The 144,179-nt window shown below is 42.5% G+C and overlaps 2 long non-coding RNA genes across 3 annotated transcripts; one reads left to right on the top strand and one right to left on the bottom strand.

Moving 5' to 3' along the window:
* Positions 1 to 37,464: 37,464 nt before the first annotated feature.
* Positions 37,465 to 108,569, top strand: LOC110357038 (uncharacterized). 2 transcript variants are annotated; one of them, XR_010471625.1, is made up of 5 exons: positions 37,465 to 38,112; positions 99,731 to 99,846; positions 100,752 to 100,845; positions 106,439 to 106,493; positions 106,608 to 108,569. It is a non-coding gene; the product is annotated as an uncharacterized LOC110357038 (long non-coding RNA). The 2 variants fall into 2 exon arrangements; XR_010471626.1 differs by lacking the exons at positions 106,439 to 106,493; positions 106,608 to 108,569 and adding an exon at positions 102,200 to 103,760.
* Positions 76,449 to 79,004, bottom strand: LOC110357059 (uncharacterized). The gene is made up of 3 exons (XR_002410487.2): positions 78,549 to 79,004; positions 78,038 to 78,218; positions 76,449 to 76,812 (listed from the first exon to the last, which is right to left on the bottom strand). It is a non-coding gene; the product is annotated as an uncharacterized LOC110357059 (long non-coding RNA).
* Positions 108,570 to 144,179: the final 35,610 nt, after the last annotated feature.

Raw genomic sequence — 144,179 nt, 5'->3', positions numbered from 1 at the left:
CGCTGCTGTGGCTCCCACCCCTGCCCAGCTCTGTGTCTTTCTGGTGCCTTGCAGGGATCTGCTAACAGCAATGAGAAAGTTCCTGGTCCAGCCCTGAGCGCTCATTCCCAGGTGATTATTTAGCACCATATCAGCACCTCACAGCCCTGATTTTCCTGACTGAGAGACAACTAATTAAAGGAACAGGCACAGCATAGATTTATTGCCAAATGGGTAAAACTTAATAAAGAGCAGTGACATATTAGCTCATCAGTATCTTCCTCTGTTATATTTCTCTTTTCTGCCCTGAAACAAGAAGGCATGGGTGAGAAAGCCTGAAAGCACCTGAAGAGGAGAGCATTATTGCTGGAGACAAGGAAACAATTCAAAATAAGTGGGATGCTCACCCTGCAGAGGTAGCTATGTTGAACCAAGGAGATGCAGTAGCATCCTGCTGATGTTGCTCTTCAAGATGCTCAGCCCTGGCCCAGTGGAAGTAGTAACAGGCAGATGCCATTATCACCTTCCCCAGTTCTTTCTGTCTCCTTTGCCCACCCCTCCCAGGAGAGAGCTGCTTTTTATCCCTATAACCAGCACAGAAAATAGGTAGATGGAAATTGCTGAGGGACATAGGCACATGGGATGTGAGCCCTTGCCATGCTGTGGGCTGGCCGCAGCCCATGACCTGTTTGGCTGGCTCTGAGTACAAGCTGGCTGGGGCAGGCAGGCAAGAGATCTTTTCCCACACAGGGTGCTGCCCTGAATTTTTTTCCCCTTCCCTCGTCCCAGCTGTCATCACCTTCCTGTGCAAAAGACGAACATCTTGTAAGCAGGATTTTGCCCCCTCCCCCACTAGCAGGCAGGATTGCTGGGTCTTTTCCAAAAGCTCCTGTGCCACATCTGCTCCCTTGGAGGTTATTCATCCTTGGGTTGGAGTCCCTCTCCTGCCAGATGACCTATGGAAAGCTTTGATTCCTGATCTCTTTATGAGGCTGGGATTCCTTTCTGAAGGGTGTGTTTGTGAAGCCCAGAGTTGTCCCTGTCCACTGAAACCCATCTGTCTGAATCAGGGTTCCTGTGGGAGCACGCAAACTGTTGAGATCTTCAAAACCAGATCAGGAGTGTCTAGCTAAGTCAGAAAGCACCATGAGCTCACATACTCATTTGAAAGGCAAATTTTCAGTGTGAGAGGGATCTCAGTTCATCTTTCCTTACAGCTGATGTTAGAACAGGAATGCCAGTGTCCAAGCAGGCAGCCATCTCAGACACCTTCGACCAACCTTCACCGCAAGTGGTCTATTCCAGGGCTTCCCTAGCCCCACATGTCATGGGTACATGGTTATGATTGCCATGTCCTTCTGAACTGATAGATATTCAAGTAATTTGTTCAAGGTAGAGCTGCTCCTATGGGAGAAAACTGTTTCAAAGAGTTTCCTTGTCTCTGGTCTTGATGCCTTCCTTTTCAGGTGGAATACCTCTTTCAGACTTTGTTATCCATCCCATCATGAGGAAAGTGACTTTGAGGGAGGAAAAAGAGTCCTGGTGCTGTGGAGGAGAAAAGGCTGCAAATGCTTAATGAAGGCAGGTCATCCCTTCAGCTGCACAGCAGGTTCCTCCTGCAGGTGTGTTTGCAAGGACAAGCAGTTCATGTGCAGAGGTGATACAGAGAGAGAGAGAAAGCACCCAATGCCTTTCACACAAGTCACACAGCTGAACAGTTTGATACACACAATAGTGTGGGGAACCTGTGTTTTTCTATAGAGCTTTAGTGGCAGGGGGAGCTAGAATGTCATTTTGTTCTTCAGTTGTCCAACACTTGCAATGGTACCAGAGAGACACCATGAGAGCATGCTCCTCATGGGGAGGGAGGGAGACATATACCATAGGTATAATCAGGGAAAAAGCCCAAGATAGAGATGTATAGCTGTTTGGAAATGGAAGCCAGCTAGATCTTATTATGAGTATCACAACATATGGGTAGGTGGGTCCTAAACAAAACACCTGGGAGAAGATTGATGCTTTGTGAGGACAATTAGTTGCCGCTGTTTCTGTTTTACTGCTGGAGGCTATTCAGGCTGCTCATGTTTGAAGAGCTGGTCTCTTCTGCCTTTCGTTGGAGAGGCTGCTCCTGGTTGTAAAGTTTGGAGCAGGAATCTTCTTTATTAGGTTGGGCTTTTAGTGAAGGAGACTTTGGGCCGGGGTACAATGTAATCTCTCAGATAAGGCAATCTGCTTTATTTTATGGTCTACCATTATGATATCTTCTCTTACTTCAGGCTAAAAAATTGCTAACTTGACCCCTGTGCTGAAAAGATACTGGGGAATGGGAAGGAGGAAATGGTCGCTACTACTGAACCGAGCTGTTATACAAAAATAACTGTCAGATCTATAGGGCTGCTATAGTACTCTTGTGGTCCTTTCTAGCTGGTTATCTGTAACCAGAACTCAGGTAGAATTTGAGGGAAGTGAGGAAGCTCTTTAGCTTGTGTTATGCAGGGGATCAGATTAGGTTATGACACATCATAGTAATGCTCCTCTCTGGTCTTGAAATCTGGTCTTACAGTTGTTAATCACTAGGTCTTGGTCAGAATTCAAACAGCTGTATTATTTTCAAGCCCTCTGAGAAAGAGAGCAAACAAACATAAAACTTCTGAGTAGTTGAACAAAACAGTTGAAACGACCCCTCTAATGTGAGAGTACTTGTATACTTCATTTACTGGTGTAGATGAATTATAGAAAGTCTGAAAAATCGAAATGCATACTAGCATCAGTCCTCTCTTTGAATTTTTTTTCAAGGATATCAGATTTCTAGGAGGGAGGTAGAAAACCTCCAAAGAAACTATCTGGCTGCCACTAGTGAAGTCCTTAAAAATCATTAAAATCCCTGGTTACTGCTAAGACAGGCGAAAGAGTGAAAAATTAACAGCAACACCGAGTGTTCCAAACGTGGCCAGTCTAGGCTTTCTGGAGTAATAACACTTGTCTGTTGACCTTTCTCACTGGAACATGACATGCACCTTGAGTTATTTTGTGCAAATTCTTAATGCTTTTCTGAGGAGAGAGATAGGTGACTTCCACTTCTTTAAAAATTGCAGGGAGGACTGAACCTGAACAGAAAGTGATCCTCTTCTGTGGGGGATCCTCAGCAGGTGGAGGACTTTGCACACCAGCTGAGAAGAAGCAAGCACTTGTGTTTGGGCCAGTTCTGAGCTGATTGGTATTTCAGGTGGTAGCTTGTGTCAGAGCAAAGCCTGACTGACCAGAATGATGCTGCTACTGCAGTGAGCAGTGCTATAGGGCCACATGAGCAATGTGCTTGTTAGAATTGCACTTTAGGGATCAGAAAGGCTTATTCACATAGTCCTTGCTTGCTGTGCAATACAGCAGCTCTTCAGGGAAGACGGTTTCAGTGACTGTTTTTCACCATCTCCCAAGTGCTTGAGTTCTCAGGTAATAAATAATTCGAATGAACAAGAACACAAATACCAGAAATACAAAGTCAAGTGGAGGCCAAGAAAAAGAAGCTGTGAATTTGCACCACTGTCCCTGGAAGTGGGAAACACTAGGACAGATACAAAACCATCTACAGAAATCCTAGTTTACTGCTTTTGTAGATGAATGAGAAGATGAAAATCAATTTTGCTTCAGTATGCAGTGCTTACTGCTTTGTACTCAGACAGGTTGTTCTGAAAAGAGAGCAGAAATACGACCAAATCGACACAATTCTTTCCCTATACTTTTGTTTTGTAATGTCTTTCTTTTCAACCTGTGGAACTGTTTGTTCGTGCTCAGGTGCAAATTGCTGCTGTTCCGCGACTGTTTGGCTAAATTTTTAACAAATATTACCACCTGCTGGGCATGCCGCAGCAGTGCACCTTCTGACCATTGATTCCAGCAAGTAATGAAGCTCTTCCCTGCCCAAGAGAGGCATAAGGTCTCCTGGCTTGGAATCTTTTCTGATTTTTCTACCAAAGATAGATCTGTTGGCTGGATCAGTCCAGTGAAGACTGGAGTTTTACGTCTTTGGAAGAACTTAGTACTGAGAGATCTTGGTTTGTTTTTTGGTTTGTATTTTTATGCTTAAAATCCCTGCCCATGCAGGATTTGCACTAAATATGTTTATCACTTTTTTCTCAGGACTTTTTGCAACTTAAAAATGTATGCAATATGTGGTGCCCAGGGTGTTGAGCCAACAACCTGCTTCTACAGCCTGCCTTGATCATACCCCCTGAGCAGGGAGAACTGTTGTCTTTCCCTACTGGACTTACTGGAGCTGCTTGGGAGGCAGTGGGAGGGTAAACTTCTGCCATGGGACACCTAACCAGCAATTCAGCCTGTGCCACACACATGGTCAAGCTTGGCCACTGGTCAGGACTGGTTAAAAACCATGCTCAAATTCAGTTATTTTCATTCTCCTCACTCTCCTAGGCTAGAATTGGGGGAAATATTGTACTTTTCAGGCTTCAAGACTGGGATGCAGAAATTAAATATTCCTTTACAAATTTCCCAGAGGCTTTCAGTCCTCTGTGGACATCTGGTTTCTCAGTTGCTGGTTGGTGAACAAACAGGATATTGGTTCTTGGGCTGTTGCCCCCACAAAGCAGAGCTGGTTGGCACCTGCAGCTCCACAGCCGTTATCCGTTTATAAATAATTGTTTATATTGTGGTTGACTTCCCCAGCTTCTTTGTATTGCAGCTTGCTCTGGACTGGTCTAAGGCCAAGCCAAATTGTGGTGGGAGGAAGAGCTGTCCTCCCCCTTTGATTAAAGGGAATTGCTGAATGCTCTTTTGTTTAGTAATATTCACAGTAAGAGTCTGGTGCTCGAAAGATAGACCTACAAGACCTGGCTGACCTAGACATGCTTTGCTTGGACTCTTGGGGCAAGTGGATGCCAGGACACTCTGTGATATCTATTTTGAGGGAATAACAGCAGCAGCTTACAGCCAAGAGAGGATAAGGAGGGAAAAGCAAAGCAAGAGCTTCAGGGCAATGGTCCGACAATGTGTGTGGGCTGTCTTTCTCTCTTTCATCTGATTCTTGATTTGTCAAACATCAGGCCTTTGTGCCTACTTGCAAGGAGACAGTATTTCCCAATCTAATTTTATCCTCCTGATGGGAAGAGCCCCCACAGTGTTTTGAGTTTAGGCTGACTGTTGGCAGTGATAGGAGAGGGCAGTAAGAAACTGGTCAGGGCTCCAGCAGGTCTGGCAGCCCCTCACCTCTGTGCTGCTCCAGGGACTTGGTTTCTGCCTTTCCTCAGTGCACTCTTCCTCATGCAGTGATTTTGTGTGAATGCATTGCCCGTGGTGACTGGTGTTTACCAGCAGCTATACCACAATGGTACAGACAGAAAGGATGGGATCTTCTGGATGAGCATCTGCCTTTCAAGGAACAGTGCCTCTGGCAAGAATATCAAGCCTTTTTCAGGGATATTACATTTTTGTTCTTTTTACCTTCAATAGTGGCTTTAAAGAAAAAAAAAAAAAAAAGACATAGCTAATTTTGAAAGTTGCATAGGAGGCTTGCCTGGTTTTATAAGGATACTAGCTGAAAACAAATTTTAGAAGACTTAAGAGCCTCATTTTCCACAACTGTTTGAAGTCTCTCAGAGCTACTCAAACTAATGGGCTCCTCATGTTTAGGCAACACCAGAAACAGCTCCTGGCCCAAACCAATACTTCACAGAGCAATTGAATATATTTTCTTCCTTATCCTCACTAAGATTGTCTTACTTGGCCTGAAGAGCCCAGACTAAGCAGCCAAGCTACCATGCAGGGCTCCCTCCCAGTGTGCCCACCCAGCATCAGGCTGTGTGTGTTTGGCAACCCAAATACTTATAAACCTCCTCTAGGAGTAGAAGAGGTGTGATATGCAGAAAAGGTACCAAATTTGAGGGTTGACATCTGGGAACCTTAAGGAGCTATTTTATTTATGTGGTTTGGATCTGAGCAAGTGAATTTTGACCATTTCTGTTGTACTGAGGGTACTGTTCCCTGTGAAAGAGCCAGATGGTGTGACCCATGCCTGTCCGTGCCCTGCAGTGGTCCACCACCCTTGTCTCTTCAGTCTGGAGAAATCCCTTTTGGCCTGCTGGAGCAATCCTGCTTCTGAACACTTTCCCGTCTTCCTCTGTCACCAAATTATAAGATATTTTTCCACCTCTAGAGGACACTGTGGCCTGCCATATGCCTGCTCCTCTGCAGTGCTCCAGAGGCAGCTGCCCTGTTCAGTGGCTGCCTGGCAGAGGTGGCACATGCCGCTAGCAGTCCCATCATAGCCGGGTTGGGAAGGAGCCAGGTGGTAGTCCAGGCTTGAGTGTCTCTGTCACCAGCTGCTGAGCTTTGAGGGCACTTCACCTGCTCTGTCCATCTTCCTAAAAACCCATGAGGTCCTGCTGGCTTCTGGGACTGGCCAGAACGAGGCAGGGACTCTGAAGTGCTTTGTAGGTGTGGGAGGACATTTTCTGTCTCTCAATATATATCTGTCCAGAGGTCCTCTAGATTTTGCCTTTTCAGTCTACCATAGAGATTTCCTTCCTTCTGGGTCTCTGATTTGGTCCCACTGCTATTTCCCCCATCCATAATAGCTTGCAGACAGGGAGCTGTCAGGCTGAACACAAGCATGGGGAGGTCTTCTCTTTCACAGCAGGACTGTGCTGGTTTTCTTCTGCATTCTTGTCTGTTCACAAGCCTTGCTGATGTAGACTTGTCCTTTCTTATTATTATTATTTTAAATTTTATTTTCTTTTCCTCTGTTGGCTTATTCTGGTATGTTGTATCACAATAGAGGAACTTCTTAGAAATTTGCTGAAAAGATGCTTCTTGATGTTCAAAGGTGTTACGGAGTATATGAGCAGAATGGATTTTAAAAAGTAGTGGTGGCTGCTCAGGAGGTAGTTGTTTACTTGGAAGAAGATGGTTAAGTGTGTGATCATAAAGCAGTAATGCTGCCAGGGTGCTGGGGGAGATGCAATACAGTTCCATGTTTATACCATAGGTGTCCCAGAGCCGTGTTGCTTCTTCTTGCAAGTTCCTTTCAGATTGCACATGGTGGCTTGTTTCACACCCATCAGCAGCGCCAAACTGTGATGTTCTGCGCCAGGAACATTGGGGTGCAACTAGGGAGGTCTCTGTCATGAAAATAACCACCGGCAGCAGTTTTGGATATCATGTTGTTCCCCTCTCAGCATCTGTATGAGTCATGTTAGGTGGCCAGTACTGCCAAGGCTGATGTTTTTAAGTCTTGTGATGCTCTTTGCATGTGAAGAAATATCCTGGCTTTGAGAATCCAAAGAGTGGCAAAGCTAACGGTAGAGTAAGGTTATTGCATTTTTAATTTAACCAGAAATTAGGCTGTTTTGCGGGAGGAGGATTTCTGTTCGATACTGAAGTTTGGCCATGGTTTGTACATCCATGGAGGAACAAGGGCTGAGTTTTTTCCACAAACTCTATCCTTCCCATGAAGTGCATCTTTAAGTCAAATCTGAACTATTTGGGGGTTTTTCCAAGGTTTCACAGTGAGTTCAATCACAAATCCATTGGAACCTGCCACTGAAAGCAAAACCAGGCAACAGATACCAAAGAATGAATCGTGATAGGACCCCAGGTTGCTGCTGAATTTTGGGTTCTGCATGTTGCTGGAGAAAGACTGTGGGTTGCAGAGCAGGAAAACAGATGGGGGTGGGACAGCAGGCAGGCAGGAGATTTTTTTTATTTATTTATTTTTAACGTGCAGAAAACTTTCCTCAAATTATCTAGCTTTGATTTTTCAGAGAAATTGGCTTTCTGTGCAAAGCAGCTTTTTATAATTGTCAAAGTTTGGCAAATCCTTAATTTCCAAACCTGGGCACAGGGCAACGGAGGTGAAGGCAGAAGCCGACTGTATTGCTCCTGCTTTGACACCACAGAAATCATCTGCAGAAGTCTTATGGAGCAGGAAGACATGGGTTCACTGTTCGCCATCAAATGCCAGCACTTGGATGTATTAGTGTGCTATTGCAGGTATATTTCATTCTCCAATGCTGCTCTCCTGCCCTGTGCCCGTGACCCACCTCCCCTGTGCCAGGGAGGTGAACGTGGTGCGACAACAGCAGCCTGACCTTTCCCACAAACACCTTTCTCCACAGCTCTCAGGACATCTGGTGGGCCTGGAGAGTCTTGAAACAATGTGGGTTTCCTGGTCTTCTACGTCATTTTTCCTCTTATAGGAAAATATATGCTAGAATACCTGCACTGTTTTGCAGTTGCTTTGTCCCAGTGTCAGCACGTGTGTTATGTCCGCAAGAGAGCCTGTAACGGTGGAAAGTCATGGTGAAAATGAGATGATTTAGAGGGAGACATGTAGGGACAAGCTATCTTGTTTCAAGAGCGATGCCCTGTGAGTTGGGCAGGTTTCTCTCGACACTGGGTCTCCTCAGCATTTTTAACTCTCTTCCCTCGCCCGTCTCTGCGCTTGTACCATATCCCATTCGATACTACTCATAGTCCAACCTGCTGTACACCATTGCCTCCCACCCACACCTTTTCCCCAGCTCAATAACTTCTTTGAAACTGTACCTCTGAGATGGGCAACTGTTTTGCAAATGGTACTGGCAGAGCTATTGCTTTGTTAGCCTGTGCCCATTACGGCATGCCCTGTGTCGGCCTCGCTTCATTGCCACTGGTAGTTTTTGCACTGCTGTTCACCACATTTTCTAGACTATTTTCCTTCTGTGAAGGCACACATGTTCCATAATCTAGTCACATCTTACTAGACTAAGCAAATGAAATGCTTTAAATTCCACTATAAGGCAGCTTCTACAGCTGCTGAATCACATTTGTGGGTTGTGTTTTTTTACACCCTCTCCAATTTTTCAACATCCTTTTTACAAATGTTAACCAGGACTGGAATAAATTTTTCAATATTTGGTCTTACCAAAACTGTGTACAGAGTTGAAATCATGACATGATGTTTTTAAGTTGTTTTTAAAACTCATGGTCTTTTAATTTTAATATTTAGCATTTTTTTCTTAATATGGTTCCTTCTGCCACCTGAAATATACTGACTAAATCCTCTCCCCTAAAACATTACTGTGATTTGATTAAAGCTATGAAGAATGTGTGTGAAAATGGTTCTGGTAAGTGGTTGATGGGAGCTGGGAATTACCACTGTTTACATTTCTTTAGATTTCCCTGGAAGGTTTGATGTGCACTATGGAGAACTTGATTTTCTACAGGAACCAGCTGAGTCGAGGGCCTGTGGGGAGGAGGAGGAGGGTCTGGGTGGGCTTTTAGGAGCAGCTTTCTCTAAAATTGCAAGAGGGCATGTTTTTCAATGCAGACAATTGTCCATGTGCTGGTGCTCCCTGATACGAACAGATGGAGGTTAAAACCCAACCACGCCATTTCTGTGGCTGCTGCCTTGCAAGCCATCCTCTGACTTGTATTTGATTGGCTGGGAAGAAGCAGGATTTCATGTTCACTACTACAAGCTCATTCATTCGGTAACACTATCTGTGATCCGCTTTGAAATCCCCAGAGCAACTGTTAATAGCTGGGTCCCAGGAAAAGCGATACGGTGGGACCGGCCCATGGGGAGGCCAGTTGCTTAGCATTGTGCTCCATGTTGTGAAACAGTTGGCCGAGCCATCAGACTTGCTCAGCTAAATGAATTAAGTAATCACGCAGCCCTGCAGAGAATATTAGTGAGGAATTTCCACATTGCAGCTCTTGATATTCCCGCCTCGCGGGCCTGTTACCACAAATACAAGGCTTTGGCTGAGCACGCAGTAATTTGATATTAAATGAGGTTCTTATGAAGCAGATGCAATGAAATAGGACAGAGTTTTATGTTGCATTAGTCAACTAAATGCTTTTTATTAGCATTCATTAGGATGAGGGATAACTGAGTGCACGGTATTCTTTAGCTAAAGCTTGACCCTTTGGAGGGAGGGTAATTAAGCAGCTAAGAGCTTGGGAATAGGAGCCAGGCCACACACGGCAAACACAGAAAGTTGCACTCTCCCTCTTCTGGGAACTGTGTCTGCAAAAGAGGTCGTGAGGAAACTTGGGGGATGGCCTGCTCTGCCTGGGGATGAAACTCCTTCTTGTCTCATTCTCCAGGTGCTAATTTGACAAATCACAAAGGCCTCTTGGAGGGGAAACCATTTGTGCAGGCACACGTTGCTCTGTTTTTAGGACTAAGTGTATTGGGCTGTCAGCCATGGAAATAATGCATGCTCTTTTTTTTTTATCATGGAACTTGTTTGGAAAGGCAGTATAAAAGCTCCGACTCTGAATTCTGGCCTGTTAACAAATATGCACAGATTTGTGAGGTACATGTTTGTCAAAGCTGGCTCAACCAAGGTGGCAATGACCATGTCAGTAGCTTCCCCACAGGGATGCCCCTGTTACATCACAGAAATGGAGCCAAGAACTGGTAGGAAAGCTACCCAGAAATCAGAGGTGCCTCTCTGCTAGCCCTGGCTGGTTTTGCAACAGTGAGCTGTGGACTGCGTCTGGCAGGTTGCTTTTATCCTGTTCAGGTTTTTCTGTATAAGCTTTATCTCCATTTCTCCTTAGCCTGTGTACTATGATCAATGAATTATTCTGCCTCCTCTCTGCACACTTTTATCCCTCATTATTAGGTGCCCTAGGCCCTTTACCCGTGACATGTTTTATGGATTTTTGTCAGGCTTTGTTTTTTTGTCTTGGTTTTCTATCCTCTGGCAGAGTTCAGCAAAAAGGAGAGTGATAATTTTATGAGAATTCCCAGTGCTCTGTGTGCACATGAATTTGTGGTGGATGGCTTGCACCTTGTTTGCAGCAAACCAAGAGCTCCTGCCCTCTGGCCTGGACTTTCTCTGGTCCTCTTGAATTTGGAAACATCCCCAAAGCCAAATTGTTTTGGAGGGGATAGAATTAATCCAATTCTGAGGCCTTGGCAAAGCTCCCCTCCTAAATAAATATGGTGATAAGCGACCATTGGAAGTTCTCATGAGTCCTGATGGAGATTCAGGGATGCACACTAGTGGTGACCCTCTGTCTAGACCATTTCCTAGCTCTGTGAATCCAGTCTGCAAGTGGACATCAAGGTCTTCTGTTTCTGCAAAACTGAAGTGTGGGTTCTGCCTGTGAAGTGAGACTGAAGGTTTTGAGTAGAGCAAGGGCACAAGTACAGCCCTGCACTACCAAGCTGTCAGTTCTGCCTGTGATGTTGGTCCTTGCAACAGCAACCACAATGCAGCTGTCATTTGCAGGGAAGGAGAGGTACGAGAGGAAAGAAACCATTCAGTGCGAGGTGTCATTCTGGTTGCAGTTGGAGCAGCCTATTCTTTTTCTGCAGCTATGGGAAAGGAAATGTCTTGATTTAGAGGATGGAAGAGGGCTGCACCTGCAGTGGGGATGTGATAAGAGTTGTGTGGAGTTGAAACACCCCCCTCAGAAACCTTGGATTGGCATCTAACAGTGTCCCTGGGCTGTATTTTGCACTCCTGCTGCTCATACCCCGTTGCCTGGATCCCACCAGCCTGGAGGTCGGCTTGGCTCTCCCACTGCAGCCATCGTGCTGCTTGGACCTTCAGCTGTGCGTGTAGGATTGGCTGTGTCTTTGGCATCCTATATGCAGACACAGAACTGGGCACACAGATATTCAAAGAGGGAAAAAGTTTCTTTACTGTTTTCTGTTCTGTTTCACTAATGAAAATCAAACACGGCTGTACTCACAGGGGCAGCTTGGAGAGTGCACAAAGATCTAAGGTATGTGTCAGAGGGGCAATGAACCAAGCCCAAGCACTGAAAAGTAAATCTAATTACTAAAATCGTAGGGTTTTCTAGGCTGCAAGGGTTTTCTTGGGTTGAAATATTCTTTTAATTTTGGCAGATGCAAGGAGCAGTCTAGAATTTCCTTTTTACCCCTGTTTAGCACTTGATCTTCCAGCAAGCCCCAACTTGATAAAGTCTCCTAGTATAATTGTTAGCAATTGTCTTTGCTTCATGAATTTAATACAGTACAAAGGTTTTCCTATTGGATAGTCTTGTTTGAGCTTCATTTTTTGGCTGCTTCTTGGTCACAGGTGGTCAGTTGTTTTCCTTTTGGTCAACATAACTCTCATAATCAGAGGAAGTACTTGAGGCCACTGAGCCTTCCCAAAGGGAAAGGAGCAGAAAAGTAGCAGATGAACCAGGAAGGAGAATCTTGGAAAACAAAATGGAAAATCTCTTTATCAGGCCATGAAGCTTTTCTAGGTGATGAGTGTTCCTATGATACCAGTTCATATGTGCAGTTTGTTATAGCCAATTAAAAGAGAGTTTCAATGCAACCTTCCTTTTTGGCATGCCTCTCTTTGTGAGGCTTTAGGCAGATTGCTTGATTGTATCTGCCTGTGGCCTCTGATTCTCTGTCATTCTCACGTTCACTATTTATAAAATGCCTCCATGGGCAGAGCATTTTCAAGTGTTGCCATGGCTTATGGCACGGAGCACGAATGTATTCGAAAAGCCTCCATGGGCATGGTTCTCATCACAAGCTTGTGTGACGTTTCATTTGGTCCACAGCCCCCAGACTCCCTATCACGCTTCAAAATAAATAAATAAATATTTTTTAAAAATCCCATCTTTCTTAAAATATGTCCCTGTTGGCACAAATACTTCGGAGTGAGAGGTTAAAGCTTTTTTTCCCCAGTTTTCTATGCCAATGAATAGTTGCCTTCTGAAAGTTCATGGAGAGCAAAAACCCAGAGGTCAGAAGCACATCTGAACTGAATTCAATCTTAAAGGTTGAATGGTTATCCATGGAAATAAATTTGAGGTATTTGCCCAACTCCAGGAAAAAAAAAAAAAAAGCTGCCTTAAATTCATCACTAATTTGCTTTTTAATATTTCTCTTTCTGTATATGATTTCCCTACTGCCTTTCTCCTTGGTACTACTCCTCAAAGTTTATCCCCTCCTGTGACAGTGGTGCTAAAATACTGAGGTGTCAAAACTGGACAGCCCTTGGTTTTCCACTTTCAAGTGCTCTCTGTGGGTAGTGAACACGACAGGCTACACTGTTTTGATAGCTGCTAGGTCACATTACCTGTCTATCCCCTGGCATTGTAGTAGTAACCTGGCAGGTCAGCTATTTCAATGCTATTTCCCTTCGCTACCTGGCACTAGCCATACAGCGTTTTTATATACTGAATTATTTATGGACTCATAATTATTTAGCATCGATATGTCAATGTTACAATGCCCCTGTTGGCCATAAAGGAGCAAAATCTTTCTTTAATTAAAATTACATGGTCCGTGTCAACTTTCCTTGGACCCAACCTTTTAAAACTGAGTTGAGAGTTTGAATTCCAAACCAAATACTTGTGTTTTAAGCAAAAACTAAATACAGAGCTTTCTTTCAGTGAGACTGGTCTTGGAAGCCAATAATTTTATGTGTTTTAGGGAGGTTTATGTTATACTGGGGAGTTTACAATGGACTTCATTGAACTGTAGACCACAGTGGCAGTATTTTTTTTTATATAAGCAGCTTCTAATAAGGAGGAAGCAGAGTATAATTCAGACTGTCAGTGTTCCTGTCTAAAGACAAAAGCTTAAGATGCCTCAATGATGGTTTGAAAAACTGCTGAATCTTGAGAGCAAGAGGGTAATGAAGGTAATAGACTAGTTGGTTTGTTGGGTTTTTTTTAAATAATGCACAGCTGTCCATTTTGAAAAAATATTGCATCATTTGGTATTGTAGAAATATACTGAACCACCATATAATTTAATTACACGACCACCCTGCAAGTTCCATGAGCCAAACTCAATCCTGGCACAAGCGGGTGCAAATCCCTCTGGGAATTGCACCCGCTTATGCCAAAGCTAAATTTGATCCACTGTTTTATTTCCCTTTGCCCCGAGAGCTTGAAGGTATGGAGATCCACTTCACGCTATGCTGTACTTGGAGCTATCAGCTTTTTTCCACACACAGAGCAACTCTATACTGGATGCTGAACTGACTTTCACTATAGTTTTCAGGGGAAAACCAAACAAAATGTACCTCAAATGTAGTATACAAAGGTAGTTGTTAAGTATTTAAGGTTATAATAACCAAAAGGCAGACTCCATTATTTTCTAAGTCACATCTGCCATGGAAACAACACCCAGTAGAGACAGAGGTGATCCTTTGTAGAGAGGGACCAGAACAGACCAACTGTGTATATTATACGTTTAACAAGACTGCTCACTTGATGACACGCCTGTGATATATTGCTTTCTATCTGATGCTTAGAGAAGTAGTTAAGTCTGTATTTGTTTAGGGCTTTTGCATTATCCAAGGTGTCAGGCTGCCACTCTCACTTGAAACTGGCCTTCATTTCTTGAGCAGTCTCCTTTGACAAGAAAAAAACAATAATTCTTTAAGAAACTTCCCACATGCCCCATGCATGTGCCATACAGCTCCTCCCATGATTTTTTTTTTTCTACCTTGTTATGCCTGCAGTTTGACTCAACATTTAAGGCTTCTCTTAAATCTAGAGGGCTTCTTTTCACAAGGAGAAAAAGAAATCTCAGAATTAATAAGAATAATACATTTTTGGGGAGATGAGTCTGCTGGAGAGGAGTTCTTTTACTGGCTTTCTTTTAATCTAAAAACATCTACCTGCCTAAGGTTATCTGCTTGCTGTATGCAAGTGAGTGATGTGCAGTTCCACAGAGATCACGGGTGGCATGGAGCCGTGTAGAAGGTGCAGACAAGTCGATTCAAAGTTTTCAGTCTTGCAGGACATCTTGGATTGCCTCATTGTGACCAGCCACAGTGAGACAGCATGTGCATGCCAAGTGGAAGAACATGAGTCCCTCATTTCCAGAACTCTATTGTAAACACTTGACTGAGATGGAAATCCAGCAAGATTTACATATGATGTCTTCTGAGAGCAACAGCTCGTGTCAGGAGAAGCTTTGTTCTTTCCAAACACTGAGAAACAAGAATCACTACTGAGTAGAGAGTCAATGAAAGGCAAAACCCACATCAAACAAGTATGCAAAGTTTATAATATAGGCACGTAGTCCTGACTTTCCTACAGTTACATAGCTGTGTGCACACACGCATCAGCCCTTAACTTCATTGGGAGTTGCTCAAATGTGTCTTTGGACAGGAGTTGCTCACATGTGTCTTTGGACAGATCTTGTCCCTAAACTGATTTATGTCCGAAGGAAACTTGGGCTGTGATTCAGGTTCAAATCAGGTTCAGCATGGAAAATCCTGAACTTGGAACCAGACCCTAAAGCAGCCCTTCGAAGAGGCAAACAAACAGACCAGACCAGCATTTCTCCCTAGCTGGAGCTCGTGAGCCTCATGTTTGGGTCTAGCACACCCCTTTGCCTCCCTCCTAACTGAAACACAATTATTTTTAAAAGGCTCTTTATTCCACTCAGGAGAATACAGTGCAGGCAATTGGCTAGTGATGGTGCCTTGGAGCTCAGCCACCCAGGGCAAGTGTGAAGCTGCACATGGAGGGAAAAGGAGAAAGTAGCCAGTGACAGAGAGACCCTTTCGCTGCGAGAGCCTGGGAGATTCATCCCAGAGACTCCCAGAGGTTTACATCTCCTCTACTTAAAGGGAACGATACCATGTTGTTTTTACTGAATAGGCTGATGTTGCTGTTTTATTTGGGGTTGCTTTGTTTGTTTTGCTTTGCTATTTTTAACACAAGTAGAATGTCATCATGCACTTATTTCAGTATTGCCTGTCCTGCTGACAGAGGGGAATGAACTTCTGTGATAATTGCACATGACTGGGCACAGATTAGGCTTTGGGAAAAAAAGGTCAAACAAATGTGACCTGTCCTTTTCCTGACAAAAGAGTGAAGGTGCTTAGATATAGATTTATCTCTTATCTTCCTAGAGCATGTTGTTCACTCTTGGTGAAAACTGTTAAGTAACCAAACTAAAACACAGTATACTGCTACAACTAAGAACATCCAGTTAAAATTCAGCCTACTGTAAACCATGGCCCAACTAGTTTAGGAATGGGCAGCCAAATTAATTATAAACTGTATTACAGCCAATTGCCTGTCACTGACGTGTCATATCAATCTCATAATAAGGTTCAGTGGTACCTTCACCTTTGGTTGGAGCCCACCCAGGTCCACCACAGCCTCCAAGCTGACTTCCACCCCAGGATATTGACAAGCACAGTCTCATTTCAGAAAATACATGTTCGTATTATCAAGAAAAGTCTTGCAAGACTGCCATTCAACTGTTTGTCTTTTGCTTATGGGCATTGTTTAGACTGAGAAATACTTTTGGAAACTCAACCAAAAAGATTTGCTTTCTTGCCAGATTTGGATTTCTAACCAAATGCAGATGTGTATCTCATTTGGAAGCATATCCTTCCTGTGCTTCTGAACACAGGTAGGGTCAATCTATCTAATGATTTCCAAATATTTGCACTCCTCAAAACTCACTTGTTTTTGAAAGAGAGCAACCGCCCGTAACACCTATTTGACAAAAGCACTTGAAGGATTTCCGAGGGCCGAACTGTGCTTATCCCAGCTGCCTACAAATACTCCGGAGACAACCATTGTATTCACGTTTTTTAAAAGTTTCTCAATCCATCTGTGTGAAGTATATGAGCCGCTTGACTACATATTGCTCCCAAATTTTCAATCTTCCTCTCACAGAGGAATTTTACATCAACTGGTTTGATGAGTTTCCATGTTTCTATACTCTTATTTTAGCTACAACCCGAGCACCACCTAGTACACAGGCATGCATCCTAAATAGCTAGAATTTTAAATCTTGCCACAATCTTATTCTATACTTATTCTACTCAATGTCAAGGTGTAGGTGACCATTAAACATTATTTTGAAGCAAGTTTACTTTTACTCTCTGTTCTTTCAGGATTTTTCTTATCCTCCTGCCCTGCAAATAAAGCCCAGGAGTTTAATGAGATAAAGTAAGCACCTAGGTGTATATTCTGTGCATTAGATAGTACTGTTGTCATCGATCCACTGGTTATCTACTGCTGTGTCTTCACAGGCCCTGCTCTTCTCACTTTCCTCTGCTGGGGACTAACATTGTTGGGCTTCTTGCTGTGTCCTGGCTTGGGCCAGACTTGCGGCCTTTCCATTCACCTTTTTGCAACTTCTGCTCCTGAGCAAATTACTTTCACAGTTTTACAAATGACTTCATATATCAACTCACTGTCATGAAGCAAGTGAAGATATGAGACCAGGGAGGAAGCTAAATTTAAGTTAATATGAAAACTTAAGAGATATAAGTGATTTTTTGAAAATTTGCTTGTTTCTTGCTGATTTACTGCCTGGCCTCATTATCACCATGGTATTTCCTTTTTCTGCTTCCTGTTTTGAGCCTTGCTTGTCTCATCATTTTGATTCAACAAATTTTTTGGGGAAAAGATGCTGAGTTAACACAGCAGCTTTTGGAGCATTCAGAAAAAATAATTCAGGCATCAGAATCTACCATTTGTTTTTTAGATTCAGGCCAACTGACCTGACTGCAGTATCTGTGCTTCAGTCTCTGATGAGTCAGGGGAAAGCCCAATTTCCCGCTTACTCAGGCTGCCAGCAAGGTGCTAACGAGTGCTGACTGTGCGGAACTGATTTGTGATGCTGGTATCCACCCATCAGGAATGATGACAGATCCATCAGCTTGTTTTATTTTAGCCATTAACAGGAAGAGTAGCTTCTTTAAATAGCCTTAACATAGCAAGTAAAACTGTTTCCTAAATCAAAAGCAATCGCCTAAGTGCTTCTCTATTTATACAGCTGGAATACTTTAACTTAGTATCAGTGCTGCGTAGTCATACAGATAGCAAACTTTATTTTTAATAGACATGTTAGAGGGAACGAGTTGGTAAAAATTTGCAGAAAACTCAAGCAGCTGAGTTGTATGAGATGTGCATTAACTTCATTTGGTTTAGCTGTCTTTGTCTTCAGCTGAAAAATATTTGTGTGTTGCCATGATCATGCTGATTATCCTGGGGTCTTGTCCACGGGTTGCTTTTTACTGTTGTGATAGGATCCACCTAAAATTAGAGTTCTGCTGAGGCTGATGCTGTCCAAAATTGTATGGATGTGTTATCCCTACTTTGAAGTGCTCACAGTCCAAGTACTTGACATGGAAACAAGAAGTGACCTTCTGCAGGTGATATTCAGTGGCAAGCAGGGCTGGGATGAAAGCTGTAGCCTTCTGACTCTGGTGTCCTCTCTGTTTGCATAACCAGCTCTTAAGGCAGTGTACTGACTCCATTTCTCAAGGACTGATGCAAGGAAGGGCAAGTGTTAAATAAAAACTACTCATTCCCATTTAAGAGTTGGGGGAAGAGAGGAAAAGAAACAGAGGCTTTTGCAACTGGTCAGTGGGAAGTCCTGTGCAACATGGAGAAAAGGGATCTAGAAGCTGTTTCTAGACTTTATTGCAAGACGTCCATTGACAAAATGGTCCTGCTGCAGCCTTCTGGTAGCTGCCCAGGTGTGGTGCAAAGCTGCCTTGGCCTTCTGGAGACATCAGCCCAGAAGCATGTGTGGCTGCAGGTGACAGGAGCTCCTGGTGCTGCTTTGGATCTTGAACACATAACCAGGGCAGCGCTCTGCCCATTGCACGCTGCTCAGAGGGGCTGGACCTGCAAACTGATTTGCAAAGCAGAAGAGGTTTCCAGAAGCACCAAGAGGCACTTAAGCAGTTACCTTTCAGCAACACCTTTGAAAAATCCCTCTTGACAAAGCCATAACTTCACAAAAGCACAAGGCGAGTTTCAGTTAGGAGCCTGCCCCCTCTTCAGCAGCTAAAGGCAATCCACCATTTCAGACATGATGCTGCAACCTCTCAGCTCAATGAATAACGTTTAACAGTGTGAATTTTATTATTTCGGCTTTGAAGGTCCCACAAGCCTCCAAGTTCATAGACAAAACCTCCCAAAACACCCAGTGAAAGTGCAAAACCAGAATTATCTTCGCATTCAGTGCACCCCTGAAATTTACTGGCTGTTTATATTGCTAACTGCTACTGCTGGGAGAAGTCCTATAAATATCCTTGACAATGTGTGGGTTTTAGGGAGAGAAGCATTGCGTGAATAACGATCCATTTGTAGCCTAGAGGCTATGTGAGATCTCTGCTTGCTATTTCTTACTGTGTTTATTCAGGAAAAACTACCTCCAAGAACTGGGTAAAAGAAAGCAGGGTATGTTCTTGTTAATGTTGAGATGAGGGGTGGTCAAGCTTTTTGTTATGTAGACAAGGGCTGAATGTAAATAAATCTTCCAGGCCAGCAAGCTTCAGTCCCAAACCCTGGAATATTATTTGTGGCACATGTGTGATTTTGGAGGAGTACAGGAGAGACAGACACCACTTTCTCCATATACAGTAGATCCTTCACTCCAGTTGCCCACATGCTTTCCTGAAATAGTCCCATGTGGTTTTCATTATAGTTCTTATGTGACTTCTGGTTAAAGACGAGCTTGTCAACATGACCAGGACACCTCAAACAGATCTTACTGTATTTTTTTCCAGCAAGAGAGGCAGCCAAGGGAGGAAAGATGATACAGAGGAGTATTATGTTCTTTTGAGGTTTGTTTGCTGCACTTCTGAGTAGTGAGACCACAGTAAGGAAGACAACTTTGAGTTAAAATAACACAGAGATGGAAAACTGAAGGATTCTCTACTCAACTGACCTATTTTTATTTTTTATTGAAGAAAAACACAAACAACAAAACCAAACAAACAACAAAACCGAACAATAACAACAAACAAACACACGCACACACACACACATACAAACAAACAAAGAAACAACAACAAAAAAACACCAAAAAACCCCAACCTTATTAGCAAAATTAAGTAGCCATGTGGTACAGCAAGCTTTTGTACTTCTGACATCTCAGGATCTACTGGTGTAATCTCAGTAAACACTGAAGTGGAATAACTGACCCGAATGTGCAGTCATGCAATGAGCAAGTACCTACATTGCCATGATATCACTTCTGGGTTTTAATTTAAATGCAGATGTTTCCATCTGATTCCCAGGGTTACCCTCTATTAATGAGTTATTTTTATACAGAGAATTCATTCAGAAATATTTTTTTTCAATAAAATTGCTTCCCCTAACCACAAGCATGTACTATGATCATTTACAAGAGCTAAGCCCAACACTATGTTTATCCCTGTTCTTCCACATGCCTCTGGAGACCTTCTGCCTCATTCCAGATCCTTGTTTGTTTGTGGAGATGGACTCCAGGAGTCCGACCTGCCTAGAAGACTACTGTGACTTCAGTCACAGGCCACCTTTGATTTTTTTGAGATCTAATATCACCCAGCTTTTCACCTCTTGAAAGAGGGCAAACAGAGAGAATCATTTGTTCATCAAGTCCTGCAAAGTGTTAATAGAAGTTATTGCTCAAAAGGGCAGGGGGACCTTTCATATTTCTACAGCTACTCAGTCACTTTTGACTGGCAGAGGAGGGGTATGCAAGCGGAAACAAAATGTATTTGACCATAATTAATCCTCTGGTTCCATCATAACGTACGGAGCACCTGCAAAGCCTCCTCCTAAATTCTGGTTGCGTGTTCTCTCTTTTTGTGCAGATAGCAAAGGGCTGGGCAGAGCACAGCTGGAGGTCTGCAGCAGAAACTGCCCTAATGCTGCAGGTAGTCACTAAACACCACAAAATGGACAGCTCTGGCCTCTGTATCACATGAACAAGATGGGGTTAGGGGCCCCAAAATGTAGGTTCTGCTCCTGATCTGCCATTAAATTTTGAGCAACCAGCAGGAAGCCATCACGTGCTGGCCCATCTCTGTTCAAGGCTCAGGTTGCTACTGAATTAGGAATTATTATTATAGTCCAGGCTCTGGATCTGCACAGAGCCTGGGAAGCTGGATGTTGGATGTCTTTGTATCCTAACTCCTATTTTAAGTTACTTCCTTTTTATAGCATAATTTCCAGGTGGGAGGATGTATTTCTGTATGTAGAGTCTCCTGTTTTCCTTCCTTGATAAGAGTTTTAAATAGCATGCAAGAATTGTCAGCGGGTAACTCTTTTAATTATTTAGAAATTATTTTCTGCATAACTTGGAGAACTCATGACCTTGGAGTACCCCCCAGGGTCCACAGACTGACCTGGGTGGCAACACATGGTCGCAGCCCCATGGTGGACCCCTGGTCCCCTTGGCATCGCTTTGTTCTTGTGCTGTATCCCCATGCTTTCCCAGGCTGGAGAGAGTTGCCTTCAAGGGTTCTCTCATGGGTGCAACCAAGCAAGCCGGAGCTGCACGCTTGGACCACACAACTCCCTGTGTGGGTAATGATGATCTCTGTGCCCTATCCATCATCTACAAAACATTAAAAAAGGCCCACCCCCCCAAAAAAAAAGCACTGGGAATTTACAGGAGCTGGTTTAGGGCAAAAAGAGAATCTGTATGGACTTAGCTCTCTTTTTTTCTCCTCTTTGAGAGGAAGAGCCTGCAGCGTGTTCTGTCAGCCTGGATTTTAATACGTTCAGGTCTTTACAAAGAAGCAGGAGGCTGCAATGAAAAATAGGCTAGGCTTTAATTTTGGCCTGATGCAGGCCGTATCATCTCACCTGGGCTGTTGAGAAGATGGTATGACTTGGAAATATGCCACATTTCACTGTTCCTCCCATCAGTCAATCTGGCTCTTAATCATCATCACCCTTCCTGTCCAGGAATGATTTTTATCTAATGACACTGTCAGCCAAGGCCCGTCCCCTATTCTGCCATGTCCACCTAGAGTCCTTGCAGAAACAAGTAGGCAATGTCTTTTTCTTTTTCCTCTGCTTTTACTTTTACCCAAATCTACCTTTTATTTTTCTCTTTTCATTGCAGATAGGACAAGCAGCAGTGCCATTTCAGAATGTCTTTGTTCTGCTGTAGTAATCGGGTACTTCAGACATAGGTGCCCTTTATTTATTTAGTCTCTTTTTCAATCTGTGTTCCAAACTACATTCTGATCCAATAGCTAGTTTTCATTGTTGAGGGATTTTTTTTCTTTTAGACAAGCATTTCCTTTTTCAGGTTTCAACAAAGATGACATAGATATTTCTGTGTACCTGTATGTTTTCAGCTGCGTGTGGATTACCCACTTGACTGGCTGTACTTCAACTCAAAGGTAGTTACTTTTGCAGAAACGTCATTTGTGAAGTCGGCGTGGAAAGCAGCCCTGAACTTAAAGTCTGTGCTGGGGAACAGATTCCCATGGTTGCCTTCTCTTTTTTTTTGCCAAGGACAACCATGAGATCTGTACCTGCAGTACTGCTTGACTCCCCACAGCCTCCTTTGCAGCTCCACAATGAGACTTTTGTGAGCCAAAAATGTCTGGTAAGAATAGCTGAACATTTTAATTAGCAATGTCATTTCCCCTGAGCAGTACTAAAGAGCAGGTTAAGCATGACTGGGTGCCAGAAAAGTGCTGGAGATAGTGGTGGTTCTTTGCACAGGTGGTACATCAGAGGACCACCTCTGCCAAGCAGTGTAGGTTATATATAGCTGCAGACCTACAGAGCTGCAGGTTGGCTCTTGATGTGGCACAAAAGAGCTCAAGTTGTATGTCATTTATTTGGCTTGTGGGCTTGAATAATTGTATATTGGTAGAGCAGGGAAACTGACTATATATTTTGCATTTGTTTTGAGGGTTATTTTTATATTATACACACATGAATTGTGGCGAACAGAGAGACACTGGGTGTCTTTGCATTCATTGAAGTTACTTGTCTTTCTGTGAACTTCAGGTTCATAACCTGGTACTGAAAAACTCGTGGTAAATGCTGGTGTCTGGATGTCTTTATAGCACCTTTTCTATCCTGATCTCATTCACTTTCTTAACACTTCTTTTTGCAGTAGGCCAAGAAAGTAACCATCCACCATCATCTAATGTGCTAGTCAACGGTGCAAGTTGGGATGGGGGAAGAGAAATCAGCTGCAAACCCAAGAGCCATGTGCTACAACCCTTTCATTTTGCATCTTCTGAACTGCCAGCTGACCCTACATGCATTCCCAGAAGCTCAAGTTAGTCTTCCATGTGACAATCATAATTAGCTGAAAGGATAGGGGAAAGGCCCTCATTTAAAGCCAGGATGACGTTAAGGGGAACTCTTCTCCTGGGCAGCAAGCAATAGGATGAGAGGAAATAGCCTCATGTTGTGCTAGGGGTGGTTTAGATTGGATATTAGGAAAATTTCTTCACAGAAAGGTTTGTCAGGAATTGGAACAGGCTGTCCAGAGAAATAGTTGAATCACCATCCCTAGAGGTGTTTAAAAGGTGCGAAGATGAGGTTCTTTGGGTCATGGTGTGGTAGGATGCAAACCGCCCTCTCTCCCCCTCCCTTCCTTCAATATGGAAGGAGTAGGCACATCTCCCTCTCTCTCTGCTGTTTGAGGCTAACAGCTTCTTTTGTTTGGCCCCAGAGCACCCTGGCCAGGGCCCTTAGGAGAAGGGAGTGCCGAGGCGCCAGGGAGACGCTAGGCGCCCCTGGCCGGTGTGGGGATGTTTGGAGGCTTCAGGGGCACCCACAGCCAGGGTGGGGGTGCAGAGAAGTTTCTGGAATGTCCACAGTCAGATCTGGTCAGCCTATAAAAAACAGGACTCTCGTCGAGACTCGGCCCATTGTCGCGGGTCTCTCGGAGCACGAGCAGGATGCTGCCGCCGAGAGCCCCCCCGGGATGGAGACTCCGCTTGCCTTGCCGCCACGGCTGTGAGTAAAACTTCTCCTCACAGCATTGCGAGTGTATCTACTTCCCATGCACATATGCACGTGTAGTTTCCGTGCTCAATACGAGCACGTGTATAAATTAACCCTTGCAGAATCGTGAGTGTATTTTCCGCCCGTCCTTCCACATAAGCATGTGTAATATTCCATGCACATTTGCACGCAATCCTCGCAGGATTGCGAGTGTATTATAAATTTACCCTCGCAGAATCGTGAGTGTACACTTTCCATACTCAATACGAGTACATGTGTCCCTTAAAAATAATCCCACACTGTGTTCAGGCAAGTGTGTACTCCTCCCAGACCCAGGCATGGCTCCGGCATTGTTTTTGGTGATGCTGCGTGTAGGCACTCTGTGAACCGCCTGAATTATTAGTTGCTGCCCCTTAATCATTTTCCTCAACTGATATCCAAACCTGTATTTAAGTCACTTTTGGAGTGCTAAAAGCCTGTTTATCACTTATTTAATAAAAGTTGGTTTGGACCCTGTTGTCCCTTAACTAACCTCAGGGTGCCTCCGTGACACATGGTTTAGTGGCAGTGTTAGGTTAATGATTCAACTCGATGATCTTGAGTGTCTCTTCCAACCAAAATTATCCTATGATTCTAAAAACACAGAGATATCGATCTTGGAGAGCAGATCCAAGCTCATCATCTACCCATAAGCTGGGTAGCCAGCCTCCTCCCACAGCAGACTGTAAAGAAGAGGGTGACAACAGCCTTAAGGAGCTAGTGTCCCCAACCACTGGCCACCCATGGCAAGTCAGACTTCCTTGTGAGCAAGGCCAAAAGGAAAGCTCCCACCTCTTGCTCCTGCAGGTTGTGGAGATGGGAGCAGTCAGCACCTGCTTTGCCTCTGCAGGGCTTCTCCATCCCATCAGGAATGTAATGGCCCCAGGCCACGGGGTTTTGCATAAATGGGAAAGGAGACTGTGCCCTGTGGACCACAATGGCTGTTTTGCTCAGGTGAAGGGTGCGGACAGCCCATCTTTGGGCACTGGTTGCAGGGAAGGAGCTTTGTCCCTCTGGCCAGCCTCCCCTGGTTCCACAGGGACAGGGTGCTGTGACACCCTGCCCAGAGCACTGCAAGAGCTTCAGTCAGACCTCAAGTAGTAGGATGCTTGTGGGGAGGACACAGCCACATCTCCTCTTCTCGCCATGCTGCCAGCAGCCCCAGAGCATTACTGGCTTTGATTTAATGTCAGTGAGGATGGGTCAGGTCCTGCATCACATTGTGGGTCTGTGGTACCAGTGTGAGTTGTGTCTTGTAGCAGAAACATTTTGTGTGACTTTGTTCAGACTGAAGATGGCTCTACCCTCAGGCTCTCAGTCTAAGTGCTGCACTTGCACTTGTTTCTTTCCTTTGCAGCTAAGAAAACAGCTGCAAGAATGAAATTCTACCAACCAAATTTCTGATTCCAAAATATCTTTAATCCAGGACACTACACAAAGAAAATATATTCCTATTTCAGACTGTTTCTTTTGGGAAGGGAGAGGTGAAGGGTTTCATTGCAGGCTTTTTTTAATGTAAGAGGAATTAAAATAATATTATAGAAACTTTCTATAAAGAATAGGAAAAAAGACTGAGACTGGAAAATGCCAATTGCTGAACCAAGACAGAGGATATGGGAGGAAAAATTGCAAATATAGTACTCTGACTATTTCTTTCAAGCTTGACAAATATGTATGACAAAAAATGAACACAGGAAAATATTTCAGTTGTATTAAACTAGCCATGCAAGGAAAGAAATGCAGCAGACAATTCTTATTATTTGGAATACAGAAGAAACTGCCAAAGTCAGCAAGCCAAGCAAGGTACGTAAATTCTGCAGGGAGCTGAACGTTTCATTTATAGTTGCACTAATAAGCTCTAGATAGAGTCATATTTTCTGAATGTGCATGTGCAGATCTTGTAGGTGACGTGTTTTTTCCTCCGAGCTGGGCAGCAAGTAGTTTTCCTGTCCTGCAAAATTTTGAGATTTCAAAATAAGTTTCTTTTCCACCTAGGGAAGAAAGCTGTAACTCTCCAACGTGCTTTGTCAAAAATGAGAATAAAAATTAGAGAGGGAGATGATACAGAAAAGAGAGAAAGACTCTCAGATACCATGTCTTCTCCACCCACCCTAAGGACTGCCAACAGTACAATGAGTACAGAGACCTGCCTCTTCCCTGCCTTTCTCCCACCATTCATGGGAATGCCACAAAATGCTGCTTTCATTCTTCACCACTAAGTCTCTCATTGAGATGGAGTTTAAAGGGGGACCTTCCTGTCCCTGGTTAGTGTGCAGAACCTCAGCTGTTTTTCTCACTGTTGTGTTGTCTGATTCACTGTTTCCCTCCCGGAATTAAGAAGCTTTTGCTGCCAAATTTATAGTTGACAGTGGTGTCCTTATGCAATATAGTTAAGGTTTCAATCATTTGGCTTTTTTTCTTAAACAAACAAACAAAAAAACACCACCACAACAACAAAACAAACATCTTTTAATTAATATCTGGGCCAGTCTAAGTTACTCCCTTCCCTTCCCTTCCCTTCCCTTCCCTTCCCTTCCCTTCCCTTCCCTTCCCTTCCCTTCCCTTCCCTTCCCTTCCCTTCCCTTCCCTTCCCTTCCCTTCCCTTCCCTTCCCTTCCCTTCCCTTCCCTTCCCTTCCCTTCCCTTCCCTTCCCTTCCCTTCCCCTCCCCCTCCCCCTCCCCCTCCCCCTCCCCCTCCCCCTCCCCCTCCCCCTCCCCCTCCCCCTCCCCCTCCATTCCCTTTCCTTCCCTTTTACTCCCTGTCTTAACTTACCCGTATGAAAACAGGAGACTCGAAATGTCTGGTCCACTTTGAGCAAGACTAGCTGTTCAATGGAAGGAAACATGGACAGGTCATAAATGAATTCTTGTCATGCATGTGTACTTCTACATTTCATACCTCTTCAGCCAAGCTTGCTTTTGTGCACAACAAATTAACTCTCTCCTTTCTCTTTTTCATGAGTGCTAAATCTCATTGTCTCATGGCCAAGTGCAGAAACCAATCTGACCTACGTGAAGGGCTACAGGAGCTGTCTGGCATTGCATTGGTTCTGGCAATACCATATTGTCTTCTGGTTTCTTCCAAGGCTTTTGCTATGACCTGTCATACTTGCTGCTGGGTCCTTACTTCTCGGAGCCATAGGCTTTTTTTACAGTCACAGATGTATTTTCTGTGCAGGGCATGCCATCAGCTGATAGATAATGTGTGTGCGTGCAGTCACAGACTGGTTAGCAGTGCCTCAGCAAGGAACACCTCTGTTTTGCCAGTCTCTGTATGACTTTTTGCCCCATGTATCCATGGTTGAAAGAGGCAATCCTCTGAGTAGCTTTGTAGCTTGCTTATCCCACTTTATAACCTGTTACAGGACCCTACTGCAATATTCTTCCCATATCTTCTTTCCCATTCTTTCTTCTCTGAGTACTCTCTGAAACGACTCTAATCAGAGAAGGCTGTGGAAGAAGAGAAAGAGCATCTGCCTGAGTGCAGCCCAGGTGGTGATGCTGGAGTGTGTACAAGAGTAATGAGATCGGTAGGAAACTGTTGGAATTGTCTGCCAGGATTTCAAGCATGTCTTACAAGTGCTTTCTAATGTTCAGGAGGAAGGACAGCCACAGGAGGAATAATTAGCTAGGGGGACAGGGTGTTTGAGGGCAGGCTTTGAAGGCTGGTCTTAATGGATGGTTTAAGTGGTTTTAATGGATGTTGAAGATTTGCTTCAGAGAAGGATTACAAGTGACATTAACTGAGAGTCTGGCAGTGTGTTTGGTATGGCTCATTTTTGGGGAGTTATTGAGGAGTTTTATTTAAGGAGGTAAATACAGAGAAGTGTCAAGAATGGAGACATTTGCCTTTGGCTCCTCATATAAATATTTGTGCTGAGTGGATGACCTTGCCTAGCTGCTGTGTAGTTTATGATATCCACCGCTGCAAGAGCACTGTGCTAAGCAATTTGGGCACTGGGCTCGGACTATAAATACTGTTTGCTCTGCTTTGCACTGAATTGGTAGCAAACACCAGGGAGATACCCTCAGGACAGGGGCTCTCAAACAGGATGCCAAAGCAAGCTGGGCTGTGCGAGCACATGAAACCACAGGGAGGTTTAACTGAGGATGCTTGGGCCATGTGCTGCTTGTTGCTGATGACTGTGTGTGGCTTGAGCATCGTTTTCAGGTGGTGGGGCATGTGTTGGGGCATTTCACAGCACCGTGTCTGGGTTTGCATGCTGGAGAGAGGCACGGTCAGGGAGGCAGATGTGCAGGCAAGGTGGTCTCCTCTGTACCATCTCCATTTGCCTGTGGATATTCTTATCTTCCTTGGCAGCTGGCTCACAGTGCTGGGAAATCCCATATGGTAGCACAGGCCCAAGAAGGTGACAGAGAAGTTTCTGAAGGGAGAAGGAATACTGTCTTTCGTTTAGATATTGCTGACCTTAATAATAGGTCAAACAGTTTGGAGAGGAAAATCTTAGAGGCAGCTGAGCCCCTGGAGAAGCCTTGAGAAGGTCTTTCATGTCATCTCAAGGTTGTTCATGTGGACACCAGTGACTGAGAGCTTGTTACTTCTGGTCGTTGATACCACCAGTTCAGGGCGAGTGCAGATAAAGGGGGTTAGTTTGTACCACGCTGGAGGACTATGAAATGCTACTGCAAAATGCAAGAGGGAAAAGCTACTGTGCTGGTTTGAATGAAAATTGCTTAATTTCCTTCATGCAGTTAGAAACCTTACTTTTTCATAGCTAGCATGCTCATTATTTGGACTTAGTTTGAGAACAGGCAGATAACACCCCAGCACAGAGTTAATGTTTTTAATTGCTCTGGTCTTAGAGCCAAGGACATTCTGAGTGCTCTGCCCACAGGTGTGAGGCATAGAGGAAGGGGGGCAGAGCTTGACTGACAGCCAGATTGATCGATAAGAGTATTCCATCCCATTGGCATGATGCACCATATTTAAGGAATTGGTCTCTTCCACTTTCGCTCTCTGGCTTCTCGGGCACTTTCTTTTGTACACGTTGTTTTTCTTCTCTTCGTTCTTTTTGTTGGAGCTGGGGAAGTCTTTGGTGCAGGATGTTTAGTCTGGCTTTTGCCGTTTTGCAGAGTCCTCTGGGTCTTTCTGCCTTTTTTCCTCTTTTTTTCGCTGTTGGGAACCAGGTGCTGCTTGCTGGGACTGGCTGCTCAGTTGTGGATGGAGCTTGTGAGGAATTGCCTTGAGTATCTTTTATTTCTATTTTATGTATATATTTACTAGCAGTGTATTAGTATTTTGTTATTTTATTAAACTGTGTTTATCTCAATCCAAATTTCTCCCTTCCCTTTTGATTCTCCCCCCTGTTGTGGGGGGCAGTGGGTGGGAGAGGGCGTGAGCGAGTGTCTATCATGGTTGTATTGCTAGCTCAGGATAAAACATGACAGCTACCAGGTATGGATGGTGAGCGTATTTGTAATTTTCCTCAGTAATTACCCTGTGTTGCAGGTGGAAGATAAGCCTAGGCTTGATTTGAACCATGAGGTATTTTCAGCCTGGAGAAGAGAATGCTCTGGGGAAATCTTATTGCGGCCTTTCAATACTTAAAAGGGGCCTATAAGAAAGATGGAGACAAGGGACAAGGACAAGGGTTAATGTTTTTTAAAAAAAGAGGGGAGATTCAGATTAGATATCAGGAAGGTATTTTTTACAGAGAAGGTGGTGAAACACTGGCCCAGGTTGCCCAGAGAGGTGGTAGATGCCACATCCCTGGAGACATTCTAGGCCAGACTGGACGGGGCTCGGAGGAACCTGATCTAGTTGAAGATGTCCCTGCTCATTGCAGGGCGTTGGACTAGATGAGCTTTGAAGGTCCCTTCCAACCCAAACTGTTCTATGATTCTGCAGAGACTGGGTGATTTGCGGTCGTCTCGGGCAAAGATGGCACGAGGCTGAGACCTGGGGCACTGTCAGACAGGTGTGTGTGAGCACCAGCTTTATGCCCCTATTGCAAGGAGGCTGCAGGCAAGGATGGACCACACCAATGGGGAGAACATCCTGGGGCCATCAGCCCACGATCAAACCCAAGTGGCATTGCAAGCAGCCAAGGAGCTGGGCAGGGAGGGCACAGCGTGCAGGGAGCTGCAAATGAAACAGTTTAGGCTGCCAGTGGCTGCTGCTCTTGTTTCTCGGCAGAATATCAAAGTTGAACCATAATCCTCATGTGACAAATGACTGTGAGACTCCGGCTGTCACACCACTTGTGGTGCAGATGGGGGGAATTGTTACGTAGTAAAACTTCCTTGAATTCATGTGCACTCTGTTTTTATTGACAGTATGTAATGAACAGATTTATGTTAATGTTTTCATTTTAATTAGCCTAAAAACTGTTGGTTTGGGATTTTGTTAGTTTGGAGTTTTGGTTTTGTGTGAGGTGTCTTTTTGTTTGTTTGCTTTGTTTTTCTTTCTGTAATACTCTGTTTCACATTAGTATTTCAGTAAATAAAGGGTTACTTTCAGAAACACCTGAACTTCTACAGTGAAGGGCCATAACGCAGAGGACATCCAGGCTTTTTCGGAACGGTGGCCACACGGTGGCTTACTTGGTTTTGTCAGCAGATGACTACAAAACGAGATGAGCTTTGTGCTCCAAACTACCAACCAAAAGTCAGTGTGTCCTTTTGGCAACAGATTAATTCTCTCAAAGCTGGGCTCACAGTCAACCTGAAAGCTGCTGCAAGCCTTCTTCTGTCTCCCCCAGAAAGGCTTCCCAGTAGGCTGAAGAAGACAAATAACATGAATTAACACTGTGTAGCTGCTGTATTTAAAAAGAAAAAAAGAAAAGAGATAAAAAGAAAACAACCCACCACACTACTCTTAAGGTTAGCTGGACAAGCCTGCTTACTCATCACATTTAATCCTCTCAAAAATGTGTTGGCCTTTCAAATAAATGCAGCAGCATCCAATACTCATGATGCTGCATGATCCTTCCACTGTTATTTGTATCTTCGCCTGCTCCAAGAGAGAGAGATTTAAGTCATTATTTGCATGCTGCTTTTGTTTTTGCTTTTTTTTTTCCTCCTTCTGCAGATATAACATCAGTAATTCATCGCTCAGAGGTATGAAGCTAACAAGACTAATCATCTGTCGTTCAACTTGTTTTTTCTGAAACACTTGACTAGTCTGTGCTTAATAATATCGTATGAATGAGATGATCATTTCTGACTCAGTCCATGCAGGTTTTCCGTTGTGGTGCTATAAACACAAGCAGAGCTCAGACGAGCAAATTGGCAGGAAAAAGCCAGACTGTCTGAAGGAAGCAAAATCGGGGACTATGAGCATTAAGCTTCACGAGAGTGTACCAGGCACGTGCAGTGTGATCTGTTCCAAATGCATTTTGTAACAGTTTTATTACTCATCAAAGTCAGGAGACACATGAGTGACTCCAGACAAGCTAAAACTGTCCCTCCCTTCTTTTTTCCTTTTACCTGTAAGAGAAAAGTTGTGCATTTCAATGTAATAAATCACAGTATCACAGTATGTTTGGGATTGGAAGAGACCTCAAAAGATCATCTAGTCCAATTCCCCTGCTGGAGCAGGAACGCCTAGGTGAGGTCGCACAGGAACATGTCCAGGCGGGTTTTGAATGTCTCCAGAGAAGGAGACTCCACAACCTCCCTGGGCAGCCTGTTCCAGTGCTCTGGCACGCTCACTGAGAAGAAGTTCTTTCTCAAATTTAAGTGGAACCTCTTGTGTTCCAGCTTGATCCCATTACTCCTTGTCCTATCATTGCTTGCCACCGAGAAGAGCCTGGCTCCATCCTTGTGGCACTCACCCTTTATATATTTATAAACATTAATAAGGTCACCCCTCAGTCTCCTCTTCTCCAAACTAAAGAGACCCAGCTCCCTCAGCCTTTCTTCATAAGGGAGGTGCTCCACTCCCTTAATCATCTTCGTTGCCCTACGCTGGACCCTCTCCAGCAGTTCCCTGTCCTTGAACTGAGGGGCCCAGAACTGGACACAATATTCCAGATGTGGTCTCACCAGGGCGGAGTAGAGGGGAAGGAGAACCTCTCTTGATCTACTAACCACTCCCCTTGTAATACACCCAAGGATGCCATTGGCCTTCCTGGCCACAAGGGCACAGTGCTGGCTCATGGTCATCCTGTTGTCCATCAGGACCCCCAGGTCCCTTTCCCCTACACTGCTCTCTAATATGTAATTTCCCAACCTATACTGGAACGTGGGGTTGTTCCTGCCCAGATGCAGGACTCTACGCTTGCCCTTGTTAAATTTCATTAGGTTATTCCCCGCCCAACTCTCCAGCCTGTCCAGGTCTCTGGATGGCAGCACAGCCTTCTGGCGTGTCAGCCACTCCTCCCAGCTTGGTGTCATCAGCAAACTTGCTGATATTACACTCTATTCCCTCGTCAATAAATCAAAGGTACTTCCATCAAACTTGTAAGTATTCATCCTTTTTCCATATATTTCTTTAGAAACAAAAGCACTATTTGCTAGGCAAGTGAGTAACTTGTATAAGCCTGAAAAGAGGGCACAATATTGGTTGTAGAGTGAGGGTATGTTTGCTCTTTGCCATATTTAATGCTGAACTTAGGTGTCTACATATAGCGTGCCTGCATAGGCTCTGGAAAGTGTCTTTGTGCTTTAGCTGCTTCTTTCTCTCCATCCTATGGGTACCCTAGAGTGTTACACCTAGAGGAGGAGGCATGTAGCTGGACAAGTGCAAAACAGTAGTCATAATGGACTGATGGGTATCTAGGGTACTATGTTTCTTCGCTTTCTGCCTTGTAAATGGAAAATTTTCCCTCTGCGCTTGTTTGTCTGATATAGACAAATAAGGGAGGCTTTTGCTGAGTTGGGTCATCCTTTGACAAGGTGTTTGGATTCATTCATCTTGTTTCTGTACCTGACAGTCCTGCCAGTACAGTTTACCCGAATGTCCTGTATTGCTTCAGTGGATGGTGTAGGTTTTCTGGAATATCCAAAGCTGTACAGAATGGCCAGTCCTATTCTAGAATGCCTAAAGCTGTACAGAACAGCCAGTCCCATCCCAAGCACTTGCAGAGCAGCCAAAGGGCCAGCAATTGCTTGACTTTCCTGCTCCAGTAACCTCTGTCTGTAAGGATGTAACAAAGGCCAGCTGTGGAAATTAGATTCTTTGGCAAATGGCACTATTCATCATTTTGCTTCTCAGCAAATGGTGAACTAGGTGTCTTTTTCCCCTAACATTTTCTACTGGTGCAGGCTTTGCTAGGGCATGAGAAGGTGCTCTTGGCTTTGCATCAGAAATGTGAGCAAGAAAGTTTCCCCGTGGATTTTTTTTTCTTGTGACTGAGCCTCTTAATATTTAGATGCATCACTTTTTCATTCGTCATCTGTTTTATGGCAAAGTCTGGAAATATGTTCAAGCAAACTGTAATAAGTTCTGAGAAATTATTAATTCTGGAACAAATGTGACAAATTTCATCTTGTGTTTGGCTGAACTCCACTTGAGTGACTAACTGCGCTGAGAGGAATTTCCAATTGTCCCTCTTGAAAGTCAACCTCTTTGAATTAATTCAGCATCCTCTATTTTGATTAAGTATGTGTCAGCTTATTGTTAGTGTGACAGGGAGATATGGGGCTGTTTGTTTTCCTTTTAGTATTATACAAACAAGCTAATTATGACTCATGCACAATACATGCCCTCAGTGCACGATAAGGGACACGAACGATAAAGCATTAACTGGACTATGTGCAAGCTTCTCTTGGGGGTTAAACAAGCAGGGTCTGTGCAAACAAAACACAACACTTTTTCTTCCTCTAACATCTTAGCAATTCCTCCTTTCCAAGGAAAGCAGTGTTCTTTCAAATCTTATTTTGTACTGAAATAGAAAGAGATGAAGGAAAAAGACAAGTCCTCTTTGGCATCATGAGCCAAATCTGATATCTCACCCTTGGTCTCTGATATATTCTTACAGATTCCATGTTTTGAGCTTATTTGCAGCATGATTCCTTCCTGTCCCTAGTACTAAGATTTCGTTGACAGCATTTGGAACAAATATGTATTCATTCTGTCCTACCACCCTAAAGCATGCAAGCATGGCTCTTTCTAATGGGCCAGAATTTGAGTCTTTCCTGCTATACTCTTGTAAAAGAGAAAATGTCAGGACACACGATACATAGAGTATCCTGTGAGCCACGAAAGGAGCATATGTTTTCTCTTCTGGAAAAAAATGTTGTTACTTGGTGCTAATTTCTTCGCCTTTTCTTGGGTCCATTGGACAAATGCTTTAACCATGGCAATCCATGTAAGATAACAAACCCACCGCAGAGTGTCTGAGTATATGGAAGAAAAATAACACAGGAACTTGCAAAGAGAACAACCAGGTGCAGATGGAGCCGAAGCAGAAATACTGGTGACAGATGTTCTTCCTGGCCTGCTGGAGGAGTACGCACCAGACAGCAGCTTCATCATGCTGTGTGACATCTCCTGCTTCGGAGAAGTGAGACGTTACATGATGACTTTTACAACTGCATATCGCTGCCAGAGGAGGTGAAGTGCTGCAGCACCTCTGCCTTTAAACACCTTCTCTGTAGCACCACAGATTGGCAGGGGGATCATAAAGAGAGGGAAGGCTCTTAAGGGAAAACATACACCAGAAGATTATGCTGTTGACTTGTGAAGCTTGGCAGCTACCCTCCTTATAAACACCTTCTCCACTGAGCAGTGGAATGTAAATAATGAAGGAACTGAAGGTGATTTGACCAGAGTAGAAGATGAGACAGATGTCCACACCTGCAGAATAAGAGCTCTGCTACTACACGTGATGTTGTGCAGGGTGGGTTTTACCTGCCTCAGGAGCTGGAGCTCATTGCATTTCTCTGTCCTTTCATTAGCAAATAATGTAGATGTCTTAAGGAAAGGGTAAGACACATCTTTCCAGACCCACAAACCCTTCCTCCTTGTTTCCAAAGCTCTCCAGAGGATGAGGGCAAGAGTAGAAGTCCCTAAGCCTTAAGAAACTTTTGCTACTATAACTGCTGGGGATTTTTCAGTCCCTGTAAAGCTATTGCAAGACAGGTACACATAACCTTCAGCAGGTAGCCTGAAGTGCTGCTGAAGTGCCAGACAGATTTATATTTGGTAGAAAAATGAAAATTCTCATTTTGCATTTTACAAGTTAGCCTTTATGAGCATCTATATGATGTGACCTTCTGTTTTTCTGTGGATATGAATATTGGGTGAAATAAAGATTTACAAAGCATGATTATAAATTAATATTGCTTTATTAATCAAGAGGCAAGGCTCTTGTTCTACATGAAATTTCCCTTCTTGCCTCAGAATCCTCCTGCACTGTTGGAAAATCTCCTTTGCACTGATGATCCCTCAGTTGTTTTGCAGGGAGGTGACCGCAGAATGGGTGGACAGTGTGTGAAAAAATAAATAAAAATCAAGATTAAATTGGCAAAAACGAGCAAACTAAAGGAGAGTGCAACATGGCTCAGGCTGCCTTCACTTAGAGCTAGAGCTGAGAACCAAACAAGAAACTGATGCTTCCACCTCTTCCTATTGCTATTTCAGAACAGGAAAGCCTTTATCAGTGTGCAATCCTCTGTAGATCAGCCTCCATCACAAAGGCTGTTTGGAGTTTTCATTTTTCACGTGGATTTTCACTTTTTAATTAAATTTAAATTTTTTAAAATGAATAAGAAATAACGCTTCATGAATCTCAAAAAGAAAAAGCGTAGGGTGCTGTCACCATTCTTGCACTGCTCAGTGTTGCTATTTGGAGATCCAGCAGTAGTTTTCAAAAGGAAACATTAACAGGAGTTGTGAGGAGGTGTCAAAACATTTCATGAATTCCAGAGAAAAACCTATAATATCTTGACACTGGCTTTGGACAATTTTGAAAAACTGCTACTTTTTTCCATGCCAAGCAAACGTTTGTAAGGTAAAAAGCTGCTCGATTGTTAAAGAAGGAAAAACAATTTTCTTTGCTCCAAAACAAGAGCACCATGATAATCAAAATGCTGCCATTTCACCTCGCTGTTATAAAGGTCACAGTTTTGGCTGGTGGCCACATTGCAAAGCGATCTGCTTTGTCACTTGAATAGGTTGGCTTGGATCGTGAAAAATCCTAAACTGGGGCAGCAGAGAGAAAAAGGGAAAGAGTGTTATAGCCTGGGAAAGGGATAGAGATTTAATAACACTCATTGTTTGTTTGTATAGCATTAAGGCAAGAAAGAGAAAACAAAGCCCCTTCCAGCATCCCCACCCCAGCTTGGAAGACGTTTCCACAGTCCTAGTTGTGCTTTTCTCTCGTGCCGGCCCTGACCAGCATGAACTGTGTGGTGAGGACGTCATCCCTGCTTGCCAAGAACAACAGAATGGATGTGCAACACCACGCTAAAATTTACACCAGCCCGACAGACAATTTCATACTCAGCTGGCTGTTCCTTGGGGGCTTGATTGGAATGCTGTCCATGTGGTTCAGTTGTTCTCACTGTTCTACAACAGAAAAAAGTTCTTTGCAAGGGGAAGGCGGTGATAGAAGCATGGAGCAAGAAATGCACGTGTGTAATACTGGTGTGTGGAGCAGAAGACAGTAGTCCATGGTGTGCTTAGCAGTACATAGCTGTACCTGAGGGAGGAGCAAAGTGTTACTTCTGCATGTGACTTGGAAACTGCTGGGGTTTGCGTTGCAGATGGCTTTACCCACAGCTGCCAGTGGTGGGCAGGCTGGTGGTGACAGTGACCCGCCACGTCTGGGTGGTGACCAAGCCGCATGGAGCTCAGCTCACCTCCACCTTTGAGGGAAAGGGAACAAGAGGCTGTGTGTCCTCTGATGAGGAAAAACATGCCAGAGGAGGGAGAGTGACCCACGTCTCCTGCACTGGGCAGGGGCTGCAGGCCAGTGTGTGCGCTCAGGGCAGATGAGCGCGGTGCAGTGTTGTCCGAAATGTTTCTTCATACATGAAGACTAAACTGGGAATAACAAAAAAGCAAATTACAATTGGCCTGAGAGAGGCGCTGAGAAGAATAAGGACTGGGAGGAAGGAGAAGGGTTTGTGCCATCGTGGTCATGCCAGGCTCCTGGTGCTCTAGTTCAATCAACACCATTTTCTCTTGAGCCACTGGCTCATTGCGCTGAGGGGACCGGTCAGGGAACATTCTGGGACTGGGGACAATGTGGCCCATCCAGCTGGGAGCCATCAGATGAGGATGAGGAGAAAAGGGCAGAGCTGCACTGAGAGGAAGAGAGAAAGAACAGACCAAGAGCTGGGGGTTGCAGATGGGAGGGGGAATTACGATAGCAAGATTTGAAGATGTAAGTCATTCTGATGTCAACCGTTTTTTAAGGGCATTGCATTCTCTTTGACATATTCATTTACATCCCTTATTTTCCTACAGATGTCCCAGCTCTTCTGTAGTCCAGGCAGATCTGGAAAGTTGTAATCTTTTTCACCAGGTAAAGAGGGATCTTTCCTGGATTTTACCTGTGTGTCTTCAGGGAAAATACAAGTTTTTTTTTTGTTCCTCCTCTGAAATGTACTAAGCTTCTTCTCCTGCTCTCTAGGCAGTTGCCCCTTGGGATATGAAAAGGAAATTAAACAGCAAATGGTTATGCTTTAATTAGGCTTTATTAGAATTAACACAGCTTATGCTCTGCATATGTGCTGCAGAGAGTTAGATACTTTAAAAATCCTGTCTTTGCTATTATGAGTTTATGAGAAAGGAAGCCCAAGGAAGATCAATACATCCTCTGTGTAGATTACAAATGGTTCATGACGTATGTCCACAGGAGCTGTTTTTAGTGAGAGTAGTCTAGTTATTATGGATTTGACATGAACTTGGCCTGGTGCCCTGAGGGAATGCAATGTAGGCATAATTTGGTCTTCCTGTAATTGTCTATTTAACTTGGCAATACAAAGTAATTTTTTCCTGTGAAATGAGACCGAGACGTCACTAAAGCGGTGGTCAGATTAATTAATGAGACATAATAATACTCCTAATAAAAGCTCATGAGCTGAGTCCTCTTCCCTCCCCTTTCCTCTCCTCCCCTGCTGTCCTCCCCCTGCTGAGAACGCAGCTTCCCAGGAATCCATGAGTCACACTTCGTAAAGGAGTTTCTTCTTTACTTGACGCAAACAATACAGCGGGGAAAAATAATAAGTGCAGAACCATCTGTTTGATGAAGTCCTTGACATTTTATTTCATTTCCCCCTATTGCATATTGAAGGAAGTAAATAGAAAAACATTTGCTAATTATACCACTGTTTACTGATTGCTGGGATGACTTTCATTGTATTTATCAGAAGCGCTAGCCCATCCTGCAGTCCCAGCTTCAGCATACTCCTTTCTGCTTTGTGGGAGAGGAGCACAACAGCAGCCATGGGTGCTCTGTAAGGCTTTTGAGTCCTGAAGCTCACGAAGGAGTGGGAATGTGCCTCTTCTGTGCAGGTGGGAAAGCTGGGAGAGGTGATGGGACCACATGGTTTGGGGGTAATGCTCTAAGCTAATGTCAGAACCAGAAGCAAGAGTGGAGGCTGAAACCCTGTCCCTGAGGTTGGAAGCTGGGAGGCAATGATTGCCATTGCCTTTTGTGGGGCCAGGGTGTTGTACTCAGTGTCTTGGCTTTGCATTTAGGCTCAGTAAAGCTTGACAGGGAAGCCGAATGGCAGCATTTTGCTGCACCTTTGATAGCATAAGCAGCATCTGACATCTGCCCTTTGAAAGAAATGTGCTGGATTGGCCACTCTCACTGCCTTCTTCCCAATGTGTTGGACCATGTGTTTGTTTTTGCGTCTGGTTCCCTTTGTAGGCATAGTTTTATGACTCAAAAGTGGACCCTGGATGGTACACAAGATGAGCAATAAAACACAGAGCCTCAGCATTCCCTCTGTCTGGGATTGGGATTTACCTAATGGTCAGAGCAAGCCAATGCTATTTGAAAACAAGTTGGTCGCCAAAGGCCAGTTATATTAGACAGCTATTTCCTTTGCAAAATCTAAGATATTGGCACTCATTAAAAGTCACAGTAATGAATCAAGTGGCTGTGAACTAAAGTACTTTTTCTCCCACCACACCATGTAAGGCCAGCATGAGGGGAACTTGGCCTTGGCCATTACTAGGAAGTGAAAGATTTGCAATTCCGAGGAGGACACGGTGACCTTATCTAGGGATGAGGACACTAGGAAATTCAGAAACACCATCTTGTCGTTGGATGAGAATTCAGTGTTGATGAAATAATCTATTTCTGGTTATTTCCTTGGGCACAGAAGACTTGATGAATTTTCCAGTCCACCATTTGGACAGATTTAAGTGATTTTGTTGCTTGTACTTCCACAAAGATAGATTCTATCAGTAGCGCTGGTTGTCCTGATGGGCTGGATGTTTTGACTCTCTTCTCCAACATCAGCTCATTCAGACAGGTTTATGTTCCTGGTGCTGTAAAACTCTCAGTTCAGAAGACAAATAGTGGAAGATATATTTCTGCATGGCTCTAACCCATAGTAACACATACACTAACTTGGCTCCAAGGGTTGCGCATTGCATGTTGGGGCGTTCTCTCAGAAGTTTCTCACAAAAGGAGTTATTTTAAAGCTAAAGGAAGATGGCTGGCTGATTGTGAAAGAGATACTCAGGGTTCACACTGTCACTTGAAGCACCCAGAACACAGATGCTGTTCGCTAGAGCAGGCTCCAAATGACAAGAGTCATCTTCCAGACTCCAGGGTAGCAAATCTGGTAAAGTTCAAGCCTGGTGTACTGGTAGGAATCTTTTTATTACATTTTCAGTAGACTACACAAAATAAAGTAGCTTATACAGATAACTTCATAAAGCAGTTATATCTTCTGACAAGTAGAAATGTGCAGTACAGAGAAGCCTTTATTGGTTCCCAATTTGTTTTATTTGGAGGAATGTCAGCTACTTGTTTCCTGCAGTGATTTAGAACCCAAAGTGGGATATGTGATGCAATAACTCCATCCTATAATTCTTACATATCTTGAACCGAAAGAGGTAAACCTTGGGTATTCAAAGAACTTCCAGTTTCCATCCTACGAAACAATTGGCTAGGACTGTGTTAGTGTATCATGGTAAGGAATGGTCAGGTGGTAAGTCCCAAAGCAGACTTTTTTCATGAAAGCATTAATAAGGAAGCTGCGGAAAGTTTCTTTCCACCAGGTTTGCAAAAAAGGGAATGAATTCCAGTCAATAAAATGCCACAGGTTTATTTTGTCTTTTCTGACTCAGACAACTTCTCAGTCCACAAAAATGGCCGTGTAATGCATGTGTATTTGTGTGTAATGTCCTTGCTAAACCTTCATATATGATGTGGAATGTGCAAACTTCTCTTTGCTTACTTCCTTTTGCTGAGCTTGCCCACGATCACCGACTGATCTGGCAGAGTACATCTGTCCAGTGTTGTCAGTCAGAGACCGTCACAGACCATTACTGCAAGGCCATCTGGAGCACAAGAGTTGAAAAGCACGTGCTGAATGAGTGCCACCTAGCTGGGGTGGCATCAAATGTGGGGAGCAGGAGCTTGGAGAGCTCTAGGACAGTCTGAGGATGCATCACACCTCAGCACACTCCCCACTTCAGAGGAATTTTTTTTTCCTTTCTACCTTCAATCTGATCTTTTCCCTATGTCAGGTGGTGTGCTCTGGCTGCTCCTGGGACTTTTCCTACTGAGCAGCAGAGACTGGAGGACACTGAAGAGGCCATGAACCTGTGCTGCTGCAAAGCATGTCATGCCTAAGGTCTTGTTTAAAACTTAAATCTTTCTTACCTTCAAATTGGACCCATGGCATGTTAGAGGTGGATTGATGTGAAATTTAAAGCCGAAATACAACTCTTGAGAGTTGCCTTTTAGACCCATCAATAGAGAATATTTGCAGTCAACCCAGGTTTAGTTGCAATTGTGCTACAAATTAGTACTGCTGCCTAAACTATGGGAAATCCCAGCACATTAATGGTTTGGATTTATTTATTCAGGTCTCAAGGACTTTTGACTTGTGTATAGTATCTGGGAGGAGACCCAGACCTTATTCCAGCATGTTCAAATGCATCTAAAGGTGTGATAAAAAGGTGAATGAGACGCTCATCATAACCAGACAGCTGCCCTGATTTTTCACAATGATAATTTTTTCTGTGTGAGTGCCTGGGGCTGAGGGCTTTGTGCTAGCAAGGGTGGAGGAGACCACTGATTCCTTCTCTTTGTCATCCATCCTGGCTGCCTATCAGCTTAGTTGAACACAACGTTTTCTGGAGAGAAGCAGAAGGATGAGGTGCCCCCCTGGGTCATGGGACAGGCAGAGCCAAAGGGGCTGCAGGAGAGGCAAGGAAGGAACGCTGACAGGTTCCCCGCTAGTTGATGAGTAGTGCTGGCATGCCTTCAGAGGAGGTCAGCCTCCATGCCCAGCGGAGGAGACCCACCGTTGCTCCCAGCAGAAGGAAGGGGAGGAAGGAAGGGGCCTTTGTTCAGCCACGGCAACTCCTCAGGTGCTCTGCTGGGTCCCACTCGCTGATGGACGAGGGCTATACTGTTCCTGCAAAAAAATGCTTCGCTTGCATGGGCTTGACTTGGATGCATTGGTGTAGTTCCCGGGTTTGACATTCCCCTGTTTGCGAGCTAACATAAGCAAATAGGTTCTTTTGATCTTCCATGCAGCTCCATGCTTTCTTTCACAGATGTCAGACTCAGCTGCCACATGGGATCTCCAAGAGAAACTGGTTTGTGTGTTTTTAAAGGAAAATTACCCAATTATTTTGATGGAGTTAATGTGGAGATGGTGACCTTTACATTCAAAGCTGTTATGCTGCAAATGTTCCAAATATATTATGTGCTCTGCTAACGCCCCTGACAGGTTCTGCATGATTAATAGTGTTTATAAAGCGCATACAAGAGTTTGGGAAGCCTAGGACAGAAGAACTGGTATGGGATTTATTTTGCACTAAACATGATAAATATATGGTTAGAGTTGGGGTAATTTTTTTCTTCCTAGAAATGACTTAATGATGGAGGAGAAAATCACTAATTCATTATACAAGCTGTTTAATTTTTCTTGTAAGAAAAATAAAAGCAAAGCATATTGGTAGTTGTTGGTCCAACATGTACATTTAGATTGATCATTTTTAAAGGAAGACTGATGTTTTTAATACATGGTTTTTACTTCAAGACTGGCCTGGTTCCTGCTTCTTTGGAAGGCTGTAGGAACTCTTCTGTCAACTGCACCAGATCATGGTATTGCCAGGGGCCACACACAGCTTGGAGGAAATTTCAGGGGGAAGCCTCACATGTAGGCAACAGAGGCAGGTGTTTAAATAGGGGAAAAGGTATAAGGTTTCCCATTTGTGCTACTGTGAGGATGATGTGGGAGAAGTCATTCAACAAAACAAATAGACAAAGGCAAGTTGCTCACTGCCCTCCCACACGTGCCATGCTGTCCTGCATTACGGCTCCAGTTTAAAAACCTGGATAACTCTGGGGGCTACTGGGGAGCCTTTCCTCATCTCCAGAGGCATAAGATGAGAAGAAGAAACCCCTCTCATGTGGACTGGTACAGATGGGGAGTGGGGCTTCAGGTTGTCATATAGGTCTTCACTGAGCTCCATGTGGAGGTCTCCAGCGTAGGTGGATGGATGGATGGACAGATGGATGGATGGATGTGCCGTCTTGCATGTTGGACTCCAAATTGTGATAATGTAATGTCTACAGCCACACATTTTCAGGCTAAGAAGCAGGATTATTCTACATCACCTTGTGAGTAACACTGCACCAGCATAGACACACTTAATTGAATCCAGTGCTTTCTTATTCACAGGATAAAAATGTGAGCAGCATTAAAGCTCCTTAATGCCACTCTGGCGAGGCAAAGGCATTTGGAAACTCATGCAAATTTTGTTTGCACTCACTATGTAGCTGCTTAGGGCTGTCTGAGTAGAACGAGGAGGCTTTTATGTAAATGAGTAGGATTTGAGCATCTTGTGCTTTTTGTTCTACCACACACATTAAAAATAATAACAATCCACAAACATTTTACACTCCAGCTTTTCACTGAGCCAGAACTTGCAAAAAGCACTCAATACTTTCACTGTTAGCTCTGTGTTAGCTGCCATACTGATTTTAGAAGGCTCAGGGGAAAAACAAAGGCATCTATAAAGGCATTCTAATTTTTAACATAAGCTTGGGCTTTGATTGTAAAATGTATCTCATTTGGTCATCTTGGTTTTTAAACTTCATGCCATTCCCTAAATTCATCACTTGCTGCAGCTGCTCAGCACTTAGCACCTGTACATTTACCCCTGAGAGACTCCAGACTGAACCAGAAGATTTTATAGGCATTGGGGCTAATGGCTAAACTTTCAAGATTTGTTTTTCAAATAAATGCACTTTTTTCCACATTATACTTTCAGCAATCCGGAATAGTTAGTGGTTGCTTATGAGAAACCCACCATAAAGCCCTTTAACATAGGGATCTAAAGAGAACCAGATTGAATTCCCTTTACAGAGTGAGACTTTTTAAAGAACAAACATTTAATGAGTGTCTCATTTCTGCATTAAATACTGAGGGTCTTTTAAGTACAGGTTTCAGCTGATCTTAATGAAGAGAAGTGAGGGGGGTTCCTCTGTATTTCAGGCTGTACTATGAAAAGGTGGAAACCAATTTTGTCTGTGATTCTTTTTTTATTTTCGAGGATGTTTTTCCTGTCTTCATGCACTATTTTATAAGCCTTCCTATCATTGGTAGTCTGGAGCTGTTTAGATTCCCTTCTCTTACATATACAGATATTCTGCTTATGCTTGAGTGAATGGCAGAGTCCTTTGTTATTAGTAAAGCAAAAGCCAGTAGGAACAGAGTGGCAGAGATAAGTCTGAAACACTGTCCCTTCCAAACATTAGGAGTGGTTGGAGCGTTGATCTGGAACTGATCTGGGTGAAGAATTGGATCCCGAATGCCCATAGGATGAACAAGGGATAGAGGAATGGCCTCCAAGGCTGCCTTAATCCATTTATTTGGGGTGAGATTCTAAACTAGAACTAAGGAGCCCAAACACGTTATGGATGGGGGCACAACGGCAACTGTACAGAGTAGGTGTTTTACAGCAAATCAAAGTCCTTCTCATAGGAAAAATAACACATCAGGAATAAATAAAATCAGAGCTAATAACTGTTCAGGCTTCTGGATATGCAGGTATGGCTTTAGTACCCACCCAGTTTTAAACAGCTGCACATTATCCATAATGTAAGCAATGGCAAACATTTTTCACTAGTTATGTGAATTTTGTATTTGATTTGCCCAGACCTGCTCAAACCTGTTGTATATCAGCAACAGTGTTCAGTTAGTTTCCTGATGTTGTTTGACTAAAATCTCATATAAGATAAAGACTAAATGCCTAAAGCTATATGTTTTACCTTTCAAACGTTAATATATGCAGCTGGAATAAATGGTAATGTCTCCATAATGCAAATACTTTACCTACTGTGATTTATTATTTACAGCTTTTCTCCCCCTATGGTTTCTTTATTTTTCAACTGTATATAGCTTTTGCTACAGTGAACAGCACTTATGAAATATTGGGATATTTATTGTTGATCTTATTAGCTCCTTCTTGCATTTGAGCCAGAACAATAAACTGCACTAGCATTTTTAATTGTTATTTATAGATCATAGTATGATTTTATCATATAGTATGAAATCATAATGAATCACTGCAACAAAAGGGAGCATGAGGGAAGAGGAAACTATTATTAGGCAGTATATTATCAAATGAACTGTAATGATTTCCAAGATCTCTTCAGAGAATATTTCACATTAATGGCACTTTGCTCTCAAAGAATTATGATAAGTACTTAATTTTCTTCCTGATCATGCTGTAAACCATTTTTAGAGTTTTCTATGAAAAATATTTTTAGTCTTTATTCCTGGCATAGCTGAAAATCTATTCTCTCAGGTTTCCTTCAAGGAGAAAAGCAACTCTGCTTGTCTCAATGTGACGAGGAGATGAGGTCCTACGCCAAATTCACCCCATTTCAGACTCCTAGGCACGTTTGTGCAGTACAATTATATTGGAGTTTCCCTCTCGGCTTTCAGAATTTCTGCTGTCCTCTGACAGAAATACCTTAGCTGTCTTCCTCATGGAAAACCATACATGTTTTGGTTTCCTCTGTGCATGGAAAGTGCCCAGCATTTTTTTTTTGAAAGTAGGTGCAGGTTAGGGATGTGTGTATAAGATTAGATAACAAGATTTACTGCCTCCCCAGGGGAATTAATTGAAGAATGTTCCATAACAAGTGCATTAGTCATCCTTAACCCCATCTCAATGTCGGCAGCAATTATTGCTTCTTTTCTTGAACATTTGTGTTTTCCTATTGGTGTGCACACTGAAAGCCTTTGCAATAACATTGGATTCTTTGTGGGATGGTTACTTTACTGATACTGTGTATCCTGTATTCAGAATCTTCTGACAGGCTTTTCTCAACTGTTTCCCACATGGGAACTCATCTGAAAATATTTTTAACTCTGCCCCGTAAGTGGACTCTTAATTCATGACTGCTATAAGAACATTTCTGTGACATAAGGAAAAACACTTTTTCTGGTGTGGTGCAAGGGAAAAATCCAGCGGGTTATGTGACAGCTCAGAGAGAGGCACTTTTTATGGGATATAAGGGCCCACTAGTCATTAGATCAGGCCAGGGAAGATACAAAGTGTTTTGCAAGGCTGGGTGTTTGGGGGTTTTTTTGTTAAGATCAGTACAGATGAGGTTTGATGCCAATGAAGCCAGCTGGACATATATCAGTGCAGAACTGGTGCAAATGAGTGTTTAACAGACATGTTTTCCTTCTGAGGCATCCTTGCTCCCCGTGGAATTAGCCAATACTTTTAGAGAGAAATCTGTTGTCACTGTGCATGGAGAAAGAAGGCAGAAGACAGCTGCCAAAAGCTGTGAAATCCTATCCCACACTTCCCCATGCCCTGCTTCTAAAAGATCTCTTAAAGACACTGTTTTGGAAGAAACAGCAAATATTCACTTCTTTTTTTTTTAGCTCTTCATGACAACAGACTTTTCTAGGGCAAGACCTTGATCCTCTTTGACCTCTCCCATCTCTAGATTCCACCAATCAGCCACTCAGTGCTGGTTTGAATTTTGGTTCTGAATGCTTTTATTTCCACCCTGTAATCCTTTTTTTTTTTTTTTTTTTTTTAAATGTAGACCTAGCATTTGTTTCCATCTTCAATCAGTAGAAATGAGAGTTTAAATCTTTATTTTGGGCTTCTGGCTGTTGTCTCTCACCTCCCCTCTTTATTTTATGGAGATCCTAGATTCCCTGCAAGTGACTGTGTTGCATTTGCCTCTCTCTGTTGGCTCTGACTTTTAGAATTATATGCTAAGTACTAATGTACCCAAGGGCCTTATAGAAGATAGTAGCTCAAGGTCAGGCTTCTTTAGATCAGGACACTGACTTAAGGAAAGGATTCATGTGTGGCACATTAAGAACACACTGTGAAACATGGTGAGAGATATCTCTCTTATGGGAAGAGTTTGCAACTCACAATTACGTGTGAGTTAATGTCATGATGCAAGCTCTCAGCCTGCATCTGCAGTGCTGGCAGGTTGTCAGGATCCTCCGTATTACAGCCTGGTATTAAACAGTGTCTGTGTGCTATTGCCAGGCTATCAGCTTCATTCATCCATTAATCTGCTCTGACGCTGGAGGTAGTGCCCTGCTGATGCTATTCCGCTGTTGTACTCTAGAAGTCAGAGGGAAATATCCCCATATTCTATATGCTAAATCATCTCTCTTCTGTTTTGAGTTATTGCCCCGCTGCCCCTTGACTTTGTGGATGTCCTTTGGTGAAGGTGTTTTCCCTGCTTATTTCTTCTCACCCTTGTTGCTGCCTCGGAGTGGGAATGCTGCAGGTCCTGCTTCGGTGCCAGTTCATGCTTAAGCTATCCTATGAATGCTACAGCCACACAAGTAAACACTGGGTAGTTGACACAGACTTTAAAGAAAAAAGCATTTGACAGCACATCTTAATTCCACATGTGCCTGGACAGCCACTTCATTTGCTTGTCTCCACATAAACACTGCTGACTGTGAAGAAGAAAGGCTTCAGTGCCTCTACGTGAGAGCAGAGTTGTTGCAGCTCTACTTACTCCTTCCCCAGACAAAACCAGGAACAGTTTGGGCCAACATAGGCATTAAAGAAGCCACTCTGGGCTCTGGAGCACTATTCTGACCACAGGCAGATGTGGAGGAGATGTGTGTCATACAGAAGCCTTGGCATCTCATTCCTCTTAGGCAATAAATTAGGATTGTGCCTTGAAAACCGCCCCACAACTAGGGATTTTACTTGGATCAAAGTTTCCTATGGAATTAATGTTGTTTGTCTTGATGTGTTTGTGGGTTTTTGGTGGTCTTAGCCTTTTGGGGCAGTCTGCCTCAACTTCTCTTGGTGCCAGTCTTTGCTAAGAACGTAGGACCCTTCTCCCTTTCACTTTTATGGCCAATTAATCATTGGGCCATTCATAGTAAGAAAGGCTAAGGAAAGGGTGTGTCGTAATCTCTGTGAAATGAGTGCTGCCTCCTGATTGCCTTTTTTGGCAATCCACCAAAAAGAGGTTATTTACGGCCTTTTTTTTTTTTAATCTCTCATATTTTGGTGGATGATCAACACCCGCCCACAGCTGAGGTGACTCAAATAGAGCTGTGGTATGCAAACTCCGATATATCTCTAGCAAGCAGCAGGAGTTTGAAGATGCAATATGTTTTCATTGTTGTCTTCTAGAATAGATTAATAGACATTCAGACTGCAGTAAACCCTTGTGATTATCTAGTCTGACCAATTTTGTTACAGAAGCCGTAGATTTAATCCAGTAATTCCAGCCTTTAGCCCAACAAATTGTTTTCAATGCAGGGCATATCTCTTCAGAAATACATTTGCTCTTCACTTCAAGACTCCAGCAAATGGAGAATTTACCACAGAATTTACCACATTCCAAGTGACTTATTCACACTATTATAAGCTTACAATGTATATCCCATTAAAACATTTGCTGACTCCTAAATTCCAACCACTGGATCTTCCTCTTTCAGCTACTGAAGGAGTGACTCTCATGTTAGGTCTCTTTTCTTCACAGGCCTGCTTGTGGGCAACGCAACAAATTACCTCTTAGCTTCTTCTTTACCATGACACGTATATAGACTTCTTTTAGGTTCTCATGGTAAAGGTGGGTTTAAATTGCTGTGAGCACATTGCAGATGGATATGGCCATGTCAGATACACTGTGTATGGGCCTTCAAATCTGGGAAAAGCACGGCCTGCACTGTGTCCCATGTCTCCATTGCTGCATTAGCAGCCCAAGTTAGGTCCAGCAGGCTTGTAAAAAGTGCCTTTACTGACATAAAAAATGATTCTGATCACTCTTTGAACCCTCTCTGTGTTGTCAAGAGGTTTTGTAAAGGATGAGCACCTTCCTTCTCTGCTGCAGGCAGGCCGGACTGAAGCTGGTCTGCAGCAATGCCCATCCTTCATCCATCAGAGGGAGCAGCAGCTTTGGGAAGGTGGTCTCCTCTGCTAAACGATGGGGCTGAGAGGAAAGGCATCCCTGCAGCACCTTTGCCACGCTTTGCTGGTGTGAAAAGAAGGGATGAATGCAGAGTGGGCTCTTGAACAGCCCTATCCTGGCCTCAGCTTCTCCATGGAGAGCATGATAAAAAGGAATAGGACCTCTGTGCCTAGAAGGTGACAAGTGGACTGGATGCTCTTTGAAACACAGTGGTGATGAGGCACGGCATGGGTCAGGAGAGAATTTAATTGGTGTGATGAGGAGGGAAGGAGAAAATCAAGTGGCTTGTGTGTCCCAGAAAGCAGGTGTGGAGTGTGGGAGCCAGAGGATGGAATGGGATGGGAGACCAGGAAGACAAGGGCTGAAGGTCCTGGACAAAGGGAAAACTAATGGGGAAGGAGGAAAAGCAGAAGGATTAGAGGGGAGGGAAAACCTGTGTGATTGCTGAGACCACCAAGAGGTTCAGCAGGTGGTGCTGCAGCCCTTGGAGGCTCTGTAGGGAGGTGGGGGCTGCCCCTGCTCCTTTGGGGGGGTGGTGGGGGCTGAGCAGTGCTGCCTGCAGGCAGCTGGGGGCCGGGGGGGCTCAGGCCAGCTTGGTCTTGGGGGTCTTTGCTCCTCTGCCCCACACCTCAGCAGAATGGGGGGTTTGGTCTCCCTGCTGCATTTTCTTTTCATGAAAAGGCCACCTACCACCACATCCTGCATAAGCAATGGCCCATTACCAGGAAAATACCCTTTCACAGGGGTTTTTCGCCTCCCAGCTAAGCTGCCACATGTGTTCAATGCACTTGTAAGCAGGTCTTTCCCCAGAGGTAGCTGCATTTTGAGTATAGGTGAAGTGGTTTTGATATAGGCCTACCCCTCCCTTCACAGTGTTTTGGCAACCCTTGCGATGTAAAAGGCAGCACCTATGATTAAAATGAGTACAAAAGCTTGCTTTCTGCATGGGCTATCAGCTAGCTGCTGTGTGCATAAAGGCAGACTCATGATTTCTCTTGCTGTCTCACTTGTTTTGACGTTAAACACAGATAGACTCTGCTTTGAGGACTTATAGAGAGCTGTTAGCTGATCTGGTATTTTTAATTCCTCCTGAGCGCCAAGAACCCTGTCCCAAGTTGCTTAAGATAACCAGATGTTTAAGTGACCTAAACACTTTTATAAGTGGCACTGTAGTTTGTTCAGAGCTGCACGACGTTCTGAGTGTCCTTTATTCTGGTTTGGCTCCTTTCCCTGGAGATTTCCCCTCAACTTCAAGAAAAGATCTGGCCCATTGCTATTTTGAAATTTAAGTTTTAATCCTAAGCCTAATAAATGGAAGGCTTATTGACTGATTTGGTTTACAGTAATTTATTTTCCAGTCTGCACTTCTTAGCTCTTTTGTATGCAACTCGACAGCATGCTCTTCTTGATAAAATGTTTTGGGCAGAGCTAAATGAGAAGTGGGAAAGAGGGAGGGAGTGAGGGAGGGAAGGTGCTTGCAAAGTGCTGGAAGATTTGGAGGAATTCCTCTGAGGGGAAAAACAACAAAGGAAGGTACCAGGAAACCAAGTATTAATTTCCCGCACCACCATTAGCCTGACACCTGTTAGCTGTGACCATTACCCAGAGCTGAGGGGGAAAAGGCTAATCTCTACCACATTTATATCAACAAACTCAAACAAAAAAGCTGCCTAATTATCCTATTTGAACCTGTGTCAGCTTTAAGGCCGGCTCAGTTTCCCAGGCTGGCTGCCTGCCAGGACCAGCAAGCTGGGGTTCATAAGCTGCATGCTAATGACAACGTCCTTTCATTCCAGCAGCGGCATAATTGCCAAAAGCAGTTTACTGGCTCATTATTTTTATGGTCATATTTCAGATGACGAAGTCAAAGGTCAGCCCAGGGTTTGCTTGGCAATGCATTGGAAATAGTTTGTTTAGCAGAGGCTTCATCTCAGTGATAATGGTGGGGCACCTAAAATAGCTGCTTGTTTTTCCTGGGCTGTAAGGGGAGGATGACCGAGGAAGGAAGCAAAAACGATGATGGTATACTGAATATGGCTAAATGTTTAGCAGTTCTGCTATGCCTATTTTGCTGCTGCTGCTGTGTTGCTCAGTAGTCAAAAAGACTTAATTATATGAAAGCCACAGAACTCTTTTGCTTATGGCAGAGAGGATTTGAAGTCCTCATAGCTGGCATAAGACACTAAGGTAAATTTGTGGATTTTGGACTTTGGTCCAAAGATTAATTCCCCCCCAGCATTTCACCTGAAAGGAGTAAGGGGACTGGTTGTTGCAATATTTAACTTCTCTCATTGCAGGAGCTTGGCATTTGGATATGAATTTGCCTGTATCCAAAACTCAGAGATATTTTGGATTCTTTGCTCCCATTTGGTCAGAGACTACACTTGGTTTCAGTAACAGAAATCAGGTTTGGTCCAGTGCTTTCCCACAGTGGGAATTGTCTTTGTTCAAACCAAAGTTAACTGGATCTCCTCTGGCCATCCTTGTGCTGCCAATAAATCACACTTAACAATTAAGAAAAAATGAACTTCCACTGTCTTTTTTTAATTTAGGGGGAAAAAAAATGAAGGTATTCCAGGCCTATAGTTTTTGGACTAATGCGAAAATTTGGCAATGACAGCTTTAGGGAGAAGTGGTGTGAAAATGAGCAAGTCAACTTTCAGCTTGTCTCCAAATGCCTTTGGAGCAGTGCACAAGGTCTGAATTAAGGGCATGCTTGGATTTCTGGCCATTTGTGCCAAGATTTCTTTGCTAAGCTGCATTTTGTGTGAGCAAGAAGCCCAAGCAGACCATCTTCCCTGCTCTGGAGGTCATGTCCTGGGGCAGCCAGGATGAAGGGCAAGTCCTGCCCATGGTGCTCCTGGGCCGTGAGCAGCAGCCCGGAATTTCTGTTGGAGAACAAGGAGAACCAATACATTCACACAGTACTAAAGCCTGCAGACTACATTGTGTGTGTGTGTGCATGCATATAGTAAAAGCGAATCCTTTAAATGCTCGTGTTAGTACACCAGCCTGAATGGGTATCACGGGCCTGGCTTTTGCCATAATATCCCTTGGCTGCAGGGGCTGACTACTGAGATGTATACTCACATTTAAAGCAATAAGAATACAATTAAGAATGACACACGGAGAAAATCACTGTCAGTTTGCATTAGTTTTGATGGCTAATGTGATTTTTTTTTTTCCCCGCTTTCATCCTTCCCATCCATGCTTGAGCTGTGTCATCCTAGGCTCTGGAAGAAGCAAAGTAAGATCTACATATTTTTCTGCTTCTGTGGTTTCTATGGCTGTCAGCCTGACACCAGTTCCTCACTGCCACTGTGTGGGTGGGTATATAATGGCAAAGGAAGTGAGCACTGAGTTTCAGAGCTAAGCTGGACGTACAAATGCAATATCATAAGGAAAAATACTCATCCCTTTTCTTACAGCTCATCCTCCTGTCCTTTAATATTGTGATTTCCACATGGACCAAATGACCACATGCAGAAACTTCAGAATGAAAATTGTGCAAAATAGCTTGTATTTTGAATACAGATACCTCCATACCTGTCCGAAATTGGAATCCAAATGTCACTTGTCTCTGTCTCAAATGTCAAACCCTTGTGCTGCAAAAATCACTGAGGATTATTTCCTGTTCCAAGGAAAGCACAAGCTAAATGAAAAATAGTTGAAGAGAGAAATCATATATTCAAACACGACTATGTGATGCGAAAGCTAACAGAAGGGCACAGAAAAAAAAAAGTGTTACTAAAATACTTGTCCCAGCCTCACTCTATTTATTAAAAAAGCAAACAAAAAAGGCATCTCTCTTTAAACTACAGTTGAATTATATTTACTATAGTAAAACTACAGGAGCTTGGTGCATTATATAATAATATTAAATGCTAGTTTATTAAGTCAAACAGTAAAACTATAGTCAGTCTCTGCTCTAATACAGTAAGGTGGCAAACCATGCTGACTGTGGCTTTATAGATTCCTTAGCATCTGCAGTTAGTTACAGCAGTTTTACTATCTACGTTTCAATACACTCTTCTGATTAAAAGTCCTCATAGCTTTTTTTTATTAGATTTTCTGTCTACATATGTTTGATTTAATGAGACATTGTGAAATAGAGAAAGTTGCTTTGAAAATTCCCTTGATTTCTTGAATTGTTTATAAAATGTAGAAATAAGACAACAGGAGGAAGTGAAAATCCTCTTGAACCTCCACTGCAGCCTACCGAATTGAGGGGGCAACTTATCCATGGTAGATACCATGCCTACAGTAGAAACCAGTTTTCCTCAAAGGCAGCTGGGTCTGGTCACTGTGGGACAAAAGAGCCAGAGTAGCCTCTGCTGGGGCCAGTTGGCTAATTTTTGTATTTTGGTGTTGCAACTTGCATAGTCCTGCAAGTGTCGTAAGAAGATATGGAGCAATTCAGTTGAGATTAATGGCTAGGAACCTTTACTGACTTCTCTGTCAGGACGGCTGACTTATGTTTGAGGTGAACGTGGTATTCTGGCTCAAAAACTGGAGGCATGGGTTAGCCAGGGAGGTAAAGGGCCAAAAATATCTAGATGTTTTAGATCCCCTGGCTACAGAATAGGAGACTCCAGTGAGGATCACCCACGTCTTCCAAAGTCAGTGTGTGGAACTCAGTGCTGCACTGTCTGTGTTGCAGGTAAGACCTTGAAAAGGGGGAGCCAGTGGACATTAGGAACCTACTACTGCACTGCTTCTTATTATTTTCCTGCCTTTCATCAAGGTTTACCTCCTCTTGGTTGCTGGCTAGCTGTCCTCATCCATCAACATATTTAGTGTTCCTGTTAAAGTGTCCCACATCAAAGTAGCTTGTCTCTGCTCCAGAAAAAGCCTTGGCTTCAGAGAGGCAAATGGAAAGTATTGTCTTGACGTCAATGGGCAGGGAAAGAAATGGGCCAATTATTGGCTTGGAAAGATGTTGCTTGTGAAGTGGCCCTGACAGTGAATCTGCCTGGGGTTCAAGGAGGTTGCCATGGTTGAGGGATGCAGGAGGGATTGCACAACAACAGTCTCCCACACAGTCGTATCTTGTTGGGGGGGAGGAGGGAGGCAGTTATCATGCAGGGATACCACCCAACTTCCATTTATTTCACTCCCCATGGGACTGCACAAAAACCAGGAGCAGATGTCAGTCATCGGTCTCCTTTACTGCTTCTTCTGGCTGGGCTCCAGAGACCCTTCTTGACTGTGTGTAGCGGCAGGCAGATGCAGGCATGTCAAGTTTACAGCCTTCTGCTTGATCCATAGAGAGTGCACCCATTCCTCACAGCCTAGCAGGGAACAGCAATTATGGGGCCTTCTGCTGTTTTATGTTTCTTTCTTTGCCACCGATGCTCTCCCAGGATGGCTGGGAGGTGGTGAGACACCTCCAGTATATGTCAGCGCCCCACTGATGGACAGTGCAGGTCATGCGGGCAGCTGTTTTGAGGAGCAGGGTATGAACAATAAATTTCAACAGACCTGATAACCTGAAAGCCATCCTCCCAAAGGAGGGGACAGCAGCCAAACTGAAAGCTTTTGGGGTGCTCTGGGTCTAAGAGTCTGCCAGTCCAGCGTTATCAGAAACACCTGTTGCATGGTTTAGATACTTGTTTCAAATCATAGAGATGTTTCAGGGACCTGTGTGCCATTCTTTGTTATGTCGTCTTTGAGGACCTTCTGGTTTTGGCAAAAATAACAAACAAGGTTTCTTATGTGTCATGCTATAGCTTTAGAAAAGTCAAGATGTCTTTTCTAGCATCAGTGTCATGTGACAAACACAAGGGATCAAAGAATTTTTCCCTTGTTTTGTGTCAGAAAAACTCAGATGGAGGAGAAAATCTCATTTATATGCTTGCTTTCTGCCTCACTGCAAAACTTCCAACCCCCAGTCTGTCCTCCGATCTGCATTGCTGCTTCAGGCTTGGAAAAAAACAGTATGTGGTGCTTTTGGTCTTTTTGTAACAAAAACAAAGACACAGAGTGCCAGTGGACATCCTGTGACATGCTTTCTGGAGATAAACAGAAAGGGACATTAGGACAATGTAGGATGCTTTCCTTTACCTGCAGTACAAGCTCTAATAAGATTTTTAAAGATTTTTTTTTTCTGTATTTTATTTAAAAAATTGATTTATTTTTGAAGTTTACTGATTTTTTTAAATAGCTGTTTTTTCATTTTCTTCTGGAATAACATTAATCATGCAGCTGCATTCAAGTCAAACATTTTCTACTTTTGGAGCCACTTTGTTTCATTGCAGTACAGCTTTTAGTTGTGCCATATGTCAGAACTTCATGCAAATGATAAAAATACAGAGAATTCTGAGTCCAAGAAACCAACCCCATCCTAGGCCAGCTCAGAGTGAAGGCTAAGACCATTCACAGACAAAGGTACAAAAAAAGCCCTGCTTGCTCTTTAGATAGGGGCATGGGTTGTTTTCTGATCCATGAGTCATTGCACTGACAGGCAAACTCACATTGGCTATCTTCTCTAGATCATCTATTAAAATTTCACCAAACCAGGTTCTTAAGGGTGTTCTTACAGGCCAGCAGTGTCCCCAGACTGTCTCTTCAGGTTATGGTGGTGATTTTGGAAAATCATAGTGACCACCTTAAACTAAACTTTCAAGGGATGTATAGAGGGTTTAACCAGGGTAAGGTATGACTAAAACTCATCTTGGTGCTCCAAATAGTGATAACAATATAACAAAACCTTGCTGCCAGGTTTTATTTGAAGTGACTGTGCTACATGTCCTTTTTCCTCTCCATCTTTGAGGAATGTTTACAAGTGTATCATGTAAAAATGAACTCCCAAAGCTTATCTGCAACTGAATCTTTTGTTTACACCTGCTTTAAAATGGAGGAGGAGTCCTGTGTATTGACACCAGTAAAACCATTAGATAAACAAACCCTTATTTCCTACATTTCCTTAAGACTTCAGATCCTGCCTTATTTTTTTTCTTCCTCCTAATGCTCTGCTCATTAACAGGTTCATTTGATTCTTTCCTTGGGAATTCACCAGAGTTTGCCCTCAATCTCAGAGCAAATAGTTTATAAGTGACCTGCCGGATGGTGTTCGTTAACTGCTTCAGTCCCAACGGGACACTGATATACCCTTAATTAGGATGTGAAGGGGAAAACCTCCAAGTGCTCCAAGATGACTTGAGCAAGTTAGCTGAGAAAGCCTGGCTGTTCATCTTCCAAGGTTCAAGGCAAAAGTGGAAAGGGAACAGGAAAAAAAAATCCCACATTGGGAACGAAAAGGAAAAGCAGAAACATTAGGATGACAGTTATGCATTTCGTCACATTTATTTTCTTGTGCACTGCAATGGAAGAGTTGAACTCTCCTAAGAATTATACCATGGCACAGTGTGAAAGCGCTTTCATGCCTTTTCTATTCCCCTCCAGGTACAGATACCTGATCCGTGTGCAGAGCAGAGCAGCAAAGCTTCTTGCCCTGTGGAAAGTATTTGTTTTTTCAGACCGGTCCTCTTGAAAGAGAAAAGCAGCGAGGTGCCTGGCGTGGTCCGCGGGGAACCGCTCTGCTGAACCAGCTGCAGTTCGGCGATGCACAGGAGTTCAAGCCCTAATACCCCTTTCCTGTGAAAGGCTGAAGAACTGGGGTGGGAGAATTTGACTTTGGTGCCATAGTTTTAGTAAAGGAGCCCATTCAGCAGAGCCGCTAGGAATGTGCTTACCTTTAAGCACCTTAACAAGTCCTGCACCCTCACAGAAGCTCTTTCCTGAGCTGTGTGTGTTGTTCCAGCCATCAGTGAGATTATGTGTCTCTCTCATGCTTGTTACATTTGGTTGAGATTTAACACACTACTGTATAATAATAATCCTGTAATGTAATAACATCAAGGTTATTCCCCATAACACAGAACAGATGGTGGCACCCTGGAAAATGGTGCTTTATCAAGCAGTTCTGTGAGGGACTGATTTTTCTTCTTCTTGAGAAATTTTCTTCACCTTCCAGTACTTTTTGAAGAGTGCGATTTGATTGATTAAGGTCCTCTTTATGTATTTTCCATCGAGTGGTGGCTACGCTTTTCAGCCCTCCTTGGAAGGAGAAATGGATGGGGATCCTCTCTCTCTCTGCCCCTTCCAATTCCTGGGCTGCAGAGCCATGGTCCTTTGTGCCTCTTGCTCCAGCCAGGGGATGTGCAAACCCCCAGTTCAGAGTCCAGCCAGCAGTAGTACAGTGCAAAGCTCCGCGCTGCTCAGCCTTGCAAGACTGGGACACTTGGGACTTATACAGAAGCTGAAGAGAACTGATGAATCATAGAATTGCTTTGGTTGGAAAAGATCTTTAAGACCATCAAGTCCAGCCATTAAGATGAAGTTATTTACCATAAGATAAATCACTTTCTAATGCTAGAATCCTTTTTCTATCCTTTCTATGATTATTTTTACTTAACTGATAAATAGTTTAACCGTAAGTTAAAGATTACTGCAGCGAACACTTTTTTCACATTTCATAAAACTCAAGCAAGTTCTGCAATTGAGCATAGTATGCCTACACTGACTCCCAGTCTGTGTCAGTTACCAAACATCAGCATCTTTAATGGGAGGGGAATACCTACCAAAGCTAGTATTTTTAGCTCACCCTAGCAGTCTTCCTATCACATACTGGCTGGTAATGTGCTGGTTGTTTGTAGATTAAATACAGAAGTGTTTAAAGTACTTAGTACTATAGCAAAGTGTTTAAAGTACCAGTAAATCGAGCTGATGCCCAGAACTCCAAATTCCAGACACAAAGCAGAAGAATTGTAATGTACCTTTGAAATAAAGTAACAAAATTAACAAAAAAGAAAAGTTGCTTACACTGCTGATCTGAATCAGAATCTGTGGTCATCTTCACACAGTCTGAGGGGAAGAGACCCGCCACACCACTGATTTTTTCCTTGCCACCAGTCAGCATCATCTTTACTATGTGGCTGGGGCTATGGATTGCCAAAGGTGCCTGTGAAATGGGGTGGATCACAGTTTCAAGGACCTCTCTGCAAGGGTTCTTAAGCTCCTCAGTGCTTATGGTCCCCCAGCCAGTGCTACATGAGTAGCTCAGAAAACAGGATAGTCTTGTGGGCACAGGGGCCTGTGGGGTCTATTTTTTACTGGCTTTACTATTATCCTGTAGATAATGTTGGTTTACTCTTGGCACCTGAAGTACCTCAGTGTCTCTAGCCAGCATAGCATGGCTTTAGCACAACTTTGAACAACAACATTCTGCCCAAGTCCCACTTAGGTGGCCCTGAAGTCCTACTGCAGATCTGAGCCATGCAGAACTCAACCATGAGGTCAGCTAAGCAGGGAGAATGGCTGTACTTTAGCTTCACCTGCTCAGTTCTCATCATCAGCTTTGCAGATGTAATCCTAAAATATTAACACTGGGCTGGGGCGAATCATCTTTTATTTAGGGCTCTTCATGTATTTCCAAAACACTGGTGTACCTTTCGGGTTACTCTTGTACCCAGAACATTTCTAAAGGCTTGTCCTGATCGTGTGCTTTATAGGCATGCCACAGACCTGACTGCATACTATGTGTTAGTTTTGAGGTTATATTTGCAGGACGTATATTTGATCTCCTTGCTCTCTGTATCCACTATCACAAGTTTCCCAGAGAGGAAGAGGTAGCCCACCCTATAACCTCTACACCTTCAACCTCCCCAGTTATTATTAATGGTCCTCGTTCTCCTTCCTCTACTTGAGCCTGGTCTTCCCGGATGGGAATGACCTCCCCTCCACCCCCGCCTCTTTTATTATTTCCAAGACTCACTATGCATGAAACTGCAAACACCTGGCAGACATTCCAGGGAGCGATCTGTAGTGCGTCTCCTGCACTGCACAGGCATCTGAGCTGAACCTCGTTTTAGGGATCCCAGAGGTCCTCTCAATCAATAATCCATGTATTTTTATGAGAGCTGGATTACAGGGATTTGCAAAGGGGGTGATTAAGTATTGCTTCAAAGAGCAGTTACTACTAACACCTGCAGCATTAATAGGGATCTATTAATAGAAAGTGCAAGATTTAGTAATAATCCCTTATTCATAGAAATGCCCCCTGATTTATGCCCTTCAAAACAGACAATACTTTCCATACATCCAACTGGATTTAGATAGATGTGACTTCAACATCTGGCTGAGTGATGACATCTCAGCTATGCAAACGTCATGCAGGGGGCCCAGAACCGTTAGCTAGAAAAGGAATAATAATCATGCTCTTTACATTGCTCACCAGCTGCATGTTCACGCTGTGTGGAAATGGTTTCCTGTGCTGATCTATCTCAGGTGGTTATCAGCAGGTGCCCCAGCGAGGCAGTCTGAGCATTGTCAATCACAGCCTGGGCACTAGAGAAACCAGTATTAACTCTTTTGCTGTTGTGATGAGGTTAGACACAGACTCGATGTCTGGGATGCAGCCTACCCTACTACAGTCCTGGAAATGCGTGCTGATTGCCAAAAAAAAGACTTTGAACTCAAGATAGGATGCATGTAGAAATCTCTTTTTTTAGAACAAGACAAGAACAAGACAACACGAGTGCAAGCTCTCCCAAAAGGTAGATCTCTCAAACCAATAATAACATCTTGCATGTAGCCACTACCCCTCCCTAGCTTTGTGCTGCCATCTGAAGCATGCAGAGCCATTGGAGGGTTGAATTCATCCACTGCTCTTGGGTTATACTGGGGTTTGTCTCTGTTCCTCTCAATAATTTTGGTCTTTGTTAGGGTGAATCTGCTCTGCTAGGTTGCTCTGCATTGCACAAGTTAAATGGAACCAGGAAACAGACTCATATAGAAGGCTTGCACCTTTTCTGAGGGCAAAATATTATCACTGGAAACAAATCTATCCCAGGGATAGAGTCAGCCCAGCTGAGTCCAAAATGTCTGTCACCCTCGGTGAGCAAGGTCCTCTGGGACCATTGAGACTCTTCTCCTAGCTCAAGAAACAGTCTCTACAACTCTCATTTGGGCTTGCACGTTTCACTTCGCAAGCCTTGCTCTGGATTTATGCCATCATCCCTGAGAGCAGACTGGATACTCGGCAGCCCCTGGACAGCTTAATTGAGGGCTGGAACTCAACATAAATCCATGCAAAACTCTTTATTGTTTGCTTTTGTTTTGCTTTCAAGGCAGAGATCATCATGATGGGTCACTCCTGGGTACCCTATAAATTATCTGGGGGGTGAATGTGATTTTTCAATGACATGTAGCTTTTACTCCAAACTGAACTTTGATATACTTCTGGGTGAGGTCTGTTGGGAATGTCCAGGCATTTCCAATTCCTGTCATTTTTCTTGCCTGTTTGAGTGGGAAGTAGTTTTGTTTTGTTTCGTGATGTTCTCCATCCCAGAGTACTGCGCAGGTCTTGCCTCCGTAAGGCACCACTCCAGTTTTGCCTTTCTCCACCTTCATCACTCCCAGAAACACCGAATTTAGCCTGGGTGCATCTAAATGCACTCAGTGTCAGGGATGGGTGAAGGTTCATGCTGATTCATGCTGGACTCAAAATAGTTCTTCTGTTGCTGACTAAAAGCCCTGCTTTTTCTCAGTGCATGTGAAGAGCCACTGTGAATGGTTCCTGTCAACAGAGACCCTGTCTACATACAAAGGTAGAGCTTTTCTGGTGACATATGGACCTGATGTCCAGATCCCAAAGATCAGAAAAATAAACTAAGCTGGAGTGAAAAGGAGGGTGTGATTTGGGGGCTAAAATGAAAATAAGATAGCCTGGGTGTCTGTTCTGCTCTGCAGGTGGATGTGTGTTCAATCAAAAAGTGACCTTACAATGGTGAAGCAGTCAAGTTTAAATGTAGGTAAAATGAGCTGACTTGTTCCTCATCACCTACTTTGGCCACTAAGTGATGAAACTTACCCACTTCTTCCTCCCCTATGTCTCACAGCACTGCACACTTAGACATCTGATGCTACCAGTGAACAGCCCATCTACCCTTTATTCCACCATGATTAGTTGCTTTGAATCAGACAACAAAAAGGTCTTGTTTATTAGTAAAAGCTTTCTGACTAATATTATAGTACATAAAACAACAGTGTGAGGGATCCTCAGAAAAGACCTAGACTTTCTCCTCTGCACAGAAAGCTCAACCATACCTAGACTGCTTCTGTCATTTAACCCAACGCTTCCCAAGTAGGATACACCTCAGACTCTACAGAGAGAGCATAATGTGCAAGGAGACCCAGAATAGATTAAGTTAGCATTAAATGTATGTAATCATGAGATCAAGATCCTGTAATATGCAAGAAACATCTAATGAAGTAACATAGGAGAAAGCGACTCCTCTTCTTCAATATACACCCTGCTGTATTTTCCAAGAAGGATGGAAGAATTAGAGAGTAAGGAAAAGCTATCCTTGACCTCTGGAATGCAGAATGTAGGCTAATAATTTATATGCTTATCGAGTAGAATTTGCTGGTGGCTGCTGAGATGGCTTTTTTTGCTGTGGTTTTTAAATTCTTAAATACAAGTTGTCTTTCTTTTCCTACTGGATGGTACTCCTCTTGGCAAGTCATTTGTCAGTACTTTAAGAACTTCTGAAATTCTGCTTTTACAAATCAGGTAAATCATAATGAAATTTTGTTGGTTTGCGAGGTTTTAAGATCCTTCAATGGTTTTGCTTTTTAATTTTTAACTTTTTTTTAGGGACTGGTGTCCAGACTTCGCATTCCCTGAAGGTCATGAGACATGCAGTGTGTTTAGCAGTGATGCCTGCTGGAGGAGTTTCTGTCTGCCGCTTGTCATTTTAAGTGATGTGCTGCTAGGCAGAAAGCTACAGTTTGGCTGGTTCATGTTTGTCACTGCCTTCAAGAGGAAACCTCTTATCTAGAAGCTAGGGGGAGAGCTTTCCAAATTCACTGTCTTACACGGGCCAGCTAGAGCTTATCACTCCCCATGTGTCTTGCTCTGTCTCTGTAGCCCATCCATTTCAGGCTCTGAGCTCTTCTTTCATGGAAGCCATTAAAAATTCTGAAAAAAAAATAATTTTTTTTTTTTTCTTTTGTGTGTGTGGGAAAGAGGGACCTATATTTTGCACTCTGATTTTTAGTAAACCTGTCAGGTTTCAAAAGACTGAAAAATTACTCTTAGGAAAACCTTAGGACAAATAAATGGTAATTTCCCCTGCAAACTCTTACCCTTCCTTTAGGTGGGAGAGAAATGTGGGCACATTAAGTAAAAATTCCCAAGAGGGACGAGTCTTGGGTACAGAGTTTTTAATGAGTCTATATTCAAACAAGACCTCTCTGGAAGGTGGCAATGGGTTCACCAGGGGTACCACCAGCATCATGAAGGCAGGAGGGAGATCTGCAGCCAGACAAACACCCCTTGGACAGCCATGACCTAAAGGCAGGAGGTGGGAGAACAACAAAGGCAGCAGTTTTGGTCCCTGCATAAAGGAAAGATGCTCTGTCCTGCGCTTGAGTAATTGATTCTCCTTACCTGAGCCCAACGTTCCCCCCCAAAAACACACATGAATGGAGAGGAAACAGAATCCAGCCCTCCCAAGGGGCAGCAAGTATCCTTGTAAAACTGGGCCTTTATGGGATGAAAGAAAATAAAATTGTAGGGGCCTCATCTGTGCAATAAAAATATTTAAATATACTCCGGGACTGAATCAATAACTCTTCATTTCAGCCAGGCTTGCTGTTGTTTTCCTTCTTACTAATGTTACCCAGTATTAAAAAGACCAACAGTTAGTAACCTAACCACCTTGTCTGGCCATCAGTTGTCAAGGTGTCTATAAGCATCCTACTCCACCAGTTTGTGCCTCAGTTAACCTGCCCATAGACAGAACAGAAACCTTACCTGAGCAGCAGTGACTGTGCAAAAGGGCTTTGGATAATTGGATATTGTGCATTGGAAGGATGCTGGAAAAGGACTTAAAAAAAAAAGAAAAAGTGTTGGTAAAGGTATGGTGATCAAGAGAAGCTGAAGATCTGCTCTTTTTGATTGTTACTTCAATTACCTTATAACCATCTAGACTGGATTTTCACCTTATCTTTACTGTTGTTAATAAAGCAGAGCCTTTCCTGCTTTAAAGAAGCACAGCTCTATTGGCTTTTTTTTGTCAGTTGAAGATCCTGCCAGAGTAAACAAGAACAAGGCTCCAGCCTCCTGTACTGTAGGATGAACCAAAAGGTGTATTACAAATTATAGGATTGCTCAAAGGGAAATGTGTCCATTTTAAGAAGTCTCCTGTTGGCTTGGAAGTCACCACTGCTAGCTAGGGACATGTTTCCAGGAAAACATCTCACATTACATCAGTTTTTTTCTTGAAGACTCCTGAAGGTACTTGATTGTGTTCACTTTCTCAAGGTGCAAGTGCAGCCTTTCCACTTACCAACTTTTCTCTTGTACCCGCTTTGTTTTAAAACCCAGCTTTTCTAGGAGAAAAGACAGAATGCCAAATAACATGGTATTTCCTATAACTCGAAGTTTAAATGGGAGTTCAAACATTCTGCAGAGGCTGCTGTAGGAGAAACAGCATTCACAGCTCAAGTCATGTGAGACACCACCAAAGCAGCGCTGTGCTCACTCTTCAGCTCCTTTTTGGGTGATTGTGACCTCTCAAAAATTCATCCTAAAATCAGTTTTAACCCCCTTAATGACTGCTCCAAGAGCCAGCACCTCCTCTTCCTCCTCACCCTATTCCTTTGATTTGAGTCAAGGCTTCCGAGTCCCATGCTTTTTTATGCATACATACATATCCTTCTATTTGCAATTCTTCTGTCTGGACTGTGTTGGTCTTAGAATTGTTATGACACATACAGGTGAGATAAATACAATCATTGTCAAGTTATACCAGGTTTCTGCCAGCTCTCATGGTGCTGGTGAGCATGGGAAAATTGTATTGGTTTCATTCTCACTGTTTAGCTGAAGAAATATTTTCTACATTAAAATAGTTGTATTGCTCAGCTCTTTAGAGTACACAATAGACTTGGACATCAGAACTTAGTGATGCTGCACACTTATAAAATTACTCAACCATGTACTCAGCCACGTCTCTTCTAAGTTAGAAAAAATGTTAAGCAGTTGTGTACTAACCCCAAATGCATTTTAATATTAGGCAACCCAACCTATTTTTTTGGCTGCTGCTTATTAAATGAGGTCACCATTGGCTACAGATGCATACTACAGTGGAACTGTTGAAGAGTGTCTGCTGATAATAAGGATATCTATTCACAGCTGATAATACTAGTTAGCACTTCTATAGCACTTTTGTGCACACTCTCAAATTGCTTCACATGCAAGTAATACTTTTCAACCCCTTCACCACAGCAGGAAGATCTGAAAGAAACCTTATTCAAGTCACCTATGTAATAGGCCACACAGAGAGTGAAGAAACCAAGCAGAAAATTCCCTGACATTGACTGGACAATACTATTAATTTTAAGCTTTTATTACAATGCTTCCAAACCACCTCCAACATTTTCACTTTATTTTATAACATTTTGCACAGATCTGCCTGCAAGAATTGAAGACACTTAAAGAGATTCAGTACAGTGGAAGGTTATGTTCCACCTATAGGACATTAATCAGTGTGTTTACTTAAATCTAAATGCTTGCAATGTGCTTGCCTTATCAAAACTGTGCTACTACACTAACAAATGCCCTCTTCTGGAAATATAGCTCCGTAAGGTGCATGTGACCTGCCAGCACTCTCCATTCTTCGTACTAATTATGGGCTCCTCCCTAGGGGTTGGAAGTTGCTTTTCTTTTGCTTCACAATCCAGTGTTTCAGATGCTAAACCAAACCACCTGTGCCTGCAAAATGGATAGAGATCTCAGGCAAACTGGTCATCTTTCATGGTTTTTCCATTCCTTCCTCTTTGGCCAGAATTACAAAGCCATTACTCTCATGCTATCACGATGTCTCTAGTCCTGGAAGAACAGAGGCATTGGGAGCTGACAAAATTGCACAGAATCATTTTAATTTGCTTAACCTGCTTACCTGAGCCTGTGGCATGTGAGTAAGGACTGGTACCTTCTTAGCTGATAGAAGGAACCTGATGCTATATTAGTGATAACATTTCTGTGGCTATGCTATCAGAAAACTAGAGCTAATTGGGATTTTTTGGGGCGGGGCCTCAAAAATGGTGATTTGCCTAAAGGAGAATTTTGCAGGACTGTGCTTGTCTTGACAGAGGTGTCATTGGAAAGATTCTTCAGGAGCAAAGTGCAATTTTTATGTAGACATCCTTATATTTCCCTATGCTCAGCATGTGCTCTGGCACATCAGCCTCTCGTGTCACTGTGCAAGTGGCTTTCTAACCGATCTGCTGCTCCTCACCTTTTGCTTGTTAGGCAAAGGTTTGAATGCTTTTGTTTCCTGATCCACAGTAGGATTAAACCTCCTGGATAGTGAAAAGCACTTGTTACCTAATGCCACTTGAGTGGGCAGTATGAGACCCTCTAGCCAGCCAGACCTTAAGTCCCAGCTCATTCAGAACATGCCCCACAGGACCATGGGGTTCAGTAAGCTTGGCTTAGAGCATCATTGTGTTTGCTTCAACACCACAGCATTAGTGCCTTTGCTCTCTAAGCACATCAGTATCTTAGAGCCTTGTCTTTGTGCTCCCAGCACACTGCTTCAGCGAACAATGGGAATTCTGGCCCACGACCAATGTTTTTCTCATGAAAAGTGCTAAGGGATCATTAGGGTCCACCCAGACCAGACAAAACTCTCATTTTTTAAGGCTTCATCTGAAACACCCACCCACTGTGAAGTGAACTGCACTGAATTTATCTTGAAGAAGATAAAGGCTGAGTCAGCCCAGCTGGGACTTGGACCTGTGGTTAGAGAAAAGTTAGGCACACCACATTTGAAGGTTAAACCACCAAGATATCCCCATGAGCTAAGGTAAACATACCATCATTTACCCTTCCTATCTTTTGCTTGCCAAGCTATGTATTAATATTATGTGCATAGCAAAATATGCATATAGCTCCACTGCTGGAACAAATATGGGAGAATCGAAAAAGCCAAAGTACATTCTAGCTGGCTACACATGTAGCAGAACTGCACCCTTATTGTCATAAAAGGGAAAGCAACATCGCCATAGTTTCCTAGAAGGGTCTTCTGCCTCCTCCACAGGTTGAACTTGGGCCCTCACCCCAAACCTTCTCTTGGGGCAGAGCAGACGCCCTTCACCTCAGCAATGCCACAGCATAACACAAGCAGCTTCTTTGTCTGAACTCTCTGATGAGGAAGACAAATAAGGGCTGGGAAGATTGTTCTGAAGAGAATACAACTTAGCTACTTTTAAGCCTGTGGAAGAGAAGCTGTTCAGGCTTGGTGCCTAACATAACAGGAGGAGAAACCAGGTCAGGAGCCATTGCCCTCCAGAAGCTCAATCCTTCTACTGAAGTCAAGAGGGAAATTATCATTGACTGCAGTGGGGCAGGAGCTAAGCCTCAGAGAGAGAAAGGGAGAAGTACCTTTAGTGGTTCTGTCTTAGAAAAGCCTTCGCCTCCTGCTTTCTCCATGCTGCTGCTCAAAGCAGCACTCCCCGCCAGCAGCTGTGTTTGCTCTGTTGAGACTCACCCATCCAGAGTAATTCACCTTGATCTCATCACTGAGGAACTGATGGGAAGAAGAGGTCAGGTGGTGAGAACCATGAAAAGAAACAGTATCCGCAGATGGAACTGCATTCCCATTTTTTCCTGTCTGCCCTCTGATACCCGGGTCTTTCAGCTTTCATTCAGGAGCCGGTGTCGGTGACGTTCTGGCACAGCACACTTTGTATGCTCACCTTTACCCCTTCCAGCCACTGCACCACGCTGCCTTACCTAATTTATTGTCCATGCATCAGATTCAAAATGCTTCAGCTTTAGTATATCAAACATGTGCTGGATAATTTAATTCTGATTTAACACTAAAAACAAAATGGTCTTTATTTTTAGGCAAATTATTAAGTTTCAGGGTTTGCTTTGTTTTTACAGAACATTAATATCCATTAAAACTGAGTATGTTTTCCAGGTGCATAGTTTCCTCTCCGAAAATTATTTCTCCTTTGAGTGTGTGTTTAAGAAAAGTCTGTAGCTCTAGCTCTACTCATAGGATCCTTTCTCTTTAAATGTACATGAATATATTTGCCTTGGCTGTAGAGACCAGGCAGTATATAAGACATATTCTATATCCCTTGCTTTGCCAGGTAAACTTCAGCAAGTTCATCCTTTGCCCTAGGCTTCGTTTTTATGAATGTGAAATGGGCATAATATGGAAAATGCTATCCAAGCTCACAACAGAGCTACCTGAAAGCACTGAGTTAAGGTGTCAGAGTGCACATTACCCCCAGTCCTCTACCACATCACAAGCTGCAATCTAATGCCTTTTTCAAGGTATATGTGTTTGCTTCATGAGTGATGTAGCCTCTCTTTACAAGCCCTGTATTTTGTCTATCTTCATATGCTGGCATGAAGCAGGAGAGCGTGGAGAGGATGAGGTTCACTCCCAGTTATACAGAAAGCCTGTCCCAAAAGCTGGGCCATTGCCCTGCCTTCCTATCCCTGAGTGTGCAGACGGTGTTGCACAGGGATGCCAGCTCCTCGCACACGTGGGGAAGGGGGATCCTCTGTTATGTGGAGATAGACACATCACTCTCCTCATTATCACCTTTACTTATCCTGCAGGCTTTTTTTGAGGAGGGGTTTGGTACAGCAGCCCACAGGTTGCTCCAGCACAACTCTGATCCACTGACTCCCAGCAGTGGTGTTCCCATGTTTGGGTCCTGCCATCGGCCATCCTACGGTCACAAAAGCCAGCAGCTTCACGAGCCTGCTCAGTGCTCAGTTGTTCATGTGCAGCAAACTGCAGAAAGCTGTCGGCGGGGGGAAAGACCATCCTGGGCAGGCCCTGCTGGGCAAACGTGCTGCCCCTCCTGGCAGCTCCTGGGAGGCTGGGTTTCAAAATCACCTGCTCTGGCTGAAAATACAGGAACTGGCCTGTCAGCCACTCCACGGTGATTACTCCAGACTCATCTGCACCTTCTCTGTCTGCATCCAAGTTGAGGCTTAGCAGGTTTTGTCCTGGGTTTTTGAAAAACAGTCTCAGTTAAAAATCAAGCTAATTAGCACGTGGGTCAATCAATAATAGCAAATGCTTTATGCTCCATTGGAAAGTTTGACTGTTCCTCTGCAGGAGCCTGACACTGCCTTACTCCACCAGCAGAAGGCTGCAAAGGGCAGCTCCGACCCAAGTCACCCAACGCAGACGTGAGATCAAGTGGGTGTTCCTCTTGCGGGTGTCAGGTGCAGCCACCCAACACCTCCAGCCCTCGGCAAACCCAAAACCGAGCAAGTGCAGCATTGAAAGTTGCCTCTGTCAGACTGTAGGTCAGGCTTCGGCCGTTCTTTAACTCTACTTCTCTTCAAAAAAACACAATCTAGGACACTTGCACAGCCAGCAGAAAATGTGAGAGAGGTACTCTCCCCACTGCTTGCTACTAATAAGAAAAAGATTGCCCAAGTATGAAAAGCATTACTCTTAGCATAATGTTTCTTTTATGCAACCATCTGTGATTGCAAAGGAACTATGGTGTAATGCTAACACAGAAGCAATGACCAGAACAAACCATTAGAATAATATCTCCAAAGACTTTTCATGGCTTGCTGTAAATTATTTATTAATTTGGTTGAGAGATGGCCTTGTGCCATATCCTGAACCTGACTATGTCTAAGAATTCCCCTGCATACTCCCTGGAAAGATTTACCATTCTCATTACATGATAATGGCACAACCCAAGAAACAGATCATAAGACGGGCATTTTCAGAGGAGAAAATGCTATATGGGACTGCTCTCTTCCTCACTTAGTCATGGCCATGTACAGCAGACTTAACTCTGGCCTTCAAGTTGCAGTTGGGCTTTGTTTTTTCTGGAGTTGTTTGCAATCTGAAAAGACATCCAAATTGCTAAGGGGAGCCTGTTTGTAACTGTGGGAAGCAAAACTCATTTCTCCACTGAGGCCAACTCCTCTGTGTCTTCACTCTAACCACTTCTTGGTTTGCTGCTATTTTTAATTGCAGTGTAGCTAAAATACATAAAATACTCCCTTACAATAGAAAAAAAATATATAACAGCTTCAACCTCCAAAAAGGAGGTGGCTGTTGTCATTGTAATTTGCTGGTCTGTGGGAAGCTGAGATGACTGTTCTGGCCCAGCTCAAATGTTCTCAACTTCTTTTGACCAGGAGATCCCCCCTGTCTGCCTACCTATGCCTGCTCATAACCGGACATCTCAAATGTGAGCACACCAGAAAGAGCTGCCTTAAATGCAGTGCTGCTGTGAGCAAATTTATAGCATCAAGCCACTTGGATAACTTAGACCAAACCCATCAATCTATGAACTATCATCCTCCTAAAAGAGACCGCACAGAAAATATTAGGTATTCAGCAGAAACTGTTTCAACGTAATACCATGAATCACTGTTTGGCCATACGGTCCAGTGTCTGATACTTTCCTAAGAAGACTGTTGGAATATCATGGAATTTACAGCACTGGGAGATATAACTGGATTTGTACTGTGGCTATTAGATGATAAATGGCTAACTATAACCTTGAAGAGCTGTGCAATGTAGCAGTACTACCCATGGACTTCTGTGTTGGCAGTTTTTCCAGACGATTGCCAAGGGCCCAGTGAAATCCAGCAATACTAAGTACCAGGAGAGTCTGAATGACAGTATAGCATTGGTGTTTCTGCAAAGAAACACATATCCCTCTCCTAAATCCAGATTTCTGCATGCTAGTTTGCTCTAAATCAAAGCCATGACCACAAAGGCCTGGCAAGTGGTACTGGTGTTTTTCCATTCTGCCACTGTTCATTGAATCTTTATTTGTTGTCTCTTTTGTTTACAGTTTGTTGTAATAATGGCTAACCCCTAATGTTTGCCTTAGAAAGGTGGGAGCATCTCACCCTTATGCTTTACTGAGTTGATCCTAGAATGCATCTGAACTTTGTAAGTCAAGATCTTGGCTACTTTTTTATTCATCTTGTTTTTGTCATTACTGATAGGACCGCTGAAAAACAAGGCAGAGTTAAATGACCACTGAGCAATGGTTTCTTTTTCTTAATATAGCACCGTTCTACAGGGACTTGGAAAAGGATTTAGATGAGTCGTGTACGGTAATGCTGAGCACCTTCCAAACACAGTACTTTGGTGAAAGTTGTTCATTACTTGTTTAATAAAGATCATGTGCCCTGTTATAAACATCAAAACTGCAGTCCATTAATCTTGGGAGAAATTTTCCCTCCAGTTCAGATCTTGACTTGAGGTGGAGGGAAGGGGGGCAGGGAATGGCCATTGAGGCTTTTTTCCACTTTCAGGAGAATGGCATGTTCCTCAGGGAGACAGTAAATTGAAATTAAGGCTGTTTCAGTTGGCCTACAGGATATGCCTGCAAATGTAGACATATTGAAATGGTGAAAAAGTCTGTCTGTGCCCATTCATATAAAGTGAATGGGTTGTAATGTTCTCCAGCCCTTGGGAACGGTGGCTAGATTGAGGAAAGAAGGCAGGAAGAATGAGATGGATTTGACATAAGTATATTTAAGTGCACTGAAGGCTGTCTCTCCTCCCTGTGGTTTAATGGTATATTCCACTGGGGTCTACAAGGAAGAAAGAGAGTGAATCCCTACAGCTTTCCTTTTTAAGGATAACAAATCTTAAAACAGGTGTGAGCACAGAAAGATCCTCTTGTTGTTTTTAAGTCCTTCTCAGCCAGCCGGCACTCTGTGTGTGTATTATTATCATTCCACAGAGTGAGCACTGGGGAGAGGGAACCAGGAGGGGTTAGAGGAGCTGGAAAAAATAAATGACTGCAAATGAATAATATGAACTAAGTATGCTGGTCATGCTCTATGAAATTTATTATACTGTGGTTACCAAGAAGACATATTACCCAGAGTAAAAAAGAACAGAAAATAAAAGGTTCCAGTGTAGGGAAATACCTTCTTGCCTCTTGGCAACATGCAAAACATGGGAGTAAGTGTGATGGGAGCTCAGGCTGCATGACAGCTTCCCTAGCTGAGGGGCAGGCTCAGGCTGTCTGAGCACGGAGTGGTGCACTCCAAATTTGCTTTCAATATAATATCAACAGTGCATGTGCAAGCAGGAGGGAGCTCCCTCAGATGTTTTGTCTGTGGCTGGCAAGGCGGCAGCTTTACCTCGTGAGCACTGATGCTGACACTGCCACCTCCAGCTGGGCACAGGGGAGGAAGAAGTACTATCTCAGCCTGCATTGTCAGGAGCTGCTGATTAAGTCATAGAATCACATAATAGCTTGAGTTGGAAAAGACCTTCAAAGCTTATCCAGTCCAACCCCCCTGCAATGAGCAAGGACATCTTCACCCAGATCAGGTTGTTCAGAGCCCTGTCCAGCCTGGCCTGGAATGTTTCCAGGGATGGGGCATCTACCACCCCTCTGGGCAACTTGTGACACTGTTTCACCACCCACATTGTAAAAGGTTTCTTCCTGCTTAGCCTGAATCTCCTGTCTTTTAGTTTAAAACCATTAACCTGTTCCTGTTGCAACAGCTCTGGGTCCTCCCACCAGGAGGACCCAAAATGGCACGGTCATTGACCAGGACCTGCTTTCCAGGACTCTCACTTGCTGTGCACCTTGCTGGAATTTCAAACCAGAAGCCGGATTGTGGATTCCTGCTTAGAAAGAGGAGCTAAGCACCGGCTGGCATCTCTACCTCTTCTTTCTTGCTCTCTGCCCACCTTCTGGGAAGACTTAGGCAGACAGAGCAAGCTCCAGTTGTCACTTTGAGGGTCCTTGCAAGCTTTTTGTGTCTTTCCTGCCTGTGGGATGGTGTCATCCTAAGTCAGGACAAATACCTTAAGGGGTATTAAAAGCACAGTTAGTCTCAACAAGTCTCTGGGTGTTCAGAGATGTCTGCTGGGAGATTTTGCCACAGTTCTCGTAACCCCAGTGAGAACTGAAGAGTCAGTGATTTTAAGGAGAACGATCAACCGAACCAGAGGAGTTCACAATATGGTAACTCTTAATAAACAGGAAGTAAAATTAACTTTCTTCCTCCCATTCCAAAGTATTTACTAAAAGAAGGATAATAAACTCCAAACTCCAGAGCAGGCTGCCCCAAGTGGTTGGACCTTTGGAACTTGGAAAGGAACTTTACAACCTTTGCCCATATATTTCTGCCCCCTTCAAAAGTCTGGCGACTTTGCAGAGGTTTCCCCTTATAGTTGTGAATTTCACATGGAAATGTAATGGTTTCATCAGGAGGTTTGCATTTCAGCTGTAATAAAAGAAGAGATAGGAATCAGAGACAGTTGTTCCAGGAGAGTGGAGTCTGTAGTGTATAATTACAAGTCCCTCAGCCAAGGGCAGATGCTTGAACTATTTCAATTCTTTTATTACTCTCTAGAACACAGCCAGTGAAATGTTGCTAACGTACAAGGCTGCAATTGCCTCTCTTGTTTTCCCTTCTCTTTTTTGCCTTTGTTCATCTCTTGGATAGGGAGTGAGAAAGCAATGCTCTTTCCCTGGATATAGCCCAGCAACACTATTCTTCAGCAAAAGGCATTTTCGCCTCTGGAAAGTTAACACCATTTTAATCCCAGGTAAGATTTCATGCGTTTGCCATGAGCTACCTGAGAGGTCTTTTTGCTATGAACAAGAGGGACCACCATGATTACCTTCAGTCAGGCTTGAGTACAAACCCCAGGAAATGTGTCACAGAAGCTAAAAACACCAGGTGTTTGGATGCGACACTATTTTATTACACATAATCTCTGCTTAATTAGTTGGTCTCTGTGCTACCTTTGACACAAATATAAAACAGTCTGCCTGTTTAAATTTCATGGTTGTTGACACAAGCGAGAAAGGGATTCTGGATCCGGGTTTCTAATGAGGATTTGTCTTAGGCCAGCTAAAGTGGACCTGGGTTTCATTTCTCTGGTTTGTTTCAACAGTTGTCTCCATTACATGCTATAATTCCTGCATGTAGCTTTTTCAACCTGGCTTAAGGACAATAGGTAATTCAAATATCTATATTGTCCCTGCACCCTATAATGGTATTACAATGACGATTTTATTACTCTCATAAAATTTTTGCAACTTCCCCACAGCACATTGTAATTTCACCAATGGTTGTAAAAGGTCTTAAATTATATTTGTACAAAATTGAGATGAATGGGTTTTAGTATTAATGCATTTCTCATTGTGTAATAGGAATTTTTTGTCCCTTTCCTTTTGCCAAGTGCAGAGAAAAAGCAACTCAGTTCAAGTATTTGTCAACTCCCATTAGAAACATTTAATACTAATAAAATTTATGGATTTAGTTTCCAAAGGATACTGCCAGAGAAGTTCAGGATTACTAAATCAGTACTTAAATACAACCATTGTTCACCTTATAAATTTATATATGTTGTTTGACGTATATAAAGTGCAGCTTTGGAGGCTGAGTCAGCAGTGGAGGAACTTTTTGCTTAATTCAAGCTTAGGAAAGTAAACTTATTACCAACAAAGCAGCAACAATATGTCAAATGTTCCATAAGTGTTTCCTAGGAATGGTGGACTAAATACATCCTGATTCCAAGAGCAGGTGGAGCTTGCTGTGTTCCTCTAATCAAGGAGTTGCAAATTAAGCCGCAGATAATGAGAGCAAGTGGAGTTTTATAAAGTTTGCGGTGCCGCCACCACCTGATTTTAGAGAAATCAGCCTTTGTAAGGATAAAAGTTAGGTGTGAAGTGCTGGTGACCTTGTGAATGCAGTTACCTGTTTGAAATTTTAGTCTGACTGATCAGTTATCTAGATTAAAAAGTCTTGTCAAATCGATTGTGCAGCAAAGTCCTGAGCAGTGAAGTGCGAAGGTACAGTTTGAGTTGGCTGGAGTCCATGCAGCTGTGATGAAACAGAAGGGGGAAAAAAGATGGCATCAGGGGAAGGGTAAATTCTGCTCTTGACATCTTCAGCACTGAAAAAATATTGCGGAGGGGGAACGGAAGAAAGATGAACATCTTGATTTTTATTACACGTAAATGCAGGACCATTTCAGAAGCAAGAGTATGAAAACAAGTTTCTGTTCATGCTCTGGTTTTGCTTGTCATTTTAGTCCTTTCTCGAGTTTCTAAATTCAGGCACATCCACCTGCAAGGCACTAATGAATTTATCATTCACAAGAGAGTCAAAGAAAATTGACTCAAATAGACAGACTTTAACAGAAAAAGAATTGGTTCGGGCAGGACAGGAGATTGCTAAAAATACAGAGAGACCAGAGACCATCTTATTTGCAAGAGAATCTTCTGCAGACTTTTTGTGTTTTCAATTTTGATTACATTTATTCAGCTGGCTGCAGCGTTTGATTTCTGGATGTTTTGATTTTCTTTTATTATTACTTTGGATAATAATTCCAACTTCTCTGGCTAGGACGTTCCTTTTTTTTTTTTTTTTTTCTTTTTGTTCCGCATATAAGGAGAAAAATAATTGATGCTGTAACTCCCTGAGGCTCACTGAGCGCCTGGGAGGAAAACTGCAACAGCATTTCATCTGAAAAAATGCTGCATGAATGAAAAACAAAAAGCTGAAGCCACATGTTTGGAGCAAATGTGCTTTAACTAATGTATCCCAGCGTATTATTAACTCACAGTAACTCATAAATATGACAAGTGGTTTTTTCATTTTGCACCAGCGTCCAATTAGAGCCGAATGACGAACCGCCAGTGGCGGCTGAGCGGGTGTCCCCGAGGGGTACTTATCTCCTGAAGGATGGTCTGCAGCGGCAGCCCCGCGGGGAGGTGAGCGGGACGAGGGTGGCAGGAGCAAGCTGTGAACACGAGGAGACATTACAGCAGAGCTCTCGCGCACGAGGCGAGGAGCAGAACCTCGTCCATCACGATTCCTGGAGCTGGGGCCCGCGGCCCTAACGCTGACAACAGGGAGGAGAAAATGAGGCTTGTGGGGCTGCCGTGGGAGCAGGGAGGGGTGGGAGGGGAAGGGCTGGAGAGGGAATTATGGAAGGAACATTTCCTGACAAATTAGTTTGTATTTTCTGTTTTCATTTCTGACACGCGGAAGGAAATGCTGTGTGTTTTCTTAAGGAAGTGCAAATTTCTCCACTTCATCCATTTTAAATCCTCACCCTTAGGCCTTTTGTACTGAAGCATAAAGTTTGGAGGCCTTAAATGGTCATAACGTTTCCCTGTAGAATTTGGCCTCAGAAACCTACTAACAATTCTGGAGGGCTAAAAAGGAAAACCATTTTACAGCAATTTGGCAAGATCCATTTATAGGGGGGTTCATATGGAGCATCAATTTATTCTCATGGTTTCTTTACCATATTTGATGAAATATAAGATGCAATTGGAACAAGCGGCTAAAGAAGAAAGGCCATAAACTTCGAAATGGTGTTGTAAAACACACAGTGTGTTAACGTGAAATAAGTTACAGACTTAAAAGAATTTACAATGGCTTGCTCATATAATAGTAATACAATAGTGTTGCAACTTGCAGATGTTTTCTGGTAAATCTGGTATTTTAATACAGGTTCTCCTTCAGTGAAACTGTGAGATTGGGATCTGGATAATAATAACTCGGTGACATTGGAAAGCAGTGTTGAAGGAAAAGTAGTAAATGGGGGAGGGGGAGAAATCAAACAAAAATAGAAAGCTCAGCAACTGTCCACTTAAGCGATATGCCAATTTATTTCTGAGTGGAAAAAGTATTAAGTTTGCAAGTCAGTCAAACCATCAGGTTTCTTCTGCTTTCCCCAGCTCACTCAGTGCCCCTTGTCCTGCGAGTGGGATGTGCGTTTCCTCGGATTTTCCACCCTAAGATGGGGCGGGAAGCTTGGCATGAATACAGAGGGAGAGAGCAGCTGGGAGAAGAGACAGAGCCTTGGCCCCTGTGCTAGCATATATTCCTCACCCGCACAGGTCCCGTTTGCAGCACAGGTCCACAGCAAACAAATCCTGTTGCAAATTGCCAGGGGCCATTCTCCATCTTCAGGGGCAATTCCCAAACCCACAGAGCTTTTCTTGCTGAAGTCACTGCAATTTTTATCTATAATTGGGGTCTTCAATGAAAGCATGGCCACAGCCTGACAGCATATCACTATACAGCAACAATGGCTTAAATTTCAATCTGCAGAACTATGGCGTGGAGAACAAACAGCAACATCTCGTCATCAGCTGTCCGAAGTCAGCCTTGCAGACCAGCACATGGCCTTAATGCTCCCACAACTCTGTAGTGTAGCTGGGACCTTTGCAACTTCTTGCCTAGAAGAATCAATCCCAGCGCTAAGTGCTGGAACTTGTTTGCATCCTGCCAGCAGACACATCATGCTGAGGAGATCAGGTCAATTTATAATTGACAAGGATTGCAGGAGGGCTTACACGTGCTGTGACTGACAGCATCCTTTTCCCAGCAATGCTGGTTGAGAGCAGAAAGGTAATATTTAGTTATTAGCTTTCCTACTAATACTGAGCTCAGCCTGGTGTTTGTGTACAATAACTTGGTAGAGAGGAGGATGTGGAGAAAAACCATCATCCCTCAGTGACCACCAGGTTCACTTTTCACTTGCTTCCCCTCTCTGAGGGCTGTATTCTCCATCATCTGCTGGAGACATGGTGGAAATTTCATCCCCCTAAGTGGATCTCTTCCACAGGGGAGCAGAGACCATGTTCCCCCACCGTGCCTGTATGCAACCAGCCAAACACCCCCTTCACACTGGCTGTGAGGTCAATTCACACTGGCTGTGAGGTCAATGTGGTGCCTACTTAAACAACTAGGCAGCAGTAGCCATGTGCAGCATTTGGCCCAAGTAAAATCAACCCAGTGACGTCTCCTTTATGTAGGAGCCAGGTCCATGCAAAGAATTCCCATTTCAGTGCTCTCCCTGCTGCCTTTGTCAGTGTAAGTCCTGCATGCTGAACATCAAGTTCCATTAAATACGAAGCATCTTTTTCTGGGCATATTTACACTTTCCACTAACAAAATGGGGATGTACTGTTTAAAAAAAAAAAGAAATCGTGCTTAGTTCTTTGCTGGCATATCAGAAATTGTCATCAGTTCTTCCTTGTCACTTAGTCTGCGTGTAGTACAGATGAAACGCATATTATGCAATGTGGACAAATCAAAGGGAGAAAGAATGAGAGAGGGGAGCATCACCACACCCATTTCGCAGAGGGGAAGCAGGCAGTCTCCTTCCACCCTCATTCTAGTACTTGTAGAGCACCTGTCTGAGATTTCCTCTGCCACCAGTAGAGGAACTTTGAGAATGCAGCTCCCCTGACCCCATCTTCCTATAGCAACAGCGTGAGATTCCTAGTGTGACTGGGACAGTTCTCATCCAGCAACATGAGTTCTGCCCCAAGGACCTGTTCCTGTCACATAAAGACCAGGAGAAGCAGCTGGAATCAAAACCAGGCAGGTCCTTGTCTTCCCTTTTGAGGACAAAGCAAACTTTTGATGGAGAGAAGGAAATCAATGCAGTTGTCTCACCTCCAATGTGAAGGTCGTCAGGCTTCTGTTAATGACTGCTGTCTGGGCTTTTGGGTAGCTGTGGATGGCATCTTATCTCTGTGCCATATTGGGTGACTAATTCCTACAGAGAAGACAGTGCAAGGAGGCTTAGTGCACTTTTTTACATAATAGCTTTATTGACCCTGTTTTCTTACAAAAGGAAACCTTTATATACTGGAGAAAAACTACTTTTTCAAGTAGAAAGAAAATACCAGAAGCTGCTGAAATTAAACTATGGAGAAACACATCTCCCATTATTTTCCTTAACCACACTGTTTTGCTTTTTAATAGATGTTTGGCAATGTTCTGTTTCTAGAGTGAACATTCATCTGAATCTGTTATGAATCCGCTACCGGAAACAAATGTCACAGAAAATCTACCACAGGATTAGAGAAGTCAGGAAAAGGGAAATCAGTCAAGTCAATATTGATAGGGACAAATCTCTGTTTAGTTTAGTTTCATGTCCCACAAAGAAGGGGAAGGGAGGAGGTACTGCCAGGGGGACATAGAGAGACAGAGACTTTCTGCATGCAATGTTTGCCTTTATGGGTAAGGATTTCCAGGATTAAAGTTCCCAGCCTGTTCCTGAAAGGGGGAAAAAGGAAAAAAAAAGACATGATCCATAAACATCTCCTCACAAACACTCTCAAAGGCAACCACCCACTGCAGTCGTGTTGTGTGCATTTAGACGAGTTAAGTAATCTTAGCCACCTAATTGCCTTGCAAGTGCCCTTTTGCGTGGGCCATGGGCTTAGGGAGAGGAATGCCAGAAGGAACCTCATACACCAGAGCAGGCTGAGCCTTAATGCTACAAGGCTGCTCCTCATTTGCACCAGTGGGATGAGAATTGGGCACTGCATTTAAGCCTACAACATCGGTATTATACGTATCGCGTGTGCGTGCTCTGCTTTTCACACTCTCTCTATAATCTGATTCAAGCACATGTGCGCTCTATTCAACAGAGACCTATTTTTTTTCCCTTGTATAGTTCAGGCCTGAGGTCACCTACAATATGAGACAATGCCAGTACAATATTTCTTTGTATCAGACTTGCCAAAACACCACAACTCTCCACTGTGTTTAAAAAGAAAAAAAAATAAAGAAACCACAAGGAATTTTTATTTTCTACAACCCCAATCAGAAGGCAGAAGCAGCTGCCAAATTATATGATAGAAACTCCTACGCACAGAACCCAGTAGAGTTGTAAACTGAACTTCTGTAGCTTTTTAATTGTAAATCCAGATGCTTTTATCCACGATTCTTTTCAATGACCTTTCACTTGAAAGTCAATTTGTCAGTCTACTTACAGTGTCTGAAGAAATCATCAAAGCCACAACAGCAAGTCATTCTGAAGACGTTGTTCCCCACACAACTGCAAAACTGCGACACTTGTTTCCTGAGCTGGGGTGCTCACATCTTGCTCCTGCCTGCAGGACTTGAACATGCTCCTCGCTCCAGTCTGCAGCACTGAGCCTTGCCCTTTCTAACCTAAAGAGAGGAAGAAGAAGGGAAGGAGAACGAGGAAGAAATACAAAATCAAAGCCATTGCTAGTCATTACACCTGACCTCCATTGAGGGAATCCCCTTAGATAAATGTGATCCTCTGTGCAGTTGAACACCTTAGGTTACTCTGAAGGCAATCACAGCTTGGATGCAGTGGAGATCATTAAGTAAGTTTAATACTGCTGCAACACAGATGAATTTGGCCTATGGCTGAAGGGGTGGGTGCAGAGCATCGTGCTGGGCTTGGTTCCCCCAGGTGAGTGCTGACTCTGAGTTCCCCACCCAGGTGGGCACGGCGGCACAAGGGATACTCACGTCTGCATGCGGACCCAGCCACTGCAGCACTCGCTGGCGGAGAAACCACAGAATCATCCGTTTGGAAAAAGAATCCAAGAGCTCAGATATTTTTCCCCTAACTCCTGGGCCTGAAAAACAGGCTTGAGAATTTCCGAAGTTCAGGCTCAGCTTGTATTTCCGGTGCTTTCTAAGTTTGGATGAGCCAGAAATATGTGAAAGCAATATTTGGTGAGGGTTGGATGCTCTTGGTTTTTCTTGTGGCCAATACAGGACCTGCCAAACTGTGAGGATACAAAAAAGAACAAGGAAAGCTGCATGATGTGGGAGGGTGTTTTAGTGTGTGGTTTCTAACACACAGGAAATTTACATTTAAGTTTTGAGAAAAAGCTTCTGGTTGGTTCTAATTATCACCTACTGGTTGATTCCATCAACCCTATGAGTGGTTATGCTTCCGAGTGTTGATTAATTTTACTGTTATTAATTTCTATTTATTTTCAGTGCTGACAATGTAATCAGCCCAATGAAGAAAACAGAACTGAAACTCTTGTGCTGCTGAGGTCACAGGCTACAGGACAGGAATCAGCAAACAGATGATCTGAGTGGGCTGGAAGAAAGTGCTGATACTTTCAGAAGATATTCTTCCCCTTTCTAGCTAGCAATGGCGGCAGGGGGCAAAGCACATGTAACTGGTGGGAGCTGTTGTTTGTGAGCCATGAGGAGAGAGGACTCGGGCACAGAAAAAGGAGCAGGAGGCATGAAAAGCAAGCAAAGCTGGCTGGCCGTCTCCAAATAAAGAATATCATGGGAAAGAATAAAAAATTAGAGGGTCAGGTATGGCGGAGCTGGCCAGGGTGAGGCCCATCAGGACCATGCATTTCTGTCTGGGAGAACAGCAGCAGTCAATGTTTGGAAAATACAATCTCTGTGTCTTTTGACTAATTCTCCACTCATTAAAGAAAATACTTAACACTGGATGGGAAAAAGGCCAGAAAATATGACAGTTATCCCCAGAGATGCAAATATCAGTCAGGATAGAGCTGGACCTGCCCTCAGCTATCATCCAGACCTTATATGGGCTAGAATTAAAAACTTTTCAGGTTTAGAAAAGAAAAACTGATTTAGTTTGGAAGCAGAAATACAGGAGGATCAGGAGGAAATCTATTCTTCTATTACTGGCTCAGTCAAAAACAAGCAGTATTGGAAAGCTCATGAGAGAGTCTGTGTTTGTGTGATTCTAGTCTGATTTCTACAAGAAAATGGGGTCAAAAGTTTATCCAAAGTTTAACCAGTATCTGAACTTTCCAATGCTGAGCTGAGCTGAACCTCTAACCCAAATCACTCCTCCAAATGTGATACTATTTAGATCCACTTTTCAGTTAACCCATTTCATGCTTAGTTGTTAGTCTGCCCTCAACCAGTTTGCTCTTGCTTACTAACATGCATCTTTGGAGTTAATATTCCTACCGTGGGGATGCATAAATTGAGGCTAAAGTCATCATGAAAGACATTAAACCATGCCATCCTCCCACTTGCTTTGCTTGTACTCTTTCCACTTGGCGCTTGTCATGCATATTGAACTATTTTATGTGTCCTTTCCAGTCAGGGATGTGACTCAGCAGGGGCGACGTGAGCTGGATGGTCACAATCACCCAGACTGCTGTGGCTGCTGCTTTTGCTGCCAGACCATTGATCTCACTGCTACCTGGTGCTCGCCCGCTTTGCTGGTGGGTGTGACCTTGGGGCAGGGGAGGGGGGATCTGCGTGTGTCTCTCCGCTCCAAGAAGAGTTCAGCATGAGAAAGTGATGACCCATGGTGTCTCTGCGGTACAAGCACACGTGCATGGTGCCTAGTAAATATGGCAGGCTCTAAATATGGGAGGAAGTGTGGGGTGCCAGTGGGAGACTGGGATGGGGAGATTACTGCTTTTGCCTCAGAACAGCTCCACTGACACCCATAGGTCCTGCCTAAGGCTTTTCTGTATTATCTATGCATCACCTGTGTAAGGAGAGCACTAAATTCCACCTCTTGCATGTCTCAGTGCAGATGCAGTTTAAATAGCAGAACTGTGTTTCAAACCAGTGAGGTCAGCCTAAGAACCAAAATAAGTTCTTCTTGCAAAGCAATCCCCATATAGCTCTATCAGCTGTAGGGACTTTAGGCAGCAGTTATATCTGCTGAGATGCTGCTTCTTCACAGGCCTGAGTCACAAACTGTGCAGCAAAAATCTGGTGAGGTTCCAAATAGCCATGAGATTAAAAGCAGATCCTCAAGATTATTTAAAATGAGAGGAAGTAAAACCTGAAAAGTGAATTCTGAGGCTGTATAGAATTTAGGATCCCAAACTCACCTCAAAATTTAATCCCTAGACTTAACCTGTAGATTGATGATTGCTGTCTTAAAAGCAGAGAGGCTCTGAAATTTCTTCAGTCAGATACTGGAAAGGTATCCCCTTTGAAAAAAGCTTCTCAGATTCCCCCCAGGGCATTTGTATTTTCCCAGGTGACTTTTCTGTTTCAATAGCAAGAAGAGATGCAACTTATAGACGGACACCACTTCTCTTCTGTCAAATACTGCACATTCCAGAGCGCTTGCTCATGCTACATCCTTCCCTGCGGAGCTGCTGCCTAACTTTCCCAAAGCCGATATTAATATCACAGACCATTATAATACAGTTATTTTCATGGAAGCCCGGGAGGAAGTCACGTGGCATTAATTGGTCCCTGGTGCCCATAAGGTCTCCATTTAGTTTGTTGTTTTTACTCGCATAAGCAGCAATGAAGTGAAAAGCTGAGGAAGTAGCAGTGATTGTCCTAAATGAGTATTTTCTTAGTACCTGTTTTGTTAATGAATCATCGTTCCTCTTAATTGGATGAACAGGTTTATTAGGCAGTGCGCAGACACATGCACACACATTCTCCACCAGCCAAAAGGTTTTCAGACCTTCTCCACACCTGCAATGGCTGGACTGGCCTGGGTACTGGTGAGAATATTCTCTGTCTAATGCCCTTGGGCCAGGCATCATCCCAGCTCCATGTCAAGGATGGAACATGGTGTGCTGGCTGTACAATCATCTACCTCTGCCTGTATTTTGGCCAAAAAGACCAACAGCATCCTGGAGTGCATTAAGTGCCTTAAAAATAGTGTGGCCAGCAGGACGAGGGCAGTGATCATCCCGCTGTACTCAGCACTGGTGAGGCCCCACCTTGAATCCTGTGTTCAGTTTAGGGCCCCTCACTACAGGAAAGACATTGAGGTGCTGGAGAGAGTTCAGAGAAGGGCAATGAAGCTGGTGAGGGGTCTGGAGCACAAGTGTGATGAGGAGCAGCTGAGGGAACTGGGGCTGTTCAACCTGGAGAAAAAGAGGCTGAGGGGAGACCTTATCGCTGTCTGCAACTACCTGGAAGGAGGTTGTAGCATGGAGGAGGTTGGGCTTTTCTCTGAAGTAGCCAGTGATAGGATGAGAAGAAATGGCCTCAGGTTGCACCAGGGAAGGTTCAGGCTGAATATTAGGAAAAATTTATTCACAGAAAGGGTTGTCAAGCACTGGAACAGGCTGCCCAAGGAAGTGATTGAATAACCATCCCTAGAGGCATTTAAAAGATGTGTACATGAGGTTCTTAGGGACATAGTTTAGTGCCAGAGTTAGGTTAATTGTTGGCCTCAATGATCTTGAGGGTCTCTTCCAACCAAATTGATTCTATGATTCAATATGCTTTGCTGAGAAACTCAGAACACTAACAGCACACACACACAGGACCACCAGAAGGGTCTTGCCAAATATTTCTGCTCCTGTCACCTACCAGTTCAAAGCAACACAGCTTTTCTGCTGGTGTTGCCTCCTATTAGCCAGATGTGCCCGATTTTGAGACAGCTAGAGCCAAGAGTGTCAAACTGTTCTGGTTATAAACTTGTCAGTGCCTGTGCGTGTGTGTGTACGCTGGAAAACAGGGCTCTCTGTGTCTGACTGTGCAACATCAGTGGTGCAGAGAGGCGAGGTGCACAATCCTGCAGACAAAGGACAGCACTGAGAGCCCAAAGACCTGAAGTCTCGTTGGTGACATGTAACTTCTACCAGAATCAGCAAACTCCTTTAATACTGATGTCTGATTCTTTGCAGTGTTCTAAGGATGTGTTTATAGTTCTTTTACTAGAGCTGCTTAATAAAACCCCACCCATTCCTGTCAAACATTTTTTTCAATAGAACACTGTATGTTAATGGGTGTTTTTTTTGGCCACAATGTGTACTTTCTGCCAAATCTTTTAACTTTTCATTGAAGAGCTGAAAACCCTCAAAACCAAAAGTCTTTGGCTGAAAACAACAACAATTCAATTCATAAATGCTACTGTGGTTCTTCTCAAGGATTTAGACTCCCTAGCTGAACACCAGCACCCAAGATGCATCTGAGGGAGCATTGCCACAGTGCACCATGACATCCTTCCTTCAGGAGAGGAAACACACAGGTGAGGAGGACTGCAGGACAGCCCGTGTCAGTCAGCTGGGAATGTGGTCTAACAGCCACTCACACAAATTGATACCTGAGGCAACTAATCCCCACAAGGTGTCACAGCAGCATTTCCTAATTGAAACTTTCCTCTTTTTTTTTCCCTTTCCTCCCAGAAGGTTTCAAGTTTGGAGGTATTTTGGATGAAAACCCAGGTTTTCAAACAGCCATGAGAAAGAAAGCATTTCTCCACAATTTTTTATGGAAAAGTGGTATTTGTGTACTTTTTCAGTATTTGAATATTTTTTTGCCTACATTTCTTAGCCTACAATCAATGTACAATAAAATTTCTGTCGGAGAGTGTAAAAGACTGCATATTTCTAAGGCACTGAATTTAAAACCTCTCCTGATGTTTCTGAACACTGACATTGTGTGGCGTACAGTGCTGGACCAGTAGCACCCAACTTTTCCATGCTCACTTCTGCTGCTTTCAAAGCTCATCTTCTGCCAGAATCTCTTTTGCCCATCAGAAAAAGGCTCCAATCTCATCCTTGGCAAAGCTTCCATGCTATAATTGTGTCTTATCAATACAAACAAAGATCTTCGCAGTATTGAAAGCTGAGCAGTACTGTTGATGGAAATGTTTTCAGCAGGTTGACACTTCATCAAGTGATGCTATTGAATAATATCTGGGCCTCTGAACATTTACAGATTCTCCATGCCCCGGTATTCCTGCCTTCTCCCAAAGCTCTGCCTGTTGGGTCACCAGGGAACCCATTAGAAGTAAAAAGGCCTCACAAAAGAAAAAGCCGAGGTTTTTATCTCAAATCAGGCATTTCAGCCCAATTCCATTCCTTAAAGAACTGAAAGGCTTTTTTGTTTTTATTCCAAAGCCAAATGAAAACAATTTTTGAACTTCAACAGTTGCTGCAAAATGGAATTGTCATCTTGTGGACAGCACCACTGAGCATATGGTGTTACTGTCAAATAAATCTCTTTTAATATCAAAATGAATAACATTGCACTGATTGCATTCTTCAGTGTGTTTTTAACTCACTCAAGCCCTATCTTTTATCATCTAAACAGACCTTTCAGAGAATCTAGGAGTTTTGCTGCAGAATTGAGTCCATTTTGCTATGCAACAGATTTTGCTATGCAAGCTATGCATTTTGCTACGGCATTTGCTTTACTTTGCAAAGACAACCACAACAAGAAAAAGTCTGTTTCCTTCCTCTTCCTGGGAGCATTGGACATCTTGCAGGAAAGCTTGTTTAACAAGTTACGGTTCAGTTTTGCTGTTCCAAGTAATTTGAATAATCTGGAGAAATATTCTTAATTTTTTCCTAAGGGGCTTAGTCACATCAAAGCAACCGTGCATTGTTAGTGTGCATTTAGATTACGGTTGGCGAACTGTGGCAATTTGTGCCTTCATTTCTGCAAATTTCTTATCAATTTCAGATTCCTTGTAGGTCTCAAATCTAAGCTAAAAAAAATGTATTTTAACATATTTGAACTCATGAAATGCCTGTGAGGTACAGCGGTGTAACAACATCCATTACACCAAAGGGGAGATGAGGTTCAGGCACATGAAAACTCACATCCTGGAGTGTTTTGGTGCAAAGACCCTTAATGTCAAACCATGTTTGAGGAGCTGGACCAAGAGAGGTCCTGAAAATTACTCAGAAAATCTGGAGCGAAATAAAGAAGTGACCTGGGATTTCTCAGCACCCAGCTCAGGTGAGGCAAACACCTGCATCAGCTGTACCTTGCTCAGGAAGGTCCTAAGTATGCCCAGCTGTCAAGGAATCTCTGAGGCTGAAGCACTACACTTTGCCCCTGCATTTCTTTATTTTTAAAGGAGATATAGGAAAATTGTTCTGCAGTTTGTTTGCATTCAGTTCTATTTCAAAACTTTTTTGTTCTTTATGAAATAGGAGCTGCACACATACAGATCAGGCTGAACAAGTCACTTCAGCTCCCACTGTCTCAATTTCTCTCTGTGTATGGTGGGAATGGTGAAACTTCTATAAAAGTATTGAGTACCTATGTACAAAAGGAGTGGTTTGGTCAAATTTTACCTGACACATCTCAGTAGAGATTGCATGTTTTTTAATCTGTGTCCATGTTTGTGTCAAAAGATGCCGGATGATTAGTACTCACAAACTAGCATCATACTTTGAAGGGCTACATCTTTGTCTGGTTATTAATAGGCATGGCTCCATCACAAAGCTGTACCAATTAACTAGCAGAAGAGCTGTGGGATGTAGCAAGGAGCAAAGGCAGACGCAGCTCTTCCCAGGGTTTTATGCTGACTTGAGCTCCTTTTGTCCAACACTTGACAAGGGGCCCAAACTAAATAGAAGACCAGAGGGCAAAGGGCAAAAGAATGATACTAATTCACAAACTGCCTCATAAAACTATTCTTGTTGGCCCTTTAAAAAGTTTGAACTTTCTGCCAAAATAACTACACACGGATGAGGTCACCATGAGCAGTCATCAAGTCTTGCTATGCAAGAGAAAGGTCTGTTCATGTTTTGCTTAAATCAGTGGAGGGGTAAGTAGAATGGAGGGGATCACAGTCTGGCTAGCTGGCCACTGTCCATCTAGTTCCTTATCAGACAGTCACCAGCAGATGAATTTCTGCTTCAGTCTTGTCTTAATGGTGTCCATGGGTTAAAGAAACACATGTGATCCAGAGGTTGTTTCCATAGGATGCTGATTCCCAGTTCAGCAGAGCACTTCAGGATGTGAAAGTATCATTAGCTTCATTTGCCATTACCTGCTGCTTCAAACAGAAAGGACCCACCTTGCAGACAGGGAGAGAGCCTTTTGTACTACTGTGGGTCAGGGTGCTCTCAGTGTTTTCTTTGCATAAATTCTCTCATGAAATAAATTTAAAAGTTTGCTGAAGAACACCACCTGGTTTTCTGTCTTCAACGGGAAAAAAATCACTTTTTTCCCCACAGCTTTTTGAATCTCATAAATACATCATTTGCATACCAGATTATTGTTCAGTTCCAGATCATATATTATTCAAGTATATCTTAGACTTCAATTTTTTTCTTTTGTCATAACTTCCCTGTCCCATATTTATCAAGCAAAGCTTAACTAACAGCTCATTTTTAGTTTGTTTGGTGTTTTGTCTTTTATTTTTCCCCAATGACAAAGACAATTTATTTATTTATTTTGTTTGGCAAATGGTAAAACTTTTTCTCACATAATTTTCTTAGTAGTTCTCTTTTGCTCTTGCTAAATACATCACTCCATTAAGCAATGAAGGCTGCTACCTTTATATACCACCCTTCCCCCCCACCCCCCCCCCCGCCAAGGCTCACTTCATTTATCACAAAGATTCAGCAGTGAAGCAGTTATCATTTTATTTTGTTGCTTTTTTAATGGGACTAATAAAGATAGTTTTATGAGGTTGTTTGTGAATTAGCATCTATAATTTTCCCTTTGCTCTCTGAACTCTCTGTCTGAGACCCTTGGAAAGAACAGAACAAAGTGAGTGCAAATGAATACAAAACCATGGGAAATGCTGTGCCTGATTTTGTTATGCTCAGCAGTTGGAAGAGAAGGAGAAACTTCAGTGGTGGTGCTAAGCTTATTAATGCCGAGTGAGGATTAAGGCTTTCAACCAGATTAGATAATTAGCATATGTATTGTCTGAAGCAAATGGAGAAAAACAGGCTAACCAAGCTCTTCAGAAACACTGGTCCAGTTAAACAGTGTTAGTCTGAGCTTTGGATGCTCAAGTTTTGATGTGGGAAACTCACTTGGCTGAGCAAGTGGCTCCCAGAGGGCCAGAGCTGAGTCAGACCTAAGAAGTCATTAGCCTTTTCCTCAAGATGTAAGCTAGCATGGTATCTGCAACAATTTTGTCTGTTTTAAACCTCCTGCCCTCTCCAGTCTGATTGAGATGAGCTGCCAGGTTCAAAAGTAATTGAGGGAAGGGACAAACAAAGACTCACTCGTGCCCTCATACACGTGTCTACACACACACAGAGAACACGATTGCATAAATTCTATTTCCGTAGGAAGTTACACTAAAACTGAAGTAAGTGTTTACACAAAACAGCAAAGCGAATCAGCCTAGTTTCGGGAAGGCTTTCAGCCAGATCCTTGTCTTCTGTAAATCAGTGTGGAGGGCAAAGGAGCTGTACCGATTTGCACCAATTTGGGGCATCTGGCCTTTTTTCTTGACTAGTCCATTGTATATCCAGTCTTTGCAAAGTGAAAATGTCAGGTTTTTGAGACCAGGATCAAAGATATGTTGGAAAGAAAGTTTGCTAGGGAATTGAAAACCCACAAGGGATAGAACATGAGGGCTAAATAATATTATTTTAAAGTAATGGCTACAACATTTTCAGGAAGCTTGCTTTCCCTGGATACATCCCATTTTAAGGCATCACTGTTCAGTCTCATAAAGAACGCTATTGCTGACAAAATACCCTTCAGTTCTTCTTGCTGTTTCAATTACTGCATTGATCAATTTGAAATGTCTGTTTGCTTGACGTGACTGTGAGTGTAAATGATCTGAAATGCGATACAGCGTTGCAAGATGATTTGAACCACTCTTTACATCTTTCTTCCTTTCTTCAGAAGGATGATGGTGAGCCAAAGAAAGAAAATGAAACCTGACTTAGGGAAGCACCTCCAATAGTTATGGCCTGCCTTGATTCAGTGTCCTAAATAAAATTACTATGTTGCATTTCATTTAATGACAAAAACAAACAAACAAACAAAAAAGGAACCACTGAGTAAGTTCCTCTGACCACCGTTTATTCGGCAGCCTTTGTTCCCCAGTGATCTGTCTACAAGGCCTTTGCAAGCTGCTGAATTTGTATATATATATAATATATATATATATATATATCTGTCCTGGAGGAAACCATTGTCAGGCAGGTCCCTGAGACAGTGGTTCAAGTTACACTTGTTTCTCCATTTCATATACTTCCAGGCAACTGAAACCTTCAGCTGGGGTCTTCATAAAGAAGCAAAGAATAAGGCCCAAACTGAATTAAGATTCAGGTGCTGTATAGCACAGAAACTAGCTCTTTAGAAAAGAATGTTATCTAAGATGACAAGGAACTGTGTTTATAACATGTTCACTCTACAATGCAGAAGAAAAAGGTCACAAAGCAAAAGACTTGAACTTTAGGTCAGTGGCTCCTAAAGAGTGTTGAGATGGGTACCCAGTTATTTCTTTGTAAGTTGACCATTGACACTGACATTACCACACTATAACCTTATAGAGAAAGTAATTTGATTGACTACCTAAAAGCAAGGGTGTCATGTGGAGAACAAGACACCTTTCCTCCAGTCAATGAAAAAAATACATCTAAAATGTAAAAGTGAAGCCAGCTTTTTTGGTGTGGTCTTTGTCCTTGTCTAATGAACTGATCTGAACCATAGCTCCCAGAGCCTGCCCACCATAGGTGAGACTGAACAAGAAATCAGGTATTGTTATGTGTGCATTTTCACAGAGGCCAGACAGCAGATTGAGCAAAAGCCAGTCGTCTGTGTAGTGTGGAGATTGTCTGAGCAGGTATTAATTGTTCTGCACAGGTCAAATACATCTCCTGAAACGCCAGACAAAACCATAATTCACAGGTCAAAGCATGACGAGTGAAAAGTATAACCCGTTTTTGCCTGAGGTTTTTTTGACCAACAGGCTGTAGGCTTTTCTCAGCTTGTTCTTGTTTCTTCATTGCTGCAAAGAACCACAGTAGAGAAATTAAGATCATAACCACCTGGCCAGATTCTGGTCCAAGAAATCATACTTCCATGAACGAGAATCTGAGGCCAGGTGATCATTTGTTATAATGAAACACAAATTCATGTCATTCCTCACCCCCAGCCCACATCAAAGTACTTCATGTCAAGTCCCTGCACCCTGTTGTTTCTGCTACTCGCTAGATGTGTGTTTGAATCTGGCTGACCAAGAAGTACTGTGAATGTCTTCTTCTGAGGAGATATTTTCTACTCTGCAAAACAGTTTTGATTCAGCCAAGCTTCAGGAAAATTTATAAAACAGAGCTGACATCAGCTCAAAATCCGGGATCTGTGCACCCTTAGGCTTTTGGAGAAGTCCAGGCATGGAGCCTAACTTAGCCAATCTCACAGCTGCTTGATAACAGCAAATTCATCCTGAAAGTGCCTCCGAGGAGCTTTATATGTGCCTGACAGGCATCATTTGAAGTATTCCTCCTCTTGTAAATGTTGCCACCAACCTGATGCAGAGTGAAACAGCCCTCCTGCTGCTCAGCTCTTTCTTTACTGATGTTTCCTCATGAATCCAAGTAACCCTCTGGCATTTCCCACAAGGGCACCTTGTTATCTGCAGTAATTATAATATATGTAAGGGTAATATTGAGGAACTCCTTGTGCAGACTGTCTTCTATCTTTCAGAACATTTTCAAAATCTCTATCCCAGTTGTTAGAAGAAAATGAAGCTGTATGGTTAGGAAAATTGTCTGAAAAGATGCAATGTTTGGCTGATTTCCTCAGATCCAGAATGTACTATGTGTTCCTTGGATAATGGACAACATACTGGGTAGTTCCAGATAAGGTATCCAATAACTCTATTTTGTGTCCCCACTTTTCTTGCCCTTGTTCCAGAGAAAATTGGATGTGTGCCTGAGGAATAATTTTATTGTGAAGAGAGTTATTATGAAAAGGTACTCTGCTATTTTTCATTGACCTCTAAAATGAACTCCCTAATTAAGTGCAAATGGGAAACTGACTTGGAGCAGGTTGTCTCTAATCTTGGACAAGACAGATACAGTAAAGTTTATGAACTTGATAGACTGAACCTGCCAAAAGTTGATTTTGCTTTTCTTCCACATACTGCACATTGGATATCTATAACATGTTGCTGAAAATTCTGAAAAAAAGGATTCCTTAGACATCTGTTTGCACTGAACGTTAAAAAAAAAAAAAGGAAAAGCAGATGATAGTCCAGATGATAAGCATTTGTGCAGATTAATCTTCTATGCAGTAGCTTTTATCTTCTTCTTAAATAATCTTTTCTTCTTATTGAGTTGCAACATAATTGTAAGCAATTGCACTCATATTAAAAAAAAAATATGTTCCTCTGTGCCATAGAACTTATTTCTACTGAACTTACACATAGGGAAACTGTGTTAACAGAAAAGAAAAGACTACAACTATTTCACTAAACTGCAATATGCAAATTTTAGTTCTTGCTGGAAGTGAATGTAAGGCTTATGGTGATGTTATAGGAAAATATGAGTACATTACAAGTGAGTTTCTGTATACATGCAGATAGAGCTACCAAAGATTTGCTACTTCAAAAATGATGGACAAAAATTTATGGTACTGTCTTACGTGGGTGTGTCAGACCAAGAGGAAAGTGGTATAAGAATAAAGAACCCACCATATGGGTTCATTCCTTCTACATGGTCTGAACAATGACAGTCCAGTATCAGAGAAACACAAGTACAAGGTTGGAAGCTGGACCTGAGAATACCCTAAGAGGTAGGGTAGGTGGCCCTACATGGTGCCATGCCTCCATGACACCTTGCACCAATGGCAGACACCATCATTGCAGCCAGATGCTGGAATCCCTGCAGCTCAGTTTCAGTTGCTGTTCTGTTTGCCCTCCTTGCTTCTTCTGCTTTTAAAATTCTATCTTATTTGACCATAATCTTGTGCCTTACCCTCATTTTATGACCTTGATCTCAAGATCTAGATCCACCTTCGTGGTCTCCACAAATGCTCGTTCAGCTGATGTTCTTCACAAGGGAGAGGGCACTGCGAGGGCAGGTTTGACATCAGGCCAGCGGGCTACAGAGGGTTTCTCTTACTACTAGACTACACAGCATTAAGAGCAATGGGAAACAAGAGGATTCCAAGCACAACTGTGAAAGCTAAGATAATTTGAACACAGGCTACAGAATTAATTTAGCTTCTGTCTGAAAAGTGTCAGGGTTTTTTTTTCCAGACCTCTGGCTACCGCTTTGTGACTGTGTTTCTGTTGCTTTCCACAGTGGCAAAAACCAGCAGTACCTCTGCTGATTTCAGTGTGAACCTGATGGAAGACAAGACTCAAGAGATTTATTGATCTGTTTTATCCAAAAATATGTAGTCTTCATAATCTGAAATGTGTTTTGTAGCTATCCACATAAACTCAAATGCTGTTAAGTAACACAAATATGATGTCTCTTCACCAGCCCTTGTAACACATCTGCTGGAAAGATCACCTTTCATCAGAAAAGAACACTTTCTTTATGAGCAACTAAACTGCTTTGAAATCTTTTTTGTTTCCCAGGGATGTAGGTTTTCTCCTAGAAAAAAAATACCACAACTTTACTCTTGCTCCACAGGTCTCTCTTATTAAGATCTTCATTATTACTACCAAGAAGCCTGACAGTACTATGATAGTCACTAATGAAAGGTAAAGTTAAAGAGCTAAACAAAGGGCAATTTTCCTCTTTTGCATCTGCAGGCAAAGGCAAGCTAGAAAGTACAGTTACAAATGCATGAGAAAACTGATGCTTCTGTCATTCCAACAGGCTGCTGTGGTAAATGACTGATATACATCAATGCAAGTGACATGAAAAAGATCTCCAGTATTGTAAGATTAAGAAATAGAGCAAGAAATGTCAAGTGACATGAGAAGGATCATTAAAACAGATTCTGGGTTTAAAATTTGCTCACCCTTCTGCACTCCATTGCATATAAATATTTATTGCACCTTTCTTTGCACTCAGGTGTTAAGAAGCCTCCAAGTATGAATGCATATTGTATGTTGCAGCATATCTAAGGACTGTGTGGTGATTTCAGTATGTTCTGAATACAAGAGGAGCAGGACTATAGCACAGATTTACTACCTGATATTTGGAAAAAAAAAAAAACGCGACAAAACCAACAAAACCCAACCAACCAAACAAAACAACAACAACAAAACCAAACAAAAATCTTTCCATTTTTAGCACTCTCTCTTGCAAAATGCTGAATGGCCTCAATTCCCCTGATGCCTAGAACCTCGTATCACATGGCCCTAACTATGGCAATGTGATGTGCATAAACCAAGGGGTGCCCCACAGGTATACAGATGGTACGTTCGCTGAAAGTCGATAGTGGCCTCGCATGTGCAGAAATGAGAAGATCTTGCTGTAGAAGCTGCATATAAAAACCACATCTAAAATTTCCTGTGCTACAAAACTGCTCCTTAAAACTACTTTCCATAACAAATGTCATCATTTAGTCTAGCAGATCAAAACATGAAAGGAAGTCCACCTGTGCTATTCAAAGCCCTTGTGCTGCCAAACATTTTAAATTTAATTTAATTTGTTTTACGTGTGCTTATTAGCACCTAATTCTGGGTTACTTCGCTCAAATATTTCTTAGACCACTGTCGTTTGTCCGTCTCAACCGCGACAGACCACTGGTGTTTTCCCAGTAAGTCTATTTTTGGCTTGATTTGTCTTGACTTTGTCCTGATTCTGGCACTATCGTGATCTTTTCCTCTGGATTTCATATAAAGGAGTTCCTGACATTCACGGAACAAACACCTGCTGAGGTCCCTTGGACATTTTGAGTCCAAGAAGAACAATAAAAAAGGCTTATCTTGAATGTTAGACTTGGTAAACTGATTTGTTGTAATAGGCAGAAGTGCATCATGATCCTGAAATGGGGTTGTTCCCTGGAGTAAGCCCGAAATGTCAGGTGTCATGAGAGCGTGAGAACACTTACCTAATAAACAGAGATCTCTGTGACAGTCTCTCCACTGAATTTTTCGCCTCATAAATATGTCACTTTAGCTCCATGTTCTTTTTTGAGAAATTTTCCACCAACTCTGATGAAATGGAGTTAACCTGGAAGTATTTAAAGACAGAGCTAGGCTTCCATGTGCTTTTGCTGGAGAGAGGAAATATTAATTAAAAAAATCAGGTCCCATTTTGGGATGAGATATATTGGACCATCATGTTTCATCTTCATTTCATCCTCAAGAGGTTGACTCCATGGTCAAATACTGCCATGTGGGGGAGTTCAATCAGAGTTTGTCTCTGGGCTTTCAGAGCTGCAAATGCTTTGGAGGAACAGTAAGCAGTGGAATGGAAGGGACTGGAAATCTATTTCAGGCTCTGTTACAGACTTCCTGTGTTGCTCTGTAGGCAATCTTTTAGGTCCAGGTTTTCAAAAGTCATTAAGTAGATATTTGGCAAATTGATTCTGAAAGAGTGTTGGTTTGTATGACATCCAGCTGCTGAAGTTGCACATCCTCAGTTCATGGCTGTCACAGAATTCTGTAGCATGCCCTTTAAATACTCACTTTGAATGCCAAATAAATATATTTTTAATACTTTTTTAAAATAAATGTGACTTTTCTTTCACATGATAGCAAAGATAAACTAGATGCTGAATACGCGGACATTCTTCAGAGCAGGACAGTGATCACTGAAAGACTTCCAAAGAGGAAGGGCTGAAAAGTGTGGAACTGTTCAGTTTGGAGGAGAAGGCTAAGACAAGAAACACAAAGAAGAATTTCAAAAACTAATAGAAGGAATAAAGAATGCTGCTACTTTGCATTTCTTTATGCTTCAAAAGGGCCAATGGATCATGTTCTTGCAATTAGATGGACTACTGGGCTAAATGAACTTCTGCTTGAATCCCACTGGGCAATTCCTACAGCAGACACGGAAATGTGATGTGTGATGCAGTCCAAACCGAGGTCCTGCAAATGTGTTCTCAGTCATTACTCATCTTGAGGGAGTGCAATGCACTCTTAAAGATTTGTAAAGTGCTTGAGATTCTCTTCTACAGGGTGTGAAAAATCATAAGTGTGTGTGAGTGTGTGTCTGCACGTGCTTCCTTGAGAGGGTTTTAATTTATGGACAGAGACTTTTGCACACAAATAAGCACAGCCATACATAGTTTCATGTCCTCTTGAATTAACCCATCTGGCCAGACCTCAGTGTCATGGACTGAATTCATTCAAGATAATGAAAGAGGAAAATAGGAGGATTAGTGGAGTGAAATGGAAAGTAGAAGTGAACTCAGGGAAGCTGAAGGTGTCTGGACCTAGTCTATGGAAACTGTATTTTAAGTGTCAGGTTTTGTCCCAGCATCTGCCCAGCACAACTCTTGACACAGGTCCAGTCACAGCAGTATTTATGAGCTTCACAACTTAAGACATGGAAGCTTTCACACCCTCATGAGTAGTCCCCTGGACAGCTATTTTCTATTTTCTTTGCTTTGTTTTCAGTACTATCACCACAGCAGCAGTTACACTCAAGATTATGTCATGTTGAGTTATAACTTGATCATGTCACGTGTCCATCATACGTTGACATTTGACTCAAATTCAGTGATGATCTTCTATGAAAAATCAAAGAGATTAGTTATAAAATGAGGTCCTTCCCATTAAAGTAAACATGATAAACGAAGCATATTGATTTAAACAAAACTAGAATTGAAAGTTCTTTTAAATATTGCTGGCATTGGAGTTTAGCCCTATGGTTAAAGACCACTTGACAAAGCTGTTTCTGTGCTTAAAGCAAGCTGTTAACAAATGAGATAATATTTCACCAGGGTTTATTTATTATCATATTCAGTCTGATCAAGTTTAGCAGAGGAGATAAATACAGAGTTTAATTGTTCACATATTAGCTAGCTGGTACACAGGCAACCTTTTCATTGCTGCTTAAATATCACAATTGTGACTCGTTTTACTCACAGATCAGAGTAGCCCACAGAAACGGCACTGCTGAAGCCAGCTTACTGTTTGCCAGGGGAATTCACCCCAAATCCTAGGAGTTTCCAGTGTCTATGCTGTTGTTATCAGCAAGCTGTAGAAAAGGATCAAAAGGAAGATGTGTGCCTAGAAATTGGAAACTGATTTAAAACTCCTCACTCAGCAGCTGCTGAAGAACAGACACGCCATCGGACGTTCACAGATATGAAAGATGCCTCACCCTATTTTTCACACAATGTTTTTCTTTTATATGAAATAAATGCATAGATTCAAGCATTCCAGAGCTGAAAAGTGGTGCTTGTATCTAACTCAGAAACTTAAACAATTTCTTCTGTGTCCTCCCTCTTCCCTTCCATTTCCCCTAGGTTTAACAAAGTCTTTGCCTCCTGAGCACAGTGAAGTTCAGCTTTGCTGATCGTGACTTTAATGCTGCAGTCTTCAACCTACTCATCTGAGCTCCTGCTAACTTCAGCAGCACCCTATCAGGGCTCCAGTGAGCTCTTATTAAAAACCATTTTTGATATGTGCTAACCTGTTAACCTCTTCTTTCTCCTCCTAGTGACTGGTATAGTAAGGGAAGTTAACAGTAAGGACAATATATTTAAAGGAAACATGGTACTCTTGGTTTCACTTGTTGGTGCATAAAAGCTTGGGAGTGTGGGAGAGTGACCTGCTTGATTTGCAAGTACACAAACCATCTGCTGAGATCGGAGCAGACTTTATCAGGAAGACGGCTCACTTCTCTGCCTGTGCCTGACTGGTCCAAAGGGCTTTTCTCTAGTCCAGATCAGGATCTGCAATCATTTATAAAGCTGTTCAGGAAATTGAATTTCTTTTCCTCTGAAAAGAATATGGACTTTTTTTTTTGTTTGTTTCAATAAAATCATTCGCAATTGAAGAACAAAAAACATAGCCTACAAAAACCCTGCTCTTTCAATTACTGAAAACAAAACAAAAACCTCCACAAAACCAAAAGCAAATTTCACTTACTAGTGACCTCAAGGAGTGTTCCTAAGACTGAGTTTGTTCTTTTTAAAAGTTGCTTTTTACTGAAAATGTTCATCGTTTTTTTTAATGAGCAGGGCCTTAGACCTTCTGTTGTTGGAGGCAACAGGAGGTCTGCCACAGGATCAGTCCTGCACTTATCGAAATGAGGGTTTCCCCAGATGATCTCTTGTGTAGTAACTCTCTGTACAAAAGTTACAGAAGAGAACTGAAATAGAGCAACAGACCCAGAAGGCATTGACTAACGGACAGCAGATTTTCTCAGCACCTGTACATTAACAGCGATCCAGCTCAAACAAGTCTTGCAAGAAGGATCCTCTCCAGTTACATACTCTTCTGGGCTTCAAATGGTGCAGATACAGATTTGATACCTGTTCCACTGCAGAGCACCCAGGAGGAACAGTGCTGACCTCCTGCAGAGTTTTCATGCATCAGCATTGACCTGTTCCTCTGAAACCACTAATCCTTGACTACTTCTGAATGAAACAGAATATTAAAAGAGATTTCCTCCTGAGCCCAGTAAAGAACTTGAAATTCTTCCAACTCTGCTAGCCTGCTAATCCTTAAATTATATATGTTTTTTTAATCTGGTCTAAGTGGGTGTCTCTGCTTTTAGTCACTGACAGGCATGCCTTAATTTTGGTGACTGTTATCCTGGAATTTCTTCAGCAGTACAGCGAAGGGTAAGTTACTTCTCTAGGTTCATCATAAAAGACTGACATACATTTTAAAAAATGGGTGCTTAGGAACAGTTCTCAAGGCTGGGCTGTGCAAAAAGACCTTCCAAAGATTTAGACTTCAAATGGCGATATTCCTTTGAGTCTTTTAGAAGCTATCAGCCCTGGAGCTTTATTTAGGCTCAAACTTAGTGCCTGGAGTTTGCAAGCTTCATGACCTGCCTGTGGTTTGCAGGGCCAACACTGGGAGCCAGCAGGCATTCAGTCCATTTGGAAAATTGGGCCAGCTATCTAAATCCGGCCTGCAGAAATCTAATCTTAGCCAGAAGTTTGCACCATTTGTCAGCATGCAACTCTTCCTTCTCCCCTCAGAGGTTTTCCAGATTGCATGTATCACATTTCATTGGGAACTCCTCTTATTTTTTGAGTAGTCTTATGCTTTTTTTTTGGTTGCTTGTTTTTGTTTTTGGCCAGTTCTGTCAAGAGATTTCATAAGGTAACTTCATTAAACTTGAGGAAGTTACCACACTGACAGTTTGCAGTGTGTTGTGAAAGGTGTAGTGACTTGGAAAGTCTGACTCGTTGTCAAAATGAAATGTGCTAGTGCTGTGTGTAAAAACCCACTGGCTCCTCAGGGAAAACAGTGAAAATATTCAGCAAAGACACAAGCCTGCCTTTGTATTGTGTGTTCTCTGTTTCTTTTCTTCTATCTTTTTGCTGTGGAGGCCCTCTGATAGAAAATTAAGGCTTCAGTTTTTTATTTCCTAGGTAAAGCAGGGCAAGGCACTTGATGCAATAGCAAATCAGCCAAACATGGGAGCATAACTGCTAAAAGTTGTTAAACATCTCTCACTTGCAAGGAATCTGAGGTGTCTAAAGGAGCTGTGTTGCATGGCAGCCTTCTTGAAGGGTCCAGATGCTGATCCATGCATTAACTCACACCAGGGCCATAATGTGCTCCTAGTGATTCCCAGGATGTCTGGAACTAAAGAACATTGGTGCGAGCTCCTCAAGGACCTAGGTCTGTGAAAATGTTCACTACCAATGTACCTGTTGTAAGAGGTTTCTTACATCAGGTGCTTAGCTTAACCTACAAGTGCTTATATTGGTTCCTACATCTCCTAAATCATGTTGCAAGGGAATGAAAACCACCTTTTATAAGCCAGTGAAACTGCCAGGGAAGAGAGGCAGTGAAATCACCTCTCCTACCCTGAGCCCATCACCACCACTGTGACACAGGAGTAGTTGCTGGTGTACTGTTTGCCCTTCCATTTTTCCTTGAGGGCTTGCCTTTTCCTGTAGATGATTCCCTAATCTGAACAATGTACAGAGCCTTGCATAGAACTGAACTCCATCTGAGCACGCTTGAAGGTATAAACAACACTAAGCTCCAGGAGTTCCCAAAGGAGGTGGTTACTCCTGATTCAAGTTGCATGGTAGATTCCCCAGTATAAGATCCATGGTGTTGATCTTTGTGCCAAGTGCTGTAGGAGTGACCATCCATAGCTCTTCAGAGGACCGTGCTCCACCTTTACTTCTACATTAAGACTTCAAGAATAAGGTGCCCAAAAAAAGGAGACAGTGCTGTGTAAGCACCAACTTATATCTGTTTTTCTCAGTCACACACATTGCTATTTTGTAAGAAGATGACAGATCCATGCCTTCAAGGAGCAGGAAATTCCAGACCTCACTGAAGCTAATGATAAAGCATTCATTTTTTAACAAAACCAGAGTTTATCTGTTCTCTTTCTACCTAAGTGTATGAGGTACACTGGAGTGTCACACTGCACTTCCAGGGGACAAAAACCTTCCTCATTGCAGTAGCTGATCAGGTTGGACCCTGATGAATGGGGGTTTGCTCACTTGACATTTCTTTATGAAAAGCTGACATTTTTTTCCCTGACCCGTATAAGACAGTAACTCGTTCGTTTATGTCCAGTCTCAGTTGCTCTCATGGCAGCTCTCTGGAGGTGGAGATGGTGCTGATTGCAGCTTGAATGAAGTACCAGTCCTTACATTATAGCTCATGTATGCCTCTGATGTATGATCCACCATTAAACAGGGAATACATGCTGACTCTTGAAAGAAAGATTAACAGTTAAAAATGCAAGATGAATGTGCCTGGTAACACTTCCGCTGCTATGCTGCTAGCAGAAAAATAGTGGCACAAAATCTTCAGCAATAAGGCAGTGTTTTTTATGAAGTAGGAAGCATAAATTACACAAACATAACAGTGGACCTTTAAAAGGCACTGTTGTGTAAGACATCCTCTGCATTTAAAACACTTTCTCCTTTGAATTTTTCCTCATCTCTTCAATTTGTACTCATTGTTCTTAACAAACAGAAACAATACCAATGAAGTTGCATCAGATGAAGTCAAAACCAGTAGGAGGCAAAAGTCAAATAAGCATGTTAGAAGTGAAATTGTTGTCTTGTTTTAAAACTAAGAAACCTGCTCTCCTATATTGATATAACAAGAGGCTAATGCGATATCCATCTCGAAGCAGAGTTTTTTTTCTGTTGCACCCCTGCTGCAACTCTGACATGAAATACAACAGGTGCAGGCGCCAGGCCCATGGGGGTGCACCAGGCCCATGGGGGTGCACCATGCCCTGCAGCCATGCCAAGGCCCTGGGCGAGCTGGCAGCCATGGGGGCATGGAAGAGCTGTCTGTCAGTTGCTGCTAATCCACTAGAGGCCATTGTGACACAGAGTAAAGGGTGCCTGGCCGAGCATTTCACTCCAGCACTGCTCAGCCATCCTGTTGCTTGTTAAAAATGATGAGTTGAGGAGTTTGTTTAGTAGATATTCAAGGGGCGGTGGAGTGCAGAAGTGATTCCTCTGGAAGTTGCGAAATTTCCCATGTATTAAGGAGGAAATTCTGTTAGGCAGAGGCTTTGATTTGGTGGCGTAGTTTGCGTTTCAGTGATGCAGAGCGTATCTTATTGTGGCATTTTGAACAGGACGTGCAGTACTGTGCAATTATTTGAAATCTAGTAAAACATCCTATTTCTCTTCCTATTTACGTTATTTTAGAAAAGCAGTTGCCTAAGGATTGTTGAGGAAATACTGTGATGGCAGTTAGAAGTTCTCTAGTTTGCACTGTGTCTTTCACTCATCCATGAAAATGGGAGAAGGGGGATTTTTGAAGGAGAAACGTGTTTCTGATGGGGTGGATGGTGAACTATCAGAAAACTTAAAAGAAAGTAAAAGACATACCCCATGGGGCAAGGCTCCTGGCCGTGTGAGCTTGTACATCCGAATGCAGACAAGGGATAATCTCTAACTGCTAAGCCTGGCATCAGAAGAAAGACCTGAGGCATTTCAGTAGTCATTTCCTTTTATCCCTGCAGGTACCCGAAGATACAACAATAGCATTTGATGCAATGCTGTACGGTACTCAACCAAGTATAGAAAGAGACAGCTTTCATTGAAGAGAAACCCTACCAGCCAGTCTAATTAGTATTAGGTAATTCTTCATATCTTTTCTGATATGGACTGTACAAAACACACGAAAACTTTAAAAAAAAATAAATACAGATATATATTTGTATGAAGGTGTTGTTTCAGAAATCAGTATAGGGACATTTTACATCTGCATGAAAAAAAAAGACTGGAAGGTCTGAGATGATGCGGTGTCATCATGGCAGATTATTTCTTGTGGCATCAATATCATAATCTTTCTTGTTTAGGGATTTAGAAAGCAGCAAACTCAATGAACCTTTCTGTGGTCTTCCTGAGACAGACATAGATTGGGAACATTTCCACTGAAGTCAACAGACTCGAGAATCACATAAATTGGTGTATGTGGGTGCAGGATCAGGCTCCTCATCTCAGGGGAAACATGAACATTGCCTCTCTTTCCTCTTTCACCTGAAGCACTTAGAAACACATTCGTATGTGGAAAATACTTCTCTGGAAAACAGGATAGCTTCTTGCATGTCCCACCTGTTTTTAAGGCTGTGCAATGGCTGCTTATTGTGTGAGTGCATTGGGGAACTTGGTCAGTGAGTGGCTGTCAACATCAAGACTAAAATTAAGGAAAGCAGGAAACACTGATTTATTACCCAAAAAGCAAATGTTTTATTTATGAAATGGAAAGTTTGCACACACATGTTTTCGGACAAGAATATTCTGAGGAGAATGCAAGACACAGAGAGCAAAAAAAGAAATGCTTGCTAGATAGGCAGTATTTTTTAAATAGAGAAACATTAATTTAATTAATAAAGCAGCAACCCTGCACTGTAGGCCCCGTGTTTTTAAAGATTTAGAAAGCTAATATACTATGAATCCAGCTATATAATACTGTGTTCAAAAAATGAGAAATAATAATAACGATGTAACCTCATCCTCTGTATTTCCTCATTTCCTTAGGGCCACAGTTTCAAAAGGTCTTAAAAAACATAGCAACAATACATTCCAACACTTCCCCCTGATTATGGGAAAGCACCCTGCCCTCCAAACCTAGGTAAGTGTTGACATGCTCGGTACCTCCAACCTTTTCCTCTATGAGCAGTTAGAGGAACGGGTCACATGTGAGGGTGATAAGGGTCAGATCTTAATTTCAGATTTTGGGCCTGGCCCAGCAAGCATGTAAAATTAGGCTCGGGGTCTGTTATCTGAAGAAATTTTGTGGATTTTCACTGAAATATTGTGTGCTACCAATAAGGTTTTGGGGAACTGAGCTCCCTCTGCAAACTTGGATATTAATCTGCATATACAAGAGAGTGCATTTCCTTTTAGACTAAAAGGCATCCTCCCAAGCTGGTCTTTTAAATTACCTGTGAGGCCCTCATCCTGCGATAACACCATGCCTGCCTTCCCCAGGCAGATTCCTCTATCTACACAGCAGCTTTGGGCTCTTTCTGGGGTTACACACGACCTCAGGGATCGATCAGCATGGAGCTTACTGGAAGATTGATGGCTCTGAGAAAAGTGAAGGGAAAGTCAGAGTTGGTTGAAAATGTTTAGCTCTTTCTCTTGGGAAAGCTAGAAAAAGCCTGAATAACTGACAGGAACAGGAGCAAGCATGGACAGACCTCTAATGCACACTGACTAAATTTCAAGAGTCCTGTGGACCTCAGTATACCACAAGGAAAACACTGTCTTTTAATAATAATCAGAAGCATCTCTACTTGTGCTGAGTATTTAATTCAGGATTCTTGGGTGAATATATAGGTATTTACTTTTTTTCTGTGAGTAAACTGAGGAATTAGGAAGCACTTGGCAGCTGATTTTGTGCAGATAACAGATGCAGATCTGGATCTATAATTTAGCAATCCTGGTCACTAGATAACTGCCTCAGAGTGCAATGAAAGTAAATCATCTTTCTTTTTAAGCGTTATAAACTAAACTGTGGTTTTGGTTGTTTGGTGTTTTGGTGTTTTGCTTTATTTGAACATATTTGGACCTGTTTTTCTCTTGTCTTTGAATCTTCTAGGGCAAAGTGAACTCTACTCCAGTGCTGTCATCCTCTAAGTAGCTTCTGAAAACTAATTTAATTGGATCCATTCCTTGATTTTAAAATCAGGGAATGCAAAATTGTTTTGAACTGTTGTTTCATCAACTAATTTTGGTTTAGGTAAACCCTATGAGGGATTTGGCTGTGTTTATGATTTTGTAATAAATATTCAAAATACTACTATCAAAACAGCCTCTTCCCAGCTAGGACAAAGCCACATCATCACCACAACTTTTTCGTGACTACAGCAACACATGCTGTGACAGAAATGCTTCAGTCTTGAGAGTAGCTACTTCCCTATTTTTTTTAATTGTCTCTTTGTTCCAAGAATATTTGCCTTTCTTCTTCTTCTTTTGTACAGCTGAAACAGAGTTCTCCATTACATCGTACTTCAAATCTTCATTTTCCAGTGTGTGGAAAAGACTTCTTCTCAGCCCATGCCGTAACTTTCTGGAGTAATGCTTTTTGTATGCAGTGAACAGCGCATCGTGCTTCACCCATAACTGGAATGTGCACAGCTTTGTGAAGTTTCTCAGAATGACTCAAAGAGTGGAAGCAAATAAAAAACCACAGAGATATTTGTATCTTAAATGTGCTTCAAGTAACTGCATTATTACCACAGTACCTCCCAGGCTTCCCGTTTTTGCAGATTGCACATTGTCACCACTTCCTAAATGGCTGTATTTATTTAATGAAACTAAAGGGTTTTATTTAATACCTCTTGTAAAAAAACGCTTCTCCTTATCCAAGTCATTTAGGTCAACATCCCCAAATTTGGGTCTCTATAGCGTCCCACCTTAGTCCTTATTTAGACAAACATGCAAGTATCTTCATTTTTAAGGGAGCAAACTGAAGCATTTTTGAAAACCCATTTCCTCGGTTGCCTGACTTTGAAATTAGGACCCAGCTCACCAGCACAGTTAAAACAGCAGGTGACATGAGAGCCCTCAGTTATGGCAGGGGCTGCAATCAGAATACTCACATAACTATAAGTTAAGCATAAGTTTGAGTGAAGTGTTGGATTTGGGTTTTGTTGCCTATGACTGACACATGTGCAATTGAGGTGACGTTGTTGTAGAAATTAAAGTTATGTGGACATGTATCACTGGAGGATGAGTTCAGGGCATAATTCCAATAACCTCTTCCAGGATCCCAGCACTGGCTGCTAGACTTGGAAATGTTAATGTGAACATCACCATGTGCTCAGTCATTAACCCCAGAGCCAGTGAAGGAAAATGTTTTGGGAGAAGTCAGGAGCTAGCTGGAAACTTTCTGTGAGAAATACCAGAGATCCATTCACTTAAAAAAGTAGAATATGTCAAAATTATTTTCTGTCTGTGACAGACCACACACTTGCTCACATCATCTTGAATGCAATGTGACTGGGGTTGGAGGCTGTGAAGGAGACACGCAGCGGGCCAGGCCCAGCAAAGCCATGGTGACAGCTGAAAATCTGCCTTGGGTGGCTGATGGCTGCCCTGTCACAGAACCACAGCACTCCTGGTGTGAGCAGTGAACAGCCGTGAGTTGGGGAAGTGGCAAATTTTATTTTTTAATTTGCAGTTTCGAGCCCCTGCCAAGTCTATAGTGCCAGCCAAACCCACAGAATTTCAAAATGTGCCTTAACAGCAAACTGAAAAATCAATATGCCTTCCTCATTTTCCTGGAGCATGACAGAAAGCCCATTTAGTCAATAGCTGTCTTTCTGTCAGTCTCAGTGGGCATTGTATAAAACCCTGATGGACAAAATGAACAAAGAGGAAATGAGGAATCTACTCACACCTAGAGGGCACCTTTTCGATAGGAGCTCCTCTGTGAAGAAAGCAAATGGACTTCATGACAAATAAGTAAATAACACACAACAACCTTGCATGTAAGACTTTGGTAGCAAAGTATATTAAGGACTTACCCACTTAAGTGCATTTCTGTATAGTACAGGGTGTTTAAAAAAGATGGACCCAATTTGAAATCACTACTGCTTTGACATTGGGTCCATCTTTTTGAAACACCCTGTAGATCAAGTAAGGAAATACTGAACTGTAAATGTTGATTAGTGTACAAACAGACCCAACAGTAGTTAAAAGCATAGTGAATTAAGAGAGATGAAATTGACAGCAGTGTAGAAATGTTGATTGGTAACTACTTAGATGGCCAAGATCCTAAAAGCACTTGTAAAATAAAACTGTGTTCAAGGAAGCATTCACAGATTGAAGGGAAATTACAAGAGAGTACATTATTTACACAATTTTTTTCAGCTATCTATAATTGTAATTTTAATCAAAATAGGAGGCCAGATTTCATCTCTAGATGAGTGTAGCTCCATGGCTTTGGCTTGTAATTTACAAATAACTTATCTGAAGAAAAATGAAACTTTATACAATTATCCATTGTTCACATGGATTAATGTTAATTCGTAAGTATACACTTTCTTGCACTTTTCACACATACAACAACGGAAGTTTTGCAGACAAAACCAAAAATACAGTCTCTTGAGGCAGACTGTTTCTACCACTGTGTTACTGAAATTTCTAATCATCATCTCATGACAATAGTTTCAAGGGATTTATGAAAAAGTAGCAAAGAATACACTTCTCTGTAATTTACTATTTCCTGTAATTTATCATACCATTTTTTCCCCCAAATCGCTTTAACTTTTTTTCAGGAGTATCATATATCACAGTCCTACTGCTAGTGACCCTTTTTCAACTGATACTCTCCTGCCTTTGTGCAATGTTTATTAATTGCTGTTTCATTGCAAAGACAGCTATAAAACTGAAAGACAAAGCAAGAGATAACTTGTTAGGTCAGGATAGTTGACTAGAAGGCTACCTATGGAGGGCTTTTTTTGGTTTATTAAAATAGAAATAAATTAGTTACTTTAAAAACTTTAGATAACACTGATCTGGTAAGTGGAGTTGTAAACTCTGGGCTGCACAGAAAATCAGACCAGATGGTCTACTGATCCATCCTGGTTTTATGATACTTTAATCTACTTAAAATCTATTGAAACCACTGACAAGTGTTGAGCAGAGCCACACCAAGCACCTTTGAGTGCTTGAGCTAATGATGTTAAAGCACAGGAAAAATAATGGTGGCAACACCAAAAAGGAAATGCAAAGTAACATACAGCATAAAGGCTGCATTAACTGGTTCATCTATGAAGCTCATGAGAGTGCCACGAGCTTTCATTTTTGAATGGTTTGTCTACTAAGCTAGAAGATGAGAAATAATGAAATACTTGTGGGTTTTTTTTTGCTATACATAAATATAAAACAAACCACAAGTTTTTAAGGACAGGAATTATTGTCTTCAGAGGACAATCCAAACTTATTAAAGGCAGTGTTCCAGAGTGTTTGGGAACACTGCCTTTACAATGATAAGCCATTTGAACACAGGGATAAGGAAATACAGATTAGGATGCAATGATTATGACATGTCTTTTAAAAACTGACACTTCCATAATGTGTTTATGTGTGCTTGGAGTCATCTTTCAAGCCTCCCAGCAATTATCTGAGGAATGATTGCACTCTCAGTAATCTTCCTATTGTGGCAGACGATGATCAAATAATTAGGGAGCTAGCTGGGAGCTGTAAATGTTGCATTCAGTTTCCAGCACTGTCACAGGCTTCCTGTATGACCCTGGCTGACTCGCGCAATCCTTGTGTCACTCAGTTCCTCATCTGTCCTTTGAGTATGTGAGAAAATGAAGTACTTTTATTTGTTTGTTTATCTCTCTGAAAAGCTCTCATGCCGCACCTGTTGATCCACAGCACACTCATTAGTGTCTCTGTATGAATCGCACAGTTAAATTCAGTCTAAGTAACCAGACCTCACCCACAAGGGTTTTTAGCAATTTGTGCATATGAACAAGGAACTGCTGTAGTCCTGAGCTCATGCTCAATGAGCTCCTGCTCCCCTGGTAGGTGGTAGCAACTGATTAAATTTTACCAGTTTTGTTTCTGGTTTTATAAAAAGAAAATTAGTCTTAATTAGAGCAGTTGTAGGAAATGGGAAGCGTGGTCTGGCTTGTAGCAATTACACAGCTAGTCAGAGATAAGTGATGGGGACCAACAATGCAATGTGTAGGATTCTGCTAGGTGAGAAAGCACTGTTGCGAAAATTACAGCAGAAGCTTTGCATCCAGGTTTACAGCTCCTAACAAGTGTATTTACAAAGCATATTGGAGCTATGCCACAGAAAGTCTTCTCTTTGGCTCTGTTAAAATGTAGAGAATAAAATCAACAGCAGGAGAAGTAATACAAACCTTCCTTGGAGTCACACCTTGCTACCAATACTTTTGAGGAACAGGGGGAATAGAAAAAAAAATAGATAAGGCTCTGACTGAAGATGCTGCTTGGGGATGCTAGGACAGTTTCTGAGAAAGGAAGTCTTTCTTTCTTTATTGTCACCCTTTGCCTTTTACATGTCATCTTAATGCCTCAGGCATAGTAAACACATTGACCATCACTTTGGCTTTGTTGAGAACTACTAAATAGGCATCAAAGGCAAATCACTGAATTTCAAATGCTACTCAAGCCCTTTTTTTCTGTATTTTAAAAGGCAAAAAACTTATTTTTCTCTGTTTTTCATGTCTTCACAGGTATCCAGGTTTCTCTTGTTTGAAATTGGGTTTTCTCCAGGATTATGTGACCAATGTACAGTGAGCAGTTTTTCTTTTCTTCTTCTGTTTAATTTGTAGAATTCCCTGAAGGGATTTCACAGTTTCCTCACAGTTACTTTGCATTATGTTTATTCTCTGAACTGACCAGGAAAGACCAAATTTGTCCTGTGGTGCTGAGCTGTAATCAGCCGTGGAAGACACATGGAAGAAGTGAGGAGTTGACCCTGCAAGGCAAAGTCACTGCGAGTTGAGAGTATGTTGGAGATTTTATTTCCTTCACTGACATGGCTTTCTACAATTATAGGGTGACTAGTTATGTGACATTAATGTGCGTGCTTGGTCTTTATTGTCAGCCCATGACCTAAGACTATTGATGTACACAGCCTCCAGCCCACCTCAGAAGACTAGTGATATCTACCTTAAATGCTTAAACTAGTTTAACATCTGAGCCTATATTTATTTTCAAAATATATTTAAAAGGTTTTGTTGGGTTTGGTTTGTTTTTTTAATTAACCGTTGGTTATATAATTGTCCTTATTTCTTTGTTAATATTAATTATCAATAACTTCTGTCATATAAGTGACTGAATTTCAAAGGGACTCATTTCACATGCACCTTGGAATCCCACTTTTAGGATTGTCCTCCTTGTGCCAAGAGATGCCCACACCAGTTCTGTCCTCCACTTGCTTTTCAGTTTTCCTATCTGTAAAGGAGTCTTATCCACCTCTTTATGCAATGTTTGCACCACATCTTTAAATCCAAGTAACTCCATCCTATGTCCAGTCAAAACTCTATGAGAGTCTCTAGCACAGATGAGCTCCTGGGAATAATATTTTGCTATCAGAAGAGCATGTCATATCTGGATCTGGATCTGACTCATTGCACAGAAAGACAGACAGTTGTCTATACGCCTAAGTGGCCTATGAAGGCCTTGAAGAAGCATCTTGCTAAGTTGTAAAGGGCAATTGATATTCTGTCAGCATGTGAAAGCTTCAAAATAAAATACCAGACTTACATGCTCTTTCCATGTCCATGGAACTTCAAGGGATAAACGTATTCATTTCCTTTCATTTTGAATCTGTCTGAATGCTTTTAAACATAGTTAAGATCAAATCTTTCCAACACTGAGACCTATGGCAAATCTCCCTCTGACTTTCATGAGACAGGGATTTGGCAAGTAAGAATTAGTGTCTAGGGAGGGTGCATTGAAATAAATGGTGATTGTCAAAATGCATTGGAATTTAGAACACATTTGTTGCAAAGATAGAAGCTCACTGGGGTAACTGATTGTCAGAGTCAATTTTATTTTTCTTACTGTACATATGCACATATTTGAACCTAGTCATGCTGCAAAGGGAAATACCTCATCAGATTTCACTAGGGTTTCTTCAGAGTTGTTTACACACTATAATCAATAAAGATATTTTTTTGTTTAATAAATGAAATAGTGGAATGGACTGTTCTATCAGGAAATCAAAGGAAATGCATTTATCCCTAGTAAAGATGAAGCTACTCTTTATAGGGTGCAGAAAGCCTACAATGTGTGTTATTTTTCAAATAGTTGAAAGATTTATAGTGGTAAATGGATTCTTTTTCAATCTCTTGATCATATTGTCTGCAGCAAAGCAAATGTTACAAATAAAAACAAGAATAAACCAAGAGCATTTCTACATTCTGTATTTTCAATTATGATTTTAACAGAAATGAATCACTTGTTCTTTTTTCATTTGGAAACAGTTTTACTTCCCTTTTCCCCACTGGACATATAATTTTGATTTATAAACACAGCAATCTGGAGCAAAGGGAAGTTTTAAGCATAGTACCTACTCCTGCTGAGGCCTAGTTTTATTTTGCTTAGTTTTTTGGGTTTTTTTACATTTTCAGATCAATTTTAGCTTTGTATTTTAAAGATTAAAAATAAAGTTGTAGATTACATATTTTGCCCATTTCAAATTCACACAGGCCTAGGGTTTCATCTTATACCCAAGGCCTCATTTTATAAACATGGTGAAGAGTTCTTCCAGTTAAAATGTGCTTTTAACTGGGATAAACCTGTCTCCCAATGTTAAGACTTATAAATCTTCTCCACAGTGCTATTTACAATCCAGCTACTGCATGCTTACTTTATTGACTATGAATGAATAAATCAGTTTTCCACATCACCCCATTCTCTTCACTTATGTTTTGATTTGGTGTCTATCCAAAAGTCTCTGATCACAGACACATGATTATAAAACCATCTCTCGCACTGAAAACTATTTAAGAAACAAGCAATGGAATTAACTTCTTTTAGATATTGTTTTACACTGCACATTTGAACTTGGGGATATACATTTTTCACAGGGCTTAGTTCTGCTGGGCAGAACACGCTGATAAGACTGCAGAAGCCAAGAAATTAAATGAGGGTGGTTTTTTTCTTCATTCACTACTTGGCTCGAGTTTCCACAGTACAGAATCTATGTCTTTAGCTCAACTGGGGCTCTTTAAATGCATGCAGGTGTCTCTATCCTTTAAAGGTTTTTAAATCCTTTAAAAGAATTTCATGGGTTTGTTGTGATAAAATCAGGATTTTTTTTTTTTTTTTTTTTTGTATTGCACCACTTAGGTGGAATTTTGCAAAACTAGGAAAGGAAAAAGGATTGGCCATCAAAGTTTTATGCTAGGCTTTTTTCCACTCCCTAAGTATCTAGGAAATCCAGAAAAGTATTTTCATTCATGACTTATTCTTGATTTTTAAAAACAGCCTGTATAAAGGCTGTGGGAGATCCCCAGAACTACTGGGAAACATTTTATATACTAGGATCAGGGACTGGCTTGGGTCTCAGCAATAGCATCTGTCATTCTTTTTCCCCCATTATTATTGGGAGAAAAGAGGCTGACGTGAGCATTTCTAGGTCGAGATCTACTCCTTTGTTTTGAATCCTGAGTGGAATTCAAAGCTAGAGGGAGCCTGCAGAGTGCAGGCAGCATCTAGTGATGGAAATAACACGAAGACCAGCCTTGCAAGGCATTTGATCTCACAGGAAAAGAGCCCCTGAGAGCTCAGCATGATGGAATTCAAACCCCATGTGAAGCCTTTGCTCAGCTTCAAAGCCAAAATCCAAATCTTATCCTACAGTGCGTCCAGAGTTGAAAGGGCACTGCAGTGTGACACTTGACAATTCCCCTTGTAAGACAGGTGTAACACAGTTTGTAAATTGAGCTCTATGTTAATTTAAGTACATTGTAATCAGAAGAGGAAAAGCATCCTTTTTAATTTTAGAGAACAGTAGATAACTGAAGGGAATGTGGGATATGCAGAGAGCAGCAGATGAGCTATCTTGGAAGATCTTGTTTTCACTACTCTTGATCTTGCAAAGATCTATAATATCAATATTACCTCTTCCAAACAACATGTCTTTTTGTTTATACTCAGCTAAGGCCTGTGCACCTAAAAAGGTTGCATTATGTTTCCTGAAACCAAATTCCTGTATTTCATTATCTAGAATAGAGAAGTACCATGCCAGCCCACACTGTTCTTCAGATTACCTTCAATCTTATTCTAAGGGAATCAGATTTTGTTGTGCACTGACATGTATGCTTGGCAATTGTAGCTTTATTGCATTAAGCCCTTCATAACACAATTGGAAAAAAAAATCAGTGTCTGTATGGGTCACTGAAAGCCCAGGCAATTAATTTCAGTGTACGTGGCTTGTTCAGATCTCAGTGGTAGCAGTTAAGGTGTCAAGGAACTCAACTGAATTCACAATTTAATTTCAAGATAAGAGTCATTTAAAGGTAATGCAAGATTGACTCAAGCTAGTGACACTTTATTTTATGCTGCCATTTTCTTTGTTTGCCTTTACTGGAATAGAACATGGAAGAGCTATTTTGTTGGGATATTGTGCCGATCAGCCCCTCACTGGCACCCTTGTTAAGGGTTATATCTTCCCTCTGTGGTTTGACTGCTACCCACCTAACTCTAACCCTTTTCCTGAATTGCCTCAGTTAGGAGCACAATTGCACTATAGTCTCACTGTGTAATTTGGTGGTGGTTTAGTCAAAAGAGAAGTGAGGACAATTTCAGTCACTTAAGATCTCAGTTGTCCTCTTTCTCTCTCCACTGGCTTTGTAAAAGAGTGACAAGGCACATATAGAAGCAGCATAAATTAGATGAATCTGGGCCTGTGTTTTTTATTCAGTATTTCCCTACCACAGCCATCAACAAACAGAACCAAGGCACCAATAATACAGCTAAGAAAAGCTAAAACCCACACCAGATAAAGCCCATCAATTGTCCATTGTAGAGAAAAATTAGAAGATTCAAATTTTGAAGCAGATTATGTCTCTGGGGCTATTTCAGATGTGAAAAAATTACTCTGGCACAAGAGAATAGAACACTACAAACTCAAAGAGCAGTAACAAACAAGACATTAACTTGAACACCTCCTAAAGATAAAGAATGAGACTTTTTTTTCTGGAAAACACTGACACCAGCATGTGACCTGTCACAGAGATAGGGAGATACAGTGCAGAAGGGTAGTGACAATATGAAAAGAACAACAGTTACAAGGAAAGCTTAAGACAAATGGTGAGAGAGCAAAAGCAACAGATGTTTTCCCTTAAGGTCATAAATGAACACAGAAATCCTGACGCACAGGAGCTTTTCCGAAGGACTACATCTATATCAGAGCATGAAACACTAATGAAACAAAAACAGAGCACAAAACACAAAGACTAATAGCAAAACAGTATCCTTTTTGCAAAGCCAATGAGGGCAAACACACAGGTAGCTGATGATGGGCTGCTGTTTCAGGGGCAACAATCACATCTATTCCCACCAAGACATGCTGGGTTCTGGTTCTGTCTTCATGACTCCCTGTCCAAGGGCAAGGTCACAGGCACACAGTCTGGGCTGAGGCAGTGGTTGTGCCATGCCGTGCTCAGCAATGGAAGCAGAGATGGGGAAGGACAGCAGCGCTGATGGCATGGGCAGGACAAGGGGCAGGCAGCTGGGACCCCTCACCAGGATGCTGCCAGACCTCGTGGAGCTAGAACTGTCCTGGCTGATATCTACCAGCATCACACCACACTGTACCAGAGAGAGAGAGTCAGCAAGGGTAGAGGGAGCCCAGCAGGGTTTAGTGGCTCTGTCTCCCAGGAGGGTGCCATAGCGGGCCCAGGGGGGCCTGATCTGGGATCACTGGCGGTGGGGAGAAGCCCCATGGGAGACACAGGGTTGCTGATACTCTCCTTTAGACACCTGTAATTAGCCATTATGAAGGAGCTGAAGGGACCTTGGTTCTATTTAATTGGTTAATGGACTTGGTTAATGGTTGGACTTGGTGATCTTGAGGGTCTCTTCCAACCAAAACGATTCTATGATTCTGATTCTCACCCACAGTGTCTGTTTCTGCGTCCCCATGATGCAGTTTTCTTGAGCACATCGTGATGCTCACAATACGTTGTGTCATAGTTTGCGTGCAGATGGGCTAATGCACCCACAGACCAGAGGTGACTAAAATTTGACTTCCCTGCAATTTTCGTTTTCATTGTGCAGTTTCTTGTCAAGTACAACACAATTTCCCTGTAAAGGGCCAATGCTTTTTAGACAAAGAGGGCCAAAGAGCATCCTCTCCGAAATCAACCACCTTTAGTCCCCTAATAATTAGAGAAAAGAGAAAGCATTCTCCAACCCTCCTACCATTTCTAGAGCAGGCTAACTCTTCCTTCCCTGTCTTCCCCTGCCCACAACCACTGCCAGCCCATCCTCTCCAAGGACCTTGGTCTGCTGGGCCATAGCATCTTGGGCTGTGAGGTGGCCCTTGGAAGTCATAACAAGTTATATATGAAGTGCAAGAGCGAAGACTTCACCCAAGTGAATGCTGATATGTTATCCTGCGCTAGCAGGCGAGCACACCGCTGGCAGCTATGCAGTGAGCACATCCATAACCCTGACTTTCCACATGGATCTCCACTCTTTACTTTTCCCCTAGAAGATCCGCATTTGATCTCTGCTCAGGAAAAATGCAGAGAAAAGTGATTTCTCAGACCAACTCCTTTTCAAGACTGACATTATCAGTTTGGAATATTCACAGGGCTATTGAGTGTCCGGAAGAGGGGATGGCTGGGATCTGAGTGTACCGTTCAAGCCTAATCCAAACACCTCCCCAGATTTAGCTCAGCCTATCAGGAAAGGTAATTTAGCACCTGGGGAAGATAGGGTTTGGAGCCTGCATTTGGCACGCCAGCCAGCCACCTCTGAATGGACCTTCCAGATGAGATATTCTGTCATGAAAACAAGTTCATGGAGGTGTTAAGTGCAAAAGCATTCCTGAATGAAGAGAAAAAAAAAATATCCCACTTTTCCAGGATTTTGGTTTTTTGTGTGTTTTTCAAAATGTTGTCTGGATAAACAGCCAGGAGAGAAGGAAAACGAGGGAGGAGGCGGGGAAGTACCACTGCAATTTTCAGTTCTAATAAACATGATGCTTATGCAGAAGAGCTCTGGAAACCATCTGTGCAGTCAGTGTAGTGCATGCTTTGTTGGGCCATAGACATACCTGTTGAGCACAGGATGCTTACAGAGCTTTGTGCTACACAGCCTGACTGATTGTCAATGGAAACGAGACTAAGCTCATGTGTGTGCATGTGTGTGTTTGAATCACTGAAAGAGGCAGTGGATACAATTTTTAACGGACCTACGGGACTCCCGTAAGTGAGTCCTTGTTGGGGATTCAACCCATTGTCATGGCAACACCATAAGAAGTTGCCACTCCTCAGACAAAGCACTATAACTACCTTTGAATGCTTGAGCTGAGAGCTCATCCTACTTGTGTGGTGTAAGTCCAAGCTCAGGACAGCCCCGTCACAGTCTCAGTGCACAGACATCAAGCACAGACAGCTTGTCAAGGGCTGGGTGGTTAATTGTTATACGGTCATAACTCCAGTCTGTATACCAGCACATTGGGCCCTGCTTTGGTCCTACATGCATTTTTTAACAGGACTACTAAATTACTTGGATAATTTAAATGTTTGCTGCCTATTTGGGGAAGAAAAAAAAAGGTAAATAAAATAAAGAAAAAAGGAAGGTAGAAAAGCTGAACGCTCCCAGTTTGGACCAACAGGAGAGCTGACCATGAGCAGATTTGCAAAACATTATAGCACTGTTATTGTGGGTTTCCAATTGCAGAACCAGGAATAGAAGTGACACAAGATATAATCAAAGAAGAAGTAAAGGACTGGAAAAGAAATAATGCTAGTCAACATTGTTTTATGAACAATCAGTCTCCTTGGACAGATCTGATTTCATCCTCTGGCGAGATTATGAACTTGCTTGATATAAGTGACTGCATAAATGTAACAGACATTTTAAGGCTTTTGACTACTACTACACAACGTTCAGACTTTCAGAAATAACATGATATGATACAACGTGTGATGTACTGAATGATGTAAAAAGCCAACTAAAGAGCAGGTCCCAAAAATCAGTCATCTTCCTATGGGCATAGACAGGGAGGCCATGTGCTCTAAACTCCTCTTTTGATCAGTCAGGAGAAATGACTGACTGCAGAAGGCTTTGCGTTTCAGGGAAAAAAGAACTAGCCAAATGAGTACACAGCCTATTAAATAGCTGCAAAAATTAACATTCATCCAGCCCCAAACTCATTAGCCTACAGTAGTAATTAAACTGCTAGTTAGAGGAATAAACACTAAAGAATACAAATTGTTTCAGGGTTGAGTCTTAGAGCTTTTCTTCCTTAAATCTGAACTTCCTGAATTCAAACACCAATAGCATTTGAAAATCATTCTGCAAAAATATGTCTTCCTTGCCTTTGTAATACTGCTGTACTGATGGTCCCTAATTTTCCTCCAATGTTTAACGGTAAGCAGACTTCTCAGTTTAATATACTTTTTCACAGAACACCTTGAAGTAGATGTCTGTTTAACAGTTTTGCATAACCTGTGAATCATGAGCTTCTTTCATTATTTTTATTGTTAATTACAATGCAAACAAAATGAAAAGGTTTTTTGGGGGAGGAGAGCAAGAGGCACCTTGTGTTTTTCTTTTAGGATTGTAGAAGGTCCCTCTCATAGGAGAAGACAAACCAAATCACCATTGAGAAAATTTGTGAGAATAATACAAGTACAAACTAACATGAAAAAGAGCTGAGTATTTCCACCAAATATTGAGCAGCAAACCAAAGATGGCAATTTAAAAAATAAAAACAATTTTTCTCAAGAAAGTTATTTCTTTTTCTGAAACTCTTTTTATTCATAATTTCTGTAGCAGAAATACTGGCTTTGTAATCTCTAATGCTAGTGTAATATAAATGAAACTTAATTCATTAGTTAATATACCTCCTTGATGTTGTGCATTTCAGTGCATCTTTAATCAGATTTTGTTATTTTAAGCTAAAACCAGGAAATCTGTGGAAAGAAAGTGAAAATAATTACAGATAACTGAAAAAAGTAGACATTAAAAAAAACTGAGTTTGTAGCTTAAATTTTAGACAGAGTGCACATTTTATATAGATTTTTAGGGGGAGGACAAAACAAGTCCTGGTTGTTAGGTAATGGGGCACAGAGTTTGTGCAAATCCAGTGACGAGGGAGATTTTACATGATCACTGGGAACACGAGAGGTGGGTGGTGGGATCTTTGGCTGAGCATTGAGCGACAGGCCAAGGTGCCAATGGGGTGATGCTCCACTTGTCTGATACAAAGGCCTGGGGGTACAATAAAATGGTAGTTTTCATATTCAGGTTTGCATTCCTGAGGAGAAAGGAGGGCACTGAAATGAATACTGCTGTTATTAATACATATCCAAAAATTTGCCTTAAGCATTTGGATGACATACCACCCTTTGTCATCAACCTTCCAGTCACCTCCACTGGACGTTAAACTGATTAAGACCCTTTCTTTCAGAAAAATCTCTCCTTCTCTGTCCTACTTTACTACGTGGACAGACTCAGGTGCGGTGCTGAGCCCTGCCACACACCTCAAAGAAAAATCAAGCAAATCCACTTGGTTCAGCAGCGTAACCTCACATCCCCTCACCGATGCCTGTGGCACAGCCGGGGCACCCTCTCACTAGCTGGTATTCAATATTAGAGCTGAATCTTCCACTGTGTAACTGCTGCTGGGGATTTAAAGTGTTTCTGCTTTCCCTCTCACATCCCTATGAGCTAACCACATACCCTTATTATTGATGTCCTGTAACTGCCTTGAAATGAAAACAAAATAGAAAAAAAAAAAAAGGATCAGAAATCCCCTAACTAATTTTATCAGCGAGAGAGCTGGCAAGCAGAAATGTATGTGTTGTAGAACCAAAACAGGTGTGGTTTGAGCATTTTCCACATTTAGCCTTGGAAAAAATATAAACAGAGGGTATTAATTCCTCCACACTGATAATGGGGGCTTGGAATCTGTTATCTGAAATAAAAATTCCTGGCAGAATTCCTCGCATACTCAAATGGGCAAGAAAAACTGATAATTTTTTTTCATTAAGAACATTTTTCTAAATGCACCAATTTTCTGTGTGAATGTTATTGAAGGATTTTTGTTGTTGTTGTTTAGTGTGCTTTACATGTGACATCCCTGCTCCTCTCTTAAGAAGGGAGCTGGATCCCGTGGCTTTATCTCGGACAAATACCCCACTGAGAGGTTTGCACCTCTGTGTGTACGTGTGAGCCTCTGTGCTTCCATATCTGCCTAGAATATGCACAATGCAACCAGGTTTGGTGCACGTGCACAGTAAGAATAGCCTATTGTCACCAGCATCTCTCTGCAAATGCAAGAAATGGTATATAAACCGTTCTCTGGAGTTGGAGGTGACTGACGAGGCTGGGTAGATAAACCAGGCGTCATGATGTTGCATTGCCTGGTTGCTTGGTCATTTTCTCTGCTGTCTTCTCCGAGGCTGTGTGGTGCTGAGCACTGCACACAGCAGACACCTTGATGTCCCTCACCTAGGGAGGGACTGCAGCTGGCAGGGCAGTGGCAGCACAATATTTGAGACACAGACAAAGCATATGAAGGACTTGTTTGGCGTTATACATGGCTGATTCTGCCTTTCTCTTACTCTTTGTCACAGCCTCCGCTTTGTGCAAATTTCCCATAGTCATCCTAATCCTGGGGGGACACAAAATCCCTGTCAAGAAAATTAAAGCTACACTGTGTGGGGGTCATCTATGCTACCTGTGGATGGTATAGATGATATGCTATATAGTGTAATTACAGTATCCCATATTTCTGCTCAGTGGAGAAGTTACTCCTTTTCTCAAACTCCTCCAAAGACTCTCTCAAGACTCATCACTTCCACAACACAGAGAGTGATTTGGCCAGCTAATGAAGACTTCATAATGCTCACAAGCATGGCTGTAGCAGTGCAATATAAATGAAACAGACACTGAAAACATGTAGACAGCTCTCAGAGCAGAGATGAGACTTTTCCTTTACATGCCCAAACCCTTTAGCCCCTGGAGCAGCCTAGTTTGAATTCCCACACTCCTGCTGCTGCAACAAGTCTCAGCATCTTTGTTGAGGATGCTCTTGAGGTCTATAGGAGGTACGGGTTTGTGTCTTATCCAGGGGAGGAAAGCACCCAGTTGGAGGTCCCCTGCTCTGTTGGAGTGCTCAACACATCAGTCCATTGGACATAGAAGCAGGACACTTGTTTTGACTATGTTTTAGAAGAAGAAAAATGGTCCATTTTTCTTATGAAAGACAAGGTTTGCTGCTGGATTTCAGACACTGACTCCCAAATGGACAGACAGTCTCTGTGCCATGCCAAGTGAAAGATCAAGTGTTCTTCTATACAGTCTGTGGTCTGTGTGTGGCCTTTCACCAAAGCTGGAGCTTTAGGGCTCACAAAAAGCAGCAGGATGCTCGTAGATTTACAGATACTCAAGAAACACAGTTCTTCAGACCTAAGCTGTGTTTCAGTGGTTTCTTCCTGTTATGTTTTTCTGCAAAGAGAAATAGTAAAACAGTAGTAAATTATCTTTAGGGTTTGAGTTTTAGGGTATTTTTCTTTCCTATTTCACCAGTTTTTCTTTGGTAAATAGGACCATATTGTTTAAATAGGCAAATTGAAGTTTGTACTCAATGTGATGTTCATCCCAACCTGAAGTCTGATTATTTGAGGCATGAATTTTGTACCCCCAACACGTGTCATGACTGTAAGTCTTCTATAAATGTTACCTTTCCATCCTATTTGAGATAAAACTGCTCAGCTCGTTTCTGGAGTTCCTGAAATCCTCATATTACAGCTCTCATTTTCAGCAGTATCATTCATTGTTACCTAAGTTTGAGGGCTGGACTCAGTTTGTTACAGACTTTCAATATCTTAACACCTACTACATGGTTTGGCTAATTTAATGCTCTTCAATTTTGCCTTCAGATTTCCGTTGACTTCACTGTGCTTGCTTTGGTTACATTTCCCAGTGTCAGTATTCTCCTCGCTGGTTAAATTCACCTCCATCAACACAACAATGCCCGTCAATCACTTATATCCCAAACGCAACTTCCTGGTAGCAAGTCCCATAGGAGAAGCCAATGGCAAACACAAGGAATTCTCAATGAAAAGCCAAACCATGCTGATTTCTGCACGTACAGGCTTCAGTAACCTTTTTGATTCGCTGGCCAAACAGAATACACTGGAAAGCCCGTAATCCATTGGTGGCCAAAGGATAGGGGCTTATTCAAAGGCAGCGCTCAGGAAGGGTGGGGTAATGCCAAAGACCTAACGTAGAGCTTTACAGCTATGAAATCCCAGCATTTTTTGCCAGCTGTAGCAGGACTCCAGTGTGCGGGTGCCAAGCCGCAGGGCCACACACAGGCTCCGTGGCTCAGCACCCACACAGCCAACTTTTCTTTTTTTTTAAAATAAAAGTGAAAAAAAAAATGCTGAATCAGACTGTCAGAGCCTAACCAAAAAACATGCATATAAACTATAATTTTTATTACAAAAACTATGGTTGGGAACAGAGATATTGTAGAAAAGCTGGAGAAGAGGGGAAATATTCCTAGTGTTAAAAGCAAGCTAGAGTTCATGGCGTTTGACCACAATAGTTTTCTTGGCTGCTATGGTTCCATGACTGATTTAAGAGGGTTTAAGGTTAATAAACCATAGTTGCATGTTATTATGTCTGCAGTTCTTGCACTTTCACTAGCAGTACCATTTATTCATAGATTTATGATGATCACCATAGTAGTACAGAGATTATGTGTTTTTTAGGAACATTTGCTGGTGGAGGCAAAAAATGAGAGGGGGAGACAGTGGGAGAGAGACTTGATCTTCTAATCCATAGTGCTGCTACATCCAGGCTATAAAAGGCATTGGTCCATGACCTGCCCAAAACCTAGAATGCACAAAAAACTCCTCCTCACCTAACCCGCATGACTATAATAAATATATTCAAATGTACCAAAAAGCATTGCTGATCTCGACATGATTGACTGGTGAGCGGGTCACAAAAAGGGCAGGTAAGTAGAAGAAGAAATAACAAAATTAAAGTACGAAAGATGTAGCCTTTGCCTTTAATAGATTCCAAAAAGTGGGGGTTTTTTTCTCTTAAGTGAAAAAAATAGGAGAGTGTTTTTTTTCTTGTTTGTTTAGTCTTTCATTGCTTCAAGACTTTAAAACCATCCTATAAAAGCTGAAGGATATTAATCTGTCATAAAAAGCTTAACACGCAATGATATAAATGACAGGAAAATTATCCACAACAGTGTTAAACCACAGAATAATTATAAATTTTTGAAGTCTCAGCTCTGAAATATTCTAAAGGAGTTTTCCTGCTTTCTGTTAGGTCAGGAAGAGAAAAAGTAAGAAAGAAAGAAAAGCCTATAGTGTGTTTCCAGTCTCTCATGCTTTCTGAGCTGAACTCTGCATACAAATCTATATTTGTAAGACACCCTCATCTACCAGTTAATCAAAGCCCTGGAAATTCAAGGAAACCTGTGTTTATGGAAATCTGGCATTTCTGTAAAGTTTTGAATGAGAGCTAAATAGAGCAGTTCATCTCATTGAAACTAATGGCTTCTGCCAAGTGGTTTTGCAGTGCTGGGTCTTCTGGCACAGTCAGCATTTAGGAATTCATTTATGAGCTGGGTTAGCTGGAGACTCTGGAATTCAAATTTATGTCTAAGACTTAGTGGTTTATTCCTGATAGGTCTCTGTAAAGAAATTGTAATCAATTTACTAAACTCAGACTTCGTAATATGCAGAATAGAAAGCTGGCCTTTTATTCATGATTTAGGGCTTGGGATTTTTCTATTTTTTCTTTTCCCTAGTGGACAATTGCAAACTGTACACATGTACATTGTGTAACTGAAGGGGGCTTTTTAATCACCCATTCATACTTGCTTTTGAAAAAGCTTTGTCCTGGTGCTCTTGACTTGACTTCCTACGGGCCTGATCCTGCTCTCGCTCAAAGTGCTCGCATTTTCCTTTCAGGGGAGCAGAGTCCTACTTCATATAAAGTCACAGTTGCACATAAAAAGAAGAGAAAACTGTGACTTGTCACACGAGTTAATTTTATTTCAATCAGTATTTGCATGAACGTGCAGCCAGGGTCTATTAAGTACTTGTTTGATTTGCTTAAAAAATATGTTTCCAGGAGCTGGCCAGCATATTTGAATATTGGCTTTTTTTTTTTTTCTGAGTCATAAAAACCTAGACATTTTTAGCAAGCAATGAACAAGAATTGCTCTACCCTTTCAATGCAACTATAAATTTGCTCCTTTTTTCCCCTTTTAGAACTCCTTTGAAGAACTCATTGAATAAATTAACAACTTGGAAAGCTGCCTGCCGTTTTTGTTGGCTTTGGGTTTCAGGGAGTTGCTTGGTAAACAAAAGTCAATGGATTCAAACAGTAACAAAGTAATTTAAATGATTAATCAAGTGTTAAAACTAGCTTAACCTCTCCTGTTTTACAAACTCTATATCACCCTCACTAAACTAATAGAGGAATAAGACACCCGTCTGGAAATCTCATCTGAAATATTAGATTGAGAATCAAAAATTCAGCCAAGCAGTGTGGTTTGTAGGGATATCCTGGCGGATAATAAATTGCATTAATCTTACTTAAATTTTCCATCTAAATCATGTCTTGAGACCATATTGCACTGAGGGGAATGTGCCTAGCTTTGAATGCATTGTGCTACTGAAAAGGTTATTAAAAGGGGAAAAAACACAGATAATGACTTCTTTTTGTTTTTCTTCTGACTACTTTTTCCAATATTGAGGAACCTATGTTAAATATTCTGGCACCTAAGGAAGAAAGTCTGCTTTGTCCTGCCAGTGATTATGTTTTCTAATAGAAGATAAGGAACTCACATACTCAGAACACTTGAAGCAATCTTTTTTTTTTATTTTCTGGCCAGAAATTATATGTGTGGACAAAAATAACCCCAGAGTTTTCCCAGCATCGTCAGGGCTAAGTATTTTCCTCATCTTGCTCATTCAGAAGAATTTCACTTTTCCAGCTACACAGAGTATGAAAACAATATCGGAAAAACTCCCCTGGGTTTTTCCTCAACTTGCAAATCTGAAAGAAGTCCAAAGGTTATGAAGTTCTGCCCGTCTTTTCTGCTTCTGTCCACCATCTACCACACTGCTGTCATTTCCTAAGTCTTAAATGAAATAAAAGATGTTACAATTAAAGGCGGCATTGCTCAAAAGCACAGCCCCTTGGAAATTGGGAGTGGTGCAATCAGACACACTGGTGGACAGGCAGTGGAGCCCCACAGGCAGGAGCATGGCTCTACTTGGTGGTCTTGTTCTCAAACCTGATGGGGAGACCCATGCCAGTGTTCCGATTGTGCTGGGGCACATGGCTGGATTGGGGCTGCAATGGGCAGGAGCAGACCTGGGGCTCTCACTTAACGTAAGAAAGCGGCAAGGGGCGATGCCAGCGTGGTGGAGAGGAGACCGAGAAGGCTGGTGTCCAAGGAAGGCTGCTTCAGACAGGCTTTGGTATTTGCCTGAGGTCCTTACGCAGCTGAAGGATGAGTAAATACAAGCTGAGGAGGACACCACTGACGTGTGGCACTAGAAAAGCCATAGATGTGCTGTCAGTGCTGGACACAGTGATGGTCATGATTCTTTCTGGGGAGGCAGGAGGGGAAAGAGAGATGGCAGAAGCAATAAGTCCACAGAAATAAGCGGGATGGGGCCTGGCGTGCTGGGTAGAAGAGGTGACAGCGTGGCTGTTGCCAGAGCAGTCCACAGAAAGGTGCGATTATCACCAAACATATCAGAACCACATCATTTGGGGCAGAGAGGAGGATTATTTCCAAAGAGAGTTACACAATATTATGCAATGCCATGTCAATGAACAATTTTGTTCTCTTCCTATGAAAATCTGGCCTTGAAATCCCTGAAAAGTTTTCAGCAGCTTCCCTCAGTATTTCCTCCCCAATCCCAAGACTTAGAAAGCTGTGGGAGCAGGTGTGCACCAGGCTGCTCTGAAATGAGAGAGGGAAATGGTCCCTCCAATGCCTCAGGACCCACCTCACTGCACACCTGACCTGTATGGTCAAACAGGGGCTGGAGGAAGGGGACAAAAATGTGTTTTGGTTCACTCTACCCATGTCCCAGTCTTGGTCCTGCAGCCCTGGGCTAACCAGCTGTGCAAGAGAGGAGCAGAGTTAGTTCCTCCTGAAAACATGACTCCTGCTTTGTGTCCCACCTGAGAAGCTTGCTTGCACTGCCAGCTTGGCATATGTTGCAGTCGTCACGACAGAGGACTGCCGACTTTTTGAAGCCCCACAAGAAAGGCTGTCCCAAAATATGTTTTGCACTCTTTCTGCAGCATCAAAAGCCCAAGTATGTCAGATCTATTTTCCATGCAAGTTGTTTTTGCACAACTAGGAAAATACTGAACAAGCAAATTCTTCTTGGGAAACAAATTCCCATTAAAATCAATGAGGCAAGCTTCCCACTTGTTTCTATGGCTTTTTTTATATATTAAGCAACTTTATGAAAGGAAAATATTTCAGTTGTATTTAGAAGCATCAACACTTCAATATGCTGCTGCTAGATCACAAATCAAGCATAAAAATGAGTGAACTGAGCTCCAAGCTTGTACATTTCCTTACACAATTGTTGCAATCATCTCCAAACTGATTTTTTAAACTCTGGTAAATCAAAATCAAAATTATACTTCAGAGGCAGTAAAAAATTTCGAGGCACCTGAAGAGTCTCAATTCTTCCCTGAAGTCCAGATGCACAGAAGGGGAAAAAGGGGAGACAATTTAAAAAACAATGCTTTTAAAAACAATTCATTCTCATTTAAGGTCATAAACTCTGAAATAGCAGTCTGACTTGATTTTAGGGGAGGATTAATGTTTCCTGGGTGGTTTTGCCTTTCCTTTTTTTCTTAACACATTTGGGTTTGTTGTGAGTGCAACCTTAACTGGGGTTTATAATGTTTGAGTTAGGGTAATTATATGACCATTTTACGCTTTTTATCCTTTGAATATGGATACATGTTTTCAGTCTTGGCTTCATTTTGATGTAAGGCTTTGTTCTTTTTCCCGTCTGGGAAGGCATCGTAGATATATGCTTGAAAGGACAGGCCAATTCTGAACTTGTCCAAAATTCCAACAAATTCCAGTTCGGAATTAGAATTTATGAGTAAAGAGTTGGACCCCATAGCCAAGCCTCCTCCAAGCTCGTATCCTGTGTTTGGAATGATCTTTTTTTTTTTTTGACAGGGCCAGGAAGAGAAGGACGAGTGCTTTCCATTCCTGAATCTGCTGTGCATTGGGTTTAGGTGCATAATACCAACGTGCAGGCAAAATCCTCATCCAGTGCTGGGGAGTTCCTCCTCCGTCCCAGCTGGTAGTTTTGTGAATGGGCTTCCCAGTCCGGTCCCCTGGGAGGAATGTACGGATGGGGTTGTGTACTGGGAGCTCATCTCCCGCAGCATGGGGCTGCTCTCGCATCTAGTGACACGGGTAACAAAGCTCCCATTGATCTCCAGGCCGCAGGATCAGCTTCGTGCAGGCCTAAATTGCTCATCTGTTTTTAATGCCAAGAGCAATTTGGGTTTTTTTTATGGACAGCGTGGTTGCAAAACCATGTTGTTTAAAATTAAACTTCTTTCATCTGGACAATGGCAGCGACAACAGCAACGAAGAAAAAAATGCTTTTGAAAATAATGAAAAAAATCAAGTAACTTTTTCTTTTTTTTTTTTCCTTTTTGTATAAAAGAAAGTAATTACATCCAGGCTGACCACAAATGCCAAGTTTGTGCTTGATGCAGCTTTAACTGGTTGAAATATTATTTCTAAATAAACAGAGTTTAAAATGGAAATTCTGACGAAGATTCAACTATATTGCTGTTACTATCATGTTAAATCATTGTTATTGTCCTAGTGGTGTCAGTGAATAGCTACAATTGCTTGTGGAATGATGAAAGCTCAAACTCAAAAACCTTAGCTTCTCATATAAACTTCAGAGCATTCAACTAGAGGAGACTTACACCCACCCAACTCATTCTGGGTTTGTTATCATAAACAAGTTATTAAATATAGTTTCTCTCCTAAATCATTTACTGTAGCTGTACAGCTTTTCAAGGAACTCTGGTTTATTTTCAGTTCCCACACCTTATCTAGGGTGCTCATCACAATAGTAATAGTTGATGCAGTGATTTGAGAGACTGTTGTACACACTGACCTTTATTTCTTGTTTTGTTTGAATTTTTTACTGGCATCTTTCAACGGGGATTTTTTATTTTGGAGGGGGTGGGTGTCAGCTATTGCAAAAAAGGCTTCAGTAAGGTCTAAATGGTTACACTTGGTTTAAATCATTTATTCAGGTATTAGCTGGAAACCATGAATTAACTGAGTGAAAGTGTGATTATGATAATAAAACCGGACCATGCAGAGCTGGATTCTCCTAGTTGAAAAGATTCTTTCTTTCTCACATGAAAACACAGATTTTTGTTAACAAAATTAAGTTCTGCACTCATTTCATGTAGTCTCACTGTGCAGTATCTATCACGAATATTTATGATGGTGTCCTCTAGCTCCTGCACATAATATTCATGCAAGCAGTAAGAATGCCCTCTAATTTCTGCTGAGAGACCATTTAACTGGGCCCAGTCATTGAGAAGTGCCAAACAGAAAGGGCAAGAAAAGTGAGGTTTCTGCCCCAAAGGATTCCCAGTGATGCCTCATGACAGCTCAGAACCCCACCACCCTTGGCAAGGGAGCTGGGGTCCACATCTAGCACACAAACCCCACCGCTCCTCCAGAGACAGTGATGCTGCACCACCTACAGCATCATCTACAGGCACCTCTACTGAGAAATTAAGATTTTTTTGCACATGTGTGCAAAAAACTTCCATGTTATGTGCCCGGAGATCTGCACAGGCTACAGATTTTGAAACTGTCTGTAGGTTTAATTCTTTACCATTAACAACCAAATCACACTGTCTACCCAGCTCCTCACTGGCATATTTTAAAATGCATTAGGACCAAGTGTTGCCTACTGGCATGGTGGTTCTGGGAAAAGCCAAAAGAGCAGAAACAAACCAGCCCCTGAGTAAATACGTGCTGTAATCCATCACATTTCGGTGCCTAGCTGCAGCAAGTCTGCATAAGCCATCCACCCTGCTCTGCACAGTTGTGAGCTGAGGTGCTGCTTGTGCAAACTCATCATTTTAAGTGGAATGCTGACAGGGACTTATTTATGGAAACCTGTGCCTGAAAGATATGTGTATATACATAGTGCAGCACACAGAAGGACACATACACGACCATCAGAGTGCAAAATCATCCAGCAGGCTTTTTGCAAAGCTGATCTCTTTGTCTTGGAGGAACAGTGGTTTGAAAGATAGTTGGCAGTGGCTTGAAAGCTCACTTTCTCATCTAATCGGTGGTGAAAATGACTGTGGTGTCCAGGTGTTACAGCTGGACGGTTTGTCTTGCTCTGTGCATTGCCACTTCCTTCCTGAGATAATAACGAAACCATATCGGCCTACTGTGATGACCACTAGGAGGAATTTTTCTTCCTCTTCTCTGTCAGCCAGTTCTTATTTCTTGCCAGCTTCGTCTCTTTGTATTTACCACATTATATCCATTCTCCCCTCCAAAATAAATGCTCTGTGGGCAGGACAGAGAAGGGGTCTGGTGCCTGCTTGCCCCCACTGCATATAAATTCCAAGGCAAGACAGAGCACAGATGGACAATATGCCTTGACTGTCCTCATCTCTGTAGACAGACTGACAGACAGGTTTGGAAAAGTGAAAGAAGAAAAGCTGGAGACACTAAAGCTCCCCCCAGCCCTTCATAATCCATTACTTCTAGTACCCCTCACTTGGAAATTAACACTCGTGGCCATGCGGTACCTGTCACAGCTCTGCCAGCAGCAGCCCCTGAGGACTCCAAATTCAGCACATCACTCAGCCAGGAGCACCCAGGAGGGTGCCCTGCAGTAGGCTGTGCTCAGGTAAGCGCTGGCCTAGCTGGGCTGCCTTAAGTGTCACAACTGCAATGACAGTCAATCCTTGCCTCTGTTTTTCCACAAAACACTGAGCACAGTTGGGGACTCAAGGTATAAAGCTCCCTAGATACGAATAAGGTCCTCCTTGGTGCAAGCTCTAGGGTAGCCTGAGCTCCTAAAGCGCTTGCTCACCATAACCTCATTTTAGCAAGCTGTCTGCCAGTCTGTGGATGGCTTGTCTAAAATCTATGAACTTTCTGACTTGCTGAGCTGGACACCTTAAAAAAGTGCTGACTTCCAAAGGTGCTGGCACCTAAGGTTTTCCCAGAAGTTATTTCTTCTTTCATTTTTGCCCTGACTGAATGTTTTCTTGCTTCATCATTTCAGTCTTTCAGCATTCATTCTTCTATTTTTATTAGAGAAAAGAGTAATGCTCTGAACAAGACAGAGATAGAAAAACCCAAGAAAGAAGGAAAAAAAAAAACAAAAAAACAACTAAATTTCCAATAGCTCAATTTCATCTTATTTTAGTGAAATCATCCAAAAGCTGGTTTTCCTTTATGTCTGAAAAAAGGGGCTTGAGTTCTCATTACCATGGTGCTATTCACGAGATCTCTGGTTCTTACTGAGTTTGCTGGAGCCGAAATATGAAGCACAGAGAGGTGCCAAACTGAGTGAAAACATGCTTTTCTGAGGAACAAGGCAATCAGGGCTAGGTTTGGTACAGACCTAACTTTGGCTGCAGCGTTGCTATGTTGCAAAGCGGTTGTCCTTTGTCCCACAGCAATGAAATCCTGAATTAAATTCTTCTGCAAACTTCCCATCTTTTGGGTAACCCAGACTCAGTTTTAATCCTGGCTGGGATATTTTACTGGGCTGAACTAAAACCTAGAGTTGAAACATTTCTGAACTCAGAGACAGTCTAAGCATGAATCTGGACCCAGCTTTACAGTTAGGACACGTCTGTGGCCCTCATCATCAGAATACACTGCAATTAATAATAGCTAGGGGAAGGATTTTCACCCCTAGGTCCGATAGCACTTTATAAGAATGGACATACTTTTTCCTGTATTCTGCAAATGAGGAAACTGAGGCACAAGGTGACTTGTTTCAAACAACTTATACTCCGTAGCTCAACAGTGCATCACACTCAACCCAGGCAAGAAAGCTGCAGCTCTTTATTTGAATTAGTACTGCAATGGCAACCTGATTTACAGACTCTGCTGCTGCTGGGGTCAAAAATTAAGTCACTTTTCAGCCATGGGGGCAGACCTGCCAACTGTAATTAAAAGCTTTCCTTTGAAATATGTGTCAGACTTTACACATGGTGAAAAGTGCTGCTCACAATATGAGCTTTCAGGCTGTTGCACTGAACAACATACATGCGGCTAACCACTTCTCTGTTGGGTCCCAACAGCATCTGTTCCTTTGCCAACATTTTACTGGCATTCCACTGAATCCAGAGTAGTGTGCAGTTCTGCCAGGTAGAGCCAGAAGCAGTTAAGAGGTTAATAGACTCAATCCGACTTCAAACGGCGACACAAACCACAGAGGTGAACCGAACAGACGGCTATCAAATGAGGAAAACGGATAGACTTTGTGATGATTTGACTAATTGCAGGAGAGATTGTCTCCTGCAGATGATACTCTTCCCACCCCTCTACAAGACATATACTGGCTGGAAGAGAGCCGTTGATCACAGCTTGCACGAAAGTCTTAAAACCCCGAATTTAGGGAAGCAATCGAAGGTGACTGTGTCCCCAAGTCATCCAGGCTCTTTTCAAACCCCTGTGCTCCTCTCCCTGTTCTGGAAAGCGCTACCTCCAAAATTTCTGCTTCTGCCAGGAAAGTATAAGACGATCCCAGCTGCCCCCCAGCAGCATGCTCTGACTTCAGCAGGGGCTTTTCCTCCAGCCAATGCCTCACTCACTGCTTTTCAGGTGGATTAAGCTGTCTGTGGACAGACACAGAAGGCTTTCTTGTGAGATTTCCAGAGCTCCTTGTCTCCAGCCAAGTCAGAAATGCTGCTAGCACAGCCACCTTGTGGCATGGGAGTATCTACACTTTCAGTCCCAGGAGACAACAGGAAGCACAGAGTTTAAAGCCAGAATTTAAAATAAATACATAAAAGTTAAGCAAATATTTTTGAACCTCTCGAGCAGGTTTGGGTTTTGTTTGATTCAAAGTAATAATAATACTTAGCACTTACAGTGTACTTCATAGTTTGAAAGCATGATACAGACTTAGGTTTTGGGTAATGGTCTGGATCAGCTCGTTTGATCTAAGTTGGTTCTGCCATGCTTGGAGGGTATATTTCAGATGTCAGAAGAGAGAAGCAGGAGTATCCTTTCTGTCTCTTGTGTTCTCCTTTCAATGTTTGCCACTGGGCTTGTTTGTAGGAAATCATTCCACCTCTTTCTACCTTAGTTTACCCAACAGAGAATGGTTCTCCAGCCTCACTTGCAGGCCTGTTGTGAGATTTAATTTCAATAACGCATCTAAGGTCCTCTGGCAGTAACTATGCAGATGTGGATGGTTCTCATTCTTTCTTTTAAAACCTAAATTGTGAATGAAATATATACTGGCAGCTAAACAGCTCAAACCATCCCCGATTACGTATATTGTTCTAACAGTAATCTCATCCACTGCCCGAGGCACAAGAGTTTTGAAAAGGTTACAGTAAAATATGTAAATAGATGTATCATATGCATGAAGAAAATTCTCTCGGGTCCTAGTGTGTGCCTATTGTGGCTTGAGCTCTCCTTCCAAGCCTTGTTTTTCCAAGAGTCAGCTTTAAAGCTCGGCATAGCTACTGGACCAGTTTATGATCTAAAGACATATTTACAAGTTCAAACCACTTCAGGAGCTAATTATATTCTGGACATGCTACAATATTTGGATGCCAAAACGTCCGTATTCTTTGAAATGAATGTTTGGTAGCTTTCTTAAGAAGACCTCATTTCACAAACTCCAGTTACAACAAATGAACACATGTTCCTCTTTTTGTTTCCTCTTTTTTTGCTGAATTTGAGAAAAAAAAAAAAAGCAATCATACCACAATGGAAAACACTTCATTTTCTCATTAAAAAGTACATTTCAGCAACTTTTCATCACACTGTTCTGCCACCCTCAGCTTTCTGTGAGAGCTGCTATGAAGGACACGATCTTCTAGCAGCCAGTGCGATATGGAGAAGGGACACAAATGACCATGGAAAAGCAAGCAGTCTTTCTCCATTGACTTTAGTGGGTGCAAGCAGAGGCTCAGTTTAAGGGGAACAGCAGTCATTAACCAAGGCTTCTTGTTCTTCATTCAGGTTGTTTATTGCCTCACCTTGACACTTCTTTTGGAGCCAGTGACAGCCTGAGTGGAGGTGGATTGGACTTGTCTCACTGGACCTGGTCATTGCCCCATAAACTATACAGGGCTAAGCCAGGTGCTGCTGCCTCGATTTCCCAGTATCATGCCAGCAGCTGGGGAGCTGGGAAGTCTGCTGATCTCTGGGTGGACATGGAGGTTGCTGGATGCTTTGCTAGACATGCTCAGGCCACAGCAGAACTAACCCAGAAGTCACCAGAAAAAGGAATCAAGGGCCAGAGGAAATTCCTCACCGACACACCAGAAGGCTGTGCTGCCATCCAGCGGGACCTGGACAGGCTGGAGAGTTGGGCGGGGAATAACCTGATGAAATTTAACAAGGGAAAGTGTAGAGTCCTGCATCTGGGCAGGAACAACCCCATGTTCCAGTATAGGTTGGGAAATTACATATTAGAGAGCAGTGTAGGGGAAAGGGACCTGGGGGTCCTGGTGGACAACAGGATGACCATGAGCCAGCACTGTGCCCTTGTGGCCAGGAAGGCCAATGGCATCCTGGGGTGTATTAGAAGGGGGGTGGCTAGTAGATCGAGAGAGGTTCTCCTTCCCCTCTACTCCGCCCTGGTGAGACCACATCTGGAATATTGTGTCCAGTTCTGGGCCCCTCAGTTCAAGAAGGACAGGGAACTGCTGGAGAGGGTCCAGCGTAGGGCAACCAAGATGATTAAGGGAGTGGAGCACCTCCCTTATGAAGAAAGGCTGAGGGAGCTGGGGCTCTTTAGTTTGGAGAAGAGGAGACTAAGGGGGGACCTCATTAATGTTTATAAATATATAAAGGGTGAGTGCCATGAGGATGGAGCCAGGCTCTTCTCGGTGGCCAACAATGATAGGACAAGGGGTAATGGGATCAAGCTGGAACACAAGAGGTTCCGCTTAAATTTGAGAAAAAACTTCTTCTCAGTGAGGGTGCCAGAGCACTGGAACAGGCTGCCCAGGGAGGTTGTGGAGTCTCCTTCTCTGGAGACATTCAAAACCCGCCTGGACATGTTCCTGTGCGACCTCACCTAGGCGTTCCTGCTCCAGCAGGGGGATTGGACTAGATGATCTTTTGAGGTCCCTTCCAATCCCAAACATACTGTGATACTGTGATACTGTGTGACTTCAGCGCACATTTGATCAGGTTTAAAGTGTGAGGTAGCATGAAAGACAGGACAGCAGCGAAAGTGGGAGGTCTGGGAAGAGACCATACAGCTGGTCATGCTCACTGGACAGGAGGCTAAAGCTGATGGTGCAAAGGAGCCCTGGCACAAGGGGGAGTGCGTTGTGTCTGCACGGTGCCGCTCCAGGTGCAGGCAGCAGCTGGTGAAAAGGCAAGAAGACGCTGGTACGAGAAAGCTGGAGGCCAAGCTGCTTTGTGTCCCTAAGATCTAATGTAGTGTCCCTTGGTAACGAGAAGCTACGAGCAGTGGGAAACATGCCAACCCAGTGTGCATATGTCAGAGCCACGTCTGAGTGCAACCTATTTGCCATATCTAGAATCAAGTTTTTCAAGTTTTCCTTCTTACAACTGATCATTTACCATCCCTATGATTTTTCTTGCTGCTTATTCTCCATAGACGTTGCCACCTCTTTGATCTCTACATAAATACACGCAGCTCTTGAGCACACTGTTTACATAGATTAAAAGGAATCCTAAACCTTACATGTACACACTGATAACCTCAAATCTGATTTGTGATTGAGTACCTGAAAATGGCTTTTACTCTCTGGAATTTTAAGGTTTACAACAACAAGTCAGATGTCTTAAGCCTTAGAGAGCACAGGCTTTTCCCTTTGAATACAGCAAACACTGGCTTCCATGGTAAGGTCGGATCTCCAGCAGCGGTGCCTCTGAATACCAGAATGGCATTCAAGCCTGTGATCCACAGAGCCAGTTTTATCTTCTATGAGGAGGATCAGTTTATGCATCATCCTGACAGTGCAAGTATCTTGAGAGAGGTATGCTGTGCTTTTAAGCTCTTCTCTAAACCAGAGAAACCAGAGCTTAAAACATATTGTCATATGGCACACAAAGTAACTTGAATGCTGTTAAGTCATTGCTGAACTCGTACAATTTCTGTATATGTTCAAAACCTGGTGAACTATATTGCTCACAGTCCTTCAAGTAAGGTGGCCTTATCTTTGCAAAATAAAAGCATGAGAAATGTTAGCACAAATCTCGAGATTATGAAACTAGAGAACACTGCATATGGTTAACTTATACCTTAAGGCCAGTAACTTTCACAGCTTCTTGAATTCTTGGATTCCTTACTTACTGTAGTTGTATCTCCATAAGCATCATCACTGATTCTTAGCACTTTAGTTATAATTTAAAAATTGTTTTCTGAGCAATGTTCTTGCCAGTACTGCTGAATACTAATACAGACTGCAGTAAAATGAGGGAGCAGTTTGTGTGTCTATACCAACACCGATACCAAAACCACTCTAGCTTACTAGACAACCTCACAAACATTTGTCGGTCCATTAGTTACAAACCGTAGTCATTAGAGGTTATTTTCCCCATGTACACTGACCACAGGACTTCCATGAATTAAATCTTGCTTGAGCTAAGGCAGATCATTCAGGAAAAATTTTAAAAACCACTGTAAGATCAAGTCACAAAGATTTTTCTGTAGTACCTGTGCTAGGACTTAGGCTTTTAGAGCACAACTACCTGGTGGTACCAATATTGACCCAGAGTTACAGGAGCTTTTGATATGCAGGACGCGGGGACTCTCAGGTGAAGAGGAATCTGTTACCACATTGATGAGATTAGTCCTATACTACCACATCTGTGCTAAACACTGCACTGCTTAGCTCAGCTCATCTAAGGCAACATCAGTTTCAGGAAGCCTGTGGTTATTTTTAAAAAGCCATGAAAACTGTAGAGAAGCTTCATTCTACAAATTTTTTCTAGAAGCCTCTAGACAAGTAGAAAAATCATGGCGATGCAGGCATAGGAAAGATCTTATCTGCTACACAAGTATTTTCCAGAATGAGACATCACAAAGCACTGATTTAAATGATGCTGAGATCACATATCAATAGGGCAAGTTGCGTGGAATGAGTTCATGGCGAATTGCACAAAATCCTGAAGCACACAATATTTGGGGAAGATCATATACATACTGAATGAAGACAGGCTGTTTATGACCAGAATCAGCACATGAAGTTGTCAAAGAGTAAGTCACAAGTGTATGGAAATTTACCTCACTGAGAAGAGATACTGTGATAACATTTAACAGATCTTTTTTTTTCCACCTGGCACTTGACACTTTAGTCCTTTTCAAGTGTCTGACCACCTCCATGTGCTTCGGAAGCCTCTCTGCCAACCCCAACAAGGCTTGAGAAGATCACAGGAGTTTTCACATACTTGGCTGCCCCAGCTTATTAAACAGTCTCCTTATAGGATGTTTTTATTTTTCAGCCTATATCCCAAAAATCTGATGTTCTTGGACAAGGAAATGTGATTGCGGGTGGGCTTAGGAGTTTCTACCCTCACTGCTTTCCTACCTGGTCTAAGGAAAGTTCTTTAGACTCGAAAGAGGCTTCTTCCAGACTTCTCTGGGAGGTGATTTCACATCCCTAACTCACACTGAATGGCTCTTAGCCATATGTACAGCCAGCCCTTCGGCTGATAAAAATAGGTAGGGTGCCAGGGTTTTGCCCCTTCGCACTGTGTAGGACTACTCATGTCATCAAAGATTGCAAAATCAAGCTATGAATTTTACAGCTGCAACATGTGGATCACCCACTAAATTCTCCAACTGGGACGTGCAGATCTTTAAAAGCACACTTTTTAGTGAAAATATCTACATGGATCCAATGCTGACTCTGAAAAAAAGGAACTCCCTCTGTCCCACAAAAACTCACACCTTCCTTGCTCTACCTTATTTTCAAGAGAAGCCAAGGTGAAGAGAAAGGCTTTATAACATGTGCTGAAGGTCAGGAAAGCCAGACACTCATTCCTGGTAATGACTTGCCCCAAAAGATAAAAATGAAATCCATGCAGCCGTGTTAGCCTTGAAGGCTTGTTTAGAACATTAGAACATTAGCGTAGGGGACATTTGCACTAGCATTCAGTATCTATCTCTGTACTAGTCTTCTTGACCCCACTAAATCAACTTAAAGGGAAGAAGGTACTTCCAAAACATAACTTAAATCTTCCTGAGTTAGACGATGAAGTGGACCAAAGCAATGATGCCCTCATACAGCCTGAGTCCCTCCATGAAGAGGCTAGCTAGATGTAGGAAACAACTCTGTGGGAACCCATACTGGAAATGTTAAAAAAAGTGGATCCAACTGGAAGAAACTTTCCTGATGATACCTAAGGCCTCTGCTTTAAGGTAATTATATTATGGCAAGGGTTCAAAAAATGATTATTTCCTAAGCTACCAAGACGTGATGGATACTAGAGCTTTACTAAATGATGTTTCCTGTTAGTGTCTTCAACCCATATTCGTCCTGCTTTCCTGGGGTCGACTATGGATAAAAGAAAGTGAGTCTGAGGACTAATGATTGTTGAATCCCTGCAAGTATGTACAGTTTGTGAAGTCACAGCTTGGTTTCTGTAGCTTTTTATTTTCCAGGAAGTTGTCTGAATTTCTTTACAGCCTCCTTTACACTTTTGTCTTTGCTTGGCTCTGCTAGCCAGCATGTTTGAAAGACAGAGGCAATTCTCCAGCTACCCCTACCCAGCTTATCAGTCTCTCTTACCATCCATCCATTCATCTATCTAGAAGGCTTAATGGTCTACATAACGATGGCTCCACTTCTAGCTACTCCACACTGTTCCCTCTTAACAGAAAAAATGTAGGGGAGTGAGAGGAAGAAAGAATTAGCTCTGTATGTCTTGCTACTGCTTTACATCCATGGGCACCAAGGTCTGAACCCTACAGCACCTATGAGTCGGAATATCTCAGAAAAAGAAAAATGCACGGTTCAGTGTTTTTGGTTGGTAGCTAAAGAAATAAAGTGATGCTACTGTACATCCTTGTATTGCTGGTTAACCCCTCATTGCCACCTGTCCTGGACAACACCAAGCTGTCATCTTTGTGCACTCCTGCTGAATCCTTTCCAGTAACATACCAAGTCTGATGAGCATATAATCTCTTGTGAGTCATAAGTAGATTTCTCTTTAGTAATACTTATTATTTGAGCCAGACTGGAAGAGTCTGATGCATCCTTACAGAACATCTACAGCTTTGATGAGCACCCCTCTGTGATTTGCTCTGTTTTTGCCGTTGCTAGTCAGGAGAATTGTTATTGAGCAAGAGAGCTCAAAGGTACTATGCACACCAGAGAGAAAGTGCTGCCAGCTCCTCTAGTTCCTCTGTATTGATCCTATTTTATATCAGTGGGATATATTTATTCTGAGAATGTCTGGCTGTCAGCAAAAAGGGCAGCATTTGTCTTCCTTTGAAGATTAAGTACCTGGTCTCTTATGCTTTCTGTCATGAAGAACTTGCCCCTTTAATGTGGGTCCAAAGTCCCTGCATCTGAACATACGCTTCCCAGATGGACCTAATTAAAACTATGTGGTGGTATTTGGGGGTGAATAGATAGAGAAAGAGAAAAACTTGCCTAGTGGAAGGTCTATGGAAAAACCTGAAGAGGACTGAGAAATAGGAGACCACTAGAGTGACTGGTTGGTGTCTTCTCACTGACTCACAATGAGGGGAGGGCTTGTTGATTAAGTCCTTCATGTTATGGAGCCAAGGCTGAGGGCCAAAAGACATGGGGAATAGCAAAACAGAGCAAAAATCAATCTCGTGGTGTGTCTGGAGAAACACGTCAACTGAGACATTCCTGCTGGGAAGAACAAGGGAGCACTGCAGCTAAATGGGCTGTTCATGAGGGCAGATTAAGAGCTGTGGAAATGGCAGAAGAAGGTGTAACTGCAACATTTTTCATGTTTGTAATACCTCCATTTGAGACAGAGCTGGTTCATTTTCAGTGTTTTGTATAGCAGATGAATGCTACTTCTCTTGAGAGAGTCATGTATTCTTAAAGGGTAACATTGTAAGATTCTCAAAGGAGTAAGTAGTTAGATTTTTCTTTACCTGCTGCAAGGCAGTTGCTCCAGCTCTCCCCAGGTAGGGCAGCTGACCAGCTCTCGGTGCTTGGTGTACTCACACCAGGACCCATCTTTCAACAAGCAGGAATTGAGGAACTACGATTTTAGAAACCAGTGTTGGAAGGCATTAGCAAGTCTGGAAGAGAGTTAGGTTAACAATAAACAGAACATCATTTGATACTACCAATGTGACACGAAGCAGAGGAACTGTTGCAGCATCACGGCTGTAAATTCTTTGGACCAGTGACTGCTCTTGGCTGTGGACACAACACCTGGAAGAATAGCGTCACATAAGTGTTTCTGGGAACCCATGTCATGTTACTGATAAACAAGTGTGGACTTCTCTAGTCAAATGGTTGGCTGCCATCTCCCAAAGGAGGCCTGCACTTCAGCTTCTGCATGCATATTTAGTTCTGACTTAAAGACTTGCTGAAATCCAGTGTGACAAGTGACATCATGGTTGTGAAATTAGGAGTGGGTTTTGTACAAAAAGAGGTTTGCATACTTGGAGTTTTGCATTGTCTTGAAAAAGCTCAAAAGTTGTATGTTACTGGTGGAATTTCATAGTAATTGATACTTTATTGGAAAGTTTTTGTCAGAAGTCCTATAATCTGCCACGGCAAGGTGTATTGATTCTCCCAGGGACAATAACCAATTCCTCTCTTTATATCCAGCCTGGGCTGAGAGACAAGAACAGAAGACCTCAGGTTGACCAATAGGAAAGTTATTTGTGCTCTCATCTCATCCTTCAAAGATCACAGCCAACACAACAAAGGGAGAGACACAGTGGTATTGGCAACCTGGTAAATGTGCACAAAGAAATCCGAACACTCTGGAAATGAAACTGTTCTCCTTGGCTAAGGAATGAGTCTTCCAGAGCCTATTCAGGCAGTTTAGTGGATCTCTGAGCAGAAAGATGGGATGCTGGTAGGGCTTTGTTTGTCTCTACCAGGTCATGAATGAATTCAGGGTAAGGCATTGGGAGAGAAGAAACAGGTGAACACAGCTGTCACAAAACAACCACAGTATTTTGGGCAAAATGAACATTAAATTTGGTAGAGGGAGAAGCTGGCAAAGGACCTAGTTCTTCCAAACAGGAGGTTTGTTTCAATTTTTTTTTTAGGTGCCTTGTTTCCCATCAAATTAACCCATTTACCACTTACCTGTAGGCATTCTGTGAGACAACACTGGAGCGTACACAAGTTTTGCTGTGTAAAAGCCCTTACACCATGTCTTTCCTGCTTCTCTCCCTCTCCCGACCATCCTCCTCCCCCAGTTCTAAGTCCTTTCCAGAGCTTGACTCCAGTCCCCAGACCCAAGGATGGGATTTTCTTCTCCGGGAAGACTCCCTGAGACCTCTGGGCTGCAACAGTTCCAGGAATGTGGCTACAGGAGAGCAAAGTCCCAGAAGAAATATGAAGTTCATTTTTTAACTAATATTATGATTTATGAGGAACAGCTGAACAGACTATGCAAGGTTTCATTTAAATAGATTTGAAGGACACAATGATTTAGTGGAACTGTATATACTTACTCTTTTGTGAGACTTATACATCACATATGTAAGTACCAGGCTCTTTTTCCTACTGTCTCTATGTTTAGTCTTACACGTGATAACCATGTGCTTTCAGCACCTCACATACACTAATGGGTTTTTCATCAGAAAGCCTCTCAAGAATTGAGGGGTGGAGAAATGAAATGAAATGAACAGGCGAAACATGCCCAGGAAAACTGTTGGCAGGCTGGGACCGTGCCCTGGGTTTCTCATGTCTCAACACCAGTGCCTCAGTCACTCATTTTGCTCCTCATGGTGCTGCTGCAGTGGCCACTCTTCCTCACCCAGAGCTTCATCATACATTTTTATGTTATTGCTACAAGTGACAGTTCATCTCCAGGAGTCCCACCAGCTTAAGGCATCCTGTGTATCTTTTCCACATCTGAGGAAGAGCAGGGAGCTTGTTTCTTACATCTCACCAGAAGGCACTAAAAACAAACTGGGTTTTTCACCATGCAATTAGAGAAAATTTCTCTGTAAGTAGAGGCACTGTATTTGATGGACTGTCTTCAGTGAGTGTAGTAATAAATGTGTCTACTTTTGCACTTCTCCTTACTGTCAAATACATGTGTACGTTGCTTGCAGTGTTTAGCCCTGTAGAAGCCCAACAGCTGTGAGAAAGTCTGTCTGCTCTTTTTGCACTTAAGAGATAAATTATATGCTCTGAGACTGACATTGGTGGAAGCTATGTCCAACAATCTTTTTCTAAATGTATGTAATATGCAAGAATAAATTATAACATAAAAATCTATAATATATAAGCTGTTTCTGGTCTATCTATGTCCAGATAACTAACAGTTGTCTTGCCCTTATTTATAATGATTTTACTTCTCTTGGAATGGCAACCTGAAGCAAAGTTAACATCTCAGTGTCACTTGTGTGTCAACAGAAAGTAAAGTTGAACACTTTATGGAAGGGGTGTTTACACCATCTTATATAGAGGCTAACCAAGCCTAGTAGAGCTTTTTTGGCTCTTTCACCCCAGACAAGGTGTAGAATAGGATCAGAATCTGTTTCTTCCTACTCCACCATCTGTGTTACTTCTTCTGAAAGAGATAGATAAACAAAACCTCTTCTGGCATTGCTTGTGTCTTATTAGTGTTAGGCTCAGACCATGGAGGTCAGCTCCATCTCCTAAGTACTTCAAGTCCCGTAGTATTTGCATGGAGAACTGATCTTATGTCAAAGTAATATACTGCCTGGAAAAACTATGTTGACATACTAATCTGGATACCACTACATGCTGGTGCATGTGAGCTTAAACCAAAGACTTCATAGACGTGTAGGCCTGGAAATCACTGTTACTAATGAGTTCTACATCTAACCTGTAGGTAGAAAGTGGCTCAGCTCCTAAAGTCTGGAAAAAAGTCACAATAAATCCCTGTGATTTTAAAATGGGATGCATTCAGAGGCATATGTGCACACTGCAGTGAATAAATCCTGCTTCACACATGGTAAAATAAAAGCTTGGGGGAAATCTTACTGCTAAGGTGGGTTGCATATGTGTTTTTGCAAGTGTGTTTATGTAGAGTTTTTAGATCCCAAAACTAGAGGCCTTGCTTAGGCAAAAATCCAACTGGCTGAGATGGAAATGTTGCCTTATGCAGTCTGCAAAACTGGGCTGGGAGTGTGTGTTGTATGTTCTCTGTGCATGCTAAAAGGTCAGGGAAAAGGTTGCCAGGACCTCTTATTTGTGTCTGTCCCTCCCCAATATGTAGCCAAGATGCAGGTAGAATTCTCATGACTGTCAAAAGGGCTGCAGAATTTGGCCCACTGTGTATCGAAACATCTCTGAACAGTGGAGTACAGCTAAATTATTCCAACACCAGACAAATGGGTCTGCCTAAGCTAAGCCATAACACTTGAATTATTAATGTTCTCTAATAAAGGGGATAAAGTGTCTGTAGAACAGAGTGTTTCAGAGCTCTGTTAAAGATCATGCCTATTTTAATTTAGAAGTTCAGCTTGAGGAGAGACAAAGCTGGCATTGTGTTACAGAGATTTAAAACAAGTCTGTCTTGAGGATTTTCCTCTGTCCTTATCTGTAATAATAGAATTTTTAAAAAGAGTCAGAGCAAGAGCAGCAGCACTGGAAAATATCTTTCTCAGAAACTATAGCAGACAGGTCACAACATTTTTAAACAACGATAGTAACATTTATTCTATCAAAGCCATTTTATGTTTTATTTGGAACACTGGCGCCTTTATTTTTTTAAGCTCTCATAACATGACACTAATTACAGACATCAAGATGCTCTATAGAAGATACCAGTCAAAATCCAGATGCTGATTCTTTTCCTTTCTCTGCACTCCCACCCCAGCCCTTTTGTGTGCATTACATCATTGCATAGTTTATTTTAAAAGTGCTTAAAAAATGCAATGATAGTAATCGTAGACAGCAGGAAATTGATGGTGAGCACCTCTGCTCTGCAAATTCCTTTACAAAGCACTCCCGCTGCTCATCAGAAGACCTTCTTGTTAGCAGAGGCTTGAAAATACAGTTTGGACGATGTGTTAAAAAAAAGTTGGGCTAAAGTGATTTTCATCTCAAGGCAGTAGGTACACACCTCCTCCCCTCTGTCTCCTCCACTAAACAGACATGGCCAGAGCAGTCTGAGGGGTGGGTAGAAGGGTTTGTGTTGTTCCTTCTGGAAGGCTGGTCTGCTGCTGCAGTGTGTGGGGACAGGTGGGACCACTGCTTGGTTCTGGCTCCCCAGTGAGCACCCAGACAAGCAGGTTTGGGGTGAAACACCTTAAGAGAGAGCCACATCTCAGGGATGTAAGCCAGCCCAGAGAAACACAATATGATGTGCAGGCCACATCCCTTTTCTTCTACAGCTGGCTGCAAGAAGTTGTTACCATTTCTTGGGGAGTTGGTGTGCTCCAAAGCTCTTCAGGCAGTGGCGGCCCTCCATCAAACAGCCGTAGCTAAAATAAGCAGCTGCCCCTTATCCACCAGTGGCAGCACTGAAACTGAAGTATCCCATGGCTTTCAGGAATTTTGATCAGCTGCCTATAGCAGGTGGTAAAATTACCATCCAGCCCTCAAAATTGCTGAGTTTCACCTTGACTTGACTGCATGAGCATCTGCAGGCTACATGTGACATTTTAGCTGGGCTAGCATCATCTGGAAGAGTGTCTGGGCCATGACCTGATCTTCTGCATGCTCCCACTGCATCACAGGGGTTCCCTGCGACTCACACTGTGTTGCCCTGGCTGGCATCACCAAAATGGCCAGCTTTGGTTAGGATAACATGGGCTCGACTCTGCTATGTGTCACCAATCACTCAGCACATCCTTGGAGCTTTGTGGTGACACGTATGCGCAGCCCTGTTGTGCTGCAGGGTAGAGTGACAGCCGCCTCCCTCACATTTGCCTGCAAGCAGACAGCTCACGGGATGAAAATCCAGCCCTATGTAAGTGTGAATTGGGATTTCAGCCAAAATGTTGCAACAAACACATTTGTCCTGCAGAGTAAGCAAATAAAGTGGTAACGCTGCACCAGTAAAGAACAGGAAGCTTTTGATGATACTGGCTCCAACTTTTTAGCCTATTAAGATTTCCATTACCCTCAGGCTCATTATTCAGCAATAAGTAAACACCAATAAATCTGAAATAACAAGTGAAACACATGCACTTAAGCAAAAAAATAATCCTACTAAATGTTCATACTTTAGCACATTAGAAACAGTCAGCACAGCAATATCAGGGTGGCTATGAAGCTCTGAAATACATCCCATCCTCCAAAACAAGGGTCCCACAAGCCTCCTGAGATCCAAGACTAAGGCCTTTGCAGCCAGGGAAGAAGGGAGGATCCGTGATGGGAATCCTGTCACTGATCTCCTTCATGGCCACATCTGAGAGGTTCCTTCCCAGAAGTAATGGCAAAGATTGAAACAAATGTGATTTTCCTTCCCTATTCCAGTGCTGTCAGGAGCAGTGCAGTCTACACACACCTTTGTGTCTGCATTGTGCTGTCAGGTACTTATACTCTAATTCACATGTATGGAAATTATGTGTCTTTAAGTACTACAAAAGTAATTTTCCCAATAGAAGAAAGTATTACCTTTATTGCCACTGTCTGTGTTCAAATATCTTGTCAACCTGTTAGCAGTTCCTAATTCTTACCATTTCATTAACCTATGGAAGGTTTATACTACATTTTCATAAGCAGCTGTTTTAGTTTTTCCATTTGTCTTTCTTAACAGGAAACCTCTCCTTTGCTTCTCCACTTTCTCTAAGCTCTTTGCTTATATTCTACTTCCACTACCAGAATTATTCTTACATTTTTCCATCTCCCACTCTGAACAAACATTTTCACTGACTCTGAATGACCCTTATTGTATATAAAGGGAGGCAACAGAAGGGAACAGAAGTAACATCTCTGTGGGAAAAAGAAGTGTGGCTCTTACCTCTGTGCTGATAGCAGCCTTGGAAGGAAAATGCCAGCCCTGAGCATCCATGACCACAAAGTCATGCTAAAAATGCAGAAAGTAGAGCCATGTGCATCATACAGCCATACATGTCACAGTTCACAAAGGTGAGTTACCTTTTCACTCAGGAGTTTTTATTTAATCATAGTATACCAGGTTGGAAGGGATCACAAAAATCATCTGGTCTGACCTTTCTTGGCACAAGCACAGTCTAGACAAGATGGCCCAACACCCTGTCCAGCTGGACCTTAAAATGGTCCAATGCTGGGGAACCTGCCACTTCCCTGAAGAGATCATTTAGTTGTATAATGAGTAATATATGTCTGGTGGCCTTCTCTCTGCCCACTTGGGCAGAGCAAAAAGGATCCAGCCAATACAGGGGATGTGGTTCTTATTTCTCTTTGGGGCGAGCAGCTCCATTGGCCCCACACTACCTGAAAAGGGGCGATGGGCAGGCAGGAGCAGGTAGGCCAAGACCATGGTTTGGGATGTCTGGGAAAAAACAGCAGGAAAATGTCACCACACTGCAGATCAGGAAAAGCAGATACATCTGGACACATCTGGTCACCAGAAAGGTATCCACAGCCATGGGGGCAAATGGTACAGTGGTACAGGGGCTTAGAGGGCCACTCAAGGACAGCCTGTTGTTAGAGGTCTGTAGTTTGTGGTGACCACGACTCACACCTACAGCACCAGGAGACCTTTTCTCATCTCTCCAAGACGTACCAGAGCCCAAGCCCGGCTGTTGAGCACTGATGAGCCTTTGATCCTGCACTCACGGCTCACACTGCCTGCCAGTTGTGCCATTGTAGCAAAGGACTTGTCTGTCCAAGCAGTTCACAGAAAACTTTTTCCATGTCAGGAGAGAGCAAGGAAAGCTGTCTGCAAACAACTTCTCTCTGCAGCACCCCATTGTTTGCAGCAGGGAGGGGTTGTGCATGGGGAATACATCTTCCAGTCTCCCAACCCCCAGCAGCATTTCATGATACATGGAAACCCCAGCAATCAACAGAGAGGAAGAGCTGAATTTCTTCCCTCTGCTCGGCTCTCAGTCTTCTTTCCTTAAAACAAACATCCCACTGCACATTTATTGGGTAACATGTCCTAATGCATTGGGCATGAGACCAGACAACACTTCTCTTTCGCTTCTGCTGCTGCTGGTTTGCTATTTGTCCCATAAATATTCTCTTATCATCTCCAGAAAATCTATAAAAGGAAGGGAAATTTCCACTTTTGTTTGTATTTCTCCACCTTTTTCTGAAATCCATATACTCAGTTTGCAAAGTTTGTAGATGTACTGGGCCTTTTACACAGATGGTCTTTAGAAACTTTATTACTATCCATGAGAAATGAGAAACAAGAAAAGAATCTGCTTGGAGGTCCCAAGATGGATTTTCAGGCCTGGTGGTTGAAAAAAATGAAATGTTTTTACTTGAAATCTGAATATATTCATTCTGTAAATCATTGCCTGACAATAAACTCATGCTCTTCCAGAGTTGCTTTTTACTGTACACATTTTACAGCCTAATTTCCAGAGAGAAGATCTTTCTGTCAAAAATCATGTGTTAAAATTTCTTGACATAGTTTATGCTTTTTATGTGTTATTTTAAGTTTTATCCCAAAATAATGAGTGCTAAAATTGTGATAGTTCTGTATCTTATAGATCTGGTTTTAATTGCATCTTCCATCTTTTTCTGTTTGTAAAATATGATTTACAAATGTCTAGATATTAATTCTACTGAAGTTGTCTTACAAGGCAGCCTTTTAACTGAACAGCCGATGTTAATCCCACCCACACATGCTAGTAAAGGAGCGCAACAATTTTTTAAACTCTGGCTCAGTGTCTCATCTCTTCTGTGGTGATGAAAATGAATATTGCATCTATGGCAAGGCATGTCAAGCTCTCTGTGGAATTTATTATGCTCTCTGCACCAAATGTTCTACCAGCAGGTCTGCCTCGTGCTATTCAGAACATGTATAATTAGAAAAGAATTCAGCTAACACTGGAAAGAATGACTGTCCATAACTCATCAGGTTAGAAAGCTGGAAGCCCTAGAGCAAAAAAGAAATTAGTGGAATATTCAGCTGAAGAGGAAAAACTCATTTTCTTTGCTTTCTTGCTGTGAGAATAACTATTTTATATGTAAGATGCAGTTCATTATCTCCTCTTTGAATAGGCAACCACATTCTTGATCACTCCAGGCAGCAGACACAGGACACTAGCAATGGTCTGAGGCCCACGGCACAACCTTTGGGTAGCTGGAGGAGCAGTTCTTGCTTAGGAATGCTCTCTCCAGCCCTGGGCTGATCACATTTCTGTTTTAATTCCACCTGGTATGAGTCCCCAGTCTGAGGACAAATGCAAATGTGCAGAGGTCTTGGCTTGTCCTCTTCAACAAAACCAGCAACTACTCATAACAGAGAGCATTAGTGGTGGCTTATACACAATAACTTCAGGAGTCTTTTCCTCTCCCTCATTCTTACGTGGGACCAAGATTGCTGAAGTGAACAGAGGGACCTCTGTGGTCAGCTTGAACTGTGAGGGAACCCAATTTTGTTCCTAAGTGATGAGCACCAGGATCCTTATTGTGAGCTGATTAACTCCAGTCCTTGCTCATGATTTCAGGGTTTTGAACTTAACTTTTGCAACATCACAATGTCTGATTTAAGTGCTGTCTGCTTCTAACAGGCTTCCAACAAGAAGGATCACATTTTTTGCATCCTTCTTCATCCTCATTGTAATGTCTTTCCCAAGTTTCCCAGCTGCATCAAATTCCTTCCTCATTATCAGAAACTAAGCAGGGACCTCTTCTTATTCTTAACTCTCCTGGACTCATTCCTCTCTGCAAGCTGGAGGCCAACTCCTT

The sequence above is a fragment of the Columba livia genome, chromosome 3 (assembly GCF_036013475.1).
Source record: "Columba livia isolate bColLiv1 breed racing homer chromosome 3, bColLiv1.pat.W.v2, whole genome shotgun sequence".
In the NCBI taxonomy this organism is placed as follows: Eukaryota; Metazoa; Chordata; class Aves; order Columbiformes; family Columbidae; genus Columba; species Columba livia.
This window is presented reverse-complemented; position numbering and strand designations above follow the sequence as displayed.